At 38.7% G+C, this 121,918-nt stretch overlaps 10 protein-coding genes, 1 long non-coding RNA gene and 1 pseudogene across 34 annotated transcripts in view; 3 read left to right on the top strand and 9 right to left on the bottom strand.

Moving 5' to 3' along the window:
• Positions 1 to 413: 413 nt before the first annotated feature.
• Positions 414 to 1,644, bottom strand: LOC103706931 (basic blue protein-like). The gene is made up of 2 exons (XM_008791208.6): positions 1,376 to 1,644; positions 414 to 830 (listed from the first exon to the last, which is right to left on the bottom strand). Exons 1-2 carry the CDS (start codon positions 1,641 to 1,643, stop codon positions 631 to 633), a joined length of 468 nt encoding a protein of 155 aa, XP_008789430.3. The 5' UTR covers position 1,644; the 3' UTR covers positions 414 to 630.
• A 4,128-nt stretch (positions 1,645 to 5,772) lies between these two features.
• On the bottom strand, positions 5,773 to 14,235 carry PHO1 (phosphate 1). Of its 3 annotated transcripts, none has more exons than XM_008791209.5 (15): positions 13,868 to 14,234; positions 13,281 to 13,334; positions 12,964 to 13,195; positions 12,526 to 12,877; positions 12,235 to 12,283; positions 11,368 to 11,442; positions 10,632 to 10,761; positions 9,376 to 9,496; positions 7,827 to 8,076; positions 7,594 to 7,698; positions 7,443 to 7,487; positions 7,149 to 7,301; positions 6,618 to 6,899; positions 6,398 to 6,534; positions 5,773 to 6,293 (listed from the first exon to the last, which is right to left on the bottom strand). In XM_008791209.5, the coding sequence occupies exons 1-15, from the start codon at positions 14,105 to 14,107 to the stop codon at positions 6,203 to 6,205; spliced, it is 2,316 nt and encodes a 771-aa protein (XP_008789431.4). In that variant the 5' UTR covers positions 14,108 to 14,234; the 3' UTR covers positions 5,773 to 6,202. The 3 variants fall into 3 exon arrangements, 2 of the variants coding, with proteins under 2 accessions (XP_008789431.4, XP_088562233.2); XM_088706107.2 differs by having other exon boundaries at positions 5,964 to 6,293; positions 13,856 to 14,234; XR_015969533.2 differs by lacking the exon at positions 5,773 to 6,293 and having other exon boundaries at positions 6,618 to 6,975; positions 13,856 to 14,235.
• A 14,938-nt stretch (positions 14,236 to 29,173) lies between these two features.
• On the bottom strand, positions 29,174 to 33,104 carry LOC103707021 (uncharacterized; annotated as a pseudogene). Its single transcript, XR_015969532.2, has 4 exons — positions 31,236 to 33,104; positions 29,945 to 30,194; positions 29,577 to 29,742; positions 29,174 to 29,455 (listed from the first exon to the last, which is right to left on the bottom strand). The product of XR_015969532.2 is annotated as an uncharacterized LOC103707021 (transcript).
• Positions 33,105 to 33,258: 154 nt separating this feature from the next.
• Positions 33,259 to 37,873, bottom strand: LOC149752764 (putative F-box protein PP2-B12). 2 transcript variants are annotated; one of them, XM_089925947.1, is made up of 3 exons: positions 36,698 to 37,421; positions 36,128 to 36,246; positions 33,259 to 34,151 (listed from the first exon to the last, which is right to left on the bottom strand). In XM_089925947.1, the coding sequence occupies exons 1-3, from the start codon at positions 36,965 to 36,967 to the stop codon at positions 33,662 to 33,664; spliced, it is 879 nt and encodes a 292-aa protein (XP_089782073.1). In that variant the 5' UTR covers positions 36,968 to 37,421; the 3' UTR covers positions 33,259 to 33,661. The 2 variants fall into 2 exon arrangements, with proteins under 2 accessions (XP_089782073.1, XP_089782072.1); XM_089925946.1 differs by having other exon boundaries at positions 33,464 to 34,174; positions 36,607 to 37,873.
• A 134-nt stretch (positions 37,874 to 38,007) lies between these two features.
• On the bottom strand, positions 38,008 to 45,723 carry LOC103707022 (pentatricopeptide repeat-containing protein At2g13600-like). Of its 13 annotated transcripts, none has more exons than XM_088706099.2 (5): positions 43,356 to 45,700; positions 42,352 to 42,444; positions 41,657 to 41,734; positions 38,450 to 38,993; positions 38,008 to 38,298 (listed from the first exon to the last, which is right to left on the bottom strand). In XM_088706099.2, the coding sequence occupies exon 1, from the start codon at positions 45,568 to 45,570 to the stop codon at positions 43,474 to 43,476; it is 2,097 nt and encodes a 698-aa protein (XP_088562225.2). In that variant the 5' UTR covers positions 45,571 to 45,700; the 3' UTR covers positions 38,008 to 38,298; positions 38,450 to 38,993; positions 41,657 to 41,734; positions 42,352 to 42,444; positions 43,356 to 43,473. The 13 variants fall into 13 exon arrangements, with proteins under 13 accessions (XP_088562225.2, XP_026660386.4, XP_088562221.2 ...); XM_026804585.4 differs by having other exon boundaries at positions 38,008 to 38,726; positions 38,819 to 38,993; XM_088706095.2 differs by having other exon boundaries at positions 38,008 to 39,766.
• A 1,781-nt stretch (positions 45,724 to 47,504) lies between these two features.
• On the bottom strand, positions 47,505 to 49,186 carry LOC103706935 (uncharacterized). Its single transcript, XM_008791211.6, has one exon. The coding sequence runs from the start codon at positions 49,134 to 49,136 to the stop codon at positions 47,748 to 47,750; it is 1,389 nt and encodes a 462-aa protein (XP_008789433.4). The 5' UTR covers positions 49,137 to 49,186; the 3' UTR covers positions 47,505 to 47,747.
• Positions 49,187 to 50,583: 1,397 nt separating this feature from the next.
• On the bottom strand, positions 50,584 to 60,943 carry LOC108511311 (uncharacterized). Of its 3 annotated transcripts, XR_001879443.5 has the most exons (4): positions 60,850 to 60,943; positions 57,049 to 57,908; positions 52,182 to 52,342; positions 50,584 to 51,517 (listed from the first exon to the last, which is right to left on the bottom strand). It is a non-coding gene; the product is annotated as an uncharacterized LOC108511311 (long non-coding RNA). The 3 variants fall into 3 exon arrangements; XR_016396727.1 differs by lacking the exon at positions 50,584 to 51,517 and having other exon boundaries at positions 51,524 to 52,342; XR_016396728.1 differs by lacking the exons at positions 50,584 to 51,517; positions 60,850 to 60,943 and adding an exon at positions 58,014 to 60,843 and having other exon boundaries at positions 51,524 to 52,342.
• Positions 60,944 to 67,786: 6,843 nt separating this feature from the next.
• Positions 67,787 to 79,788, top strand: PMP (putative type 1 membrane protein). Of its 3 annotated transcripts, none has more exons than XR_604057.6 (13): positions 67,800 to 67,985; positions 68,149 to 68,232; positions 72,733 to 72,828; positions 72,908 to 72,983; positions 73,071 to 73,166; positions 73,294 to 73,382; positions 73,946 to 74,029; positions 74,909 to 75,046; positions 76,250 to 76,355; positions 77,201 to 77,400; positions 78,085 to 78,349; positions 78,523 to 79,310; positions 79,457 to 79,788. XR_604057.6 is itself a non-coding variant. In XM_008791212.6 (11 exons), the coding sequence occupies exons 1-11, from the start codon at positions 67,917 to 67,919 to the stop codon at positions 78,151 to 78,153; spliced, it is 1,107 nt and encodes a 368-aa protein (XP_008789434.4). In that variant the 5' UTR covers positions 67,787 to 67,916; the 3' UTR covers positions 78,154 to 78,494. The 3 variants fall into 3 exon arrangements, 1 of the variants encoding a protein (XP_008789434.4); XR_015969530.2 differs by having other exon boundaries at positions 67,840 to 67,985; positions 68,103 to 68,232; XM_008791212.6 differs by lacking the exons at positions 78,523 to 79,310; positions 79,457 to 79,788 and having other exon boundaries at positions 67,787 to 67,985; positions 78,085 to 78,494.
• Positions 79,789 to 81,351: 1,563 nt separating this feature from the next.
• Positions 81,352 to 95,614, top strand: LOC103706937 (glutathione-disulfide reductase). 3 transcript variants are annotated; one of them, XM_008791214.6, is made up of 17 exons: positions 81,352 to 81,537; positions 81,997 to 82,165; positions 83,075 to 83,139; positions 83,432 to 83,501; positions 83,707 to 83,778; positions 85,450 to 85,653; positions 86,560 to 86,633; positions 86,730 to 86,813; positions 88,798 to 88,885; positions 88,992 to 89,073; positions 91,552 to 91,625; positions 91,838 to 91,945; positions 92,060 to 92,124; positions 93,931 to 94,044; positions 94,520 to 94,619; positions 94,841 to 94,894; positions 95,324 to 95,614. In XM_008791214.6, exons 2-17 carry the CDS (start codon positions 82,019 to 82,021, stop codon positions 95,417 to 95,419), a joined length of 1,497 nt encoding a protein of 498 aa, XP_008789436.4. In that variant the 5' UTR covers positions 81,352 to 81,537; positions 81,997 to 82,018; the 3' UTR covers positions 95,420 to 95,614. The 3 variants fall into 3 exon arrangements, with proteins under 3 accessions (XP_008789436.4, XP_008789438.4, XP_008789437.4); XM_008791216.6 differs by having other exon boundaries at positions 81,356 to 81,529; XM_008791215.6 differs by having other exon boundaries at positions 81,356 to 81,673.
• Positions 95,615 to 103,905: 8,291 nt separating this feature from the next.
• LOC103699642 (uncharacterized) lies at positions 103,906 to 104,449 on the top strand. The gene has a single exon (XM_008781655.6). The coding sequence runs from the start codon at positions 104,053 to 104,055 to the stop codon at positions 104,413 to 104,415; it is 363 nt and encodes a 120-aa protein (XP_008779877.3). The 5' UTR covers positions 103,906 to 104,052; the 3' UTR covers positions 104,416 to 104,449.
• A 2,361-nt stretch (positions 104,450 to 106,810) lies between these two features.
• LOC103706938 (peroxisomal membrane protein PMP22-like) lies at positions 106,811 to 111,568 on the bottom strand. Its single transcript, XM_008791217.5, has 7 exons — positions 111,252 to 111,568; positions 110,990 to 111,088; positions 109,770 to 109,871; positions 109,527 to 109,602; positions 108,508 to 108,578; positions 108,326 to 108,411; positions 106,811 to 107,241 (listed from the first exon to the last, which is right to left on the bottom strand). The coding sequence occupies exons 1-7, from the start codon at positions 111,321 to 111,323 to the stop codon at positions 107,190 to 107,192; spliced, it is 558 nt and encodes a 185-aa protein (XP_008789439.1). The 5' UTR covers positions 111,324 to 111,568; the 3' UTR covers positions 106,811 to 107,189.
• A 4,457-nt stretch (positions 111,569 to 116,025) lies between these two features.
• The window catches only part of LOC103706939 (transcriptional corepressor LEUNIG_HOMOLOG), a 16,095-nt gene continuing 10,202 nt past the window's right edge, over positions 116,026 to 121,918 (bottom strand). For both annotated transcript variants that reach the window (XM_008791218.6, XM_026804593.4), the window contains exons 14-18: positions 120,818 to 120,967; positions 118,701 to 118,856; positions 118,495 to 118,611; positions 118,161 to 118,358; positions 116,026 to 116,599 (exon numbers count right to left, since the gene is read on the bottom strand). In XM_008791218.6, coding sequence (XP_008789440.1) covers positions 116,456 to 116,599; positions 118,161 to 118,358; positions 118,495 to 118,611; positions 118,701 to 118,856; positions 120,818 to 120,967 — 765 coding nt within the window. In that variant the 3' untranslated portion in view covers positions 116,026 to 116,455. The remainder of the gene's footprint in view (positions 116,600 to 118,160; positions 118,359 to 118,494; positions 118,612 to 118,700; positions 118,857 to 120,817; positions 120,968 to 121,918) is intronic.

Raw genomic sequence — 121,918 nt, 5'->3', positions numbered from 1 at the left:
CAGTAATCTCTCCTCATCAATTTTCAAAGGTGAAGAGCCCAAATACGTTTGGTATCCCACCTTCCATGCTCTAGACTATTGTAAATCGGCTGGCATTTATCCTCCCATCGTCAACATTACTTCTCATAGTGTTTGATTGTGGCTCTTTAGTTTGTTTCTCAGGGGCAAAAGATAGGTTTGGCGGCATTACTTACCATACAAGGCTCATAACATCTATAATTCCAATTTGCTCCCCACAATTGTTGTGATTTTTTTTCGAGTGAATTGTTATGATTTTATAATTTAATTGCTTATTAATGTATTGCTATTTATTAGAATAATTCCTCATTTTTCTGATTTTTTTTAAGAACATTCTGCCTACCTGTCTGCGTGTGCGTGCCTGCATGCATGCATGTGCATATTTCCGACACAAGTTGGTTTTGTTCAGCATTGTTATTCATAGGAACCACTAGTCATACATTCACACACCATGCACACTCTGAAAAGACTCACAAGTTCATAACGATACTGCGGTCATTATTTAAGCTAGCTAAGAAGCCAGAAGAGAGACCGCCCCTTTACGTACCCACACATGATACTACTAGATGCTGAACGCTTCAAGCTCCAATGAGCAAGCCAGGGCCCCCTGTTTCAGTCCGCGATGACTTGGAGCCTCATGCCTGCGGCGCAGTGGCCAGGGAAGCTGCAAATGAAGTAGTTGGCCCCTTTCTTCAGAGTGAACTGGTCATCGCCCGTCGTCGCTGCCTTGGAGCTGCCTGATGCCTTGCAAGTCTTGTAGCCCGCAGCACTCACCGGCACCACGTTGTGTGCACCGGCTTGGTAATTGAAAACTGCCCCAGTCAAAATAACAACAACAACAAATCAATCATAAAATTTGAAAAAAAGAAGAAAACAAACGAGAAAGCTGATATTTTGAAATCCAACTACTAATTAGTGCTCGAAAATAAGATTCATAAATAAATAAATAAACGTCGCAATACAAGAGAGGAGATCAAATTTTCTGCAGAGGCCAGAGGTTGCATCCGTCTCATTAAAGAAGGATTCACCTTCCAAAATCCACCGTTGGATTGTGTAATGATTATTTTAAAATTTGTGCAAGTGAATGAACGTAGAAATTTGGAGTGCTTTAAGGTCTGTGCAGAGTGCGATCCAATAATCCATATCAAGAAAAAAAAGCAACCACTCTTTAGCATGAAAGATGCAATCCGAACCCTTCCTACGAAGGCGCATAGCAGAATCAGTTGTTAGATTTGGCACGTCAGGTTTCAGTGTAATCGCCGTTGCCATTTCCATAACTTTTCGGGCCATAGTTTATGTCATTGAAAGGAAAAAAAAAAATGGTGGGTGCATGTGTGAGAGAGAGAGAGCGAGAGACCAAGGGTGTCTCCTGCAGCGAAGGTCTTTTCATTGGCCCAGTCGGTGTACGACATTGAGAAGCCCCATCCCTGCGAATCCCCAACGACGTGGGTGGCCGCGAGAGTGTGGAACGGCGCGCACATGATGAGGAACAGGGCAAGGAACACGGCTATGGTGCAGCTGCCTCTTCCCATGGCCATTCTCTCGAGTGGGTCGACTTTGTGTCTTGGTAGCAAGAGAGTTGAGAGTGAAAGCTGAGGCTTCTCCTTCATTGCGAGAAGCATCATGCTCCAAGAGCTGCATTTATAGGAAACTAGAGGGGAGTGGGGTTCTCTGTTGTGTTGAATTTTCTATTTGGCCTTTAAGTTATCCTACCATGATTGGATACAAGTCCCTTCTACTGCGAATCATGGCCAGGTCAAGCCGTCAGTCAGTAAGGGTGAAGAGAAAGAGTTGTCATAGTGATTAACAACAGCAGCAGCAACAAAAAGATATCTACAAAAATGTCCAAGGATGAGAATAATGCATGCGGTGCAGTATTAAAATCCAAGATTGGGTCCAGAGGCTGGAAGGGCAATGTTCAAGTATCGAAGTGAAACGAAGGTTAGCCCATTCTTTAATGAAAAGGAAATTGAATAATGATAACATTCAGAAGCATGCATGCAAATGCATGTGATGCTATAATATGAATCAATATTTTATTTTCGAACTTTAATTTGACTATTGTATACGGTGAGGTAAGATGCATGCTATGTCTGCTAGTTCCTAGTCATATAGAAGACAAATTCGCGGGAAAAGATATAAAAAATCAAAATTAGTGAGCACTCAGCTTGTTTTCCCACCATTTTGTTCTGCAGGAATGGTCCCTTTTGATAAACAATAAAAATATATGAATGTTTCTCCGAAATTCTCTTTCCATGTTTTCACAGCCTCCATTTTGAGATCTTTTTAAAATGAAAACTATAAGGTTTAGTTTTGGGGGTAAAGGGTGGAAATTATAGGATGTAGGCCTATGGCTCTGCTGACTCAATATATTCGGTTACATGATGGTGATCAAGTTCCTCATGAAATTCTGGGATACTGCAACTATGAACTTGAGCCTTCTCAATCTGAGGTCTAACTTAAGAATTAATGGCAAATTAATTTGATACAACTCTGAAAGATCCAATCTCCAAGTAGAAAGTCAGCACAATGGCTTGGTTTCCATCATGACGTGGGGACCAAAATATTAGCCCATTGTTGTTTGTTTATGGTGGGCATATACCAAGATACTAATCTAATCCGACGTGACCATGCGTGGAAAACCTAATTAAAGCGATAGGTTTATTGCTTATGGACATCACACTGCAGTGATGTAATGTAGTGGTGCAAACCTACAAGAAGGCCACTAGGTGAGTAGGATTAGAGGACTAGTGTTAGAAAGGGTGGCGTGCTTGTAAAATTTGATTCCACCTAGATCTGCACCTTTGATCTGTTACCTAATTTGATTTTATTGGGTGTCCAACGTCCAACTTTAGAATTAGAAGTTGCTTTGCATGATCTGGCCACCTTAGCCTGCTTAAAGGTAGGACAACTTATTTTCTTAAGCGCTCTACCTTGCAGTTCTAATGAACCATAGAGCTCCAATCAAAGAGTCGCTTTTGAAACAAACTGAATGTTGCGCATATATGCTTTCTCTATCAATTACTAATTTTAATATTATTATGATTTTTAGGACATGTTTGGTTGGGGGAGTTGGACTTTATAATGGAAATGAAAATGAGTGACACCCACTCCAACCGTTGGGTGGAGGGGCTTATGTTTCCATTCCGATTTTTGGAGAAATGAGAATGTTCCAATCCCTCAAAACCTAATTCCTACTTTTCTCTAGTACTCAAATTTCATTTTTGATTTCGATTTCGATTTCAATAATGAACCAAATGTTTTGGGAGATATATCTATTCCGAGTTTATTCCAATTTATTCAGACTCCGATCGCAAACCAAACACACCCTTATCTTACACCATTCTTATAGGTCAACCCAGTTGCTGGTGGGCTACAATATAGATGGCACGCCAACCAAGCTTGAAGCATGCACGGTTGTGACTAAATCTCTCTGAACAACTATGCTATATCAAAAGCGCGCCTACACTTTCTAAATAGCAGGGTTAATGGTTGGGTTGAGAATGTTTTCCCTGGTGTAATGGGTTGGCTAACTAGAATTTTCTTATAGCAGTAAACATACCCGCTCAGGGTCTAATATTTTCTCGCTTTAGCTTATGAAGCTGGCTTTCAGGATATGAATTTACATTAAGAAAGTTGGGTAATTAGCTGGACACGTACGGATTATTTATGATACCAGTAAACATGGCAAGATTAGCATTTGAATGGGACTGGATCTCTGCCTGTCCAGAGTCAAAATGAAACCAAATAACCAGCCAAAAAAGATCGATTACATCATGTGGCTGTTACCCTTGAAACTCGGCTACAATAAGCATATTTTATTTCATGACTTGCCTCAACCTCTTCAGAAGAAACAAGAACTCATCTCCAAGCAATTCCTGCTAGTTCTCGATCCTAGTTTAGTCATGACAGATGGAAAGGAGATCTTAGATTAGTATTTGAATGGGACTGGATCTCTGCCTGTCCAGAGTCAAAATGAAACCAAATAACCAGCCAAAAAAGATCGATTACATCATGTGGCTGTTACCCTTGAAACTCGGCTACAATAAGCATATTTTATTTCATGACTTGCCTCAACCTCTTCAGAAGAAACAAGAACTCATCTCCAAGCAATTCCTGCTAGTTCTCGATCCTAGTTTAGTCATGACAGATGGAAAGAAGATCTTAGATTAGCATTTGAATGGGACTGGATCTCTGCCTGTCCAGAGTCAAAATGAAACCAAATAACCAGCCAAAAAAGATCGATTACATCATGTGGCTGTTACCCTTGAAACTCGGCTACAATAAGCATATTTTATTTCATGACTTGCCTCAACCTCTTCAGAAGAAACAAGAAGTCATCTCCAAGCAATTCCTGCTAGTTCTCAATCCTAGTTTAGTCATGACAGATGGAAAGGAGATCTTAGATTAGCATTTGAATGGGACTGGATCTCTGCCTGTCCAGAGTCAAAATGAAACCAAATAACCAGCCAAAAAAGATCGATTACATCATGTGGCTGTTACCCTTGAAACTCGGCTACAATAAGCATATTTTATTTCATGACTTGCCTCAACCTCTTCAGAAGAAACAAGAACTCACCTCCAAGCAATTCCTACTAGTTCTCGATCCTAGTTTAGTCATGACAGATGGAAAGAAGATCTTAGATTAGCATTTGAATGGGACTGGGTCTCTGCCTGTCCAGAGTCAAAATGAAACCAAATAACCAGCCAAAAAAGATCGATTACATCATGTGGCTGTTACCCTTGAAACTCGGCTACAATAAGCATATTTTATTTCATGACTTGCCTCAATCTCTTCAGAAGAAACAAGAACTCATCTCCAAGCAATTCCTGCTAGTTCTCGATCCTAGTTTAGTCATGACAGATAAAAAGGAGATCTTAGATTCGGTGCTTGCGCATTTCACAGGAATTAAGAACACCACAATTTATCAGGCAAATAACCGATGGAGCCCGCAGTGGATTTAGGCTGCTGACACTATAACCGATCTAATTCGTTGCCCCCCTTGAGGACTTTTTCAAGTTAGTGATGCACTGCTCAACTATGAGGTTGCTAAAATAGCATGCTTCCGAGCATTTTTTTTTAGCTTATGTCTTTCCAGGAATGGGGCAGAGTCTTGGCACTACCACTTGGGTCGGAAATCTGCATCCTGATGAAGTTCATGATTCGAATTGTCATACCATCTTGGCCGTGCATGTCCACACAAGAAGGGGGAATTAGTTCGATTGTTATCTTGATATGCTTCTTATCTGCTTATTGGATGGCTAGCTCGGTTGTTGAGCCCATTCAGACGAACTAAGGGACATTCAGGCCTTGGTAGTTGGGAATGAGCCTTATTTGAAACAAGCCCAAGCAAAGGACTGGAATCGAATAGTCCTCTTGCGACACCCCTGGCCCATTAACAGCCTTTTTGTTCGTTAATAGGTGCACAACCGAGCCCATTCAGACAAGCTAATGGACATTCAGGCCCAGGTAGTTTGGAATGGGCCTTCTTTGAAACAGGCACAAGCAAAGGTCGTCCTCATGCGACGACCCTGGCCCATTAACGGCCCTTCGTTCGTTAAAACCAGAACAAGGTACGTGCGATGCACGTGCCCAGGGAAATGAAGCTCCACGCACGCATGCACTTCCTTCAGTCAAAATCTTCTTATATAAACAGAAATCGATACGGGCGTACAAAAATTATTTGTGCAGTGCTTATTGAACCAAAGCTTAATGAGTGCCATCACTTGATCTCGTTCATTGATTGGTCTGAATTCAATTGGAATGATGAAAGTTTTTATTTCCCCGTGGCACTATACAAATGCATATCGCTGATCTTCTCTTCCCCCCCCCTTCTCTCTCTATTCGACGTGGTGTTCAATAATCACCTCATATTGGGGCTAAGAGAAAGCAAGCAAGCAAGCATTTCTTCTTCTTCTTCTTCTTCTTCTTCTTCTTCTTCTTATTGTTGGATGGGTTGGGGTGAAGTTAGCCATGTTTTACTCCACCGGACCCGATTCCCGCCTCCGATCAGGAATCCCCTGTTCTTCACTGCATCGGGGTGGTGCCACATCCTCTACTCTATATCAGTTCCTAGCTACCTCAAGCAACGGTTAATGGGAAAAGCAATCCACTCCAGGTCCTCGGCAAGCCCCACCTCCTCCGAAGCCCATAATTTATGTACACTTGTCGGGCGACTTCCCTTCATCCATCCGAGTCCAACTCGCGGAATGGTAGGGGGACGGCCTTCACTGCCCTGAACTTGCCCACGTTGTTCAGATGCTCATTCTCCAATCTTGGAACAATTGAACCAAAGATCAGAAACACATTTCAGCTCAGATAATTACTAGACTCATCTTACGTACATCCGGAATTAATCCATGATGAAGAGTAAATTACCTGTAAAAATTCCAGTGTCCTCGTCGAATGATCTCCAATGATGCCAACAAGAATTCAACCAGCCGGTTCTCGACCAGCCCCAGCTTGAGGCGCATCACGCTTTCAATCCATGCAAGTCTAAGTACGAAGTTGAGTGCCTGCATGCATATATTGCAAACCAGTTAGAAGGCCTCGTTATAGAGTGGGATGATGAGAGTAGAAGCAGGATTGTTGCACTTACAATTGAGGCATAATATATGCGCTTGTTCTTTAAAATGAGCTCATCCCTCAGCCATGGGTTCTTTGAGTTTGGATCGAAAAACCCCCAATCCTTAACGAAGTCCCAGTACAACTGATAGAAGGTTGCAGCAGTGGAAGAGATAATGGCAACAGCCAGCCACAGTGGAGTGGGCTCCACTGCATACTTCCACCTGGCGGCAGCTGCCAGCATGGCCGACACGTACTTCCCAGCATTTGCCAATTGGTTGGCATCGTACCCCTCCTCGATATATCTCCTGGCACACTAGGGAGAATTGTCGGGTGCCAAGTGTCAGCTGCCTAATTGGCTCCAGCAATAGATTGATGTACGAAAATTGGAGCTATATGCAACGCCAGTAGATAGATACATGTTCTCAAAGATTGAAGTCTTGAATTGGAGAATAATTAGATCATTTTATGAGAAAAACAGAAAAACAAAATCCTCATGCTTTCTAAGATCAGGACGATGGTACGTAGATTTAGGAGTGGCACAGATTAAGTAGAGCAAGTTCACCTGCATGGCCCGCCAGTAGTAAGGAAGGAAAGAGATGACATAAGCCAACAGCTTATACTGCTGGCTACGGGTACAAGTCTCATAGGGACGTGTTCTAAAGCCTCCGGCCATGAAGTAGCATGCTGTGAACTCCATGTGCCTCAGAAGTGGGATCTGTTATAACAAGTAATTAGCATGAGAAACTGCATATAGAAGCAACAAAGTTCTGCATTACCAAGTATAACTAGTGCTAATGTTTTAGATTCATTAGGTTTATATGCTTTTGGCTTTATTTTTATATGGAAAGGAATTCACCTGGCTGGTTAGCTGGTCAGCCATGAAGAAGTCCACCATCAACACCTGCAGCGTATCACAACGATTCCAAGAGCTTTTAAGCACCATATATACCAGATCATGTGATAGGATCATAACCAAACAGCAAACGATAACCGTAGATGATGCTTACTCTGTAAAATGGTGAGAAAATGATGTTGCGGATTACTCGCAGGAAGCTGGAGCGAGTTGGGCGGTAGAATATATTGAAAGGGCAAATGAGTAATCCTGTGAACAGCTGAAAAAAAAAGAGAGTAGAAGTTCTAACTCATCGGACAGATTGTTAAGGTGGTCGGTAAGAGTGTATGTAAGCTGGAATATTTTCTATGACAGGCAATGTCAGGAATTGTGTCTGAGATGTGCTACCAGCAAGAGAACTCCTGGTATGGACTCGACATGCCGTGAGGGGACCCCAGCAGATCGAAGCAATAAGTGGATGACCATAGCCCCTACAACTGCGGTCATGAAGGAGGTACAGATGAGGAAAGCATCCCTGTGCTTCAGGGCTGTTCTTGGATTGAATTCAAATATAAAGTTGTGGTTTATTCTGGTGCCTCTCCACAGGAATAGGTTGCACCCATACAAGAAAATATGCAAGCTAAGAAGCGCAAACATACTGCAAAAGAGAACCAGAAGCCTGATTTAATTTCAACTGAAGCGTCATGATCACAGATGCATGCACTTATTGGTTATATTACATGTACAATTGTCCACATGAAAACATATATAGATAAACAAGCATAATTATCCAACTTGATGGATGTATGCTGGTTAAATATTACTTATATCGACTATGCTGGAAAATTTTTATATACTTAACTAAGCCAACTCGTAGTTTTCCTCTAAAATGCTAGATAAGCCGCACGAAGCCAAGGTGTCTGTGGTTCCGTTTCCAAGAAAGATACAAATCATTCTACTATAGGATTGTTGAGGAATAGTGACGGGCAAACAGCACAGTATGCTTTACAGGAAAGTGATTATGTTCAACTAATATTCCTTTGGTCGGCTCTTGGTCGTTGAAATGTGAATTGCAGGAAAATGTGCGAACTGAGTAGTGGAAGTGTCTGTCTCATTATTAAATCTGGTCATTACTGTATTTCAACAGAATCTTACTCATGATGTTAGTGGGTTTAGGGTCACTTGGAAAAGAGGGGTTCATATTTATCCGACCATTATCCTTTAGTCAGCTGTCATTTAAAATGTGACTGTGATAGCTGAAGAATGACAATTAGAAACAAGGAGAGGACCGTACTAGTTTATTTCACCAGGCAACCTAAGAGATAACTATAAACTTATTTCAACCATATATTTTATGAGTTTTCATATTTACGACCAGATGATGTGAAGGCACGCAAAATGTAACAAGAAGAAAAGCTTTGTTTGTGAACGAAAAGGTAAAGTATAGGATTAAAAAAAACGAAAAGGTGAACTAGGGTTTTATCATCCTAACGTGAGAATTAACCTGGAAAGATAGCTCATGTAACTATCATCGCAACCCAAATCTAGCTCTCGTTTTGAATGCAAAGGTCAATGTTATGTGATTCCTCTAACAATTCGTGAAGAGATATTATATACCTTATTTTGTGGTTTAGCAACCGTAGCATAATATATATAGCTCAACTTGCCAACAAATATTGCCACGTGGGTTATGAACTGGCAACCAATGATCCACAGGTTATGAGGTGAACAAAATGATCTGCTTAATGGGCTCATTTTCGGGTGAAGGCAACTTAGCTCTTAATATAGATATCATATTGTTTTCTCGTGAAATTCTTTTTTGACAATGCTAGTGGACAAACATTTCTCAGAAAATAAAAAAAACATGATGGTGGAGAGACAACTAACAGTAAAGAAGACACAAAACTTCTGGAAAAATTTTCTTTAATAAATTTACAGAAATCTTGCGTGGAAGTACCTGAAAACAGGGTAGACGGTTTCCACGTAACCAGCTTCAGTTGTTGAAGAGAAGATGCCGCTCAAGTGAGCCAAGATGGCGTACACGCTGAACAAAGTTACAAAGCTGCCGGTAAACAAACCTGCAACAGAAAAACTCATCACGGACATGAGGGATATGGAAAGTTTGAGACGTGTGAGGAAGATTTTTTTCGTTTTTTTTTTTTTATGTGAAGAGACGTGAGGAAGATTGTCTCATGACTACATCAGAGGAGAAACAAACCCAACAGAGAAACCTTGCCCAACCTTAGATCGGTTTATTCTAAAAATTTCTCTCCACGGATATTCCTGAAAATACCCAGCTCATCTCATCCATTTATTAATTTTTTTCATTTCGTCTATTAATAAAATTTTGCGTGTCTTATACTTGAAGAAATGCCATATAAAAATAGTTGAACTGTATAGTATGAGTTAGAAGCTCGCACAGGTTTTGTGCCAGCGGCATCATCTAATAATAGGTGAGACGTGGTACCCATCATACGTAGTTAATGTTATGGTCCCTTTCAACTACTCAGGATCGATTCAGGTTCGATCATTTTTAGTATCAGCGAGGGTGGAATCCATTTCCACTGAGTGGGATGTCTTTTTTGGGCACTTTCTGGGACGTCCAAGGCACTTTCTCGCGGAGGGTAATGTCCGCATAACGTGCAATTCCACGTATGAATTGTTATGCGATACGTCACACAACTAAGTAATTTGCTTCCAATTCCGGCCGAGCACTAAGAACGTGGCTGGGATTCATGTCACTCACCCAACGGGAGTCAAATAGCTGGCCCACTGAAGGAATGGCCGACAGAGGTTTAATTTTCTTTTTATGCATATTGTATCTCAGTTTCTTGTAACTACTATCATGTAATTTTGTTAGAACTGTTCATGATCTTTAAACTTTAGCATATGAAAGTTTATATACAATTTTTATCAACATGGGTCATGAAAGACGAGGTATCATTGAAGGGATAATTTCTTTTTTATTGTTAAGACAAGGTGACCACTGATAGCATGTACGGGATCTAGATTTCGTCCTGCTTATGCGTGTATAATGCACAAAGCCTTCCACACTTAGCAGCCATGATGGCAATTAATCGTGGCGGTGTTGTTACTAACAATATTGAGAGACTTATGTCTTTAATTTATTTATTTAAAGCAATTGTAAATGTTAATTTCGGACATTGATGCTAAGATTAGTATATTGCGTAAGGGTCAGAGCAAAAAGCATACCTACGAGGAAGGTAATCATGTGGGAGTCTTTGGGCTGTTGAGGTCTCAGGAACTTCATCGTCTTTTTCCTGTCATTGCTTGCAAATTGTTTTGTGAAAATGGACTCCACCTCGTCCGCCAGCTTTACCACCTATTCCAAAAGTTTACTTAGTTATTCGGGAATCCGTCCATGTATAATGCAAACAAAAACAACCAGAAAACCGATAAAGCAAGCCAAAGTTAATTAGTAATTCTTTTGGTAAATAAAGTTAATTAGTAATTAATAACACCTCCTCTTTAATTGTTATATCTTATAGTACGACATCTGATGAAACGTCCAAAGATGCCATTATGCGCCATTGCGCGCTGGACGGGTTTGCGCTCCACTGAAAAATAAGTAGCAGAGCTATTTTATCAAGCTCGAGGTTCTGAGCCGAGACCCACTTGAAACATCATCTACGACAAAAATGGCTTTCTTGCTACGTTTTCTTGTTATATTTTTGTCTCATCTTAGCATAACTCTCCTGAAGAATAGCCGATGCCTTTTCTGTTGGCTTTACTACTTTGTAGGCGTGAGCCTAGCTAGCATGATAGGGAGGACCCTGTGCAAATACAACTAACTAGATATTTAGAGTATGAGACCAGATTGTTAGGTAGGCGAGGTTTTGGCACGGGAAGGACGAAAATGATGAAAGAGAGAGATGATAAAGGCGTGAAGGAAGATACACATAGAAGGGATGCCGAGATGCCTGCGTACCTTGTCGGAGCTGACAAAGTGTGATCCCTTCACCTTCTTTAAGAACCTCTCCGACGCTTCTTGTTGATTCGATACCTTGACATCACAAGTAGCTGAATTCAGTTCCAATACATCAGTTTGCCATCATACAAACAAATCAAAGAGCATTGCCAGCTGACGGCTAGCAAATCAAAAGAAAGAGAAAGTATATATATAGACGACGCGAAACGAGGACCCCTTTCTCTCCCTCACCCGGCTATACTTTCGGCCTCCCTTACGGGCTTGTCCGTTTCTATCATTCCTATCGAACGAACTGACCATTTTCATGCTCCTCACGTGAAAGACGGGCAACTTAAAGAGGGACAGCGGACAGCCACTCCCACTACGTGTTTGAGTGGGGCCCATAACATGAATTGGCGATGTGTCCCCAGCTGATTTGTGGAAGAGGGTATCTGCTGTCCCCTCTGGCAGCATCTGAGCTTTGTATCAACAGACTCAAACGCGCTCGTCCCAGATTACTGGGATATGCCTTTGGACTTAGGGTGGTGTGCGAAATGGGACGTGGCTTGATCTGACGGCTCCTGTCTCATCACCTGATAGGTTGTCCGTCGCCCTGGCCAATGGTCTCAGGACCCTTATTCCCTCATTCTAAACCGATCGAATAAATCAATTAGCATGTCATGTCATCATCCAGAAATGTTATTCGAGATTCTGCCATTCATGAGCAGCTTTTGGAGGTGGTAGTTCTCCTCCACCGCTATCTTATTATAAAAAAAAAAAAATATTCGTACGGATCGTGGCCGTCAAAATTATGAATCGAGTTTTTTTTCATGATTGATTCTAATAGGTGTCATCATTTTCCGTTGCGGCGGACTGCCATGTCCTTACCTTGCCGAATTTCTTCAGTATCTTCCCGAAGGCCGTCATGTTCAACGAGCTGCCACAAAATAGCGAAACCGTAAGAAGAGAATCAAAACGGCCGTGAGAAAATAAATAAAAATAACAATGATAAAAAATTATATAAACTAACAACAAAGAATGCGAAAGGGAAAATGTTCAAGCACGCATGGTACCACGTCAGGTCACGCTCCATGCATGCAGAGAGTAAAATGACCAATTTATCCCTCGGGGACGTAGTAATGAGCCGGTTGCGCGAATCGGCCTTTCTTGTGTACGAACCTGTAAGTCTTGAGGAGTCCCAGGCCTCGGTAGAGCTCCACAAAGGCCCCCCGGATCATTTTCTCGGCGCACTGGATCTTTTTCCGGTTGATGTGATCTCCGCCGCCCGATCCATCCCTTCTGGCGCCGTTCACGAGGTCCTCCCAGATGATTGAGGTGACAGCCAAGATCGTTCGCCCCGGGGTCGTCGCCGGGATGTCGATCCTCATCGCACCCGCCCTCGGCTTCTCACCCTTCTTCGCCTTGGTCCGCGCAGACCCGATGAAGCTCACCCCATTTCTCTCCAGCGCCGCAATCACCTCGTCCGCCACCAGCGACCCCTCCAACGACGGATCTGTCTCTCCGGCGCTCTCTGCCAACACCACCAAATCAGAAACCATAAGCCATCCAGGCCTATTTAAATGGATGGCGATCACGACGAGCGACGACAAATCCCACCGGAGAAGGAGGAGGGAGAATTGAGGCTCCCGGCAATGGAGGTCGGACTCGGAGAGGAGGAGCTACGGCGGCGGCGGCGGCGGCGCTCGTGGAGGATCTGCTTCAGGTCCACAAGGATCTGGAGCTGCTTTTCTAAAATCTCGCCTCGCTCGCAAAACTCGTTCTCTTTCGTCCTGTAGAAATTCTCCACCTTATCGAGCTCCTCGTCCAATTTCTCGAGAAACTCCTTCACCTTTATTCATTCAATTATGTATATTTAAATTTTTTAAAAATATTAATGTTCAAATAAAAAGTACTAAAATAATATTAATAATTACCTCATCATCTCTTGATCGAACGAGTTCTATCTCGTACAAATTTTCCTCATCCGCCTACAAAAACATTAAGTGATTAATTAGATAAATAAGTGCCAAAATAAATGATAACGGGAATAAGATTTCGGGTCAGCTGTTTCATTAGCAATAGAGTTTTTTTTTTTTTTTTTATATATATAAAAAAGTTTGGTACGAACGAAAGTAATAAAAATATTTCTAACTGGACAGCTTTGACCGGTTTTCTAAACTGAAACGCAGAAGATAGAGCGGGAAATGAAACGAAACAGCGAGGCCGCGTCCCGCAGAAGACGTCGGAGCTCGCCGCGCTCTCGCGCTTCCTGGCCGTTCCGACGGACTTCACTCGCCCGACGGACCCTTTCGACATTTTGCCGAATCTTGAAAAATCGAAAATAAAAATAAATCCCCGAAAATAACTGAAAAATTTGACGAAATCTCGAGAATGTTCGTTAGGAAGAAAGAAATATACAAAAAAAATAAAGAAAAATCATGCTTTATTTCAAAAAAAATTGGAAAAAACATCGAAACTCTATTCGCGGAAGCAGAGACGAATGGATCACCGGATCTGGTACCTCGAGGGGCTGATCGCGGAGGGCGGAGAAGCGGGCGCCGAAGGCGCGGAGGGGATCAAGAAGAGAGAAGCCGTAGCGGTGGTGGGCGGCGGCGGCGCCGCCTTCGGAGGGGGGCGGGGAGGAGCGGAGGAGGGAGAGCTTGATCTTCTTGACGTATTTCTTGAGCTGGCGATAGTTGACGAAAGCGTCCTTCCACTCCGGGATCAGCTGGGCCTCCAGCTCCCTCGAAAACTTCACCATTTCTTTTTCCAATCTCTCTCTCTCTTCCCCCTCTCAAAATCGACGGCTTGCTCCGATCGAGAGAGAGTGAGAGAGAGATGGGGTTTAAGAGGAGACGGAGAGGGCAAGAGGGGTGGAGGGTGTTATATATAGAGAGCGAGACCGAGAGCAGCGGTGAGGAGAGGGATGGCCGTGATGCCACTGTGTTATTTGGAAATAAGTATAGTTTATGTCTTAATGAAAGTTTTGATAAATAGGGCGGCGACCGGATTTTTTCTTTTTCTTGTTTTTTTTTTGATGGAAAAGGCGTCCGGAACTCCTCAAACGGACTCGCGAGACACCTTTCGTAATGTTATATGCGCATTTTTTAAACAAAAAAAATAAATTTTCATTAAGATAGATAAAAGGAAATGTTATGCCAAAAAAGAGTTGTACGTATCAACAATCTTAATCTGTGTGAAACTAATTCTGGTAGAAGGAAACTCAAGAGAGATTTGTCCATTTAAAGAAGAAAGTGTAAGAGGTCTGATGCATAATTTTGTAGAGCAGCATTTATATTATATTTAAGAAGCTGATGATAATACAGTCTTGATCTTAAATAAAAGTGCATAAATTCCCAGTAACACTTTGGTTCTAATGAATATGTTAAAAATGTGTTGAAGGAGCAAGGTGCATGTATAAAATTTGCTAATAAGATTTAGTTAACGGGGAAAGATGTGTGCGACAGACACCATATGATTTGCCAACTAGATGATTTATGCACCTGATCATGACTATTTGGTGGGCAAGGAGCAAAATGCACAATGCACAAGGCATGGAAGAGAATCTTCAAGGCATGCTCATTGATGAGTCATGTACATGGCACAGGGTGTGTGCCATTGGATACTATCTTCTTCCTCTAGGTGAGAATCTTGATTTGTATGTTAATTTTATTTGTAGGATAATTTTTATTGGATTGATTATATATCCTATCCATGTCTCACTATGAAACTTTTAATAGGAATTGCGATTGTATCTTCCATTCAGCGTCAGTCATGTTTTATGGATTTCATTTGGGTATAAGTTATCGAGCGTATTAGTTGAAAATTATAATATTTTTTTGCGAAAGATAGAGTTTTAAAGTGAAGGACAATCACTTTTAAACTATCAAAGAAATAGACTATTGCGTAACTATGAAGATGTTGATTTTGCAATCCACTTAAATGTAGGCAATTACTAGAAGACGAGTGGTTGAGAAAACAAAAACTAGCTAAAAGTTGATAAACATGACTTGGCAATCACTATGTTTGAAAGGATAAATGGCCTCTTCCTACTAACAAATTATGTGAAAGTTTTTTGCGACTAAACTCTTGTCTTGGATCTTTGATGTCTCTTTTTGCATTTTATATTTTGGGAAATCTTCATAACCTTCTCTCTGTCTCTCTCTCTCTCAAAAAAAAAGAAAATCCTCATGAGCTTCACTCCATGCACAAGCCTTTGGTCCATGCCTTTGGTCCATACCTGTGCAGATATCAGCCCACAAGTTGCTGAATATATAGCATTCATCTTCAATATGACTTTATTATATGGAGAGGTCACACATTGGTAAAGAGAATAGGTTTTGCGAGAAATGCATGTGGGTCCCACCTTCTACTAAAACAATAGCTTATTGGCCATTAGAGCAGATTAGTCCAGTTTTATTTACCTATAGCTAGGGGTGGAGAAAGAGCTGAGATTTATTCTAATGAAGTGGTAGGGTCATCCCAGTCCAAGCAGGTCCATCCAAATAAATTTCACAACGAAAACCATACAAATTACATCTTATGTCACCCAACGTATTAGATTCTGCATCAAGCTCTTCACATGAATCTTACACTCTAGCTGTACCACACTAACATCAAGTTGATAACCTCTGTCGATCACATGCACCCGTGCAAGAAACTTCGAAGGTCCCAAGGTTGTAAGATAGATGCATGGATCACGTCTCTAATCATCACTTAGTTTGAAAGAAGAAACTATTGGTTGGATCCGTATTCCTATGTGGTTAGAGTGGTCCATTGTTGAGCTAGTGGAACTGGTGCAACCAATAATTTTATATTTGAAAGGGCATGAAACTAGACTCAGCACCCAACATTAGAAACGTACCGCATGCTTGCACAAGTGCCTTTTTAAAAAAAGGCTTCCGATATTGGAACCGATCACAATTAACGTAACTGGGTCCTGCCTAAAATATTCTCGATAACGATCATTAGTAGCCATATTTAGTGCGTAGTCATAAATTAAGTCTTGGGCTAGTGGTTGTACCTTGCTCTAATCGTGAATCACATGTTCTAACAATCTATCGATCAGCAGCCACTCTATTTAGTGATTATCATTCTGTTTGACAAAAAGAAAAGGAGTACGTGACTCGTGAAAGCAGGTTCATATATAGCACGCTGAACATGCGCTGCAAGGTCCCTCTAGTACTATCAGTGGAAACCTTCATCAAACTAAGGTATGGCTGAATAATATTTTTTGTCCGCAGTGCACTACTTTTTTTTATTTTCTTTTGTTTTCTTTTCCTCCTGCACAGCCCACAAGAATCGTCGCAACAGGGCTCTAGTAATTACGAGGATTCCATTTGTGAAATTCGAGAACTAATGGCTGATTCAGCCTCACCTCTCCCACTACGCCAAAGCATGCGTTATCTGCTGCCTTTTATATTAAACTAACGCAAAGCTTTCCTGGTCGCCATTCTTAATTGTGTCGAAGTGACGTGAAAAGGCCAGTTAAGTGACAACGCCTACGTGTACGCCTCTGCCGCCACTACATCAAACGCTCTAATCACCAATGGATTAAGGGGATGCTCTGTGCGTCAGTGGGATCTCGAATCCAGTAGCTAGCTGGACACAGTGTGGGGCACCAAAGCTGTGGACCGTGGTTCAGGAAAGCTTATGGCCTCCAATGGAGAAGCTTCGAGTTTTAGGGACGGTTTAAGGGTAATAGGCTAAACATCGAAAGCTTTGAAACGAGATCATATATCATAAAATGTGAAAGATTCTACAAAAGAGGTAAGATGCTGGCTCACAACTCCTTTTCTCAGGGAACCTAAGAAAACATTCCCTTGTTGCCCTCTGATGAATGTCCACTGTAAATAGTTTTTTTGTACAGGATGGAAATCGGTCATCCTTTTCATAAGCCATCTCTCATTGGCTACTACTGCTTTTAGAAAAGCTCCACTATGACTTCCTTGTAGCCTATTTGCTCTATCACACCATTTCTTGGTGTGGCTTGCTGCAGATAAGGCCTATCTTGACGTACTCTGCGTCTCTTGGCTATTATAATACAAGATTAGTGGAGTGTAATCCATTTTTATATGATTGTTTAATGATGCTAGGCTATTGTTCAGTTGAGTAATTTCTTTTGCTTGTTTGATCCAAACAAGTTCTCATATTGCAATCCAGGTATGATCATGAGGCTTTTAGCGTTCTTTGGATAGAAAGTGGGTTGGTTAATATTGCACTACATTCTTGTTGCAGGGTTGTATTCTCTTCTTAACAAAACATTGTTCATTAGTGCACGTACGTGAAGATTCCCTTTTGGCATACACAAGAACTATCAGCCAGCCTGTTTGTAATTTGATATTGCTAATTTGTTATGCTTAACCGAATGAAGTTCGTAAGAACCATCTTTTCGTGCTCTTAATTAAGAACCATCCTTCTGTCAGGTTTACCAGATGATTCTATTGCCAATGCTAAGCTTGGATACAACTTTGGTACGTTTCTTCAGAAATGATACAACAAACACGCATTGATGCAAATCCTATCTGCCAAACATAAAATTGGTGGCTTTGGTTTCATCCAAATCCTTTCATCCTTATGCCTTTAGATGTGATTAAGATATAAAGTCGACAAATCACCTTTCTCTAATGTTGATCCGAATCATATAAATGTCGATGTTACCTTTGCTTGCATTCAATTTATATACGTTGCTCAATGTCTTAATGACTATACATTCTGCCATTTACACACACACACACACACACACACATATATGCATATGTCCATATGCATGTACGCATGTATGTATGCATGTATATTTAGTGGCTTTGAACTTCAAGACATCATTTCAGAATGACTGTGTGCAATGAGCCGATAAAATTAAGCTTCCTTAAAAAAAAAATAATTAAGGTATATTGGCATCAAAACATTAGGGACGGCATAGCCTTCAGCTAACATCCGATGTATCGCCGTGTTCTAGTTATCGGTGCACATGCATGTCTGTCCACCATGTGACCATATCAAGTAACATATGTTTCTTTTTTAGGAGAAGGTTCATGCTGTAGAGCATGAGAAAACCTAAAGAGAAGATCATAGAGACATGATGCAGCTTTGCAGCATTTGGCGATAATCGTTAATTAGTAGGTGGGTTTATACGTGGCAAGTCATCTCCATAAGCACAAATCAGCTAGCCTAAATTAAGCAAGCAGATCTTTAGTGGTGTGTAAATTTAATCGATATTAGTGCGATGACATGCCTTGATGTCTAGGATATGCATTTGATCTGATTTCATGCAGAGATACTTGTTGAGTGGGAAATCTTGCCGTTGTGCATAACTATCTATTTGATTATATTATCTTTAATCCCTCATTAATAGTATGATTAGTGATGACATAATCAGGGTGATCCGATGCCCAACACCACCTCCTCTATTTTGCTTTTACCATTTTATAATTTTTAAGGATATACGCCACTGGAAGTTAAGTTCATCCTTTTGAAACTAGAAGGGGAGTACCCCTTACAGTAGGCATGACAAGAAGTTGATGTCGTTCATGGGAACTCAAGGCCAGGCAATAGGACGTCATTTGTCAAATATACTGCTTTGTACATTCTATTGTAGCTAAAAGGAAGAAGCTGCAGGAAAGTTCAAAGTGGATGAAAGACTGCAATAGCTCCACAGCTCAAGGCAGCATAAGTGATCATAGAAAAAATTCATCTAGATTTTCTCAATGGCAACCAATCAGGAAAATGCAAAGGCGCCATATATCACTATTCACTGCTCAGGTTTTAAATTTGTCTCTATGCAATTATATTTATCATGTAGAGAACCCCATCTTTACACTACTAGCAAGCACAACAGTTTCCTTGAGCAGATATAGAAGTATTCAACTTGCATGCCCAGAGTGACATGCTGTGCTCTTGTAATAGTGGGTAGTCGAGTGAGTTGGACAAGAGCTTTATGCCCATTACTAGGTTGTCTGCTCTCCCTTGCTTCCTTCCAAATGATCCACGAACATTTCTACTGTTCGGATTAGCTGATGATACGGGAAAGAATGATGTCCTCTTCAACATGATGCTGACCCCTTGAATTCTATGTGAGAAAGTATCTCATACAAAATAATTTTATGCAGCGATAATATTAGTGATACGTACTTTCAACCATAATTATTCAAGTATTTGATTAGAGACTATCCACAAGAGACTTGAAGAAGGAGTCTTCTAACCTATGCCTCCGTAAAAGCCATAAAACTGAAGGATATCACAGGCTTAAAATAGGCGAGATTGGGACCCTTATGAGATAACTAAAATCTCGTTAGTTTCCTTCCATCGAAAAAACTACCTTAGGCATAACTAGAGATAGTAAATAGTTATCTATCATCCAAAGTTATCCAACTAAACCATGTACGTGGGCCTACATAAAGACTAATTTAACATTCTCTCACTTGGCCCACATGACGTAGTCAGACAATCCTTAACATAATAGTATGGTCACAATCACTTTATTGTCACTCAACTAATCAGCCAGTTATGTAACTATTATTCAAATAGTAATTCTGTCATTCGCTCTAGGTTAGCAGTTCCTTCCATGTATTACAATGTATGATACTTTTTAATTGAGTACCTCATGATACTTTATAAATGATCTTCTTATAAATCATTCAGTCCAACTTTATTGATCAAAATAGATCATGACCTTGTAAATGACGAATTACTTAATGTGCACAATGGACATCATGTCATTAATTAACCAAATATGTTTACAGATATACATAATAATTAGGTAATTAAAAGCAATAATTCAAAATGAGCCAACAAGTTTCATATGACATACATGATCCCTGAACAACTTAGCCGGCAAACCTTTAGTGAGGTCAGTGATCATTAACTCAATATTTATGTGCTTAATAACTACTTTTTGCTTCTTAATATTTTTCTGACAATTAAATACTTTATATCGATGTGCTTACTTCAGCTTCCACTTTTATTATTTTTAGAGAAAAAACTACAGCCGAAATATCACAAAAAATCTACAATGGCCTAACAATAGAATCAACAACCTTTAGGCCAGATATAAAATTCTTTAACCATAGTGCTTGTGATGTTGCTTCATAGCATGCGATGAATTTTGTCTCCATAATGGATGATGCAATAATAATTTGCTTTATGCTACAATGGTAACCATCTAAAGGATTACTTTGAAATTATCCTTTGAAATTAATTGCATGGCCAATAAAAAAATTACTTATTATTCTTGCATCCAGTTTTTTTAGTTGTGGATTATAAACTCTCACTTCAACTAGACAACCCCATATGTGTAAATATCTTAAACTTGGTTTCCATCTATTCTATATTTCAAAAGGTGTTGTAGGAACAATCTTAGATGAAACCCTATTTAAGATGTATACTATAGTTTTTAAGGCTTCACTCTATAAGGATAAAGGTAAACTCGAATTGCTTGCAATGCTTCTAACTATGCCAATAAGTGTGTGGTTCCTTCTTTCCGCAATACCATTTTGTTGTAGTGTATCTGGCATTGAGTATTGGACAATAATGCCCTATTCTTCAAAAAACTTTGCAAATGGACCTAGCATTTGTCTCTTTTCTACGTACCTTCCATAATATTCTCCACCCATATCTAATATTATAATTATAATTTTCTTTTTCTTTTGTTTCTCTACCTCTACTTTGAAAATCTCAAATGCATCAAATGCTTTTGCTTTATCAAATAGGAGATAGAGATACATATATCTTGAATAGTCATCACTAAGTGAAATAAAATATTTCTGACCATTTAGACATAGGGTAGGAAATGGTCCACAGATATCTGTGTGCATGATCTCTAGAAGCTTAGTACTCCTTTTGGCACCTTTAGTGGTCTTGTTGGTTTGTTTTTTTCTTTATGCAGTCTACACAAGTACCAAAGTCCGTAAAGTCAAAAATCTTTAGGACTCCATTGTTTACTAACTTTTTAGTTCTTTTTATGGAGATTTGTCCCAATCTCCTATGCCAAAGCTTAGAGGAGCATTCATTAATAATATCACACTTAACGCCAACTTTATTGCCGTGCAGGGTTAAAAGACTAAACTCACAAGTGAGGTCTAATTCAAATTTAAATAAATTATCAACTAAAATTTCAAAACCAACAATTTTTTTGTCTTTTAAAAGATTCATAACTAAACTATGAAAATTAAATTCAAATCTCATACAAGTCAATCTTGAAATAGAAACCAAATTTCAAAAATAATGAAACATAAAAGATGTTTACAAAATCTAATTGAAAACCAGATTTTAAAACTAATCTATAAGTCCCCACTGCTTCTATATGTGAATGCATATAGTTTTTTGAATAGATGCCTTGTTCACTTTCCACTGGTTTCCTCCAGTTTTGAAAATCCTGTACATTATTAGCAATGCGAATTGTAGTAGCTAAATCAATCCACCAAGTAGTATTATTAGGAGCTTCATTAAAATAAGATTCATAGCACATAAATGTAAGCGTCGGGATAGTTTTGATAAGCGCCAAATTTTACCGACGCTTGGTGCATTAATAGCATGGTCACCCGACTCTTCAGGGAGGTAGCCATTTTGGTGCATTAATTGGAATAGGACAGTAAACTAGACATCAAAATCGGAATTTTTTTAGGCCGACAGGTATGGAATATTTCATTTTGGTGTTTGTGTTTGCTTCTGTTATTAATGAAGAATTAAATAAATTCTATGCAGGTTTGCAACCTCTACGCATAGGAAGGTTTAGGATTTACCACTACAGAAAAAGGTAGATTTTCCGACGCTAGGAAAAAGCGTCGGGATAGTTTTGATCATCGCCAAATTTTACTGACGCTTTTAAAAAGCATCGGTACATCTTTAGAATCGACGACGCTTTTTAAGCGTCGCTGTAAGTTGCACCAAAATGGCTACCTCCCTGGAGAGTCGGGTGACCATGCTATTAAATAATTACTTATCTATATGTGACTAAATTCATTATATATCATAATGACTTAAGATACTATGGCTACTCATAAGATTATGATATCTCAAAATGTTATATTATAAATAAATTATCAACCTGTCCAGATATTGATAAAATAAAATAAACAAATTAATCATGTAATGTGTAAAACAAACATGCTGTTATATGTAGGTCCCTACCGTCCTTAACAGTAAAATAATATTTATAAACAGATCCGCAGAAATTATTCACAGGTCCCTGTGTTCTTTACTTGTACAGATTGATCCTTTATGGTTTGGATGAACCCAAGCCAGATTGGTTCACACGAACGACAGTCAAATTAAATCAATAACGTGTCTATCTCAGTTTAATCAGATGAAATTAATCAGGTATTATGCAAAAAGGCACAAATTAAACCATAATGAAGTCATAAATTCACTACACAAAAAAAGAACATTACCGACTCTTATTTGCCGACGCTTATTCCAAGCGTCGGCAAAAAACTTTTCCCGTCAACATTTGCCGACGTTTAAAAGCGTCGTCGCAACTTTTAACGACGCATTTTAGCGTTGTTAAATAACGCCGCTTAAAAGCGTCGTGAAAAGCGTCGTCGGAAGCCAAAAAATCACCTCATCTTAGTCCCACATCGGCAGATCTGGAAAAAAAAACTGTTTATATAGCCAAACCCAACCACACTGCGCGGATGGAATAAAGGTACTGATTGGGGAGGTTATTTGTATTTCTGAATGGAGGAGAAGATGCAGACCGCAAATGGTAATTTTTTTGGCAAATAGAAATTCGCGACGCTTTAAGGCGTCGGGAGTTCGCGACGCTTTAAAGCGTCGTGAAAGAGCGACGCTTTAAATTGGAATTAGCGACGCTTTTAAAAGCGTCGGGAAATATTTTTTCCACTGTAGCATAGGCGACGCTTTACCGACGCTAATAGCCAAAAAAAGCGTCGCTAATGTCCAAGTTTCTTGTAGTGATTGGACTAATTAATTAAATCCGGTTTGACCAATTTCAAGTGAACCACACTAAACCACAAAAGAATTGACTCAATCTACTTTGGCTCAATCATTTAATTCAACAGTCAGCAATTTTTTTTAAAAAAAAATTCTTCACTCACATGGCACACATACGGGTCTATTTCGTGAACCCTGTTACCTAAAAGCTGGCATGTCCTCAATTATTTTGATTGATTAATAGGCATCTTCCTTATTAAACACAAGCACCATCCTTTCTCCAGACTGCAAATAATGTGTTAAGAATTTAGACAAAAATAACATCTAAAATGTTTCTCTATGACATGGTCAGTAAATTCCCACAACATTCTTTGTAAAATTTCCGCTATGCCAGAACAAACATACAAGTATGACATATAAAACTAACCATGTAATATCAAGATCACATATGATTTAGATATAAATACTAAACACTAAAGCTAGATAATGGCTTTGATGCCACAATGTCAGAAATTATCTCATGCAAAATAATTTTATGCAGCAATAATATTAGTGATACATATCTCTAGCTATAATTGTTTAAGTATTTGATTTGAGTCTATCTACAAGAGACTTCAAGAAGAAGTTTTCTAATCTATGCCTCCGTAAAAGCCATAAGACCGATGGATATCATAGGCTTAAAATAGGCTAAGCTAGGGACCTTATCAGATAACTAAAAGCTTGTCATTTTTCTTCCATCAAAAAAACTATCTTAGGCATAAATAGAGATAGCGGGTAGTTACCTACCACCCAAAATTATCCAACTAAAATATGCAGCGGGACACATAGAGACTAATAATCCAACATTATATGCCGCCGGCTTTCACCCATTTTATGAAGGGTGCAAAGTTAGTACTGTGGGAAAAGTCGAGGCCTGGCCAATTTGCCTCGGCAGCATGGGGAGCATGTATGTCACGTTGCACGACTCCAGCCCTCTATTCTTTCCAAGCTCATTGTAATTTATTAAGTTTTCATTAGATGCTTCTCTTGAATTCCTTTTCTTATTTTCTCTACGAGTTTAGGTTTCTGGTTTGGCAACCAATAATGATGCCAAGAACTGATAGGTTTTTCACAATCTTGACTGTTCAATTGAGAAATCAAATGGCTTGACAAATTGGATGATTGACCATAAGCAATCCTGCATATCAGAAAAAAAGAAATTTAAAACACACAATTATTCAATTCTATCAACGACAAGAAGTTTCTCCTGGATTTGTCCAACTCGCAAGTTACGAACCTGAATCTGAAGCAAGCAAACGAATGACACAGTTAGCTTTGCCGGAAAACACCAACTCTACTGTCCCTGTGCGGGCATCTACTCCAACAGTTGCATTGTAAAGGCAACCTTCAAAGCGTCAGAAGGTTCATTTGGTATTCGTATTTGAGTCGTAAGCCTAGATCATGGGGCATCATGGTCGAAGTCAGTGGCAGGGGTGGCCGAGGCCAGAATTTGCCGGTCCCTGAGCAATGCCAAATCCGAGGAATTTCTCTTCTTCTCAATTTGGCCTGAACTCATAGGCTGGAAAGCACTACCTCTCCTACTTGCCTCTGGAATTAAAGGGCTTCCACCATGGAAGGATGCGATCACCTAAGGCCACTCCCTTGAGTGGGGAACAAGCTGAAATGCAGTGATTTCATGACCACTACTACGACTCTAGTGGAACCTCCCTTGAGTGCTTCCATAGTATTTAAGCCACCATGAAGCCACTCAGCATGGGCCCATCCAACGTTGGGAGCACTCATCGAGAAGGTAATGGTTTTGCAGCCAACAGCCGCCTGGTCTGAGTTTAACAAGTGTTTTACCGTAATTATCAGTTCTTTTTTAAACCTAATCAGAACCCTATGAAAAATAAATTAGTTCTAGAGATGAGCATAACCATCAACTATAGAATTGTGACTCACCCTTGTTCATAGGAGCCACAGAATCATAAAATTTGACTTTCCGATTTGCCATGCTTTGATAGAGCAAAAGAAAGAGAAGGAACGCATGAAGTAGATTCATGAGAAGTCTCAACATATTTATAGATTTTACTAAGCTCCATAGTCTGCTCTTTCTGTACAATAGCAAATGATGTGGACCAAAAAGAAAAGTTCTATTCGCAACAAAAGAAAAGGAACCAAAGATATCATACACTTTACGTATCCACATTCTTAATTTGCTTGAGCTACCAAAACCGATCCTTGTTGACACTCAGACAACCAGCCATAACTTTCCCTCCAGTGCTCCGCATGCCCTCTATGAGGTAACACCATGTTGATCACAAGGCACCAATGAAGAAATCTGCTTCAGTTGCTGTTATAAAATTAACGAGGGGATAATTTGTGCTGGTTTCTCTGCCAAGACTTGCCTCATATGTGGCCATTGTCATATTCCCAACTTGGCGCGTTACATTTGCGTAGTAAAAGTTCCAATGAGGATATAGTCTTCTCTTATCAATTCAGAAATTCATGTGAATAAGCACGAAGGTTTACAGAGGTCGAGTGAGAATAAGATGCCTGCATGGTTGTGGAAAGCCATATGCTATTAAGGTCTGGAAAGCACTCTTGGATGCGGTCTGCCAGTTGCATGCAGTTTTCAAATCCAACAACCTTCATTTCGCAAGATTTGTCTCCCATCCTTGCATACTTAGAGGTGGCCTTGGAAATCACGGTTTATGGTTAGACCACACAAACTGCTCAATGTCAGCCTGAGATCTGTTATTGACTACCTGAAATATAGAATTATCATAGTCATTTCTCTTATACCTGAAAAAACTAAATCTTATGTCTGTTATTTATGTCTCTCAGATAACAGAAGTTCGAGTATTGTGTGTGTATTACGTCCATCATAGGATCCCTAGTGAATAAACAAGAACAATGATATTATCACACCTCGATAAGTGTTCATGAAGTTGCACCAGATTCTTCAATTCAATCCATATGATGGTCTCAATATACAATCAAAGCAATAAAATGAATGATAGCAGATAAAACAACCTCTCTGAACATATCTTGGACGGTCGAGGAAATCTTATACATAGGGTCACTTGATCCTGTCAAGGGTAAAACTCAAGCCATCCAGCCATGAGGCTTCCATTAATGGGTAAGAATAGAAGAAAGATTGCAAAAATCTTGATCCATACTGAGAAGTTAGCATTATGGATTCGCATTTCCCGTACAGAGAAACTAGGGAATGAATAAACACAAACAAAAGCTTGTAAATATTTTATGTATCAGAGGAGATATTGGATAAACTTGAATAATAGATACATAAAACTGAACTTGCATTTTACACATTACATTCATCTTTTGATGAACTAATCTCTCTGATCATACAGATAAGTGATACCGCTATAGTTTAGAAAAGCCATCTGGTTGGCATTTAAGCATACACTCACCAACCCATACCCTGGATGATTATTGTAAAGGTTTAGTCGAGGAAGTTAAACTTCTTTCAGAGGCAAAATGTAAGCTCAACACTCTCTTTAATCAAGTAAAACGTGTCATTTCTCTTACTTTTGACTCCAAAAAGTGAACAAGATGTGCTAATAATACTAAAAACGATAACCATGTGCTTCCATGTTCAGAAGCTTACCCCCTCTTTGGCCATTATATGACTAAAAACATAGAACACCTTGGAGCATTCTCGGAGTTGAATACTTTAAGTCATTAATACAGAATTCAATCATTTATCTCTATTCTTTGACTTGCACATACTTAAGTGCCCATGCCAAATGTTTGATTTAAATATCTGACCCACTTCCCCCTATAACATGTGAATGTTTAAGCCATCAATAAATTATTTTCATTTGTTTTTAACGACCATTCTCCTACTGGCCCATTTATTTCCTTTAAAGTGGAAAAACAAATTTTCATGTTCCTTGGTTTGACATAAATTTCAACTTTCACAAATTTTCAAACAATCTAAGTGCAGTACAGAGATTTACTTAATCATACTAGATAGTCAGTATTCTATCTGAACAAAGGTAATTGCAACATTTCAAATGCAAGCTTCAAGCTTTGCTAGACAACTAAAACAAAATAACAATGTACTAAAATCATGTAGAAAGGGAAACCTACAAATGCAAAGGATTATAACCATTGCACCTTTGGTCAAGTGGCAGGAGGAGTTCCAACAACCATTTTAGATGCTTGCAAACCAAATGCTTTATGCTGAGCCAAGTTTAGTAGATTGCATATATATTCACTTTGAAAACTCAATAAATATCAAACAGCCTAAGAATGAAAAAAAAAATGTAAATATAGTAAAATTCAGAGATATTTTTTTTAACAGGAGATTCAGGAATTATTGGAATTGGATAGTTGAAGGTGCCAGAGATCAGAGCAGGAAATAAAAGGAAACAATTGGTAAACAACATGCAGTGTCTAGAGTTTTATTCTCAGATAACACCATTTCCACTGTAGAAGAAAGAAGAGAATTGAAGAGGATAAGAGAAAAGGATACTAAGAAATAAACCAAGCAACTGAAAGTAAACAGCATGGCCCCCTTAATCATTAAGTGCAGACAAAGAATGCCATCTTTTAATACACAAACATTGAAATTCAGAGATGAATAACAAGAATAATAACAATCAAACTGCTACATCTAAAATATTATCTCAGCGACTTAATTGACTAGCAGCAACATTATGCATATCTTTAAATTTTCCATTTATAAAAGAGAAGCATATATATGCCAACGAATTTAGTTGGTAAAGTCACTTGGGTTGGGTATTATTGTCTGGGGTTCAAGATCTGCCTTCGCCATGATTCAAGGTCTCAGTGAACTTCAGTAGCCTTGACTTCTTTTTAGAGAGACCTAGATATATATATATATATATATATATATATATATATATATATATATATATATATATATATATATATATATATATATATATATATATATATATATATATTAGGCCAATATCTCTAGCATACGAAGGATATAAATTTCAGGTCCTCTTTAGAGGCAAAGGCATTTTAAGAATCTTGTTTTAGATTTTTTTCCAAAAAAAGGCAAGCACAAGCACAGTTTATTAGGAATCCTACCGATCCTGACAGGGCACAAAATAAAGAAAAAAAAATATGTATGTATGTTTGTGTGTGTACACACACACACACACACATATATATACGTACATACATACACATACATATGCATATATATACATATATATGTAGGTGTTGGTGCACATCCTCACCAGCAAAATCCAATTTAATCTCAACTCCATAAGCCCTTTCTTTTTTCATTTATGCCATCTCACAGTAATCTGTATGTATTTTCTCTAACTCATAATGATTTTTGATGGTTGCGAACTGATAGCACACATTGCAGTTCTCCAAATAATGCCACAACTTCCAATCCCTTTTAACTTGCAGGGGTTTAGTATAATGTGCTATGGCACTACATAGGTTTTCCCTGATGGTACTGTTTGCTATAACCCAATCTGGCATTAGATTAAGCTGCCTCATGCCTTACAGAAAGATTTAGGAAATCTAAACCACGAGCTCAAAACAAATAATAATGTCATCTAATTATGTTGACAAGATTCCCAAATCAGTAGATCATGTTGCTGGTAAAGCAAGTGCATGCTGTATGGTCAGAAATCAGAATATTGTTTTGATACCTAATACAGGAAACAAGTAAATTTATTCGAGATGTTTAGATTGGTGGAAGCTTTGTGTACGCAATGAGTCATACATCACCTCATACTGCATATGCAGTAAATTCACAGCAAATCTGGGAAAACATTGGGAACCTATTGACAGAGTATTCAGTGAATAGAAGATTGCCACATTTATGACCATCCACATTGACGATCCCCACACTGCTTGAAACTTTAGCGATGACAAGCGTGCTGAGATCTCAAGGAGCAAAGGTCACTTGGTGGATTTGATAATATGAAAATCGAAGATATGGACTAGGTAACTGATATATTAGAAAACAATGATATTGAAACTTATTACTGGGAAGTTCTTCCCCATGATGTACCAAGAAAAAAAGAAAAATCATCCAAGATCTTAAGAGAGTACAAGATTATCCTTTATTGCAACAAACTTTATCATATAAAAAGAACAGATCTAGATCTTCAGTAACTGTGCTCTTCACCGCCTCCTATCCATTTTACAATGATGCAAAAGTAAATCTCCACCTATCTCAGTTGTGGGTTGCAAATAACTCCATGGATCACCCCATATTCTGTATGTGAAAATTAATTCTCAAAGCATGTCATTTCTCGTTTTAAGAAGAAAAAAATCAAGTCAATATAATTCAATCTTTCATTACGAAGTAACAGAAATCAATCCGAGTAATATTATACCTTGGTATACTTCCAGCCCATATTTCCTTTGATGTGTAGTTTTCCTTCACTGTTATAAATCCATTTTTCCAAGCTTCCTGACTCCTCATGAGGTCAAAGGCACGTCTTTGACACTCAAGAGATGTCTCCGGGAAAAAGTAGCAAGACCAAGGGGACCGTGATGGACCTGTCAAGCAACATCTATTATTTCATGTCAATTCACTTATTTTGTAGAGAGAAGTTTTTAATTCAAGTAAAGATGAAGACAGGGATAAGATTTTTAAATTAGCTAGATTCTGATATAAAAAAAAACAGTATTTTAACTCCAGACTTCAGAATTAAGCAAGTAAAAGATAAAGCATCTCTTTTTTCATAAATAGAAATGCCACCTTGACAGCCACTGTGATCTGCTCAATTGTAGTAATTTGTAACAAGAATCCGTCTCTCATTGACTGCAATGGCAAGCAGCCCTGCCATTCCAGCTATTTGGGCCCCCATTCCAAATCCTGGTAGCCTCTCCCAGTCAGCAACTAGAAACTGCAGGTCAGGATCTTTGCAGTTTTTTGGGTGCTGGTGAATCCATATATCTCTCTGTACTTGCCTAGTAAGCGAGAAGTTGTCTTCATCAGATCCTACGATCTGAAATATTGCACACAATGAAAAATCAAATAAGTTTGAGAATAGATGTGGAGGATCAGGACAGCTCTACCAAAAGTAAGTGAATGCCTACTTTCATTTGCCTCCTTTCTTAAGAGGAGGCGAATGAAAGTAGACAAATTATGGAATACACTAGCAAGCAAATTATATGTTCATTTCCCACCAATTAATTAGAATCTTATCTGTACTCTTCTTTTATTTATGCATCTAGTGGAGACTGGAGAGACGAGTAGTTCAAATTTTATCTCTTATGCCATGGTATCCGTTGCATTTTCAATTTAGTTTCTTTCTCACCAAACTAGTTCACAAATTTATTCTGAATATTTCAAGTTCATGTTTCATTATCACAATCTATCAATGGTGTAACAAGTATTGCACTCTCAAAACAATAGGAGCTTGTTTGGCCACTCAAGTTATCCACAGGATTAATGTAATATAGGAGGCGATGAGAGAAATGCAAACAGTGTGGAGAATGAGAATTTCAATTACGGGGCCGATTAAGGATTGATGAATCTTGAAAAAAAGAGTATGTATAAATCACCCTTTAAAACAGATACATATGCCCTATTTTTTCATCATATTCCTCTTCCTGACACCTCTCTTGGAATTGGTTTGGAGGAATTTTATCCACAGAATATCTTTTATGCCCGTCCAAGGGCCCGAATGGATTTGTAAAATATCTCTGCTACAAGTATTTGTAACTAAACAAGTTGCAACGAGAATCAACTGTGAGAGATAAACGCAAGTGAATAGAAGTAACATAAGATATATGTCATGCTTGCATAAAGAGATTGATGCATTCTTCTATATATGAATTCCAAGGTAAAAAAAAATATAAAGATGGGGCAAATCAATCTTACACCGAATCTCAAAGAAAAGCATGAGCATCAGAATGTTTCTTTCTTTCGTACTAAATTCATGTAAGCCAATGCAGAAAGCATTCAATAAATCAGTGCACAAATAGACAACACTTTTTGAAAAATGCTACGAATATTAAATAAGACGATTAACAAAAACACATACCCAAGGAGGATGAGCACTTTCAAACTTTGCCCTGCGTGCAACATGCGTCTGGTATGGACCTTTCGACAATGTCTGGCTGAAGTAAATCTAATCCTAACAATCCTCTCCACAGCGTCCAAAGGAGGAAAACCTCCATTTTCACCATGGTTGTCAAAATGCTCATTTGCTTCCACACTTGATCTGCAGTTCTCTAAATGAGGAGCTCGAGGCACATTTGATCTCTGCAGTCCTCCAACAAATATTTTACCCTCGCCATCTTTTGATCCATCCAGTATAGAACTCCAAGCCGAGTACAGCATCAGGACCCTCTCTTCATTGCTCAATGTTTCAGTTCGTTGAGAATCCTCTAAAGTTCCCTTTTCTTTTGGTACATAAACGTAAATTTTTTGAGGAACATTTGGTACAGAATTGTAGTTCACACTTTCACCAGCATCCATAATCACAAACAAAAAAAAACACAAAATAAACCTAAAACTATCAAATGTGCTCTCTAGATAACAAGGCCGGCAGAATCAACATTCCAGGCTTTCCTCTGATAATTTGCTTTGAAATTTCAACTGTCTAAACTAATCACAATTCATACCAGAACTATAGATTTCATTAACGAAATATTTTTTTAAAAAAAAGAGCCCTGTTGGTTATTCAAATTCAAATTATAATGTTCATATAGGAAGAAAAAAGAGGATATCATTATAAAGCAAGAAACCAATTAATTAATTAGGCTCATAGACGGCCCTCACCAGAATCTATCATGCTTGGATTCTGAGAAGCTGCTCCTGATCAACTCGAAAAAACCAATCCAAACTGCACTGATCTAAAAACAAGTTAGTGCGACCAGAAATAAATAGGCGTTGCAGGCACCACAGAAGAAGCCCAGCACCCATAATTTACAAGGAATGGAGCTGCTCCTCTGAGTTGCTCTTGCCTCCTTCTCTAACCTTCCCTTCTTCCATTCCCTCATCCAATTATCGTATATCCAAGAGAAAAAGAAACCTCCCCCAGCCGATCGAGTACACGATGCTCGTATTCACGATAGCCGTCTGATCGGGACAGATGATGGACGTCATGGACCGGCTGGACTAGTTCGCTAATATTGCGACAACTGTGAGAATCAGGGTGCTGCGACGGATTTGAAATTTTCCAGAAGCGAATTGGATAGAGAGGGCGGGAAGTGATCCGAGGTCCGTCTTTTTATATCCTCGCGGGCCATTTGACCTGATGAGGTCGCCCGGGACCGGGCCCGGAAAGAAAAAGATTTAATTTGTCCGGCCCCGGCTGGTCTATTCGTTAAAAAGCATTTGAGGTCAATTATGTTTTGATTAGGCGTCAAGCACACCAAAAAAAATTGCACCATACGAATCAAAATTAAATTTGCGCGGCGTTTCCCATCACAATTATGTTGCACGACACTTTTATTATTATTATTATTATTTTACTAAAGCAGATAATTCATATATTATATGTACGAATACATCCAAACATGACACGTTATTGAGAAAAAAAATATTAGAGTCCTATCCAAATCGTTTGAACTCCCTTGCAGGAGAAGGATGGTAAAATTTAAAAAATTTCAAATCTCATGGGTGTACGTTTGAATTACCGCAGCACCATCATTTATGCCCGAAGACTTGTCTTCCTGCCCTGCAAGGCTCAAAAGAACAACCATAAATGCAAAAGACTTCTCCACATTGCGGAGTTTTCACATAAAATATGTTCTGGAAAAACTAATTCTGAGTTCTTAATTGAGCCTTTTAATTATTTGCAAGACCCTGAATTTCAAGCTTCACATAAGCTTTTTTAAAAAAAACAAGACATCTGGGAGAATGATTCTTGGAGTTTCACCAACCATTTCAAGTAAGAACAATCCCCAATCAATATACTCAAGGAAATACCCCAAGATTTTAAAACACAACCCCTTTAAATGGAGAATAGAGCAAGGGTGCAACCATTCAGTCCTAGCTCTCCCTGCTAAAGTAAAATTTGATGTCACAACTAACTTAAATTTATACATGGATACATCAATGTTAAAAAGCTTGGAGCTCTAGCAGTTCAACATAGGTTTAATTAGAATCTTTCGAATTATCCAACCTGATGCAACCCAGTTTCTAACCAATCTGCAAGTTGGCCTAATTAAACAGAATAAACATCTCTGACCTTGTTAGACGAGGGTTAATTTATCGATGCCCTCGCATAGTGAGATATTTAAAAAAGAAAACAGAAATCATCTCTTCTCCGCTGTAATGACCAGAAGACATTTAATAAGGTAAAAGGAATCAAAAAGTTTCCATCACTTACCTGTTCACATGCAAAGCTATAGAAAGCATACCATATTTTTGGTTTATTTATAATTACTCATCTACTTCAGCTTAGAACTCCAATACCTGTACAATGACAATCCAAACGTCGTCACATAAAAGCTCTTTTGCCTACTTTTTAGGCCTTATCTCAATACCCTGGATGATGAGTCCAGACTTGCAATTCCCTCCTTCCACTTCCATCAAACTCATTTCCACTTCCCCATCCTCACCCTTATCATTGTAAAATTCCCCCATCTCCATCTCCATCCAGCCATCGGCCCTTGCCCGAGGGGCTCTAGCTGCATTGCTGTTTTCCTCTGCATCTTGAGCTAGTGGAAGCACCATCATGCCACGCCAGTTCAGGAAACGCCTAAACATATGTCTGTTCCTCTGTGTCTCAGCATCATCAGGGCTTATTTTCACAGTATTTTTGGACACCTGGGCTCCCAGTTTCACTGTTGTTTCCTGATTTGGAAAGCCAAGACCTTGTGATGCGGCCTGATCTACTTTGAAGATGAGATAGGCGGCATAAGTTGTTTCAGGAGTAAGCTCTCTGCTTTCAATTTTGCCTCGAATCTCCAACCACCAAACTATTAACAGCTGAGCAACCTCCGAAAACCTTTTAGAGGAGAAAGTCACTTCCTGGTCAGGAATGCAGCATGATAATATCCAATAGTAAAAGATGATTTGAACAATTTCAACAGTACAGAAAAGAAAAGGTTTGTTTATTCTTGGTACCACTAGGGCGAAATCCTACATGTTGTCACAAAAGAACAGTACTGGCAGTTCAGGAGCAAAAGGCAAAGCTGACATTAAGGAAGTACCAAATTCTTTAAGGCTAAACAAGAGAAGCAGAGTCATATTTTTTTGACAGTACCAGTATGTGTTGAGAGTTTTCAATAAACTAATTGTAAAACACATTGTAAATCTGTTCCATGAAAAGCATTCCATTCACTCCGCTCTCTAATGTGTAAGCTGATTTACAAATTGCCTAGTTCTTCATGCCCAGAAGCTGGCTGTTGCAGAACTTACATATTAATTTTGGAAGAAAGACCGTCTTATTCCATGAAAATAATCGAAATGGTAGGTCGCTCATAGTCCAAGATTTAGGACAGGAAGTTGCTGTATATTCAAGCTTCCTATAAAAGTTTGCCGGTGCAAAGTTTACCGACACCTAGTGCAAAGTTTCCAACATTAGCCCATCTATTCACCCTGTGCTCTCATCTAAGATGTACAACGGACACCAGGGTAGCAACAGGCAAAGGTACAACAGTATGGAGAACAGAACAAGATATGATCAAGACCATTAAATTACTATGTTCTCAGAAAAATTAAAAATGGAAAGCATAGTAACAATAACTTGTTGTAACATCCGAACAAGTTCCAACACAAAATTTGGTTAAAGCAGCAACACGTGCAAATTGCACAGATATTGAGGGGATTTCAATTGCATCTCTGCAATTGAAAGTAGATGCGAGCTCAAGTTGGATTGGAGAGCAAGTTGTTTGAAAGGACTGGTGGTATAGCCTAAATAGGTCAAGAGCAATTCTTAGTTACCAACCATGCCAAATAGCTCGTCTGAGACCATAACAGTTATGATTTTTAAAGCAGCAAGCCCTGATAACACTGCTGTATGGTGAAGTCTGCTCCCTAGCTGGGCAGATCATCCCTTCACAAGGAAGAAGACCTACAGGCTTTGCTGGTGTGCAGGCCCAATGAACCTGAAAAGGAATGCCGATAGGATGCCCAATTTAGTCAGTTATCCCTTAGTTGTTCTATCAAGTGCTCATACAATTGGGCTTGAGATGCATCCTCATTCTCAGTGGCACATAGTAAAATTATTCACCTCAGCTAGTACATCAATTCTTGCATATTTATGAAATAGACTAGGTGTATGATTACCTCTACAACTTCACTATACTTTAGTTACCAGCCATCAAGGGACATTAGTCCATATCTAGTTGAATCAGATCTAGACTCCAATCAAAAAGAGGACTGGCCGTTTGTTATCCTAGCAATCAAATGGCGTTAATGTGGAGACACCACTAGAACTTTTCTCTCTCCTTTTTCTGATTGAATTGGAGGTGCCACTTGTACTTTTATAACAAAAGAGAAAGGTTGTTCTTTTTTTTAGTCACATATATCATAATATTACATTAGAAAGGTATAATTCCGACCAATCTGCAGTTCTCTAATCACTCTAATCTTATTTATGAACAAAAAATACATAACAAAAAAAAGGGATTCAAACCACTAAATCTTTGTGCATAAAAGATTCAAGTTAAAATGAAAGGGGAGTACTTTATTATTAACACCTCGCACTTGTCAGTTTAGCTTCACGCACTACCAAATTATAATTGACTCCAAGATTGGGAAAATATAGCAACAAATGAGGCAGACCAAATGGTTATTCCAATGACCATCAAGCTCAGACACAATTTATAAGTTATCTACCAAGCAAACAAACAAACAACCAACCTGGAGAAAGAAAGAAAAAAAAAAAGATCCAATAATACATTAAGTTGGTACAAATGATAGGAATAGCCAATGAACTAACCAATGAATAAAAAAGGATCGGAGAAAGAAGGCACAAACCTGGAATCGGGTAGAGAAAGCCACCTCCAATAATGGGGAGTATCCCCCCATACAATAAACAGCTGTCTGGCAGACAGCATGTAGCACTTCGCACCGCTCGATTTCTCCAGTGAGAAACTCTGCAAACCAAAATTAAGTTTTGAGAAAAGCTATCAATTTGGGCATTCCCACGATCGTTGGCAAAGGCTGTAACAAAGAAGGAAAAAAGGGACGAAAAAGAAAAAGAACCACGCGAAAGGCAAACAATCCGTCACATCACACCAATGGCTTGGCTCCAAGAGAATACTACTGGGTTCCACAAAGGGCAAAGAAAGAATCCATCAATCTACCGGTTCATAGCAGCTGAAGCCCATCAAATTGATGGTGCAGATCTAAGAACACATCCAGGCTAAACCAAATCGCGGCACGCCAACCCCAATTATATTTATTCCACAGATTTCTATAATTTTTTGATAGAAAAAAAAATGACCGATGAATACCATTAAAAAAAAGCCCTAAATTCGGGCACAAATCAGGATTAGGAACGGAAAAAGGGTGGAGGGAAGAGTCGGAGCAATGGCAATAAAGTACTATTTTGCCGTCGTCTATGAGGATGGGATCGCAGAGGCGGAAAAAGAGCTCCCTCTTGGACGCGTACTCCACCGGATGGACGGCCCTAGAAAGGATCGACTTGTAATCGGACGGCAGGAAGTGCTCCCACACGGTGTCGGAAGAGGCGGCTGAGCAGAAGGTGGTGGAGACCGCCGACGACCGGCACGAATCGAGCGGCGACGTCTGGGAGATTACGTGCGAGAGGCACTCTTCCGGCAGGCTGGAGATATCGCCGCCACCCGTTTCCATCTCTCGCTTTCGCTTAGTTCGATCGGCTTTTTTTCCCCCCCTTCTGGTTCTCGCTTTCCGTACAGAGAAAAAGGGATTGTATGTATCATGTGTTCGCGTCGAACGAATGATGTTCTTTCGCGGCGCCCAAACGCCCTCGTTCTTCAACTTGCACGGCTCTCAAAGCAACATTTGCATCATTCGTTGGTGGACACGTGCGAAGAAAGATGAATTTTTTTTTTCATGCGAAATATGCAACTCCTACCGCCTTTGACATAGTGCTGTGCCATCTTGATAGGTGGCGTGTCATCGGATTGAGGCATGCCATAGAATTTCTATAATAAACAATAATCGTCCATCTCTTAAATGAACGACCATAGAGAAATCAAATTGTACGATTGGGATAGAAAAATAATTAATCTATGGATCCATCAACAACTAGAAAGATAAGATGTCGACATCTCTAAGTAGAAGCTTGAAAGATAACAGAAGAGCTTCACCAAAAGAGTATCCAAACTATATTATAGACCAAGTTGTGACGATACATCTTGACAAAGTTACTTCATTATGATCTAAATATCGATTCGAAATATGAAAGTAGCTTCGATGACTCAGAAGTGAATGGCAGATTTAGTGGATTTGCATATAGTCGGATATACACTCCTTGATGCAGGTTCATCATAGTAATATAGAGCCTGGCTCCACTAATGATATAGATTTCCTTTCTTTAAATAGCAAGATAGGTTTCTGAAAAGTAATATTCAAAAATAAATAATCGCTCATCAGCGTTATACTCTCAAAATGTCCATCATCCAAGCACTTTGCATCATCTGTGTATAAAAGTGTGATCAACAATGCAACTTCATTTTATTTGAAGCACTCTTAACATCTTCAGGAATTGCCAGAATCCGCCAAACGCAAGCTTTCCAGCGTGTGGCGAAACCCTAGGCTGCACCTCTGATGTTCACACAATACGCAAAATTGACAATTTGTGTCAATTTGCACTAATAAGCTGCTCTGAGGCAATGGCCCACCTTAGAACACAAAATTGACAATAATGATGATGACAACAGCAACTTAGAATTAAGTCAATGAAACGGATGGCAACAATAATAACAAGTTTAAATAAATAAAAAAAAAATCATGCCATCCATCAGCAAACTTGTATTCTGATCATCACTTTTTGGGGTTCTTCCTCCTGTAAAATTCCTTTAGTCTTGGGACATCTGATATCCGTCATCTACTGCTGCTCCAATTAATAATTGAAAGAAAATCAAAGGAATACAGAATGTATCGCCTCTAGCATATTTCCACTCTGCAACTTAAAAGATTAATCCGATCATCAGCACAACCTGCAAAATCCATCACCGAAGAAATGAGAAGGGGGAGGGTGTTGCTTAAGGTTGTAGTTCCACAGCAAAGAAAATGAAATTACAGAATGGTATAATTAGCTATTTCATGACATCCACTAATTTCTTCTACTCTGATGCTTTTTATACTCACTGCAAAGAAATTGCACAACTTAATTTGACCCCCCTTATCTTAAAAAAGGAAGGGACACGCACTCCAATTTACTCCTTGGCTTACAACTAGCGTACAACTAACCATTCCCACAGTAGGGACACAAATAACCATACTAAATTGATGGGATCCTGCACTAATGTTTTGGACGCACAAAGCCGCCACCTCAGTCATCTTCATCATCTTCCGAAGCCTTTCTTAGCCATTGCACCAGATTTACAGATCCATCAAAATTCATTGACTGTGAGAGCAGAGAGAGCTGGCAGAAAAAGCATATAATATGAATGGATATCTTATGATAGCAGAAAATGAAGACTATGGAAGGATATTACAACATCAGAAACCAATTACATGTCAACCAACAATCCTGTTGCTTCTATTTTATCAACTTGTCTTATGCCAAGGAATGGAAGAATATTATTGATGAAGACATTAGCACCACCATCATGGTAACAATGATTGGTGCTGTGGCATCTTGAGAAATTTTTTGACAAACTGCTTCTGACATGACAAACTGCAACAGCACCTGTGAAGGAGAGATACAGGACACAAAAATTATTGCTCAATACCTTATGATCCTATGAAATGAGGGAATGGCTGATGAGGATAAAGCACATCTGCAAACACGAACAAGCACTGATCCACCAATTGGCCTGCTAGTGTCTAATTTGTTCTAAGATTTAAAGTACACAGTGAGACATGGTGTGAGGCTTGCTTAACTAAACAGAGCACAGACATAATGAAAATGAGGGAACAACAATTATCAAAAACAACTATAATTTGATTTTTGATATTCAAAGAAAACATCTGCTCATCAGAAATTGCAATAACTAGGAGTGGCAATGGGTTGGCTTGCCTTGTGTTCAGGTCAGGCCAATGCCTTATATCGTCCATAGGGGTCACACCCAACCCAAGTCAACCAGGCTTAGCCAAAGACCTAACAAGCTGATCTGCCAAAGTCTCAGGCACATTTGATTTTGGGGCTTTTTATTGTTTAGGCACCCAAAAATGAACAAGTTTTGAAGGTTCATTTTGCACTTTTTTGGGCTGCTTTAAACTGTACATTGGGCATACATTAAGAACCGCCTGTTTCTTGTGACAAGTAACAACTACCCAATAGCAACACATTTCAAATGGTTCATATTATCCAGTATGCTTAAATTTTTTGGTTATGTATCTACTTTTACCCAAGTACCCAGCTAAAGGCTTCAACTGTTCTGACCCGACTGCTTCAGAGGCTTTGATCCAAACCTGACCCAACCAGCTGGCAGGTTGGGGACATTTTTACACATACTCAACCTGCAAATCCAACGGTTCCGGTTAGATGGGTCGGGTCCAGGGTGAATCAGGCAGGCTAAATGGGTCCAGGTTGAGACAGGTTCGCTTACCAGCACATTTAGGGCTCGTTTGGTTCGCGGGAAAAGAAGGGGGGAAAGTGTGGTCAACGGGAAAGTAATGAGATGCCTCTTGTTTGGTTGGAGTTTTCAAAGGAGAGAGAAGGGAAAGTAGTATTCCCATGGGAATGTGATTCCCACATTTCATGGGAAAGTCTTTCCCATGAGAAACATGGGAAAGTTACTTTCCCATGAGGCGGGAATCACTCCATTTTTACTTTTTCCCAAAAAGTCCCTTCAGCATTAAAGAAGCATTAAAGAGGCATTAAAAACTTAATTTTTATTAAGGGCATAATAGGAATTATATATAACTTTCCTAGGAAAGTAGATGGCCAACCAAACATAAGCACCTTGGAAATTTGTCACTTTCCCATGGTCAACCAAACATGCCAAAAGTACTTTCCTAGGCATCCTCTTCCTAGGAATTTGTTTCCCAGGAATCATATTCCTAGGAAGCAAAATGCTTCCCGCGAACCAAACGAGCCCTTAGTAATGGCAATTTAACTGCAATAACTACAGGGTAGGTGATGTCACCGAAAGCTGTGAGTAATGCATTTAAAGCGAGAGCAAAAACCACTGATGTGTCATCATCACATCAAATTTCAAGACAAGAAATATGACATCTAAAAAATATTTTTGGTTATTGATGCAGGTGGAAAATTTTACTTGAGTATGTATACGTTCATTAATTATAATGTTATGATATACGTTAAAATGTCAGCAATCATAAAGTGGTTGCTTATGAACTGACCATCTATTTCTAATTTATATGAAAAATAATAGGACATTGAGAAGAAGACACTCCTTCCATAATCACAAATAAAGAAGCAAATGCATGAATAAAACAAAATCATCCGCAAATGTATGTCCATCTAAGATGCAACAAAAGGATGGATGATGATAACATAATGGACTCTGTCATACTGTTTGGGCATCCATGTGCATGAGCAAGGGCAACCATCGCATAAGCTGTTGTAGGAGTTAGCATCACCAAATGAGGAATATTTCATAGTTATGCCAACATTGATTCAACCAGACAATTGAGGTTACAAAAACTTAACTGAACTAACATGATAGAAGGGTGGATGGCCAAATGATTTGATTGGGAGAAATTAGTAGACTAGAAGGGAAGCTTGGGTTGAAGTGATTCCTTATAGCTGCCATGATTACATGCATATTGCATAAGCCATCTGTATACCATCTTACAAGACAAATCTAGCCATATGCATAGCGCCTCCATTGGCAATCAGTACCATAAATCTTTGCCAATCTGAGATGAATTTGCAATCTACTAAAGAAGACATGCATAACCAGCCATATCTAACCAAAGGACCATGCGCCTATCGGCTTGTGAACTTTGGAGCTAGCCATGATGACATACACTTTGATGCACCTGTCCAAGCCCCTTTCCATGATCTAATTTGGAATACGCACAGATGCTAGCGGATGCTCAAGAAATGAGAGGAGGAGGAGAGGCTCCCAATCAACACTCTCAAAGAGAAAAATGATGTAGTCATGACTTAAATACAGAATCAAACTTATGGAGAAGATTGTTGAGCCAAAAAAAATAAAGTTATAGAGAAGATCCAATATTGAGGTTGTGATCAATACCAGTGATATAGTTGGGTGGTAGAAAGTATGCTTTAATACAGCTTACTAATAAGCAATCAAATAAAGCTACTGTATAAAACAAAATGCAACCAACATTGATCTTCGGTTCAGTACTCCAAACTGTAGCAATGACAGAAGAGTAATAATTAAAAGGATGCTAATTACAAAATCTACCCAGAAATACCTCTTCATCAATAGTTTTGAGGTAATGCTTCAAAAGATCCTTCCACCTGCTGAGTTCCTTGCCAGTAGAGTAGCTCACCTAAGTTACCCAATGATATTAAAGTCAACAAATTTTAAATTATCTAACGACGAAGAATGCAAGTAATAGGAAGAGAGAATATCAAAATTATTCTTGTTTGCAAAAAGCGAGCGATGATATTTAATATTAAATTTAAGAAGGCCTGTACTTGAAATATTATACCATAACCATAACCAACGAGCCTTTTGGAGCTTAGCTTCGTATATTGTAATTTTCCTTTCACATATATTCAGGGCTTAAAAAGATACCAAAAGCAAGCTTTCAAGCCTTACCAATGTAATCCTCATTTTCAAAACAATTATGGTTTGCATCATATATGTATACTATGCCATTATCAGACAAGTCATAAAGGACTAAAGAAACAGTCCGCACAGTATCGTAACCAATGATGCATGTCATGCAAGCAGGTCATGAAAATGATACAAGGATGCATGTCACTGTACCATATGCGCCAGCCTGTATTTTGTGCATCAACCTATATCAATTTATAATCTCTTTGATGCACAGATATAAATTGAATAATACAAATTTTGATTAACTTTAGATGAAAATAAGCATGTCAGCAGCAATCAACCATATGAAAATACCTGGTGCTAAACTTACAAATAACTACTTACGATTAGAAGAATGATGAGCTGCCAGAGCTGATCTCAATTATGGAATAATACAATGACCCAGCACAATCTGTATATGACATGTTTTATGACAACCTGAACATCAGAATAGAACTCTATGAAATATGTTGCTTAATTGAGCCAACTACTATCATAAGAGAAAAGCAACACAAATACCTATTTTAAGTTTGCATTTGGAAAATGGGATGAGAAAAAACACACGAAAAAGGACCACTACCATGTATATTTCTTTCATGTCATAGCACTATGAGTATGGCAGTCAATGTGCATTAGGTGCATTTTTCCACACAGAAATGTGCAGAATATGACTCCACAGTCTTACAAATTTCATCCACACCTCTAAGCAATAAATGCTGCATATCATTTAAATCATGTCATACCATTACCAAGCAAATTGAAGGAACTCAACATAAGGATCAGAAGTGGAGACTTAAATTTTCCAATTAGTTCAGAGCAAGAGCATTCCTTGGCTGTGGAAAGCACCCTAACTTCAAGAACCTTCCAGCTCGGATGCCGTATGGACGAGAACATTGTTCCTACTTCCATGGTGGCATCATTTTACACTACCTAGTGCAATCATGAAATCTTTCTTTGAAAAAGATTGTTCTTTTTAATTTTGTGACATTTATATTGCAATACTAAAATTGATAACAGGGAACAACTAGATTATTGAAATTATTCTAGCTCCCACAACCTAGCATTTTAAAGACATAATTGCTGCTAACAATTGCCCCCTACAAACAACCACTACCATCTACTGTGTTCTCAGATTTGGTTACGAATCTAGGATAAGGTATATGAGATGATAGAATTAAAAAACCTCTTGACAGTTATATGCCATATGTTAACAAAAAGTAGTAGCCCTGCATGGGTTCAATAAAGCAAGTAAATTATGCGTATGCTGGAGAAATGAGAAGTGATTTTCAGATGTCAAGGACCTAAGCTTTAACAAGAAGATATGGTCATAGAGGATGTTACACTCTAACCTGATCACAATAACGATATGGTTGTGACAGAATTATAAGTCAATTTTTTCCAACCTTCACAGAGATTCGCATCAGATTCATCTGCACTACCAACTGTCAATTTTGAGCCCTTCAAAACCTATATAAGAGCCCCAATTTGGATTTGGCTATGTCCAGCCTCTCTCGAAACACCTTGCTTTCTCCAGTCTTCTCTAACTCTGTAAACTTCATCCCACATCTCAGCAGCTGCATAAACATTAGACAATGCAACATATGTATCAGAAATCTGCTGCTTTCTCTCAAGCATCTTTCTAGCCACCTCACTTCCAATCTCCACATTACCATGCAACCCACATCCCCCAAGCAAGGCGCCCCAAATAGAAGCACCCTCACCACTCTCCATGCCTCTGTCTTTGTTACAGTTTGTTTCAGCATCTTTTACATCTTCTACCAACTTCCAAGCTTCTGCAAGCTTGCCAGCTCGTCCTAACATATCAACCAAGCAAGTGTAGTGATCAACTCTCGAAGCGATGCCATACCTCTCCGTCATCAAGTTGAAGTAGTTTATGCCTTGCTCAACTAGACTGCAATGGCTGCAAGCACTCAAAACAGCTATGAAAGTAACCTCATTTGGTTCAAAACCCATTCTTATCATCTGCTCGAAAACTCCAATAGCTTGTAAACCTAAACCATGCACAGCATAACCAGTGATCATCGATGTCCAAGATACTACATTCTTAATTTCCATTCTATCAAATATTCTCCTTGCATAGTTCAAATTGCCTGACTTTGAATACATGTCAATAAGAGCAGTTTTGATGACCACATGATCATCTCCATCCCCAGCCATTGTTCTTAGTGCCTGAGCATGGATCTCTTTGCCGGAATGTAGTGCTGCTAGACAGCTACAAGCATCTAGAGCTTTTGCCAAGGTGAAGCAGTTCCCTCGAATCGACCCACTTTCACCATACAATCTTGCCAGTAACCTTAGCCCCTCACTTGGTAATCCATGCTGTACATATCCCGAGATCATAGCTGTCCATGAGATCACATTTTTATCAGGCATAGCATTAAAGAGCTGATGTGCTTCATTGATCAAACCATTATATATGCATCCTGTGATCATTGAGTTCCAGTGTGGCACATGCCTTTCCCCCATACTACTGAAAACATGTTGAGCTTCTGTGATGCTAGAGCACTTGCAATACATGTCAATCAAAGCACTCCCAAGAATAGCATCATTGCCATCAGAAGAACAGCAATTTTCGTAAAGACCCGAAGCAACGAGAAGACCATGAACTTGCCTCCCAGTTTTAAGCAATCCAAGACCGGCACACACTTTAAGCATGGAAACAATAACACTATGATCCACCATGACAAGTTCCATAAAACCACCACCATGACCAAGAATGCTCTTAGTGGCATCATAATACCTCTTATTAAAGACATAACCTTTGATCATCATAAGCTTAGACTCTACAAACTCTTCTCTCCCCTGCATCGCTCTCTCAGCACACTCCACTTCCCCGCATCTAAAATACATGTTAGCCAAAGCATTTATTACCGCAGTATCTATCTCATGCCCTAGCGTGATGAGGAAGCCGTGAATCTGTGTGCCAGATCTCAGATCGCTAAACGCAGCACAGGCAGTCAAACCGCTAGCCACTGTGAATTCATCAACATCCAACCCAGATTCGGTACATCTCATTCTGTAGAACAGATCCAACGCTTGGACACCCATTCCGGCAGAGGTATAACCAGCGATCATGGAATTCCAAGTAATTACATTTCTCTGAGGCATTCCACCAAACACCTTACAAGACGAGTCCACATCGTTGATCTTATAGTACAAGCGGAGGATGGAGGTGGCGACGACGACGTTGGAGTGGAAACCATGCTGTATGGCCTGGGCGTGGAGGGCGCGGGCGAGGCGGGGGTCGGAGTAGGCGGCGGCGCGGGCGGCGGAGGCGAAGGCGAAGGGGTTGGAGCGAAGGGAAGGGAGGCGGGAGAAGAGGCGGAGGGCGGCGGCGGGGCGGGTGGAGCGGGCGAAGGCGGAGAGGAGAGCGGTCCAGAGGACGGGGTCGCGGGAGCGGGAGGGGACCTGGGCGAAGAGGCGGAGGGCGTAGGTTAGCGAGTCCGGGGAAGGGAGGCTAGCATACGCGGTGAGGAGCTGGGTGGCCGTGACAGGATCCCGATCCAGGCCGAGCTTTAGCAGCCGCGCGTGATGGAGATTCATTCATCTCCTCGACGTCGCCCGCATAAATGGCTTCTGATGCATATAGAAAATTATTTAAAAGATCCTTAATGGTACGAAGGTCTCTAACTTAGAATTTTATGCAACATCAGCACACCTCGAGGATTACATGCAACAAAAAAACTGTATGTAGTTAGAACAAAATTTTATTCAGTCGCCCAGATGGTTGTTTGTCAATTTACGAGTTCCCACACCCCAACCCAATTTTAAGACCTTGGCATTGTTTGTTGTTTCATCTATTTTTTTGCATTACTACTGATTTATTTAAATACATTTAGGTTCTATTTGACAATTGTCAATTATTTCTACCCAACCAACAGCGTTGTTTGCCTCCCTATATACGTGTGTTGTCTTTAGGGTAGCACCCTCAGCTAAAAGTCTGCAAATATCATGGAGAAGTAGACTAGAGTCGGCTTCCTGTCTCCGGCTCCGGATCCAGTCAATGATTGTGACCGAGTCGCCCTCAAGAATAATGTAATCCACTCCCACCATGTGCCTTTGATAGATGAGCTCCTCTCATGCAGCTCGAAGCTCAGCATATACCATAGATATGTCAAAGATCCGTCAACCTCCAACTGCTCCAAGTTTTTCTTTTTTTTTTTCATAGAGCATTTTTTTCTTATTTTTTTTGGATCCTCACATGCTCCCTTTGTTTAAATCCTGACGTTCTCGTTAGACTAAGAGTCCAAATTCATTTAAATTTAATTACAAGCATCACGATCAGCTTGTGCTGTAGCGTCCTTTAATCTAAATGAGTCATGGGCCTCGTCTGTTTTATTATCATTTGTAACAATTTAAGACTTCATCCAAAATGTTTAGTCAAAAGATATTATTTGGATTTCTTGATCCTATATAAGTACCCAAAATTTACTCAGCGAATAACCGATGTAGGACTAAACACACACCCACACATGTCCTCACAATATATTACTATTGTTTTAGGTCATTATATTTCTCAAGATTACGTGGATTACTAGTCCTTCAATTTTAATAGTGGAGTACATATTCATCCCGTACAATTTTTCTGAGTAAGTTAATCTTCATCTGAACACTTATGCACACCTATCTTAGCCTAGGAATCTCTCCATGCATGATAACATGTTGAGATCACATTGCTACTGGAACTGCTAATGATCATTATGTTTCATGTAAAAAGGAACCTGAGGATCTTTTAAAATTCACATCAGTAATCATGTAAGTTAATGTTTACTATAACTCTTCTCTATGTTTGCAGCTTGCACATTTTTTTTTCCACATGTACAATCACCTCCAGAGTCTTAAAAAGATGGCAATCGCTGCTATGTTTTCAACGGTTTCAAATTAAATAAACATTTTATTGTTAGTTGAGCTTATTATTTTGATCTTGGCCAATAATTTTTAATGCAATGCTTCATACTTAGGAGAATAACTTAAAATATGTTCAGGTCATGCCGCAGCTACAATCATCTCTGCAATGGTATCTTAGTTTTTTAATCATTCAAAAAATCTTAAAGGCCATTTGTATTTTTTTTATTTTAAAAAATAAAAAATAAAAATTTATATTATATTTTTGTTTAGATTTAATTAATTATTTTTTAAATAATAATAGTGACGGAGGACATGCAGCGAAGATGTGGCAGTGGCCTAAACAAACGGACAAAAATAATGGTGGTAGCGTGGAGAGACGGCGACAACATTAGTAGCAGTTACGAGAATGACAACATTAGACCTGCTTAAAGAATTGAATTGAGCACCCGCAAATTCTTAGCACGTAAAAGACCTACATACAATACGATCAGAGTATAATCCTACAAATATCCATTTCTAAAAGTCTTAAAAGAAGGAGTCGATCGTGCGAACACCCAAAAAAAAAAAAAAAATCAATTATGACCTTTGAATTCCAAGCACAAATTGGGTCACATCAGCGGCAGGACATATTCTAGTAACATTCCCATTATATTATATGCATATATACGTATTTACATCCACGAAAAACCACGGTGATTTGTACCAAAAAAAAAAAAAAAACACCCACGGTGATGTCATTAGAGAACACCTAAACAAGCGCACAAACTAGAGGAACAACGAAAACATAAGCAGCAGCGTGGAAAAATTAAAGGGAAAAAAAAAAAGGGACAGAGATCATCAGATCGTCGTCCTTGGTCTTTGGCTCGCTCGCTCTAAGAAGCCGGCGATGGCTTCACCGGCTTCACCTCCGGGGTATGAGCCACACTCGTGACCGTCTGATACGTGGGGACCGCGTTCGTGTAGTAAACCGCCCGCCCCGCGCTATCGTACATCACCTGATAGGCTGTCGAGTCCACCACACCCTGCGCCGGAACCCGCGCTCCCTCCGGAGCGTACTGCCCCACCACCTTGGCCGACGCCTGGGGCGGCACCGCATAGACCGCCGCCGGAGTAGGCGCCGCCGCGTCGCGGTAGACGTCCGTCGGCACGACCCTCGGCACCGGCGCCGCGTAATACCCCTGCCCCGCCGCCGCGGCCCCTGGGTAGACGCCCGGTGCCCTAGAGATCAGGTAGACCGGCTGGTCCCCGCCGGCGACCGAGGAGTACCGTCCGGCCGCCGCCACGCCGCGCTGCTCCGGCCAGTACGCCGCCGGGACCTGCGTCGTCACAGGCGGCGGGGCCGGTGTTGCCTTCTCCTGGGCTCTCGGGTGGTAGTACTCCGCGGGGTAAACCCTAGCTAGGGTTTCTTCGCTGCTGTTCCGCTGGATGGCCGCCTGCTGCTGCTGGTTCTCCGCGATCTGGAGGCGCTGGAGCTCCTGGATCTGCCTCTGGATCTCCGCCGGCGTCGTCTCCCCGCCTCCGATCTGCCTCTGATCCTCCTTCCCGAGATCGGGCCTAGGTGGGACCTCCACCTGGACATTTTCAAGAACCGGGAGCTGCTCCGGGGCCGGATCTTTGACCTTAACGGCCGGTGGCGGCACCGAGCCCTTGTCGAGGCCGAAGAGGAAATCGGGACTCGGCAACGCCGCCTTGACCGCAGTCGTGGGGGGCGGGGGAGAGGCGGCGACCGTGTCGAGGGGCGGGGGGACGGGGACGGAGTTGAGGGCATCGACGAACCACTGGCGGTCGGGCTTGGGGTCGAGAAGGGCGGCGGAGGGGGGCGGGGGATTGAGGGGGAAGAGGAAGACGCGGAGGCGGGCGGTGGGTTTAGCGGCGGAGCGGTGGAGGCGGTCGTACTCGAGCATCATGTGGTCGAGATCCTCATCGTTGGTGACGGAGATGAGGGCGTCGAGGTCCTCGCCGGGGAGCTGGTACTTGAAACAGAGGTGGTCGTCGAGGTTGGCGAGGGAGGCGAGCTTGGAGAGGAGGGCGGGGAAGCGGATGGAGCGGTCGATGGTGAGGATCTTGGAGTCGCCGCCGACATAGGATAGCTGGTTGTCGTGGGGACGGGGCTGGATGCGGCCGCCGTAGCTAATCATAAGCTTGATGCGGGCGGCGGCGGACGGCGGTGGGGGCTCGTCCCAGGAGACGGAGTTCTCGCACTCGATCTCGCGGGATCGAGGGGAGCAGTCGCCGGAGTCCGGGTAGGAGTAGTTCTCCATGGAGCGGTTGGGTTAGGTTTTTGGAAGGGGGAAGGAGATGACTGATGAGGAGCGACGAGAGAGTCCTTTTTGTAGAAAAGAGCGTCTGGGAAACGGCTCTCGGGGAATCGAGTTGGTTCCGGATGGGGGTGGGACGCGTGCCTCGGGGTTTTGGGAGTGCCAGTTGGAATGAAGAGGCGGTGGGGCCCGCGAAATTTAGGCGACCGCGACTAATTTCCACCGTCGCAGTCGCTCGCTCCCTTCCATCTTTTTATCAGCGAGAGATCCGAGATTTTTTGGGAAGACGGGGAGCAACCGGAAATATTTTCAGAACGAGATATTTACATTAAGAGACATAATTGAATGAGAATTGTCTGTTATTGTTTTTTTTTTTTTTTGGCCTTTTTGATAAAAGGATTATACGTTGCTCCAGTTAAATGTTTAATATATAATTATATATATATATATATATATATATATATTGGTAAACAGGCGTCTCACTATATGATGCCAGGGCGTCCTGAAGCATCAAAATATAAGTAAGAACCTGTGAGATGGGGGCTGTACCATTTCATACAAAAACTCTAGTGTGATTATTAAAAAAAAAAATTAGGCACTTTCTGGATCAAGGAATCTTGTCACATTGTGTGTGTGCGTGGAGGGACATACAAAAAGGAAACGACCCACAAACATGGCATCCTATATGTGGAAGCATAAAAGGTAGGTTAGGTAGCTATCCAGTGCAGTAGAATCACTACTAATATTACTAGTAATTAAATTGCTAGCAAAACTGGCTTGGGCTTCTTCCCCTCTCCACGGTGGCTACAGTTAACTACATCGAAATTAATTCGATTGGTAAAATATGTCACATAATTGGTACATAGCAGTATGACTTTTTTTTTTAATTTTATTTTTTGAATCTAGACGTCAGTATGACGATAATATACTGTTCTAATTGGTATATTATTATATGTATAAAAAAATTATGATTCAAGCAGGAGAAAATGGAGGGCGAGAGAGTCTCTCTCCGTATCATGTTCAGCCGCCAGCGCCCACGGGATCGGGTTGATTTCTTCGGCTCTTCCCTATACCGTAGGAGGAGCTGGAGGAAGGTATATCCCTCGCGCGAAAGAAGGACACGCCTTCCTTCGCGCCCGGCGACCGTCGTATAGTCCACCGCCCGCTTTGACATCTGTGCAGATGGGAAGACGGGCGCAAGGGGAGGCGTTGTCTTTTTTTTTTTTTTTTCTTCCCCCGCGCGAAGAGACAACCACGTCGTGGCTCGAACACCCGAGAACGAGCGGTCCAGTCACCACCGAGCACCACCACCCCGCGGGGGCAGAGCCTGACAGCGCATCACATGCTCGCTCGCTCACGGTGGGGGCCAGCGGGTCAAACATTACCGGGGTCAATATAACTCCTGGTTTTCCCCTCTCCCCCGGTAAGAGTGGAGGGAGGTACTTGGCGCATGTTTAGAGTTGACAATAGGAGGATTAATTGTAGACTAATAAGATCCGTAGGAAATAAAATAATAGATTAGTAAGAAGAGGTGGGATGCAAGCTGTGTAAAAAATGTGGTAAGAGACAAGGGGACGTGACCATGCCGCCAATCAGAACGCCGTAGACCTCACTCCGCGGGAGAGAAAAAGCTTCCGCCTTGGGCGCTGCAGGGGGTGGGGTGGATTACCAATGATCTTTCATTCGACGATTACCAATGATACCGGCACCGTGCTAAGGAGACTATGGTAGTTCTTCCAGCTTAATTTTTGGATTTTCTTTTTCTGATTTCCACAATTATATTCATTCTATATTGGTTTAATTTAGCCGATTTTTTTTTTTAAAAAAAAAAATGGATTACAAATCTAGCAGTCGTCCTCCACCTATTCCTGCAATCATCAGCGAGAATAATTGGCCAACTATTCCTATCCTCCACCTTCTCTATGGGATGACAAGTGGACCGCCCACATCAATCCGATGCTTGTCTATGTCAAATCGCCTCCTGCACCATGCAGGACTTAGCATGCAGAATTCTTGCCCCGCGAGGGTGATGAATGCATGGTCAAAGAGACCAAAAATACTAGTAAAAACATACTGCACGGTACATCAAGAATTTGCCGTTGGCTGTTATCGACATCAACAACCAACCGGCCTCAATTAAGTGCCTCAAAGTAGCACAATATAAGCCGATCCGTGAAGCCTCTGGCAAAAGAATATGAAAAGACAACTGATGAAAATTCCCGCGGGGGAGAAAGCCTGGCAGGCGCAGCACGTCACATGCTCGCTCGCTCGCTCGCTCGCGGTGGGTGCCGCCAGCGGCGTTCAACGGCTGGTCTTTTCCCTCTCCCTCGATAACAGCGTCGGTGGTTGGAGCGATCGAAGGATTAACCGTAAACTACTGAGATCTGCAATAAACAAAGGTTGTCTATAACATGGTGCAAGAGACAAAAGGACGTGACCATCCCAACAATCAAAACAGCTGTAGACCCCACCACCAGGGATCGGAATCTCTATATATTAGATTGTTTATGACTGACTGGTAGTTGCATATGAACCTTTAGCAAAGACTTCCCAACGAGGGAGACCGTTGAGAATTATTGCTAGATTATACTAAATTTTTTTCTAATTTTATTATATTTAATTATTACATTTAGAATAAATATTTGTTATTCTATTTTTTTAAATAATTATTTTTATTTTTTAATAGTTGTTAGTTTTGAATTTAGATAGAAATCAAACAACTCACTCATATAATGCTTTATTTAAAAGAACCTTAGGCATCTTCTTTGGTGTGGTATAAAAAAAGAAAAAAAAAAAAAGAAAGAGGAGGAGAGTAAGAGATAACCTCTTTAATGAGATGTGAGAAAAGGCCTTCTTATGTGACTTAATTTTTAATAAAATATTTTTTATCTCCTATTCTTTTCTTCTAGCATCTTTTTTTCTATTATTTCTTTCTTTGGTGTTTATTTTGGATCTTGGGCCGGCATATTTGATCTACTCCAAATAGTGCATCATTTTATATGGTATCAGAGCTATAAGCTTGGAGATCAATTGTTCGTGTGTTCATACCTTGGCATAGTTGAAAAGTTTCCAGTATTTTATTGTACGATGGTGATAGTGTGTGGACTCTGATTTGATGATTCAAGAAATGAATCAATATGGCTCAAGATATCACCATCTCTAGCATTGGTATCAAAATTGAATAACACCAATTATGTGTATTGGAAGGCCTGCATCAAATATTATTTGATTAGGCAAGATTTATAGGAGATTGTGAATGGGATAAATATCGCGAAGCCACCAGAAACTCATGACAATGTAAAAGCAAGAAAAAAGTGGAAGAACAAAGCTAGATATGTTATATATATTCTTATAACCAATATGAGTGAAGAAAATCACCAATATATTCAAGATATAAAATAGCATAGAATATTTTTACTGTTCCCCACTGAAAGTCTACCGAGGCTCGGCCTTAATTTTTAAAGAACGAGACTAATGCTCTCAAACCTTACAATCTTTCAATATTTTCTTACAAGAAAGAAATTATTTAATAAGCTTGATATGCTCGATCTAAATTCTTGTTATGATGAAAATAAACAATATAGTCTGTTAATTCGTGGTTTGAATAAAGAGTATAGTGGTTATATGCTTGCTATTTCTGGACGGGCTAAAGAACCTATATTAGTAGAGTTCTAAAATATCTTTGTTAATCAAGAAGCACTTAATACTCAAATGCATGATTTCACTATATTTTCTCAAAATGAATAAGTCTTATTTTTTGGTAGTAAAAATAAACATAAGAAGTGGAACAATGCATTTAAAAATTTAGAAAAAAAGGCCGGTTGGAGAATATGAGGAAGACAAAAATCCTAATAAAAAATTATAAATTCAAGAGATATTATCGTAGGTGTCAAAAATTTGGCTACAAAATTCAAGATGGCATAGTAAAGCTCAAATAATCTAATGTTGCATCTTCTACTTCAGACATAGGGAAGAGAAGAAAACTCGTAGTTGGGCTCTTATTACTACTATTGTTGATTCCAGTTGTTTTGATAGACAGCATGCATATGTTTTATTTCTTCTCATGTCCAGATATTAATTTTATTCATGATTGGATTGTTGATTCTGAATGTTCTAATCATCTAATTGATCATAGAGAGATATTTGATTTTTTATATGATTATCTGATGCTATTGCAATTGTCAGTAATTTATTTTATCCTATCAAAAATATTGGTGATTTTTCTCTCATCTCATCAACAGTTCTTCTGTTTATGTGAATAATGTTTATCATGTGTCGGGCATGAAGAAAAATTTGATTTCCATTTCATGAATCATGGACAAAAAAGCTTATTAATCAAGGTAGGAAAGTGAACAACCTTTGTATTATGTCTATAGGTAATTTTTATATGGATCGGACTCTTAAGCATAGTATTGCTCATTTATGGCATGCTAGATTGGCTCATGTGAATCATGACGGACTTCAAGATATGCAAAGCAAGGATTAGTTAGTGGGCTTTCCAAGATAAAGGATATACACGCAAAGCAAGTATTTTATAAGGATATATATGTAAATATTAATTTTGGAAAGATATTCATACAAATTTCAATATCTAAAAAATATGTACGCAAAAAGCTTTGTATTACCTTCACTCGATAATTTGGTATAAACAAAAAGAATTGCATACATATCCTCCTAAATATTAAAATTTGCATAAATTCTCTTCTAAAATTAATATTTATTTGTATATCCTTATAAAATACTTGTTTTGTGTGTATACCCTTTATTTTTTTTTGCAAAGGTGCCCACATCATCTAACATCGTTAAGAAATTAGTGATTTAAAATTAGACTTAATAGGTAGATATGCAATAAGAAACATTGATAGGGATATATATATGCAAATAACACTTTACAAGGGTATTATTCATATAATTACACATATTTAGGAGGCTTTATATGCAAAAAAAATCTAATTTTATTTTTTCGATTTCAACCTATTTTAATACTCGGATTTGTCCAGTGCTTATTCCTCAATATTTTTTAAAAAATATTACTTAAGAAAAGATTGATTCGACAATTAGATAACAAAAAGAGTTATGAAAGTTCTTTCACTAATTATGGGATTATTCTATTTTATTCTTCTTCATTTATAACAACCACTATATCTTATTTTATCGAAATATAGCTTATAATATTTATTGCTATAAATGCATATATGAGGGCATGTATTAAAATATAGAAAAGAATTAGAATCTCTTAAAAACATACGATAGTTTACAATGATCAAGCTTTCTTGCCACTACTATAGTCATGGGTGGAAGAACAATATCAGTCATCCCTAAGCAAAATTATTGAGAGACTTCGAATCCTTCAGACTTATTAACAACCTCCGCAGCCATATGGTAGAAAGCCACACCTTATGTTGTGTACCTTAAGCTACTTTTTTTTGGAGCTTCAATTTTTTAGAAGAAAAAAAGATCTAGCATATGGGGCCCATCTTGTCACATTAATTTTAAATCAGCTACTAGCTTGCACATGAAAAATTTTTTGACTCTAAAAAATAAACATTGCAAATCTCATATACTAAAAGATAAATATTGCAAATATCTCACAATAATTTTTTTTAAATAATTCAGAAAGCTAAAACATGACCTAGCCATCTTTATGTAAAAAAGGATACAATGACGAACTATCTATGATGGAGAAAAAAGTCGAGGGAATGGTTTTGATTTTAGACAGAGAAGTAAAAGAGAGGGTCGAGAGAGATCCAAAAATTTTTCAAAGGCGGTAGTTTAGTTTCTAGTGAGACCTGTTAACTTATTACCAACTTGAAAAATAAAAAGATACTTTCATAATTTTAATTATTTTTTAATTTAAATAAATATGATTTTGGCTAATTACGCTAGCTGAATCGCTATGTCAAAAGTATTCATAAAAAAATAGTATTTTGTGAGGGCATGCACATAAATATTAATTTGGAGGGCATTAATGCAAATTTTAATATTTTAAAGAGTATTTATGCAAAAATCCAAGAATTTTTTTGCATGTATATCCTCCTAAATATATGAAATTGCATGAATATCCTCCAAAATTGCTATTTGCATATATACCCTTATTAACGTTTCTTTTTGCATGTTTATCCATTAAAGATATTTTTATCATTTCAATTTTAAACTATTAACTTTTTAACGGTGTTATACAGCATGGGTACATATACAAAGAAAAAAAAGGTATATATATAAAACAAGTGATTGATGAGAGTATACATGCAAATATCAATTTTGGAAGGATATTCATGCAAATTTCAATATTGAGGAGGGTGTGTATGCAAAAAATCTAAAACAAATACCACCCCCTAATAGTGTTTGTTTTACCTTCTCTTTCAGTAAAACAAATATGGAATTCGTCATTTATTTTACCATCTTTCTCATCTTTTTTTTGTACCAAACATGACAATCTGACATGGAATTTATTTTCTCACGCCATATTACCCCGAACCAAACAAACCCTTAAAAGCTACTATCTCAATCAAAAGTCAAAATAGAATTTGAACTCAAAATGGATACTTTGATTTGCACAAGCTACTATCCTCCCCATTGGGCCAAAAAGCCGAATCTTGGTAAAGCTTTCATTATCATCATTATCTACCTAAAGAACAAAATAAATCTGTCATAACTATCTACTCAGAATAAGACATTCCTTGTCTCCCGCATGGCAGGGGCTAGTTTTCTTGTTTAAGGCTGACCAAAATGATTCCTTGGAGGCAATGACAATAACAAGCTTGGGAAAATAAGGCAGCAGAATCGGAACTGAATATATAACTTTGTAAAGAGATATTATATAATTTAGTCTAACAATAGATATCTTCATATCTACAGGCCTATTTGGTATATTTGTTGTTTTTGGTATTTCGATTATCTATTAATTAGTGAAATACCAATAAGACATAGAGATTGATTGGTTTTGAACAAAACTAATGCTGTTTCTGGCTTTTATTTGCAATCTTTTCTAAAAGCAATAAATCTTTGCTACCAGACGCTCTAAAGATTTAAAAATAATTTTAAACAACTAAAGTTTTTGAAAACAAAATCCAACAACAAAAGCCATACCAGATGGCTTTTAACCATTAGCACATACTCAATACCCAGCCATCTAAAGGTACAAAGGATATTCGCAGAATAATTTCGGATTAAACCTGCATGACCCATTACAAGTAACAGCAGAATTCAGTGAAATTTGGTTCTCAGGAGTTTTATGGTCCCATATAGATATTCAAAGAATAAGCCAACATTTAAAGAAAGAGGGAAAAGAAAAGAAAAACAATCAAGATCATTCCATGAAAAAAAAGGTAAACTTTCTTCAAAGATACAAAATTTATTTGCATAAAAAATGCAATTTTAAAAAGTAATCCGGCCCAAGGTTTTTTTCCTTAAAAAAGTATGATCGCCCCAAGGAAAATCGTTTCTCTATTGGAAAATATATTCATAAGAAATCAGAAGATAAATGAGCTACGTTGTAGATGGGATTGGAAATACTTGAATAAAAATACCAGAAAAGAATAGCCCCGTATTTAGCAAAATTTAGTCTTCAAACACCAGATTCACAACTGGATCGAGATGTTTCGGAGATAAACCCATGCTTCTGTGTTCAGCACCTAGATCGAGATGGCAGGGTTTCCACCCAGAAATTCGAATAACAATACATTATTTGAGGAAAGAGGGGAAAAAGGAAATCAAGAAGAGGGTTCCAAGCAGCTACAAGATCGTGAGAACTTTCTTCCGACGATGGAAGAATTTAAAGATTCATCCCACCGTTGTAGGAAAATACGATAACTAAATCCGACGAAAAAATTGTATCTCTATTGGAAATTAAACTCGTGAACGAATTGAATCAAGAAGAGAATGAGCTGAGAATGGGGATGGATCGGAGAAGTACCTGAATGAACATGTCGGAAGGAACCCTTAGAGAAGCCCCTGAAACGATTCAATCTGTGAGAGATCGATCCCAAGAGGAGAACCCGAATTCTTCTGGTGAGAATAAGAAAGATTCAATCTGCGAGCCATCGATCCGAGGAGGAGAGACCCTAATTCTTCCAGTGAGAAGAAGAAGGTACGAGTTGGGCTCGCAGGCGAAACCGCGAAAGAGAGGGGCACGTCGTCGCCCGCCAAAAACCAACCATCCACCGCCGGTCTTCGACTGGGCCTCCGCCTCCAAATATGCAAAGTGGGCCTCCGCACCGACAGTGGCATTTTAGTAAATAATATTTAAAAGTATTTTCCAGATAATTCTAAATTAATTGACAGTTGCAACCGTTATAACAGCCCTGGTGAGAGAAGTGGTATCGGAGCCAGATCTAGTATGAATCACAGCCCTGATACAAGGATCCAGTGGAACTTGCATATCGATGAGAGTTTAGTAGGACCGAGCCAACTCACGATGAAAATATTACAAGATTAGGTGAGGAAAATTGTCATAGTCCCGCGTCAATTGAGCAAAAGGTGACATATGAATTTGTAAGTTCCGATCTGCCATCCATTTCAATAACTTTTGACGTTTCGATGGAAAATAGGGTTAAAGAAACTAATGAAGTTTATATGAAACAGGTGTGGGAACATTTCGAAAGATGCAACCTTCTGTCAAGAAATATGTCATGTAAGCCTACAAGATTGCCTCAATGAGAACTGCAGAAGGCACTCCCTGGACTCTGCAGGCTTGCAGCAGGCAAACATTTCATTATCGTTCTTGTTTTAAAGTATTGCAAACATTTGCAATAATTGCAGTGCTCCAAACCCTTCCTGCATCAAATGCATGCACAAAAGTTAACTTGCAAAGATCAAGCTATCAGTCACTTCTAGAGTAGCAAGAAGCTTTGTTGACATCTTGTATTAGGGTTGGCTTACATTTGGCACTTGACACTGTGAGCTATGCTCTTTCACTTTCTTCTTTGTTGAAATCGCAACGCATGTATTGAGAGCAATTTATGGGGCAAAAAGAAGAGAGAGGAAAATCCATAACATGGTTTGGTGATGAAGTAAAATTCCCACTACTCACTAGCAGTGTTGTACCACACAGCTAATTATGGATGGCATTTTTCCTTAGTAGTTCTCCAGATCATAAATTCAATTCTGAAAGTCCTGGATAAACTCCTTGATGAGTACAAATTTGCCCTTGAAAGAGCTATTTCAATTAGAAAAAAATGCTGCGGAAAAATGAAGTTTAAAGTAGTTGTTTGCTTAGAAACAAATGCAACAACACTACCTTTCGAGCAACTCCTTTGTTCTTGTTAGATTACCAAAGCATGCTGCCAGGATCTTTAGTGTATAAAGCATTCAAACAGTTGCCATTTTCAGATTATTCTGATCATTCTTCAAAGAAGGAATGCGGCAGCTTGACCCTCTTTGTTCAAGACGCTGGTGTTATCTTTGCAATCAGTTTGTCCATGAAATCATGTGAAGGTGTTTGAATCAAGACCGGGTCTAAAATTATATTTAATGACCAGTGCAAGCTAGCCTAGCCCAAAATAATATCCAATACCTTCTTTTGCTTTTCAGCTTTTCCTTTTATTTCAGATCAAAGTTGATTTTGTATCTTTTTCAATCTAAATATATTTTTTCAAAAAAAAAAGTGAAAAATTGTTATATCCTCTCGCCTATTCGTATCAAGGGAAAGCACACTAAGTTTACTGCATCAGAATGAAAGTACCTGAAGGATTTAGCTGAAATAGAACTCTAATTCTCTAGTGGCCTTGTTTGTTCTCCATAGACAGTTTTCTGCTTCACAAGGTGGTCTCTTCACATTTAAGAGATAAACAGCAACTAAACTTAGCATCCAAATATAGGAGGAGAACTCTGAATTTTGTTGAATCTTTCTCATATCTTACTGAAGAGGGCAAAAGCTTCATTCGACAGTATGCCCATTGTGGTCATCTGAAGACATGAAAATTTCTATTGGGGAAAACCATGGTGGGATCTTCATTGATAGCAAATGATTTGATCTTTGTTAAATTCTTTTCGTGGTTACTTAGCGCTCCCAACAATATGGAGAATAGTAAATGGATGTAAACCAGAGTTATCAGACGATGATGCCTCTTACTCTTGCTTAGGAGCCTGGCGTGGCTCCTTTTATTCCCATCTTCACCACAGAAAATCCTGACATACTCGTCTAACATTGCAGAGACTAATAAATTGCCCTTCTTATCTCATATACTGCAAATAATGTGATTCTCTTAATCCCCAGCAAATTTGCAATTAAAAGTTTCCTGGGGGGACATCAGAAGAGTGCTGAAAGTTCGGAAGGCCAAAATATTTTCATATACTTTTCAGACTCTTTAGCAGTAACTAATTAGTTTCGACTTGGTCTATCTGTAGCGATCCTGATTTTTTTCCATCCTCTGATTGGCAATGCAATTCTTTTTCAATAAGCAAATTTACTTGCTACAAATTTAACCATGTCAATTTGGATGAGCAATTAAAGACCAACTTATAATTATAGCTCTCTTGATCACTAGCTGGCTGTCATGCTGCATTTTGCTTGCTTACCGAGCTTTGAGGATGTTCTTATCATTCGCATCTAACATTGAAGAACTAATGTTGCAGAGTAAGGGATGGTCACCTTCCAACTAAAATCGCCAACTAACCTTACTGTAAGTAATACTTGTTCAGAATCCATGGAGGTTTGCTTTATCCATCACTGCTAATGTTGTGCATATTCCAAGTTCTTTACAGGTCTATAGAAGTTTTAACATTTTGGGAGACTCGGTGGTAAATGATACTGTCCCAAAGTGGCTGTGCCTTAAAACATATAATCTGGCTGTTGAAAGCAAGACAATGCGCCGTTAGCTCCACGCATCAAACTGGCATATCATGTTCCCATGAACAAGAACACAAAACCAGTAGATCAGTCTTTAGTTCTGTGAATTTCCATACATGAATAATTGCCAAATGATAGCCTTAATTATGGCTGTCAGGTGCCTTGGATCCCATGTCCTAGAAGACAAAAGCAAACCCAGTGTTCGCTAGAAGTCGTGCTGCTCAGATCTGACACCCCTGGACAATGTTGGCCAGCGTAGGGCCCTACGTAAGCAAATGCAGAAGGGATGGGCACCCCCATGCTGCAAAACTACCGGCCATGGGAAGCCACTTTTTCTTCACTTCTCCCCCTCTGCATGCCTTTTCCAAAATAACCTCACATCAAGCAGCATATTCTGCTCTTCTGAGAAAATTATGTGGTCTTAGGCATCAATATGATTCTATCTGCCCGCTTAGACTTGGTTTATTATAGAGCTAAGCTTAGCTAGATGCCAAGCCTATGGCGATTACTTTACATCAAGAGTCCCTTTTCTCGATTACAGCTTACATCGCTCAAGATGCCCAGAAACCAAAATGTTGAGTTTATGAAGGTCTCTTATAGTTTCACTGCTTGCCCTCAAACTAGTTTTTTCTATCAACTTAAGGCTTGACCTGCTGATGGCTCTCTAGACAGAATATGTGCAGAAGAAAAATCGTAAGGACTTATGGTTTTTGCACTTACGAGGTCTCTCTCGGTGAAAGAAGAAAAGGATGTATGCCGATTATTTATGTATACATTGTTGGATGAAGAAGGAGATGCTAACTATTACACACACAAACACACGTAAAGTCTCATTAGCGACCATAATACAAGTGATCAAAAAGGTAATTAACATACTTGTTTTCTAGTGACAAGCGAGTATTAACGATCGTGGCGACGATGAGCTACCTATTGGAGACGGGGTTTGGGCCGCTGGGGACTTCATGCTTGCTGTCTTCAAATTGGGAAGTCGAGACGCCGTCCTGCGGATGCGGCTTCATGGATTGGGATGCAGGAGGGGAGAGAAGCCGCCGGGTGGGGAAAGAAGCCATGGAGATCTTCAGCTGATCTCCTGGCTGAGCCAAGGGGAGCAGAAAGAGGCAGAGGAGGAACCAGAAGAGCAGCACATCTGATCTCCTGAGACTTCGATCAACTGCCATGGAGATTTCAGTCTGAAGACCTGAAATTCTCCCCCAAGAGCCCACAAGAGATCAATATCCATGAACCACTTGAGCCAACCAAGTGAGAGAGCCTTCAAGCAAGAAAGGAAAGAGGAATGCCTCAGGAACAGACGAACACATGTAAAGATAAGCGGAAAAGGCCAAACCTTGCTCCTTGAATCCAAAATATGACAAGAGAGTCATTAAACAGGGATGGAGAAGTTACTTGTGTACCCCTTACTTCTTCTACTTTTGGATTCATGGGCAGTTAAGGCTTATTAAACGAGATGACGTGTTACATGTCTTCTTAAAATGAGAGAGTCCAGACTCCGATGCCTATATTTCCATTAGAGGGATGAACATCGCCGTCATCATAAAGGATTGCATGCTAATTTGGGGGTATAGACAACTTGAAGGATTGTTTACCGGGTGATTCGCCGCACGTTTCATGGCATATTGATCCAAATGAAGACCAACAATTGAAGCATCATGATCTAACGGTATCATCCTTCAGCAAGATAGTTCTCAGATACATGATTTAGTATCAGTAAACCAGTGTTATCCTTTATCGTAAACAAATGGTTAGAATACCTATTCGAATGTTTCGAAAATACCGAATCTTTTCGGAAACCAATGTTCTCTTTCGAAGAGTCGCATTTTTTTAAAAAAAGGCGTCACAAAAAATATTTTAAAATATTTAAAACAACTAAAATTTAGAAAATAAAAAAATTAATTTTTTTTTTTTGTTAATTAAAACTCCAACAGCATTCAACATTCGGGATGGCCAAGAGAATTGGGTGGAACCTAGATTCTTTTGATCGGGACCTAAGCAAGAACTCAAAATCTGGACTCGTGGCTCAAAGATGTAAACAGCATTCTTATATATCTTCACAAGGGTTCGGGTTAGGCAGAAGCTGTTTCGACTTGAATAAATCAACCTAAGAAGGCTAATATATCTAAAGGGTTGAGGGCAACCCACAAGACTAAGCTAGTTTACCATGAGCCAAAATTGGGCCAAACATGCATTTAAGCAAACAGGTCAGAATTGGAAGTTCAAATAGTAATTCTTAATGGGAAACTACTTTATCATTTCAGTACAAACCAGTACTAAGTGGCAGCTTCTAATTAAACCAATGGTTGGGATACCAGTGGGCGTAAGTGATACACAAGCAACTAAAGCATTCAATCCATTTTATTCTTTAGGGTAGGGAGGGGTCTCCCAATATGAAAGCTTTTTCTTAATTGGGTGGCTGCTGAAGACGTCTGCTGTTTGGACTTGTGGGATAACCCTATGCATAAAAGCTGACCGAGGCAGATTTGACATGCTTTTCCAAAGATAACGTAAAGCAAGGCATCCTATTCTACGGGCTGTTCACTTAACCCAAGGTGAAAGATCCCAGAGCTGTCTCCGCAGCGGGGTGTATGCGAGCCCGCACGCTGACACCCAGCTGGCTACACATTGCGAAAAGAAAAGTTACACATGATGGCTGCTTCTGGTTCCGGAATCAGGAAAAGTAGAAAAAGGAAATTGTATTCCTTTTGGAATAGTTATTCCATCACTTACTTCTATTTTTATTTGGCTAAATTTTTTTCTGGAACAACTTTGAGCTGACGGTGCTTCTTCTGTCCATAAAATATAAAAAGGGGAGGATATGCTAGAAATAAATCATACTAAACCTTTCCTTGAAATATAGATGCTCTAGCTATAACCAGGATTGACTAGAATGACTGACTATTCCTTCCCCTTGTTCCAGTGCTGTTTACTAAGCATAAGGCTTAGGCTCGGACTGTAAGTCTCACGGCTGCTTTCTTCCGGAAGCGAACACTCCTCTTTATTCAAGAAAAAAAGGGTTTGTAGAGTTATCGACAATTTATCCTAACAGTATTGTTCCGACTGTGTGTTCTTTTCCTGGGGCGTCAGAGATATGAGGTGTACTGCATTGCTCAGGCTTCGAGCCAATATCCTGGAGGGAAAACAGTGCGATCTTCATTACTTTCGGCTTTCCCAAGAAATTTCAAAGGTTCATCCTTTTTCTAATGGAATATCTTTTGTTCTGAGGGAATATCAAGTCACATCTTTAGGTGACTAAGAGTGTAATTTGGCAAGGAATAACATTGATATATTCTTCATACTACAAGTGAAGGATGAGATAACAATCATACTCTGCTCTCACATATAGCGCTCGTAGGTTCAACAGAGTCATTCGGGAATAGTAATGGTCAAATGATGGTCAGAAAAGAAAGCAGAAACCCAAGGCCCTTTTCAGAAAAAGGCTGATTGATGATATAGTGCGAATATAATTTTATATAATGACAATGATAAGGACTTTTATCACTTTTTAAAGTTCTTGAGTATTAATATTAATTTACTACTAGCTAACATGCAAAATGTGTGCTGCTTTAAGTTTTGGCATGACTAATCTATGCTGCAGGCTTTCTATCCTAATATCATTAGTTGTTTCTCCCTTCAGCTGCAGATAAAGCCACCATCTCACTATTCACAGCTGCATTCCAGCTACCGCACTGAAATTGTATACAGCTGGAGATGAGACTCTGTGAAACAGGATTCATGCAGGTTTCCATATTCCAGTACGATAAAGGGGCAGCATGGCAGATATCTTGCTCTGAAAAAAAGAAAAAAAAAATATCCGAGGGATCTAGAACCGCTACGGCCATAACTCATGTTCATGAACATTGCATGTTTTCACCCTCAGATTCCAAGAAACCATCCAATCTAATCTTCTGCCGCACAATTTGATTACTGGGAGAGAAAAAGGCTTATTATAAGATGAAATGACCATAGGTAGATCCTGGAAAACACAGGTAAATGCCCATTCAATTGAAATGCCTGCTGAAAATTTTCGTCTGAAGTATCATTTCATCAAGCTCACATAACCTTATCATGTATGCAAAACATATGATAAGAACTGCATTAGTGGATAACAATACCATTCTGTCGAGGCTCTCAACTCCATGGTTCGTTTGTCAGGCAAGGAATATGGGCTGATCTGGACACAATGCAACAAGGATGGTCCTGTTAACTTTCTGAAATCAAATTTGTTTCATCAAATATACTTCTCATTTTGACTCTCAACTGAGTCCTCTAGCTGTTTCTTCCCGAAGACATCTACCTAAAATCGGTCCTCATACACTGTGACAACCGACTGAGAGTTTTGCTGAACACACTGTTTCAGTTCCACCTGTAAACCAGGATCAGAGATCAGGCAGCAAATATCAAAATAAGAGATGCATCAACTTAAATAATGCAACATCCATGACATCATGCACATGTGCACGCATGCAGATGCCCTATTATGTACATGGCAAAAGCTACAACAGTTGTGCAAGAGGCCAAATAAAAGAGGCCAATGATACCATCAAGGAACAAGGCAGTGAATGTTTCACACAATCCATAAAGTAACTAATTAGGACCATCAATATCTGGTACATGACACAATGAGAAATAACACCCAAGCAGATTGCTCTGCTGCACTGATCAGTGATAAGTCACCTCCTCATGCTGCTGCTTCTTTCTTTTGTCTCCAAGTTTAGTTTATGCAAATAATTAAAACTACAAAAAGAGACGGCAAAAAAAAAGGGAGAAAAAAAAGCCTACCCATAGATGAGTCAGAACAATTCATTTTGGTGAATAAATCAATTAAATCAGCACCATCTTATAAGAGAATAATCCTCTATTTTGCTCCAGATAAATACTTCAATGCCTCATATCAGCTGACACACCTTAGGCCTACTTCCATTCTTTATACCACATGGTAGAGATGATGAGACTAAACCAAATAACTGCTTTAGTTTTTTTATGTTCTTTAATGACACATTATTTTATCTTTCTCCATGAAAGAAGACATCACCCATAGTGTTTGCATCAGACCGTGGGATTCTCGATGAATCATTGTCCGTATTTTGCAGTATTTTTTGTGGTATATATTGTGGTATATACATTGTTCAACAAGTTTCCGAAAGATTAGATCTCCATAATTCACCATGCACATTCCAAAGACACGCATGACGATGTCACATAACTATAACATCTAAAACAAATCCAAGATCTAAGTTGTTCTATGGATGTCTCAACAAGTAAATTGATGGCAAAATTTGTTAAGAAAGCAATTTTAGTCGCCTTTCCTCGTTTCTTAATCTTTGAAGCGATCTGGCATACAGAGAACATAAACTTAAGCCCTAGCCACTAATCTCACTGGACAGGCCACAGTCAATAGAAATAAGCTTAAGATAAATGCTTGTGATTCCTCTGCCAACAGAATCACCAGATCTTCCAGAATGTCAACTCCATGCCGAGTCAGAAGTTTATTGTCATAACAGCATCCAGTTCTGGAACCAGAAGATGGAAAATATTAGTGTGATCTTGGCATACACTTCAGATAGCAGATATATTGCCAAACAGGCATATTTGTGCATGAAATCTAACTTGCAGATATTTTCTATGTAAGAAAAATCCAAATTTTATATTCACTGATTAACCACACCTTAAGCATAAAATTTGCATAACAACTACGTACAAGTTAATTGATCAATGGGAAGAATAGAGCAGTAGGGATGCCGAATTCTATAGGCAATATTACAAAAGGATCAACTTCTTCATTCTTTTTATCACAATACCTCTTCATTTAATCAGTCTTTTTGACCAGAAAAAAGTATTTAAGTTATTAACAATAATCCTGTTGACATACCTCTTTAATACCAGGCAAAATTCTGCAATTTATTAAATCATGCAAATTGATGTTAAAGGCTATTCATTATAACCTAAGTGCGCTGAATGATTAGTTTTACGTTGTTCTTGATTCACAATTCCAACATCCAAAAACAATGAGTTTGCAAATCTTGACTTGTGAGGCACTATATTACTAGGATAGGCATTGAAATATGCTGATTCTAGGTCATGCACATTTCAGATAAGAAATGCCGAGGCTTTACTTGATACCCAAGAGAACCATATCTAGGGAAGAACAGCAAGTTTGCATAGAGTTCAGCCTTCCTGATCTATTAATATTGTGTAAGGTTCTATCATCTCCATGTAACTTCCCAAGCATTCCATCAATAAACTTCTGAAAAAGGAATGCACATTTTGACAAGTCTGCAGAAACTTAGAAGACAAACAACAAAAATTCTGATGCGACCATGATTGCACCAAAGTTTAGGTGGAACCACTTGTTGCGAGTCCCCGTATCTAATCGATTCAAATGGTGGTCTTTATTGATGAAATGTTCGGTGGCACTATTTTATGAATATCTGTTATGGATGTCTTGATACGATTGCTAGATTTAACGAATAAAAATAATATTCCATGTCACTCTTCCACCTGTTCAAGCTATGGCATGCATGTCAATTAAAATACATGTACATGTAATGAACAAACCTTGAAACACTCTTTTTCAGTATAATGCACATTATAAAGCAACAACCTAAAGGAAGCTGAATTTCGACGCTCATCCATACAAAAAAATTTCCTTTTCTTAAGTTATATCGGGAAACACTTGCATTCGGAATTATATACAATAATAAATATAATTATACATATTATATAAAGATAGTCATTTAGCATTCAATGATTGTATATCAGTATAAGCTATTCTGTTTCACATTGATAATACGATATTATGTTGATAATGCGAAAATAGTACCTTATCCTATCAAAATCATGCAGCAGCATTGGAGAAAAGCTTTATAATATTTGATGACAAAAACCACTAATTTTTCCTTGGGGTATAGTCATATTTATGAAATCTCAAAAAAAAAAACATATCGGTATATTTCTTCACATTATTTGACTCGGCAATAGACCGTTGGTAGAGGCTGATCAGATCACGCAAACAAGGGGAATCTGCGGTAACCTAAGGTCGACTTGCACAGTTGAGCCTATGAATTGGCTTTTTTTTTTTTAGTATCGGCGGCTTACACACATGACACAACGGGTGTGAGTACAGCCCGAGGAATCAGACAATAAAAGACAATGCAGTGAAGTTAAAATAGAATAATAGTTCTCTTAGATAAAATCTCCAAAGCGATGAGCCGCATAAGACGCCACCCAATCCGCCACACTATTGGCCTCTCTAAACACATGGGTTGCCCGAGAGGTGCCGCATTCGCCTAAGAGACGACAAATGTCATGGAGCAATCTCATCTTTCTGACAGCACTCTCCAGACTCTGGATCTCCTCAAGGATGATACGATCCGCCCTCGGCATCCATCTTGCATAGGAGACACCCTTTCAGGCAGCTCTGATCTCAACACCTACGGCAGACTTATCGAAGATCTGTCGTCCTCCAGTTGTCACGAGTCTGGCCTGTCGAACACTTAATCATAAAACCAACACTGCAATAACCATCCATCTTAACATTACCATCGAAATTTATCTTAAGAAAACTTACATTCTTGCCGAGAACCTCGGCCTCATAAAGTAGGTCCTCTCCGCTGCCTTAGACCCAGGCCTAATTTAATCACGCGGACGTTTTTCTCATGAAGTCATTCCGTCTGTCATCGCAGCGACCAATAAATAGAATGGACGGACGGGATCTGTTTACAGAAATCTTGGACGGATGACTGCTCGTCCGCATAGAAGCTTTCTATGCCCGAGCGCGCACGGAGGAAAAAATCTTGGCCGCCTGACGCTTACCATCTAAAGCACGCCTTTTCTGGTGTTCCTGCGGCACAGGATAACGAAATCCCCCATATTGTCTACCACCATTTTCTTCTCTAGCTTCTCACCTGTCCGGAGATCCTCCCTCGCGCCACGCGAGCCCGAGCCAGAAACCCTAAATTCTCTCTCCGATCCCTTCCGCCATGGATATCCGTGATGTTGCGAAGCTTAATATTTTAATCTTGATGTCCTTCCTCTGCCTTCAAGCCAGGGTTTGTTTCCTCTCCCGTCTCTTTTCCTCCCCATCTCACTGACCAAAAGATTTCGGTAACTTGATGGCCGTTTTAGATTTTAACATTTTCCATTCGATTTCGTGGATTTGTCGCTAGATCGTGTCGTAATCTTGCTCAATCTAGTGTGTATTTGTTCGTCCAGGCGGAGAGTAGCCCTTCGGTCTTCTTTCTTGATGGCGCTTCTCAAAGGTATATTCGGAATCGGCCAGTGGATGCTGCAGACGAGGTGATTTTCAAGATCTCTTGCTCTTTGTGAACTTGCTCTTCGTTTTGTTTAAAAGATTTATCTTTCCAGGATTTCTGGGCTACCTGTTTTAAGCAGGGCTTTGAACGTGTTAAATCATTTTTTCCTTTTGGTTTTCAAACCTTCAATCTCAGGAAGTTGAATAGATACGTGCGATAATATAAATGAATGTTTTATAAGATTAGACTCTAAGAAATAATTGAAACCTTGGTTACAGAAAGCTGTGTGGAATATATCAGATGGTATCGGCTTTGGGACTTTTCAAATTTGATATATGTTGGATTTTGCTATAATTAATAATTGCTATGGTACTGGCAGGGCCGGCCCGAGCCTTAGGCGATCGAGGCGGTCGCCTAAGGCCTCGGGCCAATAGAAGGCCTCCAGGAGGCGAAGGAAGCTAAGAGATTGAGAGAGGGAGAGAGAGGAAAGTTTCTGTGTCTGACCGTGACCAAAAAGAAGCAAAGGCCCCATGTAAAATGGGAACAGGAGCTGGCTACGAGTCTTCCCCCTTGATGGAAGGGAGGTGGAGAGTTCCCTGGCCTGCAGAGGGGCAATTTGGGAAGTTGGGGACGGTAGTTTTGTTTTGGGTGGAGAGAGAGAGAGAGAGAGAGGGATTTGGTTGGCTTGATACACGCCTGAAGCCACTCTTATCTTTCATCCCTTCTCTTTTTTGGTTTTGGTCTTGGTTTTCCTTCCCTCACATTACTCCTGATCCAGCTGGGCCATCGGGAAGAAAGATAGGGGGATTGGAGATGGACTTCTTGGAGGGTGGAGATTCTTTTAATTTTCTCCTCTCGGTTTCTTGTCCCCTCTTGGGTGGTAGAGAGAGAAAAGGAGGGAGGGGGTTGAATGGCTGCTATGCTGTGATGTTGGAGTTGCTGCTTGGGTACTCACTTGAAGGGGAGATGGTGGGATGGGACTTTTATTAATTAGATGGAGTGAATTTCCCATAATGCCCCTACTTTCTCTTATAGAGAGGTTCCTTTCTGAACAAATTCTTTTCTTTACCTTGACCATGAAGTGCCATGGGATGACCTTTTCCTATTCGGCTCTTGCTTGACATGGTAAACAGTATTGCCAAGCATTATCTCAGTTATTTAATCAGTTTCATGGCCCCTTTTTTAGAGAAATTACTTTTATGTGCTTTCATTTAAGAATTATATTAGATTGAAAAGGCTTCTTATCTATTTGTTAGATTCATGTATCTTTGTTGAAATAGTGTACTTGATAGCTATCCATTCCCATATCATTTTTTTTAAGTATTTTATATTTATTAAAAAAAATTATTATTAAAAAAAAGAGGCCTCATTTGGATTCGCCTTAGGCCCCCAAATGTATTGGGCCGCCCCTGGGTACTGGATAGCAGATGACTTGCTAAGGAGTTACTCTACTAACTTTTATATGATTTCTTCTTCAGAACATTCTTCAAAGAATTGTTTCAGAAGGCTTAACAGATGTGAGGAAGTTCAAGGAATAACCTTAGGGGTGATTTGTTGCACATTTAATTTAATTACAGGGTGTGCGAGTAATTCTAGGCATAGATTCCCCACCCACCACCCGCTGCTAAAGGCTGGGGAGCTGGAGGCCTCAAGTTAGGTCGGGGTTGTATGCAAACCTTTTCATTTCCTCTACTAATGAAACCTCATGTTATAGATATGTAAAGAGGGACTTACTTATACCTAAATTTTGAAATAATCACATGCAAGAATTGTTTATAAATTAGAAATTCAAGATTACATATCTGTTGCCCAGATAGACAACCCAAGAGGGGGGGGTGAATTGGGTTTTAAAATAATTTGAATAATTAAAACGATGTGGTTGATTAATTAAAAACTATTGCAAGTTATTTAATTAATGCTAAGTGCTGTGAGTGATGTGAGGGGAAGAAGAAGAGAGACAATCCAACACAAATACAAGGTTTTATAGTGGTTCGGAGCTAACCCTTGCTCCTACGTCCACTCCCCAAGTCTCACTTGGGAATTCACTATAACCCCCTTGGATTACAGCCGGTTGTTTTCCAAGCTCACAACCAAACTTGTTGTTTTACGAGCTCACAACGAACTCGGTCGGTTTTCCCAGGCTCACCGACTAGAACCACCCCGATTGTTTTCTCGGGATCACAATCAAACCCTTACACACGTTGGTTTTAACTCGGCTCACCAACCAACCACAATCCCCTTGATTCAATCCCCGATTGAACCAAGTAAATACAAGTTGTAGAAAGAAAACAGAAAATGAGCTTCTCAAAAAGCAGATGAAAACAATATGAACAATAAATGAAGTTAAGAAGCCTCAAACGCTTTTAGATTGGAGATGAGGAATGGCTTCTTAAACTTCTGGTCTCCTCTAGAAAGAGTAGTCGACTTGAATGCAGGAGAAGGAGGCTTTAATTGCTGGGAAGATGTAGTTGGAAGCAGTAAATGCAGATCTTCCTCTTTTTCGTTGAAGAGCACGTTGCAGAGCTTGAATGCTTGATTAGTTGGAGTGGAATGGTTGTTCTCTGCCTTGCTACAGTCCTCTGTGGCTATTTAAGCCAACCCCCACGGAAACTAGCCGTTAGAGTGCTTTTTCTGCCCGTTCTGAACACTCTGCGCAGCCTGACAATATGACCGTTGGTGGGTTGGAGTCGACTCGCGCGATCAGGAGTCGACTCGGCTGTAGCGGGAGTCGACTCAAGCTTTTCCGGAGTCGACTCGGCAACTGTTCCAAATTTGAATTAAAGTTGCCTTGACGACTGGGAGTCGACTCGTCTTGACCTGGAGTCGACTCGTCAACTTCTGAAGCTGACTTGGCAATTTTGGAGTCGGCTCATCCACTGAAGTCCGTGGATCCAATTTTGAATTTTGTCCACTCGAGTCGACTCGACTGTCCTGGGAGTCGACTCGAATCTCAGAGCCCGAACTCCCGATCCTCTGTCTTTTGGCTCGTCCAGTCTTGGAGTCGACTCGAACTTCCTTGGAGTCGACTCGGCTCTCAGTTTCCGAAAGATGGTCTTCTGCCTTTTGACGTGAAGCTGTCTTGGAGTCGACTCGAGCTGTCTGGGAGTCGACTCGAATCTCAGAAGCAGTAACTTGGTTTTCTGTCTGTCTTGGGGTCGCGGTGTCTTGGAGTCGACTCGCGTATTGCGGGAGTCGACTCGAATCTCAGAGTCCATAAAATGCTCTCTGACTTTTTCTTTGTGTACCGCTGAGAGTCGACTCTTGCTTTCTCTGGAGTCGACTTGCCACCTATCGGAGTCGACTCGCGTTCCACTGGAGTCGACTCGAATCTCAGACCCGAAAACTGTTCGCTGACTTTTCTGCCTGTGACTGCTTGGAGTCGACTCTTACTTCCTTGGAGTCGACTCGGTGAACATCGGAGTCGACTCGCGCACTTCGAGAGTCGACTCGCTGACAGGTTCTGAGTTGAAGCTTTCTGTCCTTCTGTCTGTTCTCAGTCGGAGTCGACTCGTACTTATCTGGAGTCGACTCGAGCTCGTGCCAGTGAACTTGATACGCTTGGAGTCGACTCGTGATACTCGGGAGTCGACTCGAGTCTCAGACATTGGTTCAAACAGACTCCTTAACTTATCCAAAAATTATGAACCAAGTCTTGGGACACTTAGACAGGATTTTCACTGAAACACTCAATTGAATTCATTAGTAATCGAAAGATATACTCAAATGCTTTGAGCTCATCAAAATCAAATGGGGTTTTAATCAATCACTCCACAATATCAAAAGTTCTTTTGAGGGATTTTGTTATAGTCTAGTTTACTGGAAGATGGAGATGGATGCTCAGCCCAACATATGGATTCCCCAGCATTTGTGATATACATCTCAGAGGCCCTGGGTATCCACATAGTGGTTCTAATTTAATGAACAAAAGCGTCAAACATGCAGACCAACCTCACGTCAGTCCACTGCCTTGCCAAAATTAGATATGCAGCAATTTGTAGATTGAACCATCATAACTCAAGGAAGAAAAGGACTTAGTAGGATGTATATGAGCTCTGTCCTTGTGTTTGTTGCATGAGATGGTTTCCTCTTGTCATCTTTTACAGATTGCCAGAAGGAGAAAAACATTGGGATCTAAAAAACTACCTTTTCCTCAACTATATTTTTTTCTCCAGTTCTTTTACCTAGTCTAATGTGTATTTGTCTTACAAGAAGATGTAGGTTTTTGTTTGAGTCCAAATATGTAAAACATCTGGTTTTAACAATTCTTCAAGAATACAGATTGCAAAGCTCTGATAAGGCAGAAAAATATTGGTGATATATTTGCAATATCGATTGGAATTAGAAGAATTGTTTTAGATAGTCTCTATTATCTTTTTATCACATGCTTGTGTTGGACGAGGAATTTCACATTATTTATTATTGCTAAACTACACTTTCACTATTTATATGGGCATCTGGGAAATTTTGAAGACATCATTGTGGTTTCTTTACCCCATGTTAATACATTACATAACCTGATCATGGAATTCTTGGATTGTCACAGACCAGTTCAATGTCATTATATGAAGTTGCGGCAGTCATATCAGTCTTGCTTGGTTTTGCACCACCTTCCTCGCTTCCTGCTGATTCTTCATATAAGGTGCACAGCGAAGCAAACCTTTTCACACATAATTTTATTACCATTAAAGCTCTCACAATTTGGGCCATTTTTTTCACAGCTAAATGAGGTTCTAGCTGCCAATCCATTTGACAGGCCTCATGCTGTTATGATTCTAGAAGTTAAGGGAGTTGACGGTCAGTCTTTTCAACTTAATCAATGTCCAAAATGTGTGGTTATTTACCTCTTTTTAGTTTACATGACTTATGATGTTCCACTTGCAGGGCGACTGCTGTCTGCTGACTACTTAAACACCCAAGTGGGTAGTGTCTTCAAAAGTAGGGTTATTGGTTCAAGTAAAGCTGAAATTCAACTTCCAGGTTAGTGAATCCTTCTTAAGTAGTTTTCAAGTAAAGCACATACAAATGCTATTGTTATTTTTCTTCTTTTTAACATATTTATTACGCTTAAAAAGATGATGTTATGATGACCTTGAACTTTTTGCAGGTGAGGATGAAGTTTCTGTTGTTCCTTTGGATGACCCTTTAAATGTTGAGTGTAATGCTGCTTGTGTTGATAAGGAGCTCAGCAATCTTGTAAGCTCAATGCTTCACTTATACAAGTTTATAAGTCATTGTGTATTCCAATCTCCTTTTGAAATAACTAGTCACAATCACGTGCAAATGCCGTGGTTGCTAAGGATTTTAGATGTGTAAGTTTAAAAAAAAAATTAAATGTGGATTAGAACTGATATGCCTACTTCATGAAATTGTTTAAGATTTATTGTCTATTTTTATCTAGATAATTTATTATTATTATTTAAGTTGTTTACAATTTATTATTTTTAATCTAGATAAATTATTGAGATTTGCTACAGCCAACAAATTATTATGAATTTGGACTTTGGATGATGTGGGACCCTTATTATGCATAGAATCATAGAAATCCCAACTTGAAGAGACTTTTCCCCTAGACTCTTTCTGAGAGTCTAACAATGTTAGAATCCCATTTCTTTGTAGAAGTTTAGTATAGTTTACATGTTTAAGGGAGAAACGTTATGAGGCTTATTATGGGAATTGAAAAGTTGGGAAATATAGCCTCTTTTATATTATTAGGATTGTTGTCTTGATTTCACTTAACAACATATCAATTTGTGCAGGCAAGCTGGCTGGGGGGATCCCTAGATGGAGAATTGAGTGTTCCTTTGCCGAGTGGTAGCACTTTGAAGCTGGATCTTTCAAAGGTCCACCTTAACTTCCCCTCTTCTATATGAGTGTGTGGGCACGAGTGCAATGCTTAGCCTTCTGCTGTCAGATTTTCTAATTAATGTGAATTGATGAACATGCTTCCATTTTTTTGGTGGACGTCCTTATCTTGTTTTTGTCTCTTTAAGGTTTTTTTTTTTATTGAATACAATTAAGAGGGGTGTATCTACTAAAAGAGAATGTTTATTTATAGAGATGGACAGTAGTAATTGTCTTCACACATGTTTTCACTCTTATATATGGTAGACATATACGCGTCCTTATTTATAGAGATCAGCAGCAGTAGTTCCCTACACTTCTAATCATAATCAACATTCTCAAAATGCTTAAAAACAAAAATGAATGTCACATAGACTTTCTAATTATGCTTCAAGTGATTTGAATTTTTTTTAGTTGGAAGACCACTGATTCGTTCTGATCCATGATCAGAAAGTATCTAGCCAATTGAATTGTGGCCCACTTGCATCTTACAAGAGTATATAGCAATGAACAGTGTGGAGTATCAAATTGAACATCTTGCCATAGATCATGATGTACTATATATCTTGTTAGCAAAAATTTCATTTTGCAACTGTATAGTGCATGACTAGATAATGTTAATGATGATGATCAGTAAACAATTATCACGGAAGTTATCCTTCCTGCCACTGAACTTTGTTGTCCTTCCATTTTTTTCCTCCAAGAGCATCTAGAATGATGTTTTGAGTAATATGCTATATGATCTGTTTTCTGGTCCATTAAATAAAGGACATGTATACAGGTTATGTTTAAAGGTTAGGTGATTTTCTCTTGGTGACATCACCTATACAAGTATGCAGTTTTTAGTTGTTGACAGGTTGAGTGCTAATGTCTTGCAGAAAGCAGACCTGCATTATGCATCTAGTCTAGTATCCCTGTTTAGAAGTATCAAGAAAGCAGTGGAGATTCATGAAGATTTGGCTGGTAGCAGCGCGAGCCCTGCAGAATTATTGATAGGCCATTTCACAGGCATTGAGGTGATTTCAATTTTTCTTTTAGAAATTATTCTTAGTGCTATTTATGGTCTTGATATCATGGATCATATCATATTAGCACATATTTCATGCAATTTGGTGTCAAAACTGAGGCTTCATCATTTTAATATTACTTTTAGCCAAGAGATTTTGTCAATGTATATTTGTGTAATTTTCTTGAGTATTGTTTATGAGTAATGTAGCCTACCATAAGTGAACACTGGCTTAGTGATGTTTATTGCATTAATTTACTGGCAATGTCTAGTGTAGCAGAATATTACCATGAATCCCTTGTCAAGCTCGTGCTGTCATTGGACTTTGAAAATCAAACACCAATACATCTGAGTCAGTTGTTGCTGATCACTCATTAAAAGTTTTCTTACTATGGTTTATCTTACATTTCTTGGGGGGAAGTCCATCCCTGCGGTCCCATCTCCGGGTGACTCTGAGTTGGGATTGAAATCTGACTCTGTGCTTATCTTGAGGAATTTGAGATTGCATTTTGACCGAATAATTGTCCCTCTATTTATTTATTTATTCTTGTTTGCTTTAAAAATTCTTCACTCTGAAGTGTTTGCCTTTAATTATTCACTTCCTTTTAACTCAGCGACTCCCCTGCTTCTTCCTAACTATTTCTAATTTTTTAATTCAGATCTCATTGGTGATGACTTGCTCCGATATCAGCAGCTAGAACTCCCTTTCTGGTTTTAACCTCCGATTAGCTTTTTCCCAGATCCAAACCTTTCATCAGCAGTGTTTTTATGCTTATTTGGTTTCAATAAATGGATGAAGTTTTTCTTTTGTCTGGCTTATTTATATGGCGGTATCAATGAAATTGAATTTAGAGCACTTTTTTAGTGACAAAATAATAGTCTGTTATATGCTGTTTATTGTAAACTTAGTCCGTGCCTCAGTTTTGTTGCGGCCCAAAAATGGCCCACCATTTGTTGGGGCCCTTTTTTTCCCCTGATTTGTCCAGCGACATCTATCATTTCTTAACTCTCATATCTTATTAGTAAAAGAAAATCGCCTTTTAGGTGGGTTGGTCAGTTATATCAACATAACATGCTGGTGTTTTTTAAAGCACTTCATTATTAGCACTGAACTTCCATAATATTCTCTTTTGGTATGTGATATCTATATGCTGAAAAATTTCATGCTGCTTTTTATGATGTATGTGCTGACAAATTGATGAAATTCGTACAGGTGCTGGAAGAGGAATATGGTCCAGGAGACATTACTCAGCATGGAGTAGAGTTGTTTCAGACAATTCTTGCCAAGCTGTTTGATTTGCTACAAACATCTTATAGAGGTAAGTGGTTTTTGTAGCCCTGCAGATTTACATTTGGACTTCTGCTCATGCGCCATACGGTAAACATATCAGGGCACCTGCAAAATTCTGTAGGTTTTTCCTACTGCTTTGTTGGGTTTCCATAACATTGGCTGCAGAATCTAAGGTCCTTTTCTTAGTTAAACAACATAATGACAAATGCAGCCTGTAAATGCTACACACCCTTATATTAGAAAGCAATGCCCAAACTCTTCACAGCTTGGGAAACTATTTTGTCAGCAAACTTTTTTCATAAATCGATGCATTAGCATCTGCATATATGAAAGGCAGCAGTCCATCGTAGAGCTAACTTACTATATCTTCATATGACTGAATGTAAATCATTTTTCTACAGTGATGCTTGTTGAATTTTGGATCTAGGCATAGTTTTTTAGCCTGAATTTTATTATTCTTCATAAATTCAATGCTTTTCCATATAAAGCATTTATCTGATTAATATGTTGATGAGAATATGCTCCTTTTTTTCTTCTTAGTAAAATTGATAAGGTTGCGAGCTATTGCAAACTATGTGAGTTAATTTTGATTTTCTTTTGAATTTATTAATGCCGTTATTCATATGCTTCTTTTTTATGTATTTCTCGCTTATTTGTGCTTTCAGACATTTTCCAACCTTTATTTTGATTTCTAGCAGAAACTAGTTTTGCTATGTTATTTTTTGCTTAAGAAAAAGCATCTTGGCCATTTTCTACCCTTAATTGAACCGAATATTGCTCTTTAGTTGACTTGCGATGGAGTCATAACTGTGTAATACCTCTCATTCCTATTCTCCTGTTTTCTTGTTTTCTATAAATCTTTTACTGCTATAGGGAAAATTGTTGGAGTTATCGTGTCAAATGTGGAGCCCTCCCACTCAGGAGCGATGTTAGATGTGACATTTTCAGCACGGGTTTCACGATGGTTAAAAGAAGTAAAAGCAACTAATGGAACCACTTCAGAGGTGTTACTGGTCAGGCGAAGTTTGGCCTGGATAACTGGAGTCATCCTTCTTGTGTCAACTATTATTGGGGTGAGGACCATTAATCATAGCTTTTAGTTATATTTGAAGGAAAAAAATTTTACAGCACTTTTGGGTTCCCCCTTGCATTTAATTCTGAAGGTTCTGAATGCATGATGCAGTGGTGGTTCTTTTTTGACAAGAATAAGCTCAATTGCTACTCATTATTTCAGGAGTGTACCCTCCTCCCCCCTAACATATTGTCACTTTAAACTAGTTTTCATCTAAACTAGTTATCTCGGACTTAAAGAAAAATCTTTTATGAAATTGACGATTATTATTTCCTATTATATGGCTAACGCTGTATCTTCTTTGGATCAAGCATCGGTTTCCATGTTTTATATAGTGAAATTGGAGTGCCGCCTTCATTTACTGCAAGATAATCACTGGAGAAATCTCCTCAATGCTAAAATCTAATACTTTTTAACTTAGCTGGAATTAAAATGAAATTTCTTTATTCAGTATAAATTATTGATTAGAACTGCTGATTGTTGCTCAAGACTACGCCTTTTTTTTCTTTACAAGGGCTGGATCTGCTATATCAAACCTGAGCATCTGAAGTCATATTTTCACAAAAATGACTATACGTGTTGTATTTTGGAGATTCTTACAGTTTCTGACTAATTTCAAAAGTTTTCCCCTGCAAATTTCTCAGGAGTTCTGGATGCTGATATATTATTGTCTTTGGCCTTTCAGGTCTACCTTCTACTGAACATGCCGCTTACGAGGGACACCCTTCTCTATTCCAATGTCAAGCTTGACTGATTCCTTAAGAGGACTGTGCTCTGGAAGCAACTAGCGACAGGTTTATGGGCCATGCTGTGATTGAGGGTTTCCATAGACTTGTCCTTGGCTTGGCCGTGCAAAAATAGACAATCATTTTCCTATTGCGTATCCCACTCTTATTTATCTGTGAATGCACCATTGAGTGGAATGCTTTGAGTCGTTGTATTCGGTCAATGTAAGTTTTTTTTTGAGATTCTGAATATTTTGAGCAATTACAGCTACTATAGCCTCAGTTCTGTAAACATGCTGTCATTTGTATTTTTCTTGCTCATTTATCATGGAACTCTATGAAAATTTTATGACCAGATTGCTTTTGATAATACTGATTGGATGATAGTTCTGAACCAGGAAGCCTTCCTTGAGAAAGTTTGGGACGTGGTGAGTCAGCATCCATCATTGCGGTTGTCCAGGAAAGTTCTGCTGAAGTTTGAATCGAGTGGGTATTTAGCTTCTATCCTGGCAGCCAATTTGAATGATTCAAGTATAGTAAAGCCTAGTGGAGGATGGGCAAATATTAGTCTGCTTTAGATGACTAAACTGTTGAGGCACGACTTATCCAGAGATCTTACAGCATTTGAATGGATTTGAACCTAAACCACTTGGTATAAGTTTATAACAATCAATGACTTGGTAAACTGGTATTCTAAATGCAGTTTAAAAGTTTTATGTAACTTGATATATGTGCTCCCTTTTTTGGCTGGCCTATGCACTTCTCTTGTTCCTCTATCTCCAGATGGAGCAAAAACTGGATAGAGAGGAATATACTTTATAAAGATGGGAATACTTCTAAATCTATGGTAGAGTCGGTCATCCACGCCTTTAGATTTTCTTTGTATTTGTTACTATAATAGGGACAGATGGCCTCTGCTTCTGCTTCCTTCCGTTGCATCAGGACTGTAAGCAATTATGGAGAAGTCCAGACTCCAGGTCATAGCGAAGCCCAAAGATGGTGGAGGAACAAAAAACAAAAAAGAAAACATTTGTCATCCAGCTGCAAAGCTTTGCCCATTATACAATAAGGTAGACGCATAAAATAACATCAGCACGCATGGATGTGCATTTCGACTTTGAATGCTGCAGCCTTGTTGCTAGGTTGCGAACTTGGATCCTTTGTCCACAGAATTGTCTTCCTTCAGGTGGCTTTCTTTTTCCTCTTGCATCAACTCTATTTAACTCCAAACATTGCGTTAACCAGATAGCCAACAGATTGGCGCCCCATATTATGTTCTCCCAAAAGTGTATTCAGAGATTTTCCTTTTTTATCTCCCCTTTTTACATGCAGGTACTGGTTTGAGACCCAGAAGCATGGACAGTTGATGGACACTACCGCTCCCTTGTCTACCTGCATCCAGGCTATTTGGCCAATGCAGTGGGCCTTTATGCAAGAAGTCTAGATGATGCCGGTTTGAGGAGTACATGTGAAAGTAGGTGTTTTTTTTTCAATGTGTCCATCAATGACATCTATTTGGTTGTTGAGATCTACTGGTGAATCATTGAGAGGAGTCGCTATTATTATTACTCTGTAGCATTGAGCAAACGCTAACCCAGCTACATCTAAGTTCATCTTGTATATTATATAATATATGTAATAATTAATAGTAATTTTATCGTCTGTATACTTAATATGATCAGAGCATGAGCATTGACAACCTAATTGGTTTGAATGGGGATAATTATGAGCTCCATCTTGAAATCAAAGCATGGCCAATTTCGATGGTGATCTACATGTCCATTGGATTGCAACTTATGAGAGGGTCAACTCCTCGGCCGCGAGTTGGGCTTTTTTTATTGTTTGCAAGGTCTAACTATGAGAGGGACAACCCCATGAGCTCGCAGGGAGGCCCAATGAAGATCCTACGATGAGATCAGTGCCAACGAATGCCTCTGACATGATGGCCAATACAAGAACTGATAAATTAACCTTAGGACAAGGATAGGAACTATACCCTGAACCATGTTGTAGAGAATCCACGGAAAGCATTCGAAGAGAAGAAGGACCACCAACCAGCCAATAAACACCTTTGGACTCTCTATTTTATAAGCTGGTTACCTCATGATTCATGTCCATCACAGGCATAGGAGTAGAAGTCATGCGAGTCCATCACTCAGCCATTCAATTAATTATTAGACTGAAATTTCTGCTGAATTCGTATATTGAACAGTTTCTTAGGACACGATTCATATCAACCCAACATCCAATCCTCATTCTGTAAGAAGAGTTAAAAAAAAAATTCTGATTTTTTTTCTTCCTGTATATCCACATGCTGCGATTTAGATTGGAATTTTAATGGTTCTTAGACGATGTGGGCTCGGGAATATCCAAAACCTTCAAATTTTTCCGTGATAAACGAGCATCTACATAGCAGACAATGTGTTCGTCTAGCATCACATCTGCATCTGATTAATCTAACGGTGGTGCACTTGTCCAGGCGCATTGATTAATCCAACGGTCTTATATTAGACGGAGGTCAGGGAGCTCTCTCTCGGGCGGCTCGTTCAAATTTTTTTCCAATTGGTATCGCCATCGCGGAGCCATCCGATTCTCTCGCTGCAGAGTGCTGATCCACGTGATTTGCGTTGGTTCTCGTATACAATATTTTAGTTGCGTCGCTGGCTCGGCAGATGCCAGTTTTTTTCCTTTTTTTTATTTTTTATTTTTTACATGCAGTCCTATGTAGGCGCAGCCAACAAAATAAAAAAAAAAATAACACAGAAGATAAGACACCTACACATGGTCATCTCTGATAAAATCTTAAGCCACGTAGCTCGCCTCTATGTGTACATGTCTGGCACACGATAATCAATCTCGTCCAAAAGTTTACGGACATTGCGGAGCAGCGGGGTGGACCCCACATCGAGCTTCAAACTTCGGATTCATTCTACCATCATGGTCGAGTCTTTCATAAATAACTCCTTTTTATATGGCCTAAGCATGATGGATGTGTCCAGGATCCGCCCGCTTAACCACAGGCATCACCGGCTTGGTCAGTCTCCCCACCGTCGCTCTAACTCTGCAGAGATACATTAAGATAAAAAAAGAAAACGTAATTACGCGACGGCAAATTGATGTGCCCAATAGCCTTCGAGCTTTTCCAGAAAACGTAATTACGCGACGACAAATCGTTACTTTTCCAGGAAAAAAAAAGGTTAATTGTCATGTCGTGTGAATGGGATTTCATTCATTCATACACATATGTATGGAAATGGAAGGATTTCGGAGGCATCAGGATTGACCTGTTAGAACATTTCAACTACTCCACGGCTCTTGAGCCGCCCTCCCCCCCCCCCCCCCCCCCCCCCTCTCTCTCTGAAACCGCGAAACCCTAGAAATCGCTCGGACCTTCAATTTCGGGAAGTAAGAAGGTTTGCTGTTGCGAAGAAAGAAATTGATCTGTTTTTTTTTTTTTGGGAAAAACCTGTTTCTTCTCATCTCTTGAAAGCTAAATTTTGGCTCGCTTTCGTTTCTTTTTCGCCACAGCGATCATCTCATCGTTTTCTTGTAAGTTGATTTCGTTTGTTTCTGTTCGTAACAACATTTTTCATGACTTTTCTTCATGAAATTCTTTTTGATTTCTTCGTGGCAACACTTTCTTCTGAATATTAATCTCATCATTTTTATCCGGTGATTCCGTCTCGATTTCTTTACAATAATAAATGTCATCATTTTGTCCCGTGCCGGATAATCGAATTTTCAAATAAATCGATAGGTCTCGTATTTTCGTCAAAAGAGAAGAAAAATCGACACGGGCTTGACGGTGCGGTTGCTTCTTCTCTGCCGAATCTTTGTTGATTGTTTTTGGTTTTTTTTGGGAATGGTTGCAGTTTTGACTAGGAGTGGATAAGCATGGCGAGGAAGATGCTCATCGACGGAGAGCTGAGCAATTCCACCTCTGCTGAAGGGGAGCAGAACTACGATTTCGACCTTTTTGTTATCGGAGCTGGCAGTGGTGGTGTTCGTGCAGCCCGGACTTCTGCTGGCTTTGGAGCTAAGGTTAGGCTTTAGATTATCAAGAAAGAAACATTGTTTTTAAAGACATAATTATTTCTTCTTCTTTTCTCCCAATCAAGATTGGTTCTTTATTTTGATAGTGCGGCTGAACAAGATTTTCTCTATGCGTCATGACATTTTTTTGCGGGTGTTCAGTACCTGCACGTGGTAGTGGAAGAGTGAAAAAAATTTCTTGTCTATGTGAAAGGGTTGGACGGTTGTGAGGGTGGGTAGTGGACTGACTAATGGTAGATTAGTCTCTTTTGCTCTTTGTGTTTTCATTTATTGTCAAGGTTTTCATGAGCTGAGAAATATTATCCATCTTGATGGCTGACGGATGCCAAGATGAACGGAGAGCTCAGTTTATCTCGTCTGGGATGGACGGCTAGAAAGATGTTAAAGAACTAAGAGATTCAAGATCTCTGCCAACATATGGGAATCGAGATCAAAACATCGCCCAAATTAAAGTATTAACTTTATTTTTTTTTAATTTAAAACCATTCAATACAGTAAGAGAGAGATTGAAAAAATCCTGGCTGATATATACCGACATCCTTTGTTGTTCAAGTTCGTAAAGAATGTTTTATATAGACACCATAACATAGAGTTCCTGATACTGATCGAAATTATGTCTCGGCCAATATGAAAACCAATGTTGGTTTACCCTACTTTCTGAAGCTGATTGGGTTTAATGCTCAGGCGAGCACATCATTCTTCCTCCTTTTTAGAACTCACCTAGTAAATTCTTGACTGATTTATGTTTTATAGCTGATTACAATTCTGACATCATTATGATTTCAATGATTTTCTTCTTTCTACATCATGTACGACAATTCTTTTTTTTAACTAAATAAAATCTGAAGTTTTGGCAGTGTACTTTATATTGTATTGGACTGACCAACTATGATGCAGGTTGCAATTTGTGAGCTTCCATTCCATCCAATCAGCTCGGAAGTCGTTGGAGGAGTAGGTGGAACGTAAGTTTGCTAATGCAAGATCCTTCTATTGTAGTATCCTTGATTTGATTTGTATTCTGTTTGATGTTACATTTCATTGATGTTGAAAATGATCTTCTATATAAATTTGTTCTTTTATAGATGATTACATATTAAGGAACTAGTTATTTTTCCTATTTGTTGCATAGTTCTGTTACAGAAGCATATGAATAAAACAGGATCTTCTGACTAGTCAATCTCTTTTCCTGTTACACAGGAGTATTGAAATTTGCCTAGTTTTTGCTAAACATTATTAAAATTTGTGATGCTGCAGGTGTGTTATACGTGGCTGTGTTCCTAAAAAGATATTGGTCTATGGGGCTTCTTTTCGAGGTGAATTTGAGGTAAAATTTTAGCTGGCATATGGAACCAATCTTTTTCATACATAATGATTATTATCAGCAAAGCTCTGTGATGTTTATGAGAGGAAAGCTGTGAGAATACTTTCTTTTCTTTTCGAAATTAATCCAAATCAATTTTTACCTTGTTTTATTTGGTGTATGATTTGAGATATACGATTAGCTAATTAAGGTTTTCTTTGCTTTATAGGATGCAAGAAATTTTGGATGGGAACTTAGTGAGCAAATTAACTTCGACTGGAAAAAACTTTTGCATAACAAGGTAAGGCTGAAAATTATATCTTTATATCTTTCTGTAAACTTATGCAATATTCTTCTCATCTCAAAGGGCCTGATTTCTTCTATCTCTTACCAGAACTCACACAAGAAATGGATATCATTTTTAACTCATTATGATTCATAGGAATGTTCCAATTCTTTGACATTCATGAAGGAACTTTTCACTTGATTTTAGCATGTTCTTCATCTAATTGTAACCAAGTTGTGATCAAGCATTCTGTTGACTATATTAATTTTTGATTTAGAAGCGGCGTTGGCAGAAAAATTTGATTGGAGCCTGCTATAGTTCACGGGCAATATGCCTAATGTACATGATATGCTTTACTAACTATTCCATCATGAGAGTTGACAGATTTGATTCAGGTCTGCTATAGTTCATGGGACATATGGCTAATGTACATGTTATGCTTTACAAACTATTCCATCATGAGAGTCACATAGACTATGTTACTTCAAATCCTTGTTCATAATTTATGTTGTGCTAGGTTTGTGTGGGGCTGAAATCAAGGTCCGCAATCTCGGTACCGGGTACCATATTGGTATCTTATCGATTTGGTTTGGTACAATATAGTACACTTCTGTACGAACTAGCTATCTAACCATTTTTTTCAATTTTTATTTTAGTACAGACCGGTACGCACCTCGGTCTGCCTCGGTATAGGGCGGTACACCTCAGTATAGAGTGGTACGTCTTGGTACAGACGGTACAAGACTTGTACCGACTTGAAGAAATGTTTTGTACCGATTTTTTTTGGTACGGTACAGTAAGCCCTGTACGGCAGACTTTGGCTGAAATTGATGATGATGATGCACAAGGTATCATGAGATTTACATGAACCCTTGATTGATCCTACAGGTCTAGCTGCACATCTAACTATTTTACCAAGTAACCTTTCTTTTGCCACCAGCTTGATTTATTTTTGCATATAAATTAGATCTATGATTGTGCTTGGCAAACCTTTTGCTTTTCTTCTTTGTCTAGGATGTTTCCATCTTGGATTATAAACTCAGTATCTTATACTTGCATAATTCTTATATTTTTAGTTTGCTATAATGTGCTTCCCATTTGAGAGAACAAGGTCATAATTAGAGGCTACAAGCAAGCTTTTATGGTTCATTGGTTTTATAGATCTGCTTAAGCTTACATTTTGTTGCTAGTATGATATATTTCTTGGTCATTGTTAAAAGTGATATCTTGGTTATCTCACTTCCATGACCTTCCATGTGTGGCACTTGACATCAAGAGACTTGTCAAACTGGCATCAGTGCTATACTGAAACTATATGCTATCAAAGTGGATTCTGCCAGTAGATCTAGCAACTTGGTTTGTCTTAGGAGGCCCAAGACTTGATCAAACTCAGTTGTTGCATGCGAAAAAGTGTTTGAAGAAAGATTTTCAAGATTTGTCGAATCATCCTGTCATCCTTACCTGATCAACATAAATGTATAGTTTGCGGTTGATCATGTCAGCTCTTGCATCTGGGTCTATTGGGTGCCCGAAGGCCAGAAGTCGTGTCTCTTCATTCTTCAGTTTCTTTCTTATCATAGTGACAATATTGAAGAAATCTTGTATAACTAGATAACAGTGTTTGGACATTGAAATGTTTTTCTTCTGAAATGGGGACTTATTGAATTCATGTTCACCATTATGCAGACTCAGGAAATAATTAGATTAAATGGTGTATACAAGAGACTATTGTCCAATGCTGGTGTAATGATGCTTGAAGGCGAGGGCAAGTTAGTTGGTGCTCATGCAGTAGAAGTGATGCAACCTGATGGTTCAAAGCTGCAGTATTTGGCAAGACATATCTTGATTGCAACTGGTAGCCGGGCTCAGCGTGTAAATATTCCTGGGAAGGTTTGTTCTATTCTTGCTTAGTTAGATAGTTGAACCCAAAAAAGTTGTTTAGTTAATATCTCCGTCAGTAGCTGACATATTGGTTTATATTTTTTTCTGTCTTAATTTCAAAATCAGCAGATTTCTTGGTTCATTCAGTGATAGGTGGTCTATGATATATTGCTTGCCTTTTCTTATGTATTAGCACCTAACTCATAGACTGATGCTAGCTGATGTAAACACTCGCTTAAATAAGATCTAAAAATGATGCTAAATTTATTACAACAAATTACTACCAAAAGATGTCAACCTCTAGTTTTGTTGTATTAAGCATGCAAATGATCATCCCTTGGATATGGAGTTTGTCAACAATCTTCCTTGTTTAAGAAAAACTTGTGCTTTGCTATTGTTTTTTTGAACTTTATATAATGTACGTGCTATGATTCATTAAGCAACTGTAGTTCGCAATAATAAGAAGCTAACTTTCTTGATTGAAAGATAACAATTTGTGGTATCCTGCCAACTTCATACTTCTGGAACTTTGCCTGCTTCTTGAAGCTGCTGTCCTGCCCCTTCATTCAAACATGTTCTCTTATTGCTCATTAAGTATGATGACTAGTTCCCCCGGCTATGTGAAATTATTAACATTTCCTGCTGTCACATCTGAATCTCCCAAAAATACTTTATTAAAGCCACCTAGCTCAATATTTGACTTAGAGGTGCTGCAAATCCATGTTGGCTTGTCTTGTGAACTTAGATGTATGGCATACAAAAATCATATGCAAGTTTTATCAAAATTCCTCATATCATAGAATTCGGGTCTGAGATTGCTATTGTGTAAAAGATAAGCATACAATTAGTTTGTCTTTATTCATCCGTGGGTATTGTAATTTGCCATAGGTCATTAATTTTAATTTGATGTATCAGGAGTTGGCAATCACTTCTGATGAGGCCTTGAGCTTGGATGAATTACCCAAGCGAGCTGTGATACTTGGTGGAGGGTATGCCATGTTTTATTCAATACCTTTGTTTGAGATATCCAAATATTCAACCTCCCCCCCTCTCTTCCCTTGCTGATACAATCTTATGCATCACAGGTACATTGCAGTTGAATTTGCTTCAATATGGCGAGGGATGGGTGTTACAGTGGACTTATTTTACCGAAAGGAACTTCCATTGAGGTTTGTGGCTTAGATTCTGATTTCTGTATGTGCTTGGGTATATGCATTATTATAGAAGCATCTAATCATAATTGTTGAGTTCGGATATGCCAGACATCCAATAATTGGTCCATGTAGCTTCTCAAGACCCTAAAGTAGTTCAAATCTTCTAATCGAAAGACCCTAGGCCAAGTATTGGTGCACCTTTAGTCTTAGTGAGGGCCACTCATAATTTATATGAACTTCTTTATTTTGTACTACATAGAAGCTATATGCTTGGACCATGGCTTTCATTTTCGAAATTTGTGGCTATTTGATTATAAACTGTTAACCATAGGCCGGTCCCTTTTTCACATAAACTTTTGGGCCAACATTAATAATGACAAATAAAAGGAAGATTCTGCTATTTTAATTGATTATCATTTGAACGAAATTTCTTATACAAATTCTAAGAAGACTTTTGGGATACCCAATAAATTCAAAGGTAGAGGATCATAGGTACCCAAGTATCAAATTGATCTAATCTGAATTATATTTGGCTGATAGGGAACAAAAGAGCCTGAGCTTCATTTATAGATTTTATGCCATAAGCTTTATCATAGAAGATGTCTTATCGAAAAGTTTAATAAGAGAAGGGCTAGAACTAGAAAATAACCTTACTTGCCAGATGACTCCTCATAGGCTTGGCAGAACTAATCCTACTTGCCAGAAGTAGGAGAAGTAGGAGCGAATGCCAGAGTAGATCTGGGTGTGGGTACGGAGAAGTAGGTCTCTTAAAAGTAGAAGGGATGTGATTCACGAGCAGCTATGCTACCTCGAGTAGATGTTTCCAACTACTAATAAACAATTATAATGGTCCCATCCAAGATCCGCAGTATCAGAACTGACACTCATGTCGGTAGGCTAGCGGTATGGTACGGGACAGGATGTCGGTAGGCTAGTGGTACGGTTCGGTACCGAGCTGTCCCGTACCGAAAAAGGAAAACCAGAAGGGAAAAGGGAGAAGGAGAGAGAGGAAAAGAGATAGGGAGGGAGAGTGGGTGAGGGAGGGGGAGAGAGAGATGTCGGGAGAGGGAGAGAGAGGGGGCTTCCCCCCTCTCCTCCAGTCGTCCCGTTGGGCAGAGCCTTGTTTCGAACGAAACATGGTATGCCGACTTCAATTAAAGAAGCGGAAAAAAATAAAAAAAATATGTGGAGCCCTATTTCAAATGATATAGCGTGCGGACGACTGGATGAGGAGAGGAGGGCTTCCAAGTCCCCTCTCTCTCCCTCTCTCGACATCATGCGCCAACTTCACTTAAAGAAGCGAAAAAAAATTAAAAAAAGGGCTGAGCTCCTGTTTCGTTCGAAATAGGGCTCCACCCAATATGCGGACGACGAGAGGAGGAGAAGAGGGCATTCGAGCCCCTCTCTCTCTCTCTCTCTCTCCTAGTATCTCTCTCCCCTCCCTTTCCCTCTCCCTCTCTCCCCCTCTCTCCCTCCTCCCTCTCTCTCTCTTGCTCTCTTTCCTTCTTCCTCTTCTCCGCCATCACCGGTTCTCGTTTTGCTTGCTAGAACCGTCTCGGTCCGTCGCCGGTACAACTCGGCATGTCCTGAACGTGCGATTCAGGGAGGTTCCAGCGTCCATGGTCCCATTTAAACATAACAGCAGTCAACCAACCTTTTATCTATCTAGGACATGCGAGTCCTGCATAAATTTACTGATTTATGTCAAATGGCCTATGTACTTGATCCCCATTACCTCATTGCATTGTTAACTTTAATTGGCTGGATAAAACTGAAAAGAACACGAACATCAGAACATGTTTTTTAATGTGATCTAGACATTTTCTCTTCTCCTCGACTATGTTGGCATTTAAGTAGTAACTATTACTGTCATTGTACTCGCTCTATAATGAAATATTTATGATTATATTATTTTTCATTCAGATTATCTAGATTGGCTTGGCCAAAGATTTTGTGGTATTACCAGCTTCTGTAACTTTTTATATATGAATTCTTACAGAGGTTTTGATGATGAAATGAGAGCAGTTGTTGCAAGAAACCTTGAGGGCAGGGGAATTAAATTACACCCTGGGACAAACTTGTCGGAGGTATATTTGCCCTGAAGAGGTTAAATTAACTCATTTCTTTCTTTCTTTCTTTTTTTATTCTTTGTTTTTTACTACTCTAAAATGAAACGCTTGTTTTTAATGTTAGCTGAGTAAAACTGAAGGTGGCATAAGAGTTGTGACCGACCACGGAGATGAAATTATGGCCGATGTTGTTTTATTTGCCACAGGTATTCTTCTATTCCACTATTGTTATATAGAGAGGGATACAACAAGAAAACAAATCTTGACTATCATTTTCTTGAAAATTAAGATATTATACTATTGTTACATGTAGTGTGCAGAAAAAGTAACATGCAACGTAAATGTTAAATGGTTAAATCTGAAACTTAAGCATGCTAATCATCCTTGGAGATTTTCAGAGTAACAATTTGAAGTTCTTTAAAACTTTTTTCGGCAAAAGTTCATTCTACCATTCTACTAGACATTAATCCCAAAAGTTAAGAGCCCTCACAAGCACAAAATGACATAAAATAATGCCAATACTTTATTGAACATTTTTTAAATAAAAAAATCTAGAATTGTCATTCACTGTTTCAACAGTTAAATATGATAATATTAGAAGCTAAAAGATTCCTGCAGATAAATTATAGTATTTCTTATATTCCAGATTTCCTTCTGAAAATTGTATGTTGGCATGTATCTGAATAATATGGGGTGGAACTGACAGCATACTGCGCCTATCTCATTTTTGTTTCATGCTTAATGACATGTGCAATATCTTGAATTCTTTTTCCTATTCAGTAAAATTGTCTCCTGTGAGTAACTTGGGGAACAAGTTAGTTCGCTCTGGTCAAGTTAAATTTTTAGGGAAACCCTATAGTATCTATACTTGGAGGAAATATGATCTGCCACCTAAAATTTATCATGTTTTTGCTTGATTACACCATTTTTCCAAGTCTTCTTGTGGATTTGCTTGCACATATGCTGTCAGCAATTCACAACTTACCAATGCTTGTCCATAAATCTCTAAAAAGACATTATTGAGTCTCTCGATATAAATGCTGGTATATAAAAACATAGATACTATCTGCCAGTACTTCACATAATAGGGCTCTGAATTTGTATGTAATAGCAAATTTGTACTGGAGACAGTTATTTTGAACTTTGGTCAATGGTACATCTTTTCTGATAAACTTTGTAAAGGAATCTATTTCGATGGAAGAACATAGGTGGAAGATGGTAAAGCCATGCTTTAGATTCTTAACTGTTTAGAGGAAAGGCCAAACATGTGATGATATAATTAAATTCTTATTTTCTAAACAACTAACCTTCACCTGCTTACTGCTGTGTTTGATGTGAAGAATTTCTTTATTCATTTTTAAGATTTATATTTAGCAACAAATTCCTGGCAATTTGCATAAATATCAAGTTTCTAGTCTTTGTTGAACTATATATGGTTACAAATAAGCCCATCCTCTGTTATATTAGTTCATTTAGTCTATCCTAAATATTGTATGCATGTATTCCTGGTGATCATAAATGGCTGCAATGATACCAATTACATATGCAATAAGCTGTGTCCATCTTTCCAGTTTTTGCTCTCCATGTTACAATGCAACAAGTTTCCAGTTATTTAACAGTTAAGTAGAGTTCTTCTGGTTTAGGAATTCATTTGTACAGTTGGTATCTCTTTTGACAAGGAATTCTTGCATCCTGTATACCTGGATTGTATTATTCTTTGCATCTATTTTTCTTGCATAATTACTTTGAGGCTGCAGTGTATGAACCTAAAAGTTTGAGCAAGAGGAAAGAGCCATCTTGATCTTCTGGTGATATGATCTGATGTGACAACATTCAAAATAAGGTTGATCACACGATTTTGGCCACTTGCAACTTTTTGGGTGCTACTTTCTTAAATCTTTATGCATGTCCTGTGACTGGAATAACATTTAACATTTACAGTTATGTTTAGGCAGTTCAATCAAATTTTCCTGAAAATAAATGAGATGTATAGGAGAGTAGAACTTTTCATGGGAAGTCAGTTGACAATTGACAAGAGGATAACTACCAAAGGTCGTCATCAAAGGAATATATAGTATAAGATTAATTCATTGTGTTGTTGATTGTTGATAAGAAATCAAGACAGTTCTGTATATGTCTCTTCCAAGTATAAAATCACTCAAGTCCAATAGGATGCCTCTTCCAAGCATGATAATTGAATGTTAGCAGACTTTTGTTTATCTAAATCCCTGTAATGGATATCAAATGAACTCGTTCAGGCAGGAACATATGAAAGAATTTTAGGAGTCAGTGCTGTATTAAAACTTGGAACAACTCTTCTAGGTGTGGCTCCTTGATAAATTGTCAGATGATTTTTGATACTCAGCATCAGGGTTCTATATGTTTTGGTATAAAACTTGTTCCTGCACTGTGCTTTTGCTCTTATTTCTTATGCCACTTTGAAGTGTTTTGACCCAAGTTTATGCTCCTTTCATCAGGTCTCCTTTCTGCTGAACCCACTCTTGGCTTCTAAGTTTTGACAATGTTGAATTTGTGAAACCTAAGCTATGCTGGGAATCTTATTAATAATTCTGAATTTTATCTCCTTTTTTCCTTTTCTTCTGGTGTTACCAAAGTGCACATTGAAGTTTTAGATTAATTCACATGACATTCTGCCTTTAGCATATTCATTTTGGGAATTGCAGGTAGAAGTCCAAACACAAAGAGGTTGAATCTAGAGGCTGTTGGTGTTGAGGTTGATAAAACCGGAGCTATAAAGGTTAGTTGCTTCTCTATAATGCTTCAATATTCGTATCTGTTCTGTCAGTCTTCAATGAAATGTACTAGATTCATATTGTAGTTAATATGAGCTTTTTTTCTTCCCTTTCTTTTGACCAATTCGATGATGATGGAAGATGTTGCTAGATTGTGTTGTTAAGGCTAGAGGATGCAGTTTTTGAGCTGATTATAGTCTTCTTCTGTACTTTGTAGGTTGATGAGTATTCTTGCTCTTCTGTTCCGAGCATATGGGCTGTGGGTGATGTTACAAACCGAATAAACCTCACTCCTGTGGCATTAATGGAAGGAACTTGCTTTGCTGTATGTGGATTGTCTAAGGCTTTATAAGTTACCATAAATTGAACTTGAAGGAGATTTGCTTCTTCATGATATTAGCCTTCAAAAAATTAAGTTGTGTTCCTCTATGGACTGCAGAAAACTGTATTTGGTGGACAGCCAACCAAACCCGATCACAACTTTGTACCTTGTGCTGTGTTCAGGTAACTGAATCCTTCCCGTTCCACCCTGCCACATAAAAACCAGTTCTTTTTAAAAAGTTTTATCTATTTATAATTCTACGCCTTTTTTCAGCATCACCTCTGCTGCAGCTAATTTCATCAAAAAAAAAAAAACTGCTGTAGCTAATGCCTTCACCATGTAACCCTTGCATACAGTAGCAAGATAACTCAGGAAAGATAGTGCAAACACATCCATTCTATGTCAAAAAGTTGCCAAACATGCCAGGACTAAATGATGAATAGTGTTTGAGTGAGAGGCAAGGTGTTGATTTGTTGAAAAGGACGTTATCTTCTTCTTCATAGTGGAGAAATGTTTTCCTGCATATGTTAAATGTAATAGGTTCACATGTGTATTGGTATATATGATCTGACTCAAAACAAGGACCACTATTATTTTTACCCATCTGCATGTCTTGTGATTGTTGTAATCACCTTTTTCATATGTACTAATATTCATTGCCTTTTTCAAATTTAAATAATTCATGGAGAATCCATACAACTATTTTTTACTGCTAAGGAGATATTATGGTAGAATCATCTGAATCAGATTTCTATTATTAACTTCCATTTTTTGTATGAGTGCTTATTCCTTCTTAATCATCATTAGATTTTACATGCTTGCCCCAAATATATTCACTTCATTTTCACCTTATTCCATCTTTACATACATACATATACACATATGTATATGTATATATATAGATATATATACGCATATGCATATATATGGATATATATATATACACACATATATATACATATTATATAGATATACATATATGTATATGTGTGTGTGTGTACACATATATATAATACATATATGTATGTATGTTACATATAGGTTATGTATGTATTGTTTGTGTTTGTGTGTGTATACATTCGTACGTACATGCATGCATGCATGTATGTATGTATTTATATAGACACTACACGCACACACACACACACACACATATATATGTATTGTATATCTCTTATATTCGTTGGATTCCTCTTTATTTCATCATGCATTCATGAAGACTTGGATTTTCATTTAAGAAATAACTATTCATGTCCAGAATAATGGAGATCAATTCGAAACAGTACTGAAAGCATATGTTTCTCTGATGATTTATTTTAAGCTTTGGTTTCTCAGTCTTTTTGCACCTATTTCTCTCCCTCTAGCTAATTTTTGCTATAAGATGTGTCATGTTTTGGTTAACCAGTGGGGCTATGTGCATTCTTGAACTTTATGTATATTCTAAATACTTCTAATGCAAATCAATATGGATGATGGGCAATATGTGGTGTAAATCCTTTTTAGTGCTGTAGTAACATGTGACTTTTTTGAGGACAGATTTTCAGTGACCTTGTATCTTTTACCAAGTTTTCTCCATGGATTTTCACATTTTCTTTTTGTGCCTAAATAAAGTGTCATATAGCTCTTTTGTCACAAATGGTCAAAATGAATTTCTCAAGTCTACAGATTAGCATGCAACATTACCCTTGCATTTTCACTCCTACAGCCAATAGCCTTCAAGCCTTATGTATTTGGCATCAGCAATGCATTTTTACCTGACTATTGTCAGATTCAGTCTAAATAAAGTTGCATTCTAAATCTATTAAAATTCCTTTTAGGCTGCATTCCACTTCAAAATTGAACTTTCTTTAACATTGTTGAAAATGTGCTGTGAAGATGCTCTCTTCCTGAAGCCACATTACATATTCAAGATTATGTAGTTGTACATGATTTATTTGCTCAATGTCTATTGATGTGATTGTGACATGAAACATTTACTTGTTTGTTAGCATACCTCCACTCTCTGTAGTAGGCCTCAGCGAACAGCAGGCTATAGAGCAAGCCAAGAGTGACATTCTGTTATTTACATCGACATTCAATCCCATGAAGAACACAATCTCTGGGTAAGTATAATGGATCAAAAGACCGCTGCTTCTCAAAGGAAAAAAAAGGCCATGGATTTTTAAAATGTTATACCTTATATTTTAGCTTCTGATTTCTTGTTTTATTCTTATTGAATACCGTTCTTATCTTCATATCTACTGGTTCAGTCCTGAATTCTCCCAAGGAATTGAAGTATATCATAAATATAATCAAGCACATGAAGATGTGTTATAGCCATGTCTAATAGTGGCATATGTAAACGAATGCACTGCCCTCATTTTAATGCATTATACATGCATGGCCTGGACATATACCAATGTTTGTGGCTGCAGCATCCTGGCACAGCACGTGCGCAGGCATCATGCATCCATTATCTTGCAGTCTTCTGCAATATCAGCCAAAGTTTTCACCATTATCAGTTACTTCTCTTGCCGGTGTACATCAGTATTATTCGTGAATATCTCATTGTTTCGGTCTGGTTTTTCATGTTCTCAGAAGGCAAGAGAAGACAATTATGAAGCTGATTGTTGATTCCGAGACTGATAAAGTTCTCGGTGCATCCATGTGTGGTCCAGATGCACCTGAGATTATGCAGGTAATTTTTCATGACTCAAACATATCTCTTTATTGGTTTTAGCATCTTGATATTTTCCAAAGTAGGTTCTCTTCTGAACATGCATCTTCTTCCGATGATCATGGCTATAGTTTCTTGATATTAGTAATATGTGGATAACACAGGAAATGGCAATCTTGCTTCCATTTGTTATCTTGAGTATTGTTTCCATTGCATGACATTGTTTTAACTGTAATATTCAGGGTATCGCCATTGCACTCAAGTGCGGAGCCACTAAAGCACAATTTGACAGCACAGTAAGCCAACAACTCCTTGTACTCAAAAATTTCCTGCATTAGATATCTGAGGAAAAAGGATGAGCCATGTAAAAGAGTCATACCAGATGCTTTTTATCTTTCCATGGACTTACCATGGAGCTTGTCACCTGATATTTTGTCATCAGTCATGAAACTTTCCTTCATCCAGGTGGCCATGGCTATCCAATAGTTGAATCATTCCCTTCAAATAATCGAACTTCCGGGCTTGTTTATATTCTAATATAACACCTTGTGGGTATGGCCTTGCATGTTCGGTGTGCCCTGTCTATGGAGTGATCTATTTAAATGGATGGGAGTTAAAAGATTTTTTGTTTTTTTTACCAGTATCTTTCAGTCCAATGATTATATGCATGGCTTGCTATATGATTTATTTAGCTGTTACATTGAAAATTATGCTGTCAATGGCAGGTGGGAATCCATCCATCAGCTGCTGAAGAATTTGTAACAATGCGGTCTCTGACGAGGCGTGTTGCTGCTGGTGGTAAAGCGAAGACGAATTTGTAAGGAGAATTTTCATCTCCAAAAGAAATTATAGCTTGCATTTCATTTGTCATGCAAAAATAATTTTACCCACAGATTGTTGTTAAAAACCCAGTTACTGGAGGTCCCACCAGTTTCCTACCTGTTTTACGAAACAGTTGAGATTGTTGTAAAAACATTCCAAAGGTTACAGGGTGAAATCTACATTGTCATCAAAAACTTAGTTGTAAGCTCGTCGCCCATTACATAGGTCGATGCTCGTGAAGGGCAGCAGTAAGGAGCCGAGACTTCATGGCCGGGGTGGAGCACTTGTGCCTCCCCACTGGTGCGAGGATGATGCTGCACCAGCCTGTGGTATGTGCTGCTGGGGTGCATGGAGGCCGAGAAGAGGCTGAGGAGGAGGGCAGGGTGCTGATGATAAGCTTCGGGGTGGGGTTCAAGTGCAACTGTTGCTTGTGGGAGATGCTGATCAGAGACATGGAGGCGCGGGACGACCGTATCCAAAGCTAAGCTGCCCTCCTCGATCCCTAGTCAACCCCTTCATTTATGGGTGGATCCATGACGACGACCAGGCTCTTCTTCTAGAGTTCTATCTCCTTTCTTTGATGTTTTTGGGAGATAATATAGTTGTGTTCGTGTGTGCTCTCTCTCTATATATATATATATATATATCGGAAGCACTCATCTTTTGGCCATCTAAAAATGAACTTTGATGGTAGTATGCTAGATGGCAGAGGCTGCACGGGAGTTGTATTTATGATTAGGGAGCACGAGTCTAGGTTGGTCGATCGCTGCAGAAGGGCGACGCACCTTCGAGACATCAATTCTTGGAGAGGAACTTAGGGCTGCATGGGAGGGAGTCTTCTATTCAAGGCGAGTATTAGAGGCTGCGAGCATCATCCTGCAAGGAGATCTAGCGGAGATGATAGGGCGAATTCTATAAAAGAGGTCGGAGGTGTTCAATCACCTATTTCTAGATGACAACCAAAGGCTGTTGAGGGAGTGTCAGGCTTTTCAGGTTGTATATATATTTTAGAAGGCGAACAGAGCTGCTGATTGGGCCGCCTCTTTTACTGGTTACTGCTCACCATTCTGGAAAGATTTTCTGGACTCGTTTTGTATTTGTTCCTCCACCGCTGTAGAGTATTCTAAGTCAGATGACAGTGCTCGTACAAGACTAGTGTGAGCAGATGTACCAAAATAATAATAATAATTTACTATTTGATCTATTAATAAAAAACACAAAAATATTAAGTCGCTCTTCTATAGGTTGGCTTGGCGGGGAGTGGAAGAAACACGGGTATTGCTGTGGTGTTGGTAAGAGCCGGTCGCGTCGTATCAGGTTCGACACCACGAGGATGGGTTGGGCCCTCAGCCTCGTGGGTTGCCCCCTCAGTTTTCAACTTTTGCAACTAACATTAGCATGTGGGAGTGCGTGTTCTTGGCCTAGACTTCTTTGAGCATTGTTGGCCCTTTATTTTTGTTCTTCGTGACGTCCTAAATGTCACTTGATGGATCCATCATAGATCTAGAGTAAAAGGAACCCATGTAACAAATTAATCCATCGTGAAAGGAATCCATCTAATAATTTTAATGAATCCGGCTGATTTTACTCTACATTTATGGTGGATGTAGTCCGCCAAATAATTTCTTCTTCTTAAGTTATGGAGATTGCCTCGTCTTTATTGATCACAATAGGATTGATTGTGACATTGAAAAGTGAAATAAGGTACGAGAGCCACATAGCCGTACATAAGTATAACGCTGGAGCATTTTTAGGTGCTCGATCATCCAACTTTAAAGATAGAAGGTCATGGGTGTCAAAAATGTACTTAAAAATTCTAATAAAATAAATAAATAAAAACCATGTTATATTCCTAATCGATTGCAAAGGGGCACCATTACTACTGTGCTGTTAATTGATGTTTAACGCCGGGAAGAGTTGGCTAAGGTCCTATTTATGCAACATGGATAAATATAATTTCATGCACAAACGGTAACTAAGTAAGAAATAATTTAGGAGAGAATTAAGAGACGCTGTTTTGAAGGTAGAGTCTTTAATTTGGGTTTCAACCTCGTAATTAAAGACGGAAAGGGAGAGGGGACGATGAAGGAAATGTAAAATGCTAACTTTTTTTTTTTTTTGCGTTATTGTAAACCCTCCTGCATCCCCACTTTAATTTAGGGTACAGGACTCAAGATTAGATGGTCCCAAAAAAAGGACCAACTCTCTCAGGCCCCAAAACATTAATCTTGCATCGCAACTCTCGTCTTACAGCTTGCTCGGGCACATTAGAGTTCCTCCCCAACAGTAGAGAAAAATTACAGGAACATCTCTTTGAGTTTGAATAAGAAACACTCCGGCCTCAAGTTTTTTAAAATTTCAATTAGATTGGATAACTAAATTTTTTGTTGCAATATGGCCCAACCATTTGTCTCCACGAGGAGCAGTTATCACACGATCGTTACGTAATAACATAACAGTGTAAAGGCACCATAATTGTTCCTAATTTATTGGCTTAGATCTGACATCACAATCCTCCATCACATATCATTGTAACTTCTTGTTGTTTAATGAAAAGTTCAACGTAACACAAAAAGGTATTCTTTTATTCTTCAACACTTGTTATAAGAATTGCTACTATATATTATGAATTCTCCACGTATTGTGTGATGAAGATGAAATTGAACTTTGGACAGTGAAGATGGAATTTTTTAATTCCTTGTTACCTATATATTGAAGAGTTGATCTAGACTTCTTCCAATAATTAGACATACTTTTCTGCCTAGCAATTAAAGACCCTTGACTTGTCAAGTAGTGCATAAAAAAAAACTTATTTCATATAATTATAGTGCACAATAAAATAAAAATAGTCGAAAGTTATAAAATAAAATAGTTATTTAAGAAAATTATAAACTATAGCAGTAACTATTTAGTTTTATAGGATTAGTTTTATGAATTCTGATTTTTTCAAATAGTGCTATTTTAGTGATGTTTGTTATTTGATGGCATCAGAACAAACAAAATAGAATACTTTTAGAGATGAACAATTAAGTAAATTTAAATTACTAAATTAATGAAAAAGAGGGAGGGGGTGTTATCGCTTGTCCGAGTGGAAATGAGATGATTATAAAGCAAGAATGGGCTTGAAGGAGAGACATTGTTTCCCACGTGGACCATATTTTTAGTGTCCTCGGTGTAGAGGAAGTGAATCTCTTATTCTTACTAAACTCTTCTTTTTTGAGATTTTATCTCGAGATATGCATAATTAATGTTTAGATCAAAAAAATAAAAGTGTAATGCTTTCCATTAACTAGAAATAACTCTCTCTCTATGTGTGTGTGTATGTGTATATATATGTATATGTGTTATGTATGTATGTATGTATGTATGAGTCAGATAACATATTTAGCATTAATACCTTGTAAAAAGAGATAACAATTTTAAACTAATAATAGACTATCCAAATTGACGGTCCAATATATTGAACAGGCTTCATACAACAAAACTACCTGGTAACCAATATTCATATATTTTTATGGTCTCTATGCATCAAATCATTACAAAAATGAACAAATGCAATTGTACTTGTATGGTAAAATGCATGATACGACACATAATTTGAAAAATCATTGTGATAGGGAGTTGGAAAGGTGAAACTCAGCGCCTTGTGCCACCAGAGCGCGACTTGTTTTAATTTTCGTGTGGGGACTGGGCTTTTCTCGAACACTTGGTGATTGAAGGAGATGGGTGATCACAGCACGAGAACTATGAAGGAGGCTTCGACAAATGAGGATCGACGGGCTGGATCGGCCAAATAGCCGACTGATAGTGAGGATTGGCCACTCCCGAGGAGTGCTGAGACCAACTCTTCGTGGTCGACGGTGGCACAAGCACCACCCAGCAGCCAACCTGGACCAACTATAGGATATCGAAAGAGAAGCTCGAGAACCTCCAACGACACTTCATGGAGGTCCTTGAGCTACCATCGGAAGGAGTGGAAAAGTCTAGGAGAGCATGGAGCTCGACAACAGTGATTGTGCGTAGCCTAGGCCAACAAATACCGGCGGAGTGGATCGTCCGGGAGCTGTGATTTGAGGGAAAGTTAGACTACAGCATCAAATCTTTTCCGATGGCGGAGGAACACCACACCTTCCGCTTTAAGAATGAAGATGATCGGAACTCGGCATTGGACAACAGCCCGTGGTTGGTGGCGGGCTAGCTGCTGGCTATGGAGAAATGGATGTCAGACTTCGTTCCGAGTGTCAACTCGGTGAACCGAGTCATTGTTTGGATCTATCTTCTGTGCCTCTCTAGAGTACCAGAAGAGGGACTCGATCCTAGATATCGTGGCAGTAGCTGGCCGGCCGCTAGCCCTAGACGGCTTCACAGACCAACTACGAAAACTCGATTATGTCAGGGTTAAAGTGGAAATCAGTGCCCTAAACCCCCTCGAGCTAGGGGTCTTCATCAAGGGGCATCATAGAAGTTATGGAAGGCATTTGTCTACAGGAATTTGTTGGCATTTTGCTACATCTGCATCTGGATCGGACACTTGGAAAGTGAATATTGGTACCCCTCCCCCGTGCGGAGGAATCAGGAGTTAGGACTTCTCTGGTGCCTATGGTGGTGGAGACTCCTTTGTAGACCCTAAACCAACCGATGAAGGATGGGGACGATGGGGATCATCGTCTAGTCTTTGGTCTTTGGCTGGCCACTAACCGAATCCGGCAATCAAGGGTAGCCAAGGTAGGGACCGGCCGAAGAAGATGATCGAGTCAACCCCCGAGTCGGCTTCGAGGTTGACCTTCTCCCAATCCGGCCCGAGTTCCTCCAGAAACACGTCGAGTTTGCTCGAATCTCCACCAGACTCTGACAGGTGGCAGAAACCCACTGAGGTAGCTCGAAGAAGATCACCGGAGAAGGGTGTTCTAGCTAGCGACTCGGGGGCTTCCGTTGAAGAGGTGAATCAAATCAGTTAGGGGAGCAAGTCTAGCCCGGTTCCAGGGTGTATTGCGGGTCGAGCATAAGTTGAGGGCCTACAACACTGGGCTACTGGACCTCGAGATATCTTACTTCTTTGCGATATCTGCTGTTGGAAAGTATTGTTTACAAATTACTATGGGAACATTTACCCTTATTAGTTCTGGAGTTCCCAAATATTATTGCCTCATCTTTGATACATTGTACCAAGGCTATTGCTTTGCTACTGGCATCACAGTTTTATATATAACCAAGTGTAGGAACAACCATTGGCTATTGCTTTGCTACCACGTATTAGAGTATAAGGTCACATTTCATTTAAATGTATAGTGATATACAAGACATGAGGATAGCTATTTTAATGGCCACATTCGCAGTCACACTCTTTGGCACCAATTAGCCATCACATGACATGGCTTTCCCACTCAAAACCTAAATGACGTTACACGACACCACAAAACCTAAAGGAAGTCAACCCAAAAATATAAATGCTCCTTCAGGAACCCACAACCATTCTCAATGTAGACATTTATAACTTTATAAGTCAATAATGAGGGAAATATCTTACTTCCTCCGTCTTATCTCAAATATATATATATGTATATATATATATATATATATATATATATATATATATATGTATATATATATACGTATATATATATGTATATATATATACGTATATATATATATGTATATATATATATATACGTATATATATATATATATATATATATATATATATATATATATATATATATATATATATATATATGTATATATATATATATACATATATATATATATATATATATATATATATATATATATATATATATGTATGTATGTATATGTATATATGTATGTATATGTATGTATGTATGTATATATATGTATGTATATGTATGTATATGTATGTATGTATATGTATGTATATGTATGTATGTATATGTATGTATATGTATGTATGTATATGTATGTATATGTATGTATATATATGTATGTATGTATGTATATATATATATATATATATATATATATATATATATATATATATATATATATATATATATATATATATATATATATATATATATATATATATATATATATTAATAAGAATAATGCTAAATTTCACGAAAATCTCATCCACCCATTTTTCAAGAGAAAACTTTTGTTTCATTATTAGTACCTTGTATTGATATAAATCTTAAGTGAAAAACAGAGTAAAAAAGTCGACATTCTCTGAGTAACTTTATTTTTTTCTTTTGAGATTTTTGCGTTACACATTCACTACTCTATAAATGATCTTGTACATTGAAAGATAATTTTATATTAATTTCTGGAAGGCCATGTTCATAGTCTTGTTGGTTTTTTTTTGGCTCTTGATCTCTTTTTATTTTTCTTCTCTTAATAAAATTTTCTTATTTAAAATTTCCCCTGTACATGCCTTGCTGGATGCCCCAATCTCAGAAGAAAATGATGGTGAGAGCATCTTTTAATATTTCAATCTAAATAATTTATGCAATGCTTTTTTTCTTTGTTATTTTCTGGCTTTTAATTATTTTTTAATGAAAATATCACACGACGAAGGATACCAATTATTTTAATTTTCATGCGGGAGAGTTTTTTTGGGAGGACCAGAAATCCACTCTTTCATCTTCTCGTCATATATATTTTTTTTCTGATTTTTTTTCGATATTTATGCAACCACTGTATAAAAAAAAAACCAATTCCTCGGGAAAAGCTATCGTCCGAACGCCCGCATAGATATCTTTGTGGAGGCTTCCACGAAAGCGACCGTTATGCGCCGACGGCGTGAACGAGTGAATGCGATGGATTCACGTGATCCAGATGGGTGGCAGAGATTGTCCCGCATAGAAAGTTGCACGAGACAACTCCACCTCAAGATCAAGCATACACGTGGCTGATCTCGTGATCGTCGGAGGCACATCGTGATCCGATGCGCGCACAACCGTCCAAAGATTCCCCATCGTCCTTCTCCAGCCTCCACATCGCCTTCAACTTTCGGCCTAAAATTACTTCTTTGCCCCGCACTTGACCTCTGTGGTAAATTTTCTTTCGTGGGCCCTTTCCTAATCCAGATAGCTTTATTTATCTTCATCCCGCTTTGCTAAGATTTTTCTCTTTCTTGTGTTTCTTTGTCAAGATTTTTCCTTCCTTAACCAAATTGACTTGAAGTTGAAGTTGAATATGACCCGACGTTATTGAAGATGATTCATTAATAGTGTTAGATGGCTTTCTAATCACTCAACTACTGTGACTAGTTTCCATCTATTGCTACGGAATTGCGGAAGAATGATTGCTTCTCTACTGTATTATAAAGGAACACATATTTATAGGCTGATAGTACGGCTGATGGAATGGTCAAATATATAGCTAATCATACAGGAACCACTCTTTGGACTATTGCATATTTTATTTTCTGATTCGCATAGATATATTTTTGCTAGATTGATACAACAATTAGTACGATTCTATCCAAAATAATGATCTTGCACCATTGTTGGATGGACAGTAATAGATACCGCTAGTGTCACATTTTTGATGTTTCCATGTAGAAGATGCGTCTAAGATGAAGAAGCCTTAATACATAGTATGCCGTGCTGTATGGCTCTAGACTTGAACGGCAGCACTAGCATTGTAATTCATCAAGAAAATATATAATGCATCGGCGCTAATAAGCAAACTATATTATTTTTGATGACCAAAAATTTCCAATGCTACGCACATAAGCAAACAATCTTATTTATGTTTGGTCCTAGATTTTGCACCCATACCACATATCTGGCCAGAAATCACTTGCCCTATGTTTGGAACCATGCATTTAGAGCAATCTGCAGGTCTAATGGTGGCAGCCCACCACTTATGCTGCAAGTCAAAGCGCTGCAGCAATAGTTTCGTCCTGCGCCCGAATCAACCATGTATCGAGAAAATTGGATGGTTTAGGAAACAATTTGAGACAAGTCTCTAGACCCAACCTGACCTGAGTGGACCCACTTCTGCGATACTAGACCAAAATAACTCGGATCCAAACTAGAATGACAGAATGACAGAAATACCCTCTCCAATATCCGTCGGAAAAAGAATTCCAAAATATTCGTTTCGTGTTTTTTTGTGTTTGTTTGCTTTTCCTTTTGCATATAAAACAAGCGGAAGACGGTTGATCCAAAAGCAGACGCAACTGCGACTGCTCCATCAACAAGGCAAGGGCATTCCGGTATTTTCGCTTCTTTCCCACCATGGCAATCTAGATATTTTTTGGCACGTATAGGGGCATTCTTTCAATGCAACCCACTATAAATATGTTCCCCGGCTTCTCTCACCACCAAATCCCAAATCCCAAATCCCACGGCCTCATCTTCCCCCCCTCTCTGACCCCCCGCCCCGCCTCTTTCTTTCGTCTCTTCGCTTAGTCTTTCTTCCTTTTCTTCTTCTTCTCTTTTTCTCTTTAATCCTCTCGAATTCCTCCCGTCCCCTCGCCGGATTCCGGCCGAGGGTGCCGTCCGTACAGCCATTTTCCGGCGAGATCGCCGGAATCCGGGCAATCTCTCTCGATCGTCCACCTATGTATTATTAACCTCGTAAATTGTTTCCTCTGCCCATTGTGCCCCTGGTTACGGTATCTGACGTGGCGGGAGCTGGGGTCGCGATGTCGAGCCACGCGCGCGAGGTGATAGCGACGTCCAGGAAGCGGAAGGAGAGGGGCGGCTCCGCCGCGCCGACGGCGGGGAAAGCCGAGCCGGCCGGGGGCGGCACGCCGCCGGCGGGGAACCAGCTTCTGGCCGGATACCTGGCCCACGAGTTCCTCACCCGGGGGACGCTCTTCGGACAGCGGTGGGACCCGGCGGGCCGGTCCGACCCTGTGGAGAGCAAGAACCCGGACCCGGCCCGGGCGGGCGAGCCGGGCCCGGTGAAGGCGTACGCGGAGGTGGCGTGCCTGCTGAAGGCGGAAGGGGCCCATATCCCGGGAGTCGTCAATCCCACCCAGCTGGCTCAGTGGCTCCAGATGTGAGCGAGCGAGCGAGCGAGCGGGCGGGCGGGCGGGCGGGCGGGCGGGTGGCGGCCAACCATTCCTCTCTTTCTTCTTCTTTGTTTTCGTGAATTCTTCTCAAAAGAATGGAATGGAAGAGAAGAAAAGAAAAAGGGGGAGGGAAATCCCCTTTCTCCCTTCCCCCTCTCTTTGTGCCAGCGTGCATGAGTCGTGAGGGCACCAAAGCAAAGCTAGCAAAAGATCTCGGGGGCCTAAAAATCAGGGAAGAAAGTGGATTTTTTGGTTTTATTTTGTCTTCTTTATTTTTTTTTCCTTTATTTGGAAACTAGATCAATGACTTTTGCTGTAAGATGAATTGATGAGTTCATGTCGGTTTTTTTGTTGTTGTTGTTGTTGAGCATATATATATATATATATATATATATATATATCTATGTGGGGTGTGTTGTGGTTCTCTGGTTTCATCTTGCCTTCTCCGTTCTGGCTTTTCGTTGCAAGATATTTAGGTAAAGAAGAAAAATGAGCTGAAGGAAACAGAAGGCAATGGAGAAACAAGGGTGAGGGCGTTTCTTCCTCCCATGCACATGCACGTGCTCATGAGTAGACGTTGATGCATGGGAGCGACCTCCAAGAATTCGGTTGCTTGGAGACTTATAGAAAGAGTTGCGACTTGCCTGGGCTATTTGAAAAAATAATAATAATAAAAAAGAAGGAAGAAAGTGTCCTTTATGTTCTACGTTTGTGGTATGAAGATTTCTATTGGATGGAGACTTGGAGTTGGTCTTTGGTAATGGAGAAAGAGTGAGGATCCAATGGGTTGACAAGGAACCAGGCTTAGCCGCTTAAGAGAAAAATGAGGTATGTTTTTAAGCTGTTTAAAGGATGCAGGAGAGCGATGAGTCCGTGCATGGACTCGTGTGATGATTCAGCTGAAGAAGGGTTTTTTTTTTTTCCATTTGAGTCAATTGGTAGCGAATACGTTGGAAATGATAGAATAGAGAAGGTCCTAATGAGATTACAAAGGGAGCTGTAGTTTAATGAGGCAACGGCCCTCCAGGATGGCAAACTACGTAGACAAGAGGAGCACTTGTTTTGTCGTCTTTAATACTGGAGGCTTGGAAGTTGGAAGACAGGGATCTAGACAAGGTGCACCTTTCACACTTTAATTCCTCTGACCTTATTTTAACTGAGCTTGATCGCCGAGAAACTGGGTTGGCTGATCAAAAAAGCACTACCATGACAGCATTGGGCATTGACATTTAAATTACCTACGTTTTAACGTTGATTTTGCAACTCAAGCGAGTTTTACAGGCTTTTTGGTTTCGAAGGGCATGATGTGGGTTTCAAAAGCCTTCCCCATATAACATTGATTGCAGGCCAATCCTCATGCCTCCTGTTTTTTTCTTTTTGAGAGAGAGAGAGAGAGTGAGAGAGAGAGAGAGAGAGAGGAGTGGGGGATCCATGTTCAGTATAATCACCAAGATTCAATTTTTTTAGGATACATTAATTCAACCAGAAACCTCTGGTTGCTAAGTAAAAGCGTGTGATTACTAGGACAAGTTCTCATCTGCTGCCTTTTTGCAATCTTACCTTCACAGAGGAGTTTTGTACGGTCCCAGCATAGAAGAGTTGAGCACAATGCTCGACTCCTCAATACTAAACTATCGAGATTCTGTTATTAACGAAGGCATCAGGTATGGTCATTGGAAGACTGATATGAACTTGACAAGGCAAGATCAAGAATTCTATAGAGATAGCATGGCATATTAGAGGGATCAAATAGTCTGTCAAAACTGCAAGCTATCTCAAGTCTGGGGCTCTAAGATGACCCGAAAACCACCTTAAGTTTGGAACGCCACCCGGCCGGTCTGAAATCCTGTGGACAAGAGTCGCTTGGAGATGATCACCATTGGACGTGCCAATTTTGCCTGCCGGTGCCAATCCGACCATCACCGGCAAGGGGTTTAGAGAAGAGTTCCCATACACAAGCCTTAGGGCTTTGGTTTTGGTATTCGTCCAGCGTAAACATAAACAATGGAAGATAAAGAAGCGATAAGATTTTTCTTTTTTGGTTTTGGTTTTGGCATTTCCATGAGCATCAAATTAAAGTTGATGTAGGGAAGCGATAAGATTCTTTTTCAGAAAAGCATTTATTCTCATTTACACGCAAAATGCAATAAGCATGGTTCAAGAAAACTTTAATTCGTTCCAACCAAAATCATGTAGAAACTCTCAACAATTTAAAATTATGCTATAAGAAAAGGAAAGAAAATATTGGGAAAATATTGGATGTCAAAGTCATATAATACAGACTTCGGAGATGAAGACCGAGTAATTTGAACATGCCATTCACAATCTTGCCGTGTATTATAATTGCGTGCCACCATATTGATTTTCTCATTTTTGACAGAGTGGATACTTTGGTAACATTCATGCATACAGAAAATGTATTGAAAATGAAATGTATACTTAACAGTCAAATGCAGAACAAAGCAACACACAGATAATATAAGCTCACATGTCATAAGCGGATATGCAAACCCAACCCAAATATCACATTGAAACAGAACAAGCAATATGTGTTCTCGTTGTCTATAAAGCACAGAAATAATCATGGATTTTCCTCCTTTTTTCTTCTTTTTTTTGCGTTTGACAAAGCAGCAAGGCAAGCCCACTAAATTTACTGATAAGTGAATGATAGGGTTCTCACTAACCCAGCTTGAGGAACCAGTCGAAGCATGGTGAGAGAAGCTGCTAGCAAGCACCCAACCAATAGCAATTCTCTTATAAGGTCGCTATTCCCTCTTTGCAGCAATTGATCGTGCTTTTAGATTTAGGAATACTGCCCTGAAGTTCCAACAGAAATGACATTGTTCAGCATAGATAAACATAATTTATTGAACCGACAGGGAATCCAATCAGAAAATTACGAGTCCGAGATCATGTAAGGAATTCCGGTGGCATTACTTGTATCCAGATGAAGTTACATGTTACAACCGAAAACCCTAGATTTGATGGTGTTTAATCAAATTGAGGATGTTTCCTTATGTTCCTAGATGTTTCAGTTTGAGAAGATTGCCCTCTTATTTTTCTCTTAGACCAACATGTGCCATTCAACATGGTGGATTACTCTTTTGGTTGAGCTGCAAATTTTTCTTAATGTCTCACCACATTTCCATCACAAAACAATAAATCCAAATGTAATTAGTACACGAAATTAAATATTAAACATCAATATGCATAGCACCTTTTCGAGATTAATAATTAAAATCATGAATTTGCAGTAACATACATACAGATCAAAATTCATAAAGTACAACTAAGTTTACCCCCAAAAGAAAAAAAAGGGTACATACAAAGAATAAACACATTCTGCTGACATTACCTCAGGTAAGCATGGATGCAAGACCAAGCGCACGGAGACAATTAAGTTACTGATTAGATATCCCCGGATGAATGCAAAGCCATGACGAACAATATAATATAAGGAAAAAGCATGGAAGTCATCACGGCCATATCTATACGGATAATTTGCTTCTGTCTTATAATCTCACTTGCTAGTATGTCTATCTTCCACTCAAAAAACAAGTGTCTATATCTATCTAGTTATATATGTACAAAATTACATGTAAGTGCAAGCTCTCATGGATATATGTGCATATATGCATGTCTAAGCCCTCTCTCTCACACGCACATACGTACACACACACAGTGAGAGAGAGAGACCAGGCAGACATTCAACCAACAAACGCAAAAATCAAAAAGACCTTTTCCCTTGAAGAGTAAATTTTCAAGCACAAGTTGTTTGGCTAAAGAGAACAGCATGTAACATGTTTATGTATTGATTTATTTATGTCAAAATAACTGAAAGGGCATAAACTGGAGAACTCATTCTAGATGAAGTATTTTAAGATGAATAAGAAGGACAGACCAGCATGAAGCAACAAAGCTGTGGAAGAGAACACGGAACTGCAGAGGCATATATTGGTAGTTCACCCAACCAACTATAGGCCAAAACTGCAAATCAAAGCCCATAAGGTTCAGTGAACACTAGAGGTCCAGTGAGCATGGTTGAAACCCAAATAAGGTTCCATAGAATAGATTAAGGAGTACCTTCCATGCAGTCAACTGAACAGATGGGTAATCCTTCCTGACCTTGCTCCTCACTAAACTAAATGGTCTTCCTGCATTTACCAATGGAAAAAAATAATGCTTTAAGTTTTTCAAATGCAGATGTAAACTACTCAATATAATGAACTTCGGAAGCTTTGATAACAAAACAATACAATCAGTCCACCCTCTTATAAGCAAATGTAAGTGCAGTCATAATTACATTCAACCAATGTGCCTACCACCAGAAATGAACGAAAGGTACATAGGGCATTTGGACCAACCAAAAATCCTGGAACACATGATACTCAAAATTAACATTTAGGAACTTACATCCACAGTATATTGATTGATACAATCGGGTACCTCTAGAGGTATGTAGAGATGTATGTAACCAAATACTAACCATTTTCAAAGAGTTTAGCATTATATTGCATGTTATGGGCTGTCTCAGATGACAGCAACAAAAGTATGAAGGCATATTTATCAATGTTCCACTAATGATATGCATTCTTTAAAGACCATCTTTAGATTTAAGTGCCTTGAAATCTCTCCAGGTATAATGGCTATTTTCTTTTTTTTTAACAAGCAAATCCCTCCATGTAACTGCCTAAAATGATATTTTGACAATATGGAATTTAGATCATTCAAATGAAAAACGAAAAATAAAATCAGTGATGCTAGAACTTTATGCACTACCCCTATCCCTGCAGATAAGGATCGCAGCCTGCTCCCTCGAGAGGATGGTTGTTTTATGCTGGCTCAACCAGCCAGAGCCTATAGTTGCTAGAACTTCATCTAGTTTAAAAGACAGAAAAAAAAAGGAGAAAACTAAAAGAGTGGAACTATATGTTGACTGGAGGAATACAAACAAACATGGCATGAAAAGGACAGTTTCTAATGGAATTTATATAACTACTTTTAATAGCCATTCCACATCCATAAATGATTGAATTAACAATTATGAAACCAAGAAATTAAGATGGAGTGTCAAACATAGAGCAACTCAAAATAGTCCATACCTTCAATGACAAGACCATAGTACATCATAAAAAACATGTTGTTCCATGGTGAAGCAGTCAACTGTTCCAATATTACCTGTAAAGGACCAAGTTTATCATGATCATTCATTAGCCCAAGTTGATTACCATCCAAAGGTAAAAGTAGGAATTATTAGAAACAAACAATTATCATATGCAAAATACAAATGCAACTTTTGGTGTGAACTGGCTGGCTAAATAGAATTAGTGCATTTAAAAACTTACCTTCTTAGCGACAGTCTCCTTTCCTTTCTTACCCTTGAAAATAATCTCCATAAGCTTGTGCAGAAAGTGACCAAAAGGTCCAGCATAGGCAAAACCATAGAGCTGCAAAGAATTGAATGGATTAGTTTTATAAGAACAGAGTATGCCCTTTTTAAGTTCAACACTGAAAATATTTTCACACCGGTTATGAAAATAAATAGTACTTGAATTGTGCCCAAAAACAAAGACAGAAAATATCTGTTCAATGAGATCATGTAGGTTAAGTCAAGTCTTTCATGGAAATGACAAAACATAAGCACTAGAAGGATACAAATGATCCATTGCAGTAATAAAATCTTGCTTTTCAGTGCTGAATGCCTTTGCCATACCACATCCACCTCAAGGCAATACCTACAAGTCAAACAATGTTCCTGCCTGAATCCCAGTAAGACCAATAGGAAACCAATGAAACTCTGGACCTAATATAGTCCACGATGATAAAACCCATTATTCCTCTTTCTCCTTCCTCTTCACTTTGTAATTATTTCTTCTTCTGATTATTATTTTACCTGAGATTTCTCTATGGCAAGTCTACCTTCTAGCATGAAGGAAAAGGGGAATGCCTTAGCAGAACCTAGAAATAGTCCCAACAATTCTAATGCACCTCACTCTTTGAATAATATCAGATGTTTGAGGGAAACATGAATGACATATTGATTGAGTACATGACTAAAGCTTTGCAAAAAATCAACTACTTTAACAACTAAAACAAAAATAACACAATTCACCATATTTAAAGAAAAAAAGTCTCCATATAAAATATCAGTGTTTTTCAGTGTTAATCTAATTGATACACGTTCCAAAATTATCGCTTTACATGCACCAATGAATCAAGGCATCCCTAGAGCCAAAATTACTTGAATTTGATTCTAATATTAATAAAAGATTCTAAATAACAAACTCCAAAATTTGAGTTCTCATGGAATTTTACGCTCAAATATGACTTTTAAACCTTCCTGAACTTAAATTTGAAACGTAAGTACCCAAATTGATGGAATCATCCTAAACACTTCTTTTTTTATCAGAGAAAAATATTAGACAGAGCCCAATCGGATCACCGGAGACACTCAATATCAATAAAATACACAATCTTTTCCCCCAATCCACAAAACATCAAAGCCCAAAAAGAAAGACAAGAGAACAAGAACACAGCAAGAAGTTGAAAAATCAGAACAACATACCATGACAAGAAGCAGCCTTCTCAACTGGAGCTTCTTGTTCCCGGCGATCTTTTGAGCAACCGCATCGCTGCATCCCGCCAAAACCCCAGAAGTCATTGCCTACAAATCAAAGAGGAAGAACAAAAGAGGAACCCATGAATTCAGCACCAAGAGCAACTGAAAAAACAACAGTCAGGTGAAGATTCAAAGGGAAACAAAAGGCAATAAGAGGGGAAAAAAAAAACAAACAAACTTTACGGAGAAAAGGGGAAAAAGATACAACCTTGGTTCTAAGAGGGTGTTCTTGAAGCTGCCCGAGGTAGCGCTTCCATGCCTGTGACACGATCTCCGACATGGCTACCGAAGCGGAGGCGCAGAGCACCCTCTCTTCTTCTGGGGTTTTAGAAGGTTTTGGGGGTCTTGGGAAGAGGGGAAGAGAAGAAGAGGAAAAGGAGCACGGAAGCGTGGGTCAGAACTCAGAAGGTGAGACGAAGAGGAATAAGAAGAAGTAGAATAGAATGGGAGGGGAAGAGATTGAAAGAGAGAGAAGAGGGGTTAGGTGACAATTTGAAGCGTGAGAGGAAGGAGAGTTGGAAGGAGGAACGGGCAAGAGTCCACGCCCTTTTTAAAAAAAAATTAATGGGGCCCAACCATTCCGAGTAGTTGGAGGTCAAGGGGGCATCTTTGGCAATCGGAAACTGCCATTAGATTTTTTTTGTTTTTTAGGGTTACAACGTCAAAAGCTTGCCAAGCTGTCCAAGTAATGTATTTTGTTAATTTCTTTCATTATTAAAGAGGTTAATTCTTCCCTTTTTCTACTCCATACCAATTACATCCCAAATGCAAGCAATGATACTAACCAAGCATGCAGTGGCGAAGAAAAATACTTCGAAACACCTATTATTGGACTCATAATTTTGATTTGATAATTTTGTAGCCGATCAATTTCTAAAACAATAAATTTTAAGAGTTGCTCTAATTTTCTCATACTATGTGGCAAAAAAACTATTCACATACGGATAACAGAAGCATTCATAGGATTGACATGGATCACCTTTTAATGCTTTTTCGGAGAATAATGATTTAGGTGTCATCTATTATTTCATAAAAGCAATATCTCTCTATGGTCGAACATAAAACTTCCTTCCAATAAAAAGAGGGTGCAACAACCATATATTTTCTCCTTGTTAATTTGCACCTATAGTAAATATCATTCTCTATCAAGGCAGATGCATCATGGTCATAAAAAGATCTGTAAGTTCCACATCTTACATGGCTAAAAGGTTACAAAACATCCTATTAGAGGCAATGCGTTTTTATTGACAGAAGTGATGTTAATCATCTCAAGTAAATGCTTTTCCATCTATGCTTCCCGTGTCTTAATCAAAGCAGGTAATCCACCCAAGTGCATGCATGATTGTGCGCTCAGCGCAAAGCACCAAAACAAGATGGTTACAGAAAGCATATTAAAATTTGAGAGCATCATCCTATCAACAACAACAAAAAAAAGAAAAAAAAAAGAGAGAAACTTTGAGTTGACATGCCTGATAATATAGCTTTTTATGAATGCCTCAACTAGTTTGGTGCAAGCTATTGTCTTCTGCTAATTTCTGCCAACCTATTCATTCATGTTCCCTCTGGTATGAAATGGACAGCATGGATGACCCTCTTTTAATTTTTTGATAGGAAATACTTACCCCAACAACTAAGAGCAAGTGGGCTTGCCAATATAATTTAATCACTAGGAGTCAACCGAGCATTGCCCATAAAATGAACATATTAGGATCTAGCTAAACATGACTCTCTCTTTTTTTTTATAGGGTCCGAAGGCATTAAAAAAAAAGAGAGCAAGTTGGATGCATGTTAGAGGACAAATATAAAGGTAAACAATCAGAATCCTCCATGCACCATGGAGTACTGTGTATCTTACGATGGCTACCATCAAGAGATAGACGGCTATCAAATAATACATATCATGTATGATATGGAATGCACTCGTGGACCGCCTTATTTGATAACTGACCATTTTCAATATGATATGGGGCATACTGTATCATACAGAACTATGTATGACACAGGTATTTTTTTTAGGGTCAGAAAAACAGAAATCTAAAAGCAAACGCACAAGACACGGTCTACAAATGCAGGATCTATGGAAAATTATGCAAACCGGCCATGAGTGCGACCCCAACACAATTGTCGGGTCGTGGAAGGCTCATATATAAATACTTGGGTAATATCACCTTTCTCCCCAAGTACTTCTTGACCGGTTCATAAACTTTTTTGCTATCAGAGATCAGATCAGCTGCAGGGAGCCAGAGAATAGAAAAAAAATGGAGGAGTGACATGCACTCAAATTTTCAGGTGGGCCCACGAGAATAAAGCATCATGAGCCTTGGCTATTATGGTGCTTATAAGCAACTCCGGCAGCTGATTCCAAGTCAAGTCAATTGTATTAGACTAGAAAAGTTGGTGAGCATCAGAGCTGTGAGCAAATAACAGATGCAAGAGCGATGAGATTTTGGGCAGTTATCTGAATAGATTCTCTTCAGGACGCATCAGTTAGGTCATGGGTTGGTGTGGCAGCTTATAATAATGGTAATTACTTGGAAGGCTTGTGTGACGTTTGTGGAAATGCTTGGAGGACAGCCGGGACTTACCGGACTGTTGTGACATGAAATTGTCTCAGAAAACGTGTGATCGCCCATGCCAAAGAAAAATACCTGTTGAAGTCCTATGATCTTATCCAAATTTTTAGGTGGGATTGAGATTAAAAAAAGTTGGGATTGTGTTTATTTGATGGGGACTTAATTCAATCAGATTACTCACGTCCTATATCAATGATGGACATGTTCTAACAGTTTGCAAACTAATTCAAAGATCATTTCTAGGCCCTTAGATTTACAAGAGGACTTGATAGATCATTTTTCAGACTTTAAACTATAAGCTTTTAGAAGAACCATCACTACTAGATGGAGTGACATCTGATTATTTTAGAGCTTGAACTAATCAGCCTATGCTTGTAGCAATGATTATTATCGGGTGAGAAGTCATGCATAAAAAAACTATATGGTTGGTAATGGTTAACCCTCTGCACTAAAAAAATTCAGACCTTAGCGGCCTACATCATTATTGATTTTGATTTGAAGCTTTTGAACTTGGAACAATCTTGAACAAATTGTTGCCCATATCATGATCACAGGTCATATCTTCAAAAATAGAATTGGCAATCAATTTCCTAGTTTCTGTGGGTTTTCAAATTGACCGAAATATATTTTAGAAATTAGTAAGATATTATTTGGATTCTTTGGTCATGTATAAATATCTAAGGTCAGATACTTTAGAACATCATGCACCTCCGTTCATCAAGAACATCATATACCTCTGTTCATATTAAATAGTTGAACTATAGAAGTCTAAGGATGCTATCTCAGTTACAAAGCTTATAGTTGTTCGAAGCATCAATTTTTCACTGCATTATTCACTTAGATCACTGATCTAACATAGCAATATCTAACGATCATGTCCATTTGGCCCCTTCTTCCCTCTTTTTTGGTAGAAAGAAACTTACAAGCAAGGATAAACACTACATGAGTTGTTTCTACCAAAGTATCCCTGAGCTCTTGGAGCCTAGCAAATGTAAATGCATATTTCAGTTGCTTAAAAAATATGCTTTTGTGACTTTTAAAGAAAAAAAAGATATTTTTTAAAAAATAAATGTTTATTAATATTATTTGAAAAACACTTTTACAAAAAGAAAAGTCAACAAAAAAAAGAAAAAACACTTTTAGAAGAAGCTTTTACAAGATGAGAAAGTCAGGCAAAGGTTTTTACTTTGCTTTTCTTTCCTTCTTTTATGATGCATAAGCATAAGCAACACCTATAACACCAAAACCCAAATCTAACCATCAAAAACTCAGCTAGCAAGATAAGCTGGCATCTTTAAAAGAATAATATCTTATAGCTAAAATTAGATCAAGGATCTAGTAGTGACCTGACAGAGAGAATCAAGCTCTAAAAAAAAAAAATTTAAGAGGAGAGAGCAATCAATTTCAATGTCTTTTCTTTGTATTTTCTAGATATTATTGAAAGATCTATGAGAACTAACTGAAAGGGAAGGTAAAAATACTACTTTATCGATTAAAAAAAAACAAAGAGAAACTCGAAGACTAGTTCTTTTCCAGCTCCTTACGAACAATTGGCATCAGAATGACGTTAACCAAAATAGAAGAAAAAATCATCCGAAGTTGACAAATGGAAATTACTTAGTTTTCACCTCGGGCTTTATGGAAATTACTTTCACAGGTGTCGAACAAGTATTTGTTCTGAAAGAATATTACTTTTATTTGTGGAAATGGTTGTGGCAGCGACTTGGCACCAGCGCTCATAAGCCATTACCAGGCTATCAGTGCACATCATATTGCAAGGACTCAAAAAGAATGACCAGAAGATCTCCAGCACCAAAGATCCTGCACAATATCCTACAGCATTCAAACGTTGGTGGAACTGCACAATATCCTGCACCAAAGATCTAATCATCCAAGCGATACGCTCACCTTGAGATAAAATATTTATTAAGGCGAGCCAATTACTTTCAATGATTGGACTCGAAAAAATCGAAATTGTTAGCAGTAAGCTCCCAGCCCAAGCCTCAGCAAGGTCTGTACATCTAGCATTGAATCAGTTTACCAGTGAATAATAAATACTTTTCATATTAAATAAATACTTCAAATTAATATTAAAATGTCGACCAAGGTCCACGCATATGCAACTCGTACGATCATGGTTGTTGGAAGAGAAATCAAAAAAATCTCTTGGACTATCATTACCGATATTCTGTATTGGAATTCAAAAACAACTGATGGAAATTTTATTGCAAACATGAAAAACCGCATGCTATGCTCTTACGGCTAGTCTGTCATTCATAAAAAATCACAATGGTCCTCCATCATTTCAACATCGGTTTTATATTTGTAATAGTCAACATCAACAGCTACTTTCCCTTACCGTGGATATCGTTTGCGCATCATCTTTTCACTGAGAATATAGAATAGAAGTGATGCTTAATACTGTCTTAGCATTGATGAAAAATATTCTGGCACCTTTGCTGTCTATGAACCATCAGATCTTGTTATGTTCACAAGGGTGATTTGCATAACAAGTGAAAATAGTTTTATCATCCTCATCAGATCGCACTATTTCTCCAAATCAACATAAATTACATGGTTCATAGATATATTATATAAATTAAAAGTGAAGTCAAAAAAAAAAAAAAAAAACAACTAAGACCTTAATCCACTGTCCAATACCGGCCCTACCAACCAAAACATGAGAACCTACCCTTTCACATGCTTGCATCCTCCGCAGTTCACTCTCACAGACACCTCCACTTTTATTGATTTCAAACAACCAGCCAACGAACCATAGGAGATTATTTCTTCCTTTTATTGAAATTTTGCAAGAGAACAGCTGCAACACCCCCCATGCTTACTTCCACAGCTTAACAGACTTGTCATGGCTAGCAGAGGCCACCATTCCTGTGGCTTGTGACTGTGCCAATGCTGCAATAAGACCTTCGTGTGCCTGGACCGTCATGGTTTGGTTCTCTATCACATTCCACAGCTCCAAAGACTGCAAGAATTGAAAGAATACAGAACAAAAATTAGCAAAAGCACACAATCAAGTAAAATGCAAACGATCAAGATTGCTGGCCAGCAAAATAGAACCACAAGAATGATCTATCAGGTTTCTCATGTATGACAAGTAGCCCTGCTAACCATCGAAGAAGAACAAGAGGAAGAAAAGCAAAATCAAAGTTGGCTATTTCATGAGCTTCAAAGATTCTTCTTAGTTCTACATGGAAAAGCAAAGTGTCATGGCAGTGGACAGTGGACTGCAGCAAAAAAAAAGGTTCCTGATGGAAGAGAAGCAATATTCAATACATACAAGTATCCAAAGTACCAAATATAATGATAGTCTTTTTTTTATTCTAAATATTATCTGACACTTCTAAACCAATTATACAAAAATAGAATTAGAAGAATAAATGCTCAGATCAAATTCCAACATAAGGAACAAAACAAATCGTCCTTTCTTTAAGTTGGCAGAAATCATAAGCTTGTCACCCAAAAGCAGAACACAGTGGTGCAGCCAAAAATACCAGACGGAGGCTATATTTTAAAGATAACACTAGTATATAACCTGCATGATGCATAAGGTACAATTTTTGTTCCTTCTTCCAACTATTCTTGAAATACAATATAGCAATATAATAATTATAACAAACAGAAGGCTTCAATAATTCTATTGCACATTAAACAATTAACTTTAATGATGGCCGAGTAGAAGCCCCCATCATTAATACCAGCTTCTTAATATTAATATCTACACAGCGAATGGAGAACTCTACACAAGCAGAGTCTTCATGGAAAAACTCTCATTGATAATACTGATGTTACTAATATCGACCACACGTGATGCACAAGATATGGTTTTCTCTATTTTTTCCAATTGTTCTTGAAATGCAATGTAATAATATAGCAAATTATAATAAATAGAAGGCTTCGATAGCCAGATTTTTGCTGCACATCAAGCAATGAATTTTGATGATAACCGAGCAAAAACTCCCATTGAATATCTAAACTGACATAGTAATATCAATTTAAATACGTACAAGACTTACATATTTTGGCTAAAAAATATTCTCAAGTATCAATTATACTTATATCAATTACATAAGTATAATTGATAAGAAAAAATTATATAAGTATATTTGGTACTTAATAGATACTCTATTGTCTATCAGTGATTTATACTCACTTATCATTAAAGGAACAGACAATATAATATTCGCTTATACCACATATCTGTTAATAAGTGATCATTATAAGTCTATCTTCCTCCTGTATCAACTATAAGAGACCTATTTATTATCCAAAATAAAGAACCATACTAATGACATTATCAATGTGGGCATCCACATGGCTAATGGAGGTATAAATAGATAAATAGAGTAGACACGAGCCCTGCTCATTATCCAAAACAAAGAACAGCATTAATGGCATTATTGCTACGGGTGTCCACAAGGCGAATAGAGAGCTCAGCATAAGCTGAACCTTCATTTTAAATAAATATAATAGAAGTGTATATCACCCTATCTTTATCAATGCAGTTGAAAATAAATCTCAATTACCTGATACCCTCCAATAACCAAAATGTCCGGATAGTTTGGATGAAAAACGCATGAATGAAACTTGTTTCCATTTGAGTTTAGCTCATGAATGCAGTCTCCTCTTGATAACGACCACACCTTTACACAATCCTGACTAACAGATGCTAGGAGTTCCCCACTATTGTCACAGCAAATAGACTGCACCTCCTTGGTATGGCCCTGGATATATAAAATGAAGGGGGATTTACAAAAATGATTTGTGAATTTTACTGAATAGCAAATGTTTAATTAATTCACTTTTTTTTTCAAAAGAAGAAAAGCTTGTGATAGATGTTATTGATGTATACTGAGAGACCTGCAATGTGTATATCTTTCTGTCTGTCTCAACATCAAAAATAGACACCACATTTTCCGCTGCTGCTGCTAAATACTGTCCAATGTAAGGCTGAAACCTAACTTGCACTGTACCACCCTGTTTGACCAACAATAAAGAATTAATACATGAGCACAATTAACTACAACCAAAGGTGAACATATAAAAGCATAATCATGAAAACTAACCTTAGAAACACGTGAGCATGAAAACTGGCTGACACTCCATAACCGAATTTCACCATTGCCATCACAAGAGCAGAGGAGATCTGTCTTCTTTGGATGAAAATCAAGAGATGTCACCTGGGAGTTGTGCCCATTGAATACATGCAAACAATAACTCGGCTGCAAAACAAGCCAGAAAATTGTGTTATAAGCATCTCTTTATCAGAGAGTTGGATACTCAACAAGCATGTCAAACTAGCAGGGAAAGTCATAAGAAATAAGAGATATCTTTAGCAAAACCTCCAAATATCAATCTGCAGAGATCAATAACATTAAGACCTCTATATGATATCATATAAAAAAATAAGCAGCTTAGAGAAAAACTCGAAAACTTTATAGTCAAAAGCACAAGGTACCTGTCTAGCAGTAAATAAAGTTCTGGGCTGCTTTTTTTTTTTTTTTTGGGGTACAACAGCTGCTCACCCTACCCTGGTGTAGGTGCAGCCAGCAGAGTCAAGAGATACAAAATGGCATAACTGTGAAGGGCTAGTCCCTTGATGCGTCTAGAGGACCTACCCAGCAGGCAGTCAGATAGGTTGTTGATAAGGTTCACAAGAAGGATGGAAGAAACAATTATACATGGCTCACATAGAGTCAATAAGAAAGACAAAAGTGACCAGTTGGTGATCACGATGACATTTTTATTTTCCATCTCAAAACAAAGCACAGAAAGAATCAAAGCCACAATAGCAAGATTAAAGAACAATATTAAAGCTTACAGACGAGAAAGGGAAATTAGCAGTGCATAATTTGAGTCAAGACAATTTAAGCTAGATATGTAATTATTACAACAATTGACTAATTAATGATGAAAGTTCTTAAGCATCCTCAACACAATGGTCTCACTGAAAGGCTTCTCCACACTAATTAAAGTGAAGCAAACGACACCATCAAGTACCCATGTTTGTATCCTGCATGGGTCCCATTAGAGCAACCAGCCTATGGAAACATCTTGCAAATCAGCCTGTTCATGGAAGTCACCTGTCCACTGGATCAGTATATTTAATAGTGGCCTAACTTAGCCTCTATAATGCGCTCCTAAACAAAGTTTGCACATCATATTTCCAGATTTAGAAAGCCTATTTTATACTGAAAAAAATATGGGCGGATCTTCTGTGACTCCTTGATTTTTAACTAGAATGCTTCATAATTATTATCAGCTTAAGTATTGTAGGAAATGCACCATCTGGAATTCTAGATCACTAAAGTAGGAAATGCACTGTGCAATTCACAACGATAACTTCAATGCTTCATTTATACGCATGCATCCACACATATAAATACATTTGTTTACTTGTTATCAGTCAGTATTACCTATCATCTTAAAAATAGTGGGATCAGTTCTTCTCACTGCTCTTCCTAAAATATGTAAAGATTGATTTTGTGTCAACCGCGGAAAGAGAGAGAGAAAGATAAATAGATAGAGAGAGCACAGTCCAGCATTTGGAAAGAAGTTCATTGGTCAAGTATCTGGAAAGCCACAATTATAGCGACTTTTTAGCTGGGAAAGAACCTAAAGCCCTGTTTGGACAGAAACATCTGATAGCTTCTTTATTAGCTCATTTTCACTAAAACTGTTCCAATATTTAGATGCTAGTACACTGCCGAATGTTTTTAAGCTCCAGTATTGAAACAGACTATTCTGTGGTTAGTAATGTCAGATAAATGCTTGAGCTATAATAAATTCGTGCTCAGAAAAGGGAAAAAATAAAAAGGAATTCATGAGACAGGACATTCATATCATTCCCTACCAAAACTGTATGATTATGGTGAGCAAAACCAACCACCAGTTAGATTACTGAACATACAAGCTAAATAATTAGAAGAAACAAGTCACATATATGAATTCTGCAAGACAATTTGGACTACTAGCCTATTATTTGTGCTGGAGAATCGAAAGTTATATCTGCAAATAAAACAAGACAATAACAGCAATCTGTATAGGACAAAATACATAATATGTGGGTTGGCTTCAATGCATTAAAAAAAGAGAGGAAAAAATAAGAATTGAATGAACTACAACAAGCTACACTTGATTATTAAATGCATTTCTTCTAAAGTTGTAAAAGTTGAGATCATACATCTGCTGCATTCCACAGTCGCACAGTCCTATCAAAAGAAGATGTTGCCAGCTGAGTTGAGTTTGGCCTAAAACGAACATCTGTAATAATTAGAGTGTGTTCTTCAGGAGTGCTCTCAGTCTGCAAAGTATCCATGTTCCAGAGAATAGCCTGCACATAAAATACAAATTGATAAGCAAACCCAAACCTACCAGATTAATACTGAAGAACAGTACAAGCTTCATGCAAGATACTCCACAGGAAAATATTCATGCAACTAGACAACTGGCAGGTCAATCATCATCTGGCACAAGCATATGCCATCAAAATAATGAAAATCAATCAGAGTATAAAATTATAGAAAATTTTTACATCTAAGTGACAAAGCCTCTTCAAATCATATTACTGTCATCATTATAAATGTGACAAAAATAATTTATTTGTACTGTTATTTAAAGAGCCAAAAGCACTTTATTTCCCGTTTCTCTTTCCTTAATGCCCTTCCATAACTTACAATTAAAACATGGTACATTCCATTAATACATCCTTGTTTACAAGTTTCAAATCACAGTCAATGTTAAACTACTAAGTATTATGATAGTGATACAACCTTTACGGTGATAAAACATTTTACTTCTATTTATTTGCTACCAATTTTTCTTGAATCTTAAATGAAGGCCAAGGTTGTTGAACGATGAAATATTAGCTACTCATGAAGGTGGCTAGTGCTTGAGTGAACCAAGATCTCAGTTCATCTCAGCTGAGATGGGAGGGAAATTTTAAAAACCACCCCGATATTATGAAATCGCAGCTGATATATTGGATTCGAGAGTTCAAAAGCTAAGATAATATAATAAAACCAAGATAAATCACGGTTTCAAAGCATTGTTTTTGATATTTCTGGATCACAAAACTTATTCGAGATCTTGGTACCGGATCCCGTACCGGTGCCACACTAGCATTGTGCTAGTACAGTATGGTATGAAATCTTTTCGGCATACCGAATATCGGTACGCCACCCATACTACTTGGTACGGCACCCATACCAGGCATCGGTACCAAACTAGTATGGTATGGTATGCCTCCAGTTTGGACCGATACGGCGAACCATACTCGAGATTA

This window comes from Phoenix dactylifera, chromosome 10, assembly GCF_051530095.1.
Source record: "Phoenix dactylifera cultivar Ajwa chromosome 10, Ajwa_hap1_PhDact_Kaust_v1.1, whole genome shotgun sequence".
Classification (NCBI taxonomy): domain Eukaryota; kingdom Viridiplantae; phylum Streptophyta; class Magnoliopsida; order Arecales; family Arecaceae; genus Phoenix; species Phoenix dactylifera.
The sequence above is the reverse complement of the archived record's forward strand: the minus strand, read 5'-3'. Positions and strand labels throughout refer to the sequence as shown.

Bases quoted from the DNA above. Each gene is read 5' to 3' on its own strand.
- LOC103706931 (XM_008791208.6), bottom strand. From the start codon at position 1,643: ATGATGCTTCTCGCAATGAAGGAGAAGCCTCAGCTTTCACTCTCAACT. The intron at 831-1,375 runs GTCTCTCGCTCT...TGACTGGGGCAG, and splicing joins CGCTGCAGGAGACACCCTTG to TTTTCAATTACCAAGCCGGT.
- PHO1 (XM_088706107.2), bottom strand. From the start codon at position 14,107: ATGGTGAAGTTTTCGAGGGAGCTGGAGGCCCAGCTGATCCCGGAGTGG. The intron at 13,335-13,855 runs GTGATCCATTCG...ATGTTTTTGTAG, and splicing joins CCCTCGAGGTACCAGATCCG to GCGGATGAGGAAAATTTGTA. The intron at 10,762-11,367 runs GTACGCAGGCAT...CTTTTGGAATAG, and splicing joins ACTTTGTCAGCTCCGACAAG to GTGGTAAAGCTGGCGGACGA.
- LOC149752764 (XM_089925946.1), bottom strand. From the start codon at position 36,967: ATGGAAACGGGTGGCGGCGATATCTCCAGCCTGCCGGAAGAGTGCCTC. The intron at 36,247-36,606 runs GTATTCATCGGT...TTTGGTTTGCAG, and splicing joins TTTAGGGCTTTTTTTTAATG to AGTTTCTCACTGGAGAAATC. The intron at 34,175-36,127 runs GTTTGTGCCTTC...ATTCCTGACCAG, and splicing joins CTTTCTCTACCCGATTCCAG to GAAGTGACTTTCTCCTCTAA.
- LOC103707022 (XM_026804584.4), bottom strand. From the start codon at position 45,570: ATGAATCTCCATCACGCGCGGCTGCTAAAGCTCGGCCTGGATCGGGAT.
- LOC103706935 (XM_008791211.6), bottom strand. From the start codon at position 49,136: ATGGAGAACTACTCCTACCCGGACTCCGGCGACTGCTCCCCTCGATCC.
- PMP (XM_008791212.6), top strand. From the start codon at position 67,917: ATGGATATCCGTGATGTTGCGAAGCTTAATATTTTAATCTTGATGTCC. The intron at 67,986-68,148 runs GTTTGTTTCCTC...TTGTTCGTCCAG, and splicing joins TCCTCTGCCTTCAAGCCAGG to GCGGAGAGTAGCCCTTCGGT. The intron at 72,829-72,907 runs GTGCACAGCGAA...TTTTTTTCACAG, and splicing joins CTGCTGATTCTTCATATAAG to CTAAATGAGGTTCTAGCTGC.
- LOC103706937 (XM_008791214.6), top strand. From the start codon at position 82,019: ATGGCGAGGAAGATGCTCATCGACGGAGAGCTGAGCAATTCCACCTCT. The intron at 85,654-86,559 runs GTTTGTTCTATT...TTGATGTATCAG, and splicing joins GTGTAAATATTCCTGGGAAG to GAGTTGGCAATCACTTCTGA. The intron at 92,125-93,930 runs GTAACTGAATCC...CTTGTTTGTTAG, and splicing joins GTACCTTGTGCTGTGTTCAG to CATACCTCCACTCTCTGTAG.
- LOC103699642 (XM_008781655.6), top strand. From the start codon at position 104,053: ATGTCGAGCCACGCGCGCGAGGTGATAGCGACGTCCAGGAAGCGGAAG.
- LOC103706938 (XM_008791217.5), bottom strand. From the start codon at position 111,323: ATGTCGGAGATCGTGTCACAGGCATGGAAGCGCTACCTCGGGCAGCTT. The intron at 109,872-110,989 runs GTATGTTGTTCT...AATTCTTTGCAG, and splicing joins GAAGGCTGCTTCTTGTCATG to CTCTATGGTTTTGCCTATGC. The intron at 107,242-108,325 runs GTCTGTCCTTCT...TTGGAACTTCAG, and splicing joins AGCTTTGTTGCTTCATGCTG to GGCAGTATTCCTAAATCTAA.